This window comes from Solanum pennellii, chromosome 11 (genome assembly GCF_001406875.1).
Source record: "Solanum pennellii chromosome 11, SPENNV200".
Taxonomy (NCBI): Eukaryota; Viridiplantae; Streptophyta; class Magnoliopsida; order Solanales; family Solanaceae; genus Solanum; species Solanum pennellii.
Window position 1 is genome coordinate 62,491,820 of NC_028647.1, and position 138,884 is coordinate 62,630,703.

The window sequence follows — 138,884 nt, forward strand, 5'->3', positions numbered from 1 at the left end:
ATAGATGTTCTTGTGGTGATGACTTCCAGATTTTGGGGAAATAATAGATGTTGAATTTTAGAAGTTATTGAATTGTCTTTTATTAATGAGTTTAAGTCTTCCGCATTGCTTTATGTTGATATTAAATTGAAATGTTAAGGTTTAGATTGGTTGGTTCGCTCACATAGGAGGGTAAATGTGGGTTCCAGTCGCCGCTCGGTTTTGGGTCGTGACAAACTAGCTTACTAATGAATCAAGAAATGATAATAACATAATTTGGTCGAATACTAAATCAAGTTATTAATTATTTTTCTCTCCAACCAGAGTACGCGATTTGGTATCGATAACAGAGGTAAAGTTAGAATTTAAATTTACTACTTGAACGAGTTAGGTTATGAATAATTTCAAATAAGGTCAATTAAGACGTGTTATTCATAATAGATCGCTATTTTAGTTTAGGATATTTTTATACGAATAGTCGGATAGATTTATTATACATTGATTATACAAATATTATACACATGTTACCTATTTTTAATTTAATCAATTGAGTGGACAATTATTTTGGTTAACTTTTCTTATTTTGTGGTCTTATTTTTAGAAGTTGGCCACTTTTTAGACCAATATGTTGAATATTAATTTTGATCTAATTTTGAGAAATTGATTAACTTCTAAATAAAAGGCTACAAAAGTAATTTAATTTTTTGTTGTGTAAATCAGTCAGTGTTATTTACATCAAATTGACTCATAGGGAGGCTTTAGAAAAGCCCAAATAGATTAATTGACAAAAATAGATAAAAGTTTCTCCCTATAATTCCATATAATACTATTTTTTAAAGTTTGATTTTGTAATTAAACAACAAAAAAATGTAACTTTTTTTGTTAGGTCATGAATTACCACCAACAATCCAATTGGAATTTTCAGTTAAGGCGAAGTAAATATACGAAGAAATCAGAAGGGATTTAGATGAACTCTTTGTTAGGTCATTATTCCCACCAAATTCTCTTTCTTTTATTTTCTACGCATAATTTAACGTGTTATGGTAGGTTAGTTATCGCGTTTTTATTATGTTATTAATTTATTATGATTGTTATTTGATTGGTAGATATATATTTGTATATTTTTTTGCACTTTACCCAATGAAAGAGTCAATTTTAACAAAGAACATATTATCATCTATAAATTCTCTAGTTTTCAACCTCTCAACAAGACAATTATTCTATGATCACAAGACATGAAATTGCATTTTGTTTGCCTCAAATTTTGGTCCCTACCACATGTACATTGTTGAGTACCATATTGGTTCGTCGGAGTGTCTTCTTATATGGTTTTGGATAAATTTTCGTCTCATGATCAAGCTTTTAGATTGAGTTAGACTCAATATAGCATCAGAGTCAGGCTCATCCAATTCTTGTTTCACCTTATATTGTCCACACTCTGGATATCCAGTTTTGGTGTCCTAGCCTCCTAGGGTATTGAATCCCACCGTTGAGTCCCACACCAGAGGGTGGGAGGTAAAGTTATCTCTTTATATCGTATTTGAACAAACCTCCCTCATGAACTTTTGGCGCATAATTCTATGAAGAATAAAGAGTGTGGATTCATATAACTTTAGGCAAACAATGACATAACTTTACAGCATGATGAAAAGCTTAAATTCAACAATGCATTCACTAAAAAGGGCTGTAAATCATGTCCCTACTTGTTCCATAAGGTGTTCCAAGTAGTAAAGTTTAGCACATGCTCATACAAATTAAGTGGAAAATGCACCCCACCACTAGTAATTTTCACTTTTTGACATATATTGAAACAAGAAGTATCTAACACATATTTATTGATATTATTAAAGAGTCCGAGCAAGACAGATTTCCATCACACTATTTAGCTATGTTTCACTGATTCTACAAAATGAATCCACACTGTGTTGAATCCTCCAAAAAAACTATTTTTGAAGGATTTGACACGCACCTAGTGATATTTTTAGAGGGTTCGACCAACATATTTTTTCGGTACAAGATAACAACATAATTTCACAAATGCCAAATTCTCATTCTTTGTCATAGAAAGTAAGTTAAAGTAAATATATCTTGTTTTTACACATGATAGTGATGAATTTAACTACATTAAAACCCCTTCAAGATGATTCAAAAGTACAATCAAGAAAAGCAAAGAGAAGAGCATAGTACCACTAGATCTCTTAATTGCACCAACAGAAACCTCCACCTCTGCATAAAAAACACAAAGATTTGATGTTTAAAACAAAAGTGAAACTAACTTAACTACCTCCCACCCAAAAAAAAAAGAAAAAAAATAGCCCACAGATGTATAATATATGTATATGTAGTGTATAAAACATGTATATAAATATATTTTTGTAGCCAAGTGGCTAAATGTGTAAACTTACTACATTCTGTTATATGGCAAAGACATCTCAATCCAACTCCACAATTACCATGAGGTTTTCTACACTCATCACAAGGATTTGGTACATGATCAATATCCCAAAATATCCTTGTCCCTAACTCAATTTTCACATTTTTATAAACTCTTCTATAATGTGAACATTTCATTTCTTGAACATCATTAATCATCAAACAAGAAAAAGAAGGATGAGAAATAGTTAAAAGTTTGTTTGTGTAATCAATTGAAGAGATTTGGAAAAGGCCATTAAGAGAAGTTTTGAAGTATAAAGTGTTTGATCTACAAAGGACAAGGTTCTTCAAGAAAGATGAATTTTTTGAGTTTTGAGTAACAAATGGATCTTCAATCTTTATGTTTCCACAATACACTTGTGTTGATTGTGAAAAGGAAAAATTCATAAAAATGATGAAAAAGACTAGAAAATGAACTTTCTTGATCAAGATTTCCATGTTGTTTTGCTTACTTGATTCAAGATTTGATCTTTTTTACACTTCAAGAATGGAGTTATGTGATGCAATGAGAATATACAAAAAAAAGTAATAATAGATGAAAGGTTGTAAAAAATAGGAATCAAAGAATCAACTTTTTCAATTTGCAGGTTAAAATATTCTATCTTTTGTTACTTATTATATTCTTTCAGCATCATAAAACTTTAGGATAAAATATAATCACCTTTTTTTAAGAAAAAAATGTAATAGAATATGCTTTAGGAACGCTAAAGTTATCTCTGCATGACCTATAGTTCACGATTTTCAAGACGTGGAATTAAGGTAGATCATTACATTACATTCCATTGGGGTTGTGAAGCAACAGTAAAGTTATCTCTATGTGACCTATAGTTCACGATTTTCAAGACGTGAAATCAAGGAAAGATTGTGTACATTACATCCCGTTAGGGTACTGGAGCAACAGTAAAGTTGTGTTCGTGTAGTCTACTAATCACGAATTTCGAATTACAGAATCAAATAAAGATACTTGTGTCTTGTCAGAATAAATTAGATCTAAAATCACATGAACCAACAAATATAGCAGAGACATAGGTAATGAAAAGTCAAAAGTTAGATTTGTTTTCTAGTTTAAGTAATCTTTTTGCTAATCAACATAAGCAACAAGACATTAGAAAAAGGACACAAATTCATCAAATATTATTACAAGATATACTTCATACATAGAGATTGATACAACTAAATGTATACAATGTTCACATTCAAAACACATAAAACTTCAAATAGCCTTAAAGAACATCAAATGCGGCACAGTTATGTTGCTCAGACTCTTCGTGAAGAAGCTTTGACAGAAACAACGGGGAAATTCAGTACCACAAACTTTTCAGCTACAGTGACAAAAAAAGCCGCGAATTTGACTTCTTTCGGTTGACTAACACAAGCTTCATAGTCTTCTTTGGTGTTGAATGTCATTATAATAGCATGAGTATAACCAGTCTAACCATTTCAGGGCTTTCAGTATCTTTTTCCCTGTCAAAATATGTGAGTATACATCAAGACAAACAGTAATAACTACGTTTCAGTTCCAAACAAGTCGAGATCAACTAAAACGAACTTATAAGAAAAATGTTACTTAGTATTTAAGGACTTTGACAACATCAATTTGATCATTAGCAAATTCTTTTACTAATTATTAACAACAAAAAAGTTGTGTGACTATACATCAAGACGAACGATAACAACTATACTTCTGTTCTAAACAAGTTAGGATCGGCTAAAATGAACTTATTAAGAAAAATGTTAACTTGACTTGACAACATGTGATTAAATATCAACTGCGATTCAGTTCCAAACAAGTCGAGATTGACTAAAATTAAGATACTTAGTATTTAAGGACTTACCAAACAAAAGACTTGATAAGATCAAGTTCATTAACTAGTTGTTCAATCTTTTTTAGAATATCTTCCTCTACAACATCTTGCTTAAACTTCACCAATAGCATATTTTTGAATTCATTAGTCATTTCTAATACTAAAAAAGAATATATGCAAAATGGTTCACCAAAAGTCACCTATATATACACACAAATACACACATAATTAGGTGGTGAAGGATTTATTGTCAAGGTCGCGTATGCACTATTCTCTCCATACCTCATTTACAGAATCACACTGAATATACGATTGTGTTATTATAAAAATATATCAAGTTCGAACCATGTCTCATTAAAATTTCTCGATCTTTTTTTTAAAAAAAAAAAAAGAAATAACGAAAATAAAAAGTTACTTGCTTATATATACACGTGTAATTTAACAAGTTCTAATGATTTTTGGTCAAGTTTTTAAGAAAGAAATAAGTACTTTCGAGTATTAGCAGGACTTGTTTTGTCGAGCTAAAAAAAAGTTTAATATTATCAATTTGTTTTAAATTTATCAAATAAATATTAATTCTTATTAATGTTCAAAAGTTTTTTTTTTTTTGTGAAAAATACTTTTAATTAAAAATAGCATATTAAAAAAAGATATGGGGTGCTAGGATATAACACCACATGGAAAGTAATGAATTGGAAGCAGTTCAAAAAGATAATTTAGATATATTTATATGACTTTTTCAATTAATTAAGGGTGTGCTATATATGTATGAAGTCATCAAATGTTTAATCATTTCACATATAATAAAGGAATTATTTGAATACATTGATTGTTCATCTATTTTAAATTATATTTTTTGTTTGAATAGCGTTTGTGATATTAATATATAAGTAGACACTATAACTATATCAAATTATTAGTATTCTACCAACAACAGTGACCATTGAATAAGTTTCTTCGGCTTGAGTTGAGTTAAAAGCACGAAATGTCTTAGCACCACACCGTCTTCAAATAAAGTCTTTTCTACGATAGCACATTGATGACGCATAGCAAAGCAGCGCCCAATACACCGACAACTCCCATCATGTCTCCAAAAGAGCTTCCCTCCCCTTTAGAACCGACTTGAAAATGAATTAAGTGTACTAACATATTCAATGAGTCGCGAAAACGGAATAGAACCATCTTCCCTGATTTGACACTGATCTCGTAGATGCGGTGGTTTTGCACTAGAGGTCTTACATCACCATTCCAATTAGACACGAGGTGCTTTAGCAAGAAAATCCCATCGAATTTGCCTAAGTTATGGAGCTTCACACTACGCCGCTTTACTAGTTTTTACTGTTTACTCAAAACCTAAAAATTAAAGTAAGGGGTTCACAATTGTAGCTATTTGATTTTAGTTTTAGTTTTAGCCTTGTTAGACTATTTTATTTTAGTTTTAGTTTGTAATTGTAGGTTGTAGCGTTTGCAAGTTTGTAAAGGTCCATAATCTGATTAACATAAAAAATTCATACTATGTTTTGGTGGTAACATGTAATTATAGCCTTCATACTATATTTTTTCTTATTGATGCATTTTCTCTTGTTTCACTATATCAAAACATTTAGAGAAGTAAGAAGACATATAATATTTTACGGACATTATCTTATTGAGTAAATCGAAAACTAAACCAATATGATCAAAACTCGATAAACCAAAAAACTAAAAACCGATAAAAAAAATATCTTATTGGTTTGTTATTGAATTAACATATTTAAAAATAAAAAATCGATAACCCAAACCGAACTGAATCGACCGATACATTCCAAAAAAAAAGAAAGTTTTTATTTCATAGTGATACATTACACATGTCTTAAACCATCCACAATTTTGGAAGCAAAGATAAAAAGAAATGTTCACTTAATTAACACACACTTGAACAATCAAAAAAACCATAGTAAAACATTGAAACACACATAATACTCTTTTTTTTTTTTAATGACAATTGATGCTATTAAGTAGTTTTGCCTGAAATAGCAGTGAAATCAAGCAACACAGCCTTGTCAATCACAGTGGCAAAAGTGGCTGAAAATCCAACATGATTTGGGTGATTAGCAAAAGTTTGATAGTCTTCTTTGCTATTAAATGTCATTATAATAGCATGAGTAAAACCTTGTCTAAGCATCTCATGATTTTCAACATCTTTTCCCCTGCCAAACAAAAAATCAATGTAACGATCAAAAACATATCTGAACTATTATTTATTTTTGTTTCGAGTTTCACATCTCAACTGTTTGAGCTATCACTATTTATATATTGTAACACATCGCGCGAGTTGAGTAGATGATTATAGTCTAGATAAGAAAATGGAACAAATGATAGTTGGTATAGTCAGCTCCGAGGTGTGTTTTAATATTCAGATAGAAAAGGGGAATTCTTGATAGTTAAGGTGTAAAACTCACGAAAAACCGATAAATGAAGTGTGGTTTTATATTATTAACTCTAAAAAAAATGTAGCTAGTTAATTCATTATATCATAATCTATGTTGCTCGGTCTTTAATAATGTCGTTGGATGTGTATCAGATGTAACACATTTTCAAATTATCCAATACGAGTACTACAACAACTTTTGAAAAGTCTGAGCAACATAGAATTTATAACAACTAAACTTCTAAAACTCCTTTCGTCACAATTTTATATAACATACTTTCCTTTTCTTTTTTATGTCCCAAAAAAATTGTCATGATTTAAATAACAAACAATTATGGCTCGTTTTAAATCACAAGTTCCTTTCTTAAACTCTGTGCGAGTGGAATACTAACACATAAATTAGAAGGAATAGAGTAATTTTGTTGTTGCTCGGACTCTTTACAATGTTGTCACACTCATATCGAATCTTTCAAGAAAACACTATTTTTAGGGAATCCGATATATGCATCTATCAACATATTTTTGAAGAATCCGAACAACAAAGATCGACAGAATATTAAAATGACTACTTACCAAACAAATGACTTGACAATATCCATTTCTTGGACAAGTTTTTCCAACTCTTTTAGAATATCTTCCACCACAACATCTTCTTTGAACTTAACCAAAACCAAATGCTTGAATTCATTAGCCATGTCTAGTAATTAACTAAATTTATTACTAAACCAATGAAGCAAAATGGTTCACCAAAAAACACTTATTTATATACATATATATAATAATATATCACACATAATTTTTTTTTCTATCAATTTCAACAGTCTGTCATCACTATACACACAATTTTTGTACCATGAAGTCAAGTCTCTCCTTTAAAAGACAATACCTGCAAAACAATATATGGAAAAAGGTGCATCCTTTTGCTTTTTTGAAAAAAGAAGTAGGGTCACTCTGAACCATATTCTTCTTGGAATTTGTTTACAAAATGCAACATCATCATAGTGAGAAGTGACTCAGTTACGATCGTATTCAAAATTTAAAATTTATGTATTTTGATAGATTTTAGTTATTTTACAAAATACGTATGATAAACTCTGTTGTCTTCCGTCCTAATTTATGTGACAATACTTCATTGTACATGGAGTTGAAAATAAATAAAATTGAAACTTATGACCTAAAACATGTAGAGGATATATTATTACATATGCAGATCCTTACCACTATTTTCAAGTGAATATATGTCAAAATATAATTTAAAATTTTAAAATATATTCTTTTTAATTCCAATTGTCATATCATATATGCATTAAAAGAAATATTATTTTTTTTTTGGGGGGGGGGAGGGGGGTTGAAAGATATACTCTTTTTATTTAGTCCTCATGTTTTTTGCTTTAATATCTTAAGTAGGGCAAGCCATGTTTATTTTATATGGACTTTTATACATGTCCAAAATATTATGTGGTCTCTAATTCATTATTGAATTTTGTTATGAAAAAAATAATTGACATAACATCACTTAATTTAAGGAATGTGACCTTGAGTTTTTTCTTTCAAATCATTGATATATTTGTTGAATTTCTTTAAAATGCTATTAACTATACAAATTTGATGTACTTTTCGTATTCGTTGCATAAGTATAGCATTGAGGTGAGAAGCGCGCTAATTAGGTAAAGTTTCCTGTTGAAATTGTTCCTACTTATTATAGCATGTCTTACAAATGAAACTCCATGACACTTTGCTAGGTCCCGAAACTCGTTATTTCGAGTCTACCTTTATCCTTAACGAAATGATTTATAGTCACACAATGACACAAATGATCAAAGACTATTTTAGTCAACATAATTTTTTTTTTCTTGAACTCTGTGTCAAGTGAACGAATGTCACGTAAATCGAGAACAGAGGGAGAAATAGTAACAATTTTTAAATATTAAAAATAATCAAAAGACAACAAAAGTGGAGTCAAAGTGGCCCATATGCCCATTCGTGCAGCTCTGAATTAAGCCCACTAGAACTCTTGGCAGCCCATTGGCCCACTAAAGGCCTGCCAATTCTGAGCCATATGAAAAAGGAATAGGATATTGACTGAGAAATTTAAGAGGTAAGAATTGTCCGAGATCATATAAAAAGAAAATTAATTTTTCTCTTCCTTACTATCGATGTAAGACTTCAATATACCAATACTCACACACGACTGGATATTTCGAGTGTGGATAATATAATAATATGGGATTCCAATAAAACAACAAATTCAATGTAATCCTATAAGTGAAGTCGGGAGAGGGTAGCATGTACGCAAGATCTATAGTATGGTAGGGAGGTTGTTTCCGATCCCACGAGTACTGTCTGAGGTATTGAAATGGATTTGACTAGGTGAACATTGCCCCAAAATCATGAAAAGTGAGAATGCATATAATATAAAACTCACAGGTGAAATGCAAAGAACTGTGCTATAAGCAAGGTGGTGTGCATATGTTTTGCTTCACAAACACAAACTTCCAGACTTCTTAAGCCGAGAAATTCGTTTTCTATGGCCACGACCCTGTCGATGCTGTTCCCACTCGTGCATGCCTCTAAGGACCTTATTCCCGCATGCCTATGATCAAACGAATGATAAACATGTGATTTGGTAAAACTGTAAACATATTGCATGGTTGGCAGTTTATCTTCGTTCATACTTTCAACTCTTTTTTCCTTTCCTACTACTCGAGGGGAGTCGGAAAAGGGGGGACGGAGGAATGTAGCAGCTGACTACTAACCTCGCAAACATGCTGAGTCCAGAGATCCTTTTGAATCATCTTTGTTTCTTCAGAAGCATTGCTGCCAATTTCTGTACTGGATTCCCCGGTGAGAAAGGATTTGATTATTCCTACAGAAGGTTTCACCACTTGTACTGTCCATATATCATCAGAGCCACCTTCTCAAAAAATGCAAATCAATTCAGAGATACGAACAACAACCAAACCAGAAACAGCATACCTGCTATGGATAAGGACTTAGTAATTTCGTTCAAGTATAAAGCCCGTCACTTACTTATTATGGACTTCGTGGCATCAACATAATGTATGTTCCATCCATATAGCATCTGCAAACGATTGAGTCTTCTCCTCTGACAACAACCAGACAACCATAAACATTTTTTTAAAAATGCAACTCAAAGAATCTCAGTATCCAGTAACAGCTAGCGTATGCCTTAAGAAAGAAATTTAGCAAGTACTTCCTTGTTCTTGTATTAAATGATGTTGCATAGAGTAAGAAGGTTTCGCTCACTAATGAAAGTGAAGACGGAAGAGCAATAGGGTATTAGGAGTTACCTGCTCTATCTTTTTAGGAACTCTGGAAGGCTTTATATTATCCAAATAATGTTTTATAAAATATGTCTATTTAAATGACAGCAAATGGTTTCAAGAAATTTCTGTTCTGAACATATCAACCTGCACCTTTAACCAGAAAACTTCACAAAATTCTATATTCAGTGCAACTATATCTGGTTTTTCCAGAACCAAGCACTTGAAAACCCCATCCAGGCTGAATTGAAAAACTGAAAATTCTCCAGATGAACATTTCTCCTTGGTTATATGCCTTGTTTAAACATACAACTCAGTGTTATCAAAGGCGCGCTTAAGCCCTGAAGACATATTTTTCCTTGTGAATGAGCATTTCCTGAAGAAGGATGCTAAACCATTGATATTTCACTTTATCGTAAAAACAATCATTTTCATGCTTACAGTTATTAGTTTTAAACTAAACATAGATATTTGTATGTTTTCTCCATTTGTGCCTTTTCTCAATAAAGCCCATGTTTTATTTGCCTTTTATGCATAGAGCCCCAACGAACCTCTGAGGTTCTTTGCGCTTTTCGCTTTTGATAACACTGATATAACTACCTACCATAAAAGGGAGTAGTACTTACTTGACGTCGAACTAGTCTCCGTGTGTTCAATTTGACTTGTTGAATTGCTTCAGTTAGAAGAACTTTCCATTCATTATCATCAGGGGAACCCACAAAATGCTGTATATTTTGCTTCAATATCTGATCATTTAGTGTCTGATCGTGAGATCCACTACAAGGTTTTTGATGTTCCAGTATGTAACACCTAAGAAATGACTCGAATTCCCTAACACCTATGGCCTGCCTCAAGCCTTTTGTATAGTCTGCATTCATAATGTAGATGTCAAGAACTTCCTTCAATAGACCAGCATCAACCATGTGATCAACTCTTCTATCGACAAAGGGATCCAAAGTGGTCAGAGATGCATTCACGCATAAGAAGCAATAATCATATCTTGAATTATCAACTTGACCCCAGTTCTGCCCTGCCACAAGCAACAAAATAACATGAAGAGGTATGCTATGGTAATTTCATCAATCCAACAGGCTATGGTAGTATACTGAGAGCTCATATTTCCAATATGAAACATGGAATAGCGAGACTTACAGTAGTTCCAAATTACACAGATGGAAGAAAGGAAAAAGATAAAAGCAAGAGCACTGTAAAATGACAATTTTGAGCTTTAGAGTAAGTGAAGCTAAAGCTCTATCAACCACTTGAAAGAAGGTTGATAGTCAAGGAATCTAATATGATGAACTGATCCATATATAGACATTCCCTTCATCTAATTCCATATCTCTACAATAAGACTTCAATGCAAATATCGTCTGAAGAAGGGAAGTCTTGGAACAACAGTAAAGAGTCTCTGTGTGACCTATAGGTAACGGATTAGAGCTGTGGAAGCAACCACTAATGCTTGCATTAGGTATGTTGTATAAGTCATACCAAGGGGTGCATCCCTTCCCCGGACCTAGCATGAATGCAGGACTATTTTTTTAATGCAAATATCTTCTGAAGAGAGTCCTAAAGAAATAATGTTGTCCCATTATGTATAGTATCTAAAAAACAATCAAAAACATTTAGCAAAATCCAAATCTTACTATCATTAGAAATCAATACACTTAATGGAAAATTAAATTAGTAAAAACAATGAGTGAACAGAAGCATGCACCGCTACAGTCTTCTCTTGAAGAAGTTTGCTTGGAATAACACCAAATCGTGCATACAGATTCAGGTATTGGTTGATCTGCAGTTTAAGGCAACAGATGCATCAGAACTTCTATACAATATATAGGAATCATGAGTCTATATGAAGCATTATTACTTTCACGTTCCACCTCAGAAACGGCATAATATGTAGGACAAAAGCAATTAGTGTTAACATTCTGCTACAAGTAACCATCTGTTCAGACAAATGAGGCATTGCTATAACAACATTGAAATCTGAAGATATAGGTTCAGAGACCAGAAATGCTCAATGTACATTCCAGGAGACAGAAGTCTTCAGTACAAATTAGCTCAGCTCTATGAAAAAATTAAACAATGCCAGACTACACACATTAACATGTGAGACCCTAACTTGCAACGTGCAAAATCAAACACGATTCCTGTTAGAAAGTTAAATCAACATATCCGGACAAACAGCTTCAGCTGATTGAATCATGCAAATAAATTGAGACATATGAAGCCAAACATCACCACACCTTTCTGCCATTATTTGGATGAATTCTGTTGGCTGCAACTGGATCAATATCTTTAAGACGGTTGTAAGCACAATCATAATCCTCGCTAATAAGTTCAACTTCAAGATCAGGTTGCTCATCTTCTGCAGAGAAAGAAAGATAGAGCAGCTATATATCTTGATCCTGAGTAAATAAATTAAGACGAAAAACAGAAAACAACTTATTGTTTACCTTGAAAGTCACTTAAGCAATTAGCCTCTGCATCTTCAACAGAATCATCAAGAAGGAATGGACTCACAAGAGCCTGAATGCAAAAATAATCAAATTCAGATAACTATAACTAACACCAAAGAGTGAAGGCGCGGAGTCTATTGCAGATTTTTAGGACAGCTCATACTCGAGGAGAAATATGATACTAGCAGTTAACAGTGTTATTTAAAACTAATGCTTTGTCACTTAAAGCGATGAAGCAACACAAAGTGAGGGCTATCGCGTCATAGGTACAGCTAGTTGCACTTCAAACCATGGTGTGCAAAGTGATCGAAACGAAAAGTTGTTGATTATTTAAATCTCAACTTTGAGTTAGATTTATAACAACATTATTGCATATTAGATACTGAAATTGGTCATGTTATGTGTATTAGATACTGAAATTGGTCATGTTATTAAAGAAAAACTGACAATTATTTAAATCTCAAATTTAAAGGAGTGTGGTCCACACGGCTCACTTTTCACTTCAAGCCTCATGGACCTTGTCGCCCATTTTGCGCTTATCATTTTAAAGAACACTGGAAACTAAGGGGCAGCACCTGGCAATCTAACCCTTCAACTAACCTTGTGAATCATTCAGGAGAAAAGTAAGTTTCTGAATAATGCAAACTATTGAGGTAGACAACTTCTGCATCAAATATCATTTCGGTCCTAGTGTCTTTGAAAGTTCCTATCATGATGGATTCATGCACACACAAGCAAGAAACTGGAGAGTGGAGAATGCGTAAAAATGTACCTGAATATAATAATTTGTTCCTCCAACTATTACTGGCAGCCTGTTGCGCAACCATATCTCATTTATTAGCTGAAAATACAAATAATAAGAGTAATCACATTAGCTAAAAAAGTAGAGAGGTATGACCATTGATGGATATATACATTTCAGGACATTTTCCTCCGCACAATATTCTCCTACAGAGATAGATGAAAGGCAGAAATCAAACTTACTATAGGGAAAATAGGCTGGTTATGTAGCCTCGTGACAAAAACCACCAAGGTTAGTTTGTTTCACTAACACCACTAACAATTGCTTGGATGATCAGCTATTATTTGTTCAAACAAAGAACCACGTTCTTCATAGAAGAATCTTAGATTACCCAGATGTCCAGATTCTTTGGTAGAGAATGTGGTAATAATACTCGCTTAAGTATTGAAAAGGAAGGGAACACTGCCGTTAAGGAAAAAGGAGGCTATACTAGTTATCAGGTTAGTGAGACAAAGGCCTGACCTTTAAGCTGGCCCACTTAAAAATTCCTGATCATTCTGAGAACAACTTTCTGTAACTTTTTTTGGATACAGTCACTTTTTTAAACTTAATTGTAGATAATTAGTCGTGAACTTTTTCAGCATATTCGTTCCCGTACAAAGTAAATTAATGACATGAGTATTATGTCCATTTGTTTAACTAATTAAACAACGAGGAATATCTTTCCTAGTCACTAAAATTGGTGTATGGGAGTGGGGTGGTATGTAAGAAGGAAATACCTACATCTATGTGCAGGTAGAGAGGGTTTTCTTGTCTATCCTTTCACCTTGAAATTTGGTGAAAACAATGGATACAGCCGATCCCCTCCTATCAAAGACCAACAACTTTAGAGCATATGCCTTGCCTTCAGGCTTCAAGAAGTTAACAAACCTCAGTAGAAGGAGAAATTTCAAGCAACAAGGCAAAAGACAACGCCCATGGACATAATTACTCATTGGAAAAGCAAAGGAATCAGCATTAGAGCCATAATTGAAGACGCAGCTTTGATGGTAACTATAATATCACTATTTCAGCATCCAATGACCCTGAACATACTATTAGCTTCGTACATAAATACAAGAATTGAGATCATCAAGAAAGAGGTCTCACAGAGATAGTTGAGTCACGAAAATCCTTAGCAGTAAATTCAACACAGGGGCTGATAGTACCAAGAAGATGATGAGGCACTCCTGTCAGAGACACACCAACCCAAAAGAAAGAAAAACAAAAATCAGATACTCACAAAGTTATGCAGAAATAAAACACTCTGTTGCATTTTATACAGCAACTTTTTGTTTGGTCCATTCAAAATATACACTTGAAAACTCGTTAATACTATTAGTATTCTATTAAACCTATGTATCAAGAGTCTCTCCACTTTCTTAATTTGGATGGTTGTTATATATTGTTTTATATGTATTGTATTGTTACTACTATATTATTTTGATGAATATAACATTTTATTAGATGTCTTGTTTCACTTCATCTTATGATGCCATGCACCAGCAATCTGAAGAATAAGCTTATACTATTACAAAGAAAAAGTAGAGTTATTATAACAAAGATAGGGTAAAGGGTAAAATAAGATTTTAGACGATAAAAGTATGATGAAAAGAAATAAGCTAACGACACGACACCACCCATGGGTTGTTCCTGGCATTATTCATCGTTACATAAAAACGAATTTGACAATACAAATACAATAAAAGTTATTAAGCAAACAATTATAACCAACATTCGATTAAAACAACAATAAGATACAATACAATATGTAACAATTAACAAGAGGTGGAATCGGAATTCGAACCTTATGTGTTCTTGATTGTAATATTTTTAAGTTAATAAGTTCTAAATTAGATACTAATTTGTACATATTCAATGAATTTTTTAAACAAAAACAAAATTTTGAACCATAGTTACTGGATTCAGCCGAACCAGTAGCTGACACTTAAGCTCTGTCCCTGATAACAACCATTCAAACAAAACGTAAACTTCTACTCTGGAAACACAAGCATCTAAAATTATACAAATTGTTGGGTAAGGACAACATCCTGCCTATGACAAGGCCCACAAGGGCTCTCGGTGGCTCGGATTGGAGTCATGATCAAACATAGCGCTTGTGTGGTTTGTGGTGCAGTTAGTTTCCCCTTTGCTATATCTAATATGACTATTGGCATAATGGTTAGCGTTTGATCTTTAACATACATGAACAATTACACTGCAAAAACAGGGAAACAAAGTACCTTTTTGCTCTTGGGGAGTAACTTTATTGGTAAGAACATCCAATCCTTGATAAACCTAACCAAGAAACAAAAAGGGTTAGCAGTAAATACAAAAAGATTTCAACTTTATGAGAATACACAAAGATACAATCAACACCTGCATGGAATCAGCGTTGATGATTTCAATAGGAAAGTGAGAAGCCAAATCAATAGCAAGTTTTGATTTTCCAGAACCTGTTGCTCCCATTATTACTACTACTTTTGGCTTTGAATTTGATGCGGGGTTGAGCTTAATTTCACCTCCATTGTTAGGGTTTTGCAGTTTCTCAACAATCTCCATTGCTGAGCTTCAAAGGGTTAATGTTTTCAGTGACAAGGGAGGAAAAGAGTAATAATAATATGTATTTTGTCACTTTAGTTCATTATGTTTAGATAGTTAATAGTTTAGCATCTCAATGTTTTTCTATTTGCAATTTTTACCCTCTATGTTTTCGAAAGTTAAGTTTTCTATCGCGAAAGATTATAGTGAAAAGTATGTATAAATACTCATTTGGTTCCGACATGGGAATAGAAGCCTCTTTAAAATAAATTTTTTGATATGAATCTGAATCAATAGACTAAATAGATATCAAACATTAAGAAAGAAAGAATTAGATCTTCTTGTTTTTAGTTCTAATCATTTTCACTCCTTCCATCCTACATTTAGAAGTGTGTGAAATTTTATTTTCTTGCAAGACTGGTTCGAATAAAGAAAAACTCGAGAAATTGCTTTAAATAAGAACCTTGGAGTTAAGTCAATGATCCATAGCAGTATTCATTCTTAAGATCGTTTTCACTAGCTAGTTTCGAACAAGTCCTGCATAGACTTTATGAAATGATTTTTTATTTTTCAATTCAATTTTTAATTGAAATCGTAAATAGCATCTCAAAAGGAAGTGACTCATCCTTTATTGAGCTTGTTGAATGAGAGTAAAAGAGATTAGGCTCGCGACTCGTGCATGTTAGAAATGAACATGGAAGCATAATAAATAAATGAATTATCTCAAGGCTATATCTTTATCGGTGAAATATCCTTAAAAGGACACGCACACAACATATTTTTACTTAAATTTTTAGCCCTTAAATGATATTTGTACAATGACATGTGATAGATAATTGTCCAGAAAATAATTTTGCCAAATAAAGAAGCACCAAGTGTATATAAGTACACTCTTTTTGTTAGTTAAAATATTGTCTATTTTGAGTTTAAAATAGTACTGATTTATCTTTTCGACTATGTCATATCGTATCATATGAATTTGAGTTATTATACCTAATGAAACTCTTCATTTTTATGTGGAATTCGCTTTAATTGTTATATACACATTTTCTTAAATTTTTGTCAAATCTATTAATCTATCAATTCTTTTTGATCCGCCCTTAATCAATAGCGTCAAAACTTTACTCCGTCTACCTTTTGTTACTCTTAAAGTTGATAAAAACAAATAATATGTAGAGAATTGGAAGGAAAAAAATCAGTTCAATATAGTGAAATTTATGAAGGAAAAATCCATGAATTATGATCATCATACAAATATTTAAAACAAAAAGACACATTTTCACGATTTACATCTGAAATTCAAATTAGAAAAATACCAAACCATCATTTATCCTACTTAAGGATGTCAAATTAGACCTGACTTGTCAACTCAACTCAACTCAAAAAAAAAAAAAAAAAACATAGAAAAAAAATATAACAAACTAAAAAAGTTCAATGTGAGAGTTTCAATTGATTAATACATCAATTTTTTTGGTTATATAAAAGTAGTTTTAATTAGTGCAATGCTTCTATATGCTTGCTCAGCTCCTCCAATTTCTTCATCCTCAGTTTTTCACTTTCACTCACCAACTGTTCAGTCGTTCACAAAAAAAATAAAATCAAAACTACAAAAAAATATTAAAAAGTAAAAATATATTCACTTTAGAAATATGATCATGAAATAGCACGTAGCTAACATATTTTTTTTTGTTAACTTGTCGTTACATAGGAACAACGACAGAGTTTTGCTGTTTAGCAATAGAATTTGTTTGTAATTGATTTCTATTTATCTTGTAGCTTCTTTTTTGACTACAGATTTTGACGCTGAAACTTGAAAATTTTGAGTTTTTGAAGTTGTGATTTTTGTCATTTGAAGTTATATTTGAACATGCATTTGACTTGGAAAAAATCGATCTGAGTCAGTTTTGCAACTAGAAAATATTTAAAAATTAAATTTTCAAATTTCATGACTAAAAGTATTTAGAGATAAATTTCAAAATCTGATTTTAAATTTATGATCAAACGCTAATCGAAGCCAAAAAAAAAAAAAAGACTTACCTCCATTAATTTGGTAACAAGCTGAGCTTTTTCCTTGCTTTTTGCATTGAATGCATCAAGTGCTTCCTTGTATTCCTTTTCCTGGAAAAAATAAATAAATATATTACAAGATTCAATATTAACTGATTTCATCATATTATATATTTCCAATTATCAAAATTTAATAATTAGATATCTTAAGAGATGGGTTTAGAATGAGTTTTGTTAGTTTAACTCAATCAACTATTTTTAGCTAAAACGAAATATATTTAAAGAAAAAAATTAAATAATAAGCATATAACAAGATTGAACTATCTTTTCTAAATCACTATCTTAAAATCTTGATTCGTTTCTTTATTCAACTATGTATTTTGGAACTAGTGATTTTTAAAATACTTATTAACGTGTATTAAATTATTTTTAAAAAAATACATCTTTTTAAGAATTTCAACAAAAATATGATAATGTTTTTAAAAAATCTAAGCAATATCAATATTTACGTAAGACAGTAAGATACATTTACGTATTATGCCTCAACAATATTATTCTCCGCTCAAACAATAATATCATATAATCCATCAAGTAAGAGTATACACCACTAGCCCTTCATCTTAAAAGATAGATAGATTTTTTTTCGGTACACTCAACTCAAAAAATGTTCTTCTCTGCTATTTTATATGTTTATCTTCACTTGTTCAGCGTATTATTTTGAAATGTCTAACCATATTTATTAAAAATAAAAAATTACTGAATAATTTATCATGTTATTTTTATTTTATCCTTGATATTAAATACTATATATTGATCAATAATAATATCACTTACATTTAATAAGCATAATTCGATATAATTATATTTATTACTTACTATTTTTTAATTTATATATCAAATCAATAGTAGACAAGTACCGTTAGTACGACAAAATGTATTGGTTTGGTGGTCCTAGACACCAGTCAAACATAGAATCCAATGTCTTTTTTAGAATACCAATTGATATAAAACAAACATTATATGTCTGTCTTTGTCCCTTTGTCTTTTAGTAAAGTAATGTTACTTAATTTTCCAAAGTAATTTTTTTTAAAAAAAAGCAATTTAGTGGACAAAAATATGGTTCGTTTCGGAGAAGGATCACGTTTTAAGGAGTTTGATATACATCGTCTATCTTATTATAAATATTGATAACTATTTTCATGACTTAAATTTATAATCAATAAATCACACGAAAACAACTTTATCGTAAAAAAAAAAGTTAGGTCAAATATTTCACCTTTCTTTGACAATTTTGTCCCATTGGCTTTAATTCACGATTGACTAAGTCAATTTTCTTCCTCACAATTGTTACTTCTTTTCCAGCTGGATCAACAAATGTTTCAAGCTTCTACTTGATTTTCCATTTTCAACATAAAAAAAATAAAAATTAAAAATTAATATTTTTTGTCAAAAAACAATTTTTTTTAAAAAAAAAAATACAGCAATATGATAAACTCTTTGTAAGTAACATAGTCAATATGTCAACAATAACAATAACAACGTATCAGTATAATTCTATAAGTATAGTTTAAGAAATACAGCATGTTGAGATGTTGTTTGATTCTTATAGACGTTCAGTTCAAAAGAAGAATAATAAGTTAATAGCAAAAGTATATATTGTATTACCTCACGAATTTCAGCTAAACGCTTAGTTTCTTCCTCAACGCGACCTAATTGAGCTTGAACCTTATCGGAAACTTCTTTTCTCTTCCTCTCGATTTCCTCCTCTTTAGCGCGAAAAGCAGACAATGCTGATCGTGTCATCTCTTCGTCTCGATCATCGATCATCGGGCTACCATTGTAGCTTATCATACCTGAGTTCTTCATCTTTACAATTTGTTGTTGTTGTTGTTGTTGCTCCATTTGCTTAGGAGTTGTCATTTTTTGTTTCTTTTTTGCTCTTTGAGTTTTCTTAGGTTGAAATAATGAAATGTTAGGTACTATTGTAAGATGATTATATTGGACTTTAAAGGTACCTAAAACATCTGGCTTTCTTTAAAACAAATTTTGGTTAAAGTGAAATGACCAAAATACCCTCCTAAAAGATTAATCATTAGTTAAACATCTTGCCTAAGATAATTAAACTTGTACTTTTTTTTTCACTTATACAACAATATATTCTATAAGTGTGGTTTGGAAAGGACCGATCGAGTACAATATATGCAGACCTTATTACGAAGAGTTTATGTTTTATATACTTTTACGATAAATAATTTTTTGTAGTATTTAGTTGGTTTTATTTGTTATAATAGTTAGTACTACTTTTTTCCACAGTTTGGTGCATTGGCAAATTCATGTAACTACTATAATTCTTGCCAAAATTGATAATTTTTTATTGTTAAAATTTACTTTCAAATATTTGTTTATATGTTACGAGTTTAAGCTATAAGCTCAGTCATTCATCCTTCTTTCTAAGTAAGTTGCTTACAAAATGCAGCCTATTCATCCAGATTTTGAGTGAGTACGAGATGTGTCGTATACTGATCTTATGATATAATTTACTTTATCTAAACTTTAATCACAATTTAAATATCAATAATTTAATCAATTGCATCGCGAATTTTTCATTTTTAATATCACACTCGTATCAAATTTCCTAAAAAAAATATCATATTTTATGTAATAAATTATATTTTTGAAAAGTTTGAAAAATTGTGAAACATGAAAAGCTAAAATTAAGTAGTGATTATCCAAATTAAATAACTTTAGTGGATAAGTGGTATTGGTTGAGGGGTCTTTAAAAGTATTTGGTGAAATATATATATATATATATTTTTCCAACAAAGATTTGTGTGATTGGCCTACAAGATTTCTTTACAAATTAGATAATAAGTCTTTACCTAATTATAAAACAAAAATAATTTTTTTTTTTTTGCATTAGAGCCTTAGGGTCCAAGACAGAGTAGGAGATTAGTGTAAATTGCTGGCTACCTTTTTTCATATTTAATTATTCTTATATATATACCTTTTTCATATTTAATTATTCTTATATATATACCTTTTTTTCATATTTAATTATTCTTATATATATACCTTTTTTTACCTTTCATATATTTTCAATTTCACACCTCCTTTTGACAGGTGTTAAGAGAAAAAAGGCAAAAGAATTGGACCATTTCTTAAGTTTGACTATACTTTTTTCATGTTATCGTTTGGTAGAATAGTTTATCGAAAATAAATATTTTATTTTATAAAAATAAAAATAAAAAATGTAAATATTTAACTCTTTTTCATATTTTATTTATGAGATTACAGTTACGTTGAATATGTTTTTGTTATATATATATATATATATATATATGTTTTGCAAGCAAATTTGAAACATTTTATATACTAGTTCTTTTTTCTTAACAATTCTTTTTTTTGTGTTCCTTAATTTTTAAAAGTGGTATTTTGTTTTATGAATCTTCTTTTAAAAATTAAATCATCATGATTAAGGTTAATGACAGCTCCTTTTTTTTGTGTTAGATTTTCCTTTTCTTTTAAGGTAGGGACCAAATGAAGACTAAAATAATTTAAAGTAGTTTTATTCTTTAAGATGAAAATATTTCTAATTATGAATCATTGAGAGCCTATAATATTAAAATTTGAAAATGAAAATTCTTGAATAAGTAATTATTTATGCTAGGAGTAATTTAGGCCCACTTTTGATTTATAATTCAAAATTTTGAAATTTAAAAAATACTTTTAGTAAGTGGCTTAGTATGGAAGGATAATTAAGATCTCTATATTTTTAATTAAAGATTTTTTAAATTCGATCTCAAAATATACATATAAAATCATGTAATTTGAATTACTTAAACTTTAAAATGAAGAATGAACACTAAATGGGAAACCAATAAATAAATAAATTAAAATTCGCTTTAAAATTCGACTAATTCGAATTTGTGTTAAAATATTATCATGCCTTATAACTTATACATAACCTTTCAAAAAGAGCTTTGTTCTATTTTTCCTTTAGTGCTATTTCTATCTAACCATTTTGTTTTATTTTGACAATGTTTGACTCGACACGATCATAATTCAAAGTGGATATTTTTATTTTTGTTCGTAAGTTAATTATATTTTCTTTATTTTAAATGATGTGTCATTTTCTTTAGAAAAAAGTCTTTCTTAGAAAGAATATGTACTCTAATTATAAACTATTTAATTAATTTTATACTTCACTTCTCAATTTTCTCCAATAACATGATTTATAGTCACATTAATGTTTATGACCTTTTTTTTTAATTCCAAGTTCTAAATTTATCTTTCTTTCAAATTTCATATATATAATCAAATATTATCATACAAATTGAGATGAACGAATTTATAAACATATATTCTTTAAACTTGAGGCATAAGAGATGTATGATGAGAATACTATATGGTATAATAATTGTTATTTTTTAGTAATTATGTGTAGTCATACTTTGGATAAATGAATGAACTTCTCAATCATTTTAAGTACTTAAAAAATTGTAGCTAAAGCATGTCTTGAAACCAATTAAAGTAGTGGTGGGGTAAGTATAAGTATTCTTTTATAATTATCTTCAATAAAAGATTTTGAATTCGAATCTTTCTAGATATAAAATTGTCTATGTTAAAAAGTGTTTTATCTTTTAATATAGATTTTTTCGATGTAAATTTAAATTTAATTAGATCCTAATATAAATATTGAACACCAGATGATGAATTTATGTATTATAAGATCATTCTTTTAATCAAGCGTTTATCATATGCAAAAATCATATCAAAATTATGTAGGAGACACTCCACAAATGTACTTTTGTCTTTGAAATTACAAAATGAGGATAGAAAGTCATGTCGAGGGCGGAATCATCGTTACAGTTACAAATTCAACAGAAGTCGATAATTTTAATTTATTTTTTTGTATTAAAATGTTTACTTAATACAACCTAACATTCATAAACTATAGAATGTGATTATTACCTAGCAAAAAAAAAAAGGCTAAAATATAAATTATTATAGAACTAAGTTATAGCTCTACATAAATATGAATGTTTTGTGCATCAAATTATTATTTTTAATAGGATGTAATGATAATTCAAACTCAGAAAGTTCTAAGTTCTGCTTAGTGATAATATAAGACTAATTATTGGTCATGGATAATGATGACACACACTATAGAGTGAAAATTGGGTGGGTTTATTATTATTTAGATTGATATTCTAAGTTCAGTGATTATTTTAAATGTAACGAATATATATAATATAATAGTCAATATTAACATGAAAATAATGTTTGAGTAAAAATATTTCCAACTAAAATATGATTTTTTTAGTACAGTGTGTAAGAGTTCAAAATCTCATCAGATGAAACTCCAACAAAGTCAATTTTTTTAAATGTGAAATTCCAACACAATGTCATAAAATTTCGAATTCAAAGACAAAATTCTAGAAACATGATTCACTTTGTTCTTGAATTTATCACGAATCTCATAACGAAATCCTTTCGGGTTAAAGAACCACATACTTTAGGACTCTTCTTTGAGTTTGAGACCTCTTATATGTTTTTTTATTTTTCTATTCATACATTGATACCGTTTTAATTATAATGAACTAAATAAGAAAACTGTATTAACTGTATCAAAATAGTATCTTTATTTATAAAATTTAATGTATTGATATATCAAGGATACAAGTATTTATAAAAATTAATATATTATATATTAAACACGATAAAGTACAACAATTTACCATACAAATACGATAATTTGAAAAATGAATATATTGTTGTTAAACAAAAAATGAATACACTAATATAGTATACATATACATTGTTGTTTAACAAAAGATGAATATATTTGACAATACAAAAAGAAAAAAGAAAAAAGAAAAAAGAAAAAAAGAAAAATAATAGAATGTGTAGAAAGCAAAAGTATGCAAGTATTCGATTGCATAAAAAAATCAACAAACGGCAATCTCTTTTTGGTCAAGTTTTTCTTATGATACTTGAGGCTTGATGTTGACTCATGTATTTGTTTATAAAAAATAATATTAATGTATCCAGTTATACTTGTATTACCTAATTAACCTTTCAAATTCGATATATTACTTATGTATCCAAATACTTGTATTCAGATAACACCATTTCAATTTGTGTCAATATTAGAATACAAGTGATTCAAAAAAAATAAATAAATTAGAATACAAGTATCTATGTATATAACTATTATACTATATACAAATTTGACAATCACACAAAACTCAATCTCTTTTGGTTCATGTTCTTCTTGTACTACTTTTTTTTTATAACTGTAGTCATTGTAATGTAGAAACGAGTCAATCGAAAGCCTATAAAAATAGATGCAACATATATATATATATATATATATATACACACACAAATATGATCTTCATAAAACCGAGGAGAAAATCAATTAAGTGATATCTGATGATTTCAAATTACAAAACTTCTTTCTAAAATCATCAAAAAAATCTTAAACTGAAAGAAATTTGGGAGAAAAATAGAGAATTTTGTAATATAGAAAAATCGATGAAAGAGAAAGTATTAGTGAGAGTAAACATGGGAAACCAATCACATAAAATATGCCTAAACATAATAAATTAGGTGTGTAATAATAACTTTCCTATTTAATATTAATAATTTTTCTATTTATTTATATTATAATTACTTTGCTATTTATTGTGTAATTATATCCACATAACATAAAAAAAAGTAAATTGTAGCTATTTATTTTAAAGGATTAATTACTTGAGTGAGTCCTTTTTAAAAAATAATTACTTATTTTAGATATACTTTTTAAATATTACCATTTATAGCAATATAAAAATAATAGTATTATATATTTTATTGTCAGATTTCTCTCTCTCTCTCTTCTTTCTCTTTTTTCTCTCCCAATTTTTTTATTTTTCTCTTTTTCTCGCTCTTTTCTTTTTGTTGCTCTATCTCTCTTACTTTTTTTTTCTGTTTTATTTTCTTTTTGTTGCACTCTCTCTCTCTTTCTGTTACTTTTTTTTTCTTTTGTTTCTTTTCTTATTTTCTTTCGTAGAGTAGCCAATGATTCGTAAAATGAATAAAATTTATATCAAAAATTAATTAATTAAATAAATAATTTAACCATAACAAATGAAGAGACATAATAAATTGCAGAATGAATTGAACTTGAATTAAAAATGTATTACCCACATATTAAAGTTGAATTAAAAATGTATTACACGCAACGATCTATAGAATAAATTAAATTTGTATTAATAATGAATTAAACAAGTAATCCAATAGTAATAAATAAATCAAAAAATTGCAAAATAAATTAAATTGCTTTAAAACTGTGAAGTTGAATTAGAAGATAATTTAGAATGAATGAAAAATGTGACTAACAAAAGATAAGAGAACGATCTATAAACTGAATTAAACTCATATTATCCATGAATAAAACTTATATCATATGTATCTTATAGATTATCTTTGCTTTTATCACTAAGATAATCAATTAATTAGACAAATAATCTAATTGTAACAAATGAAGAAACATAATAAATTGTCAAATGAATTAAACTTGAATAAAAAATATATTACACACATATTAAAGTTAAATTAGAAGCGAATTAACTATGAAAGCAAAATGTAGCAAACGAAAGAGCATTATGTAATTTGTAAATTGAATAAAACTTGTATCAATAATGAATTAAACATGTAATTCAATCATAACAAATCAACCAATAAACTGCAAATTGAATTAACTTGTATTAAAACTGCATATACAAATATTAAAGTTGAATTAAGCATAGATAAAAAAATTTAACTAATGAAACACCATACAATGATTTATAGAGTGAATTAAACTTATACTAATAATGAATTAAACAAGTAATCTAACAATAACAAATAATAAACTACAAAATGAATTAAACTTGCATTAAAAGTGTATTACACAATATTAAAGTTGAATTAGAAGAGAAAAATAATAATAATTGAAAAATTAACTAATGAAAGACAAGAAAATAATCTATAGATTGAACTAAACTTGTATTATTCATGAATAATACATGTATTATATTGTCTTATAAATTATTTTAGTTTATTTGCAATATGTATTATATGAGAACATGAGTGATATTTGCAATATGTATTACAAGTGTGTTAATTTATTTTAGTTGATATAACTAAAAAAAGAGAGAAGTTTGTAGTATGTATTAGAAATGTATTATTCGTGATTTTAATATAATTTTAATACAATTATGAAACATATCTAACACAACTTTAATACAATCACGATACCTTTCCATAAACTTCACCTTTTTCGAGTTTCAAAATTTTAAAATTTTTAATACAATCATGATATCTTGTTTCTAAAATTTTAAAAATGTGAAATTTCTATTTGAGAACATTATATTCTACAATTTTCTGTTTTTTCTATTTTTTTTGGTCATGTTTTTGAATAAAAATTGTGAAATATGAAAAAAAATTGAGTTAAAAATAATTATTTTATGAAAAAGGATGAAGAATTGACACAGAAAGAGATGGATGAAGAAGTTATAAAAATATAAAAAGAAGAAGAGGAAGAAAAAAAGGACAGAGAAAGAGGCGAAGAAAGATCATCTGTACACTTTTTTAATTCTTAAAAATTGTTATATTTAGTTAGAAAAATTATATTGACATAAATGGTAAATATTCTTTTAATATGGTACATTTATGTGATTTACTCTATTTTAAATGTATATTAATGTTTGCCATATTTCGTAGTTTTTCTTTAAATGTTTGCTATTTGTCCAATCCTCTCAAAGTAGTTTTGTTTGGGCCTTTTACTCAAGTACTAACCAAATCCAACTAAGCCCATCATAGATGGCCCTTTTAGTAACCCGGCCCAATATTGGACACACATATCCATCAATGTTTTCCCCTTCACCATAGATCCGCCATTGTCAAATCTTCCAATTTGACGCCATTACAGACGCATCACAGTTCTCCATCTTCGTAACTCTGCACCAATCGCATCATCATCATCATGATCAGAAGAGAAACAGTGGAATTTCCTTCATATTCTCATCTTAAAAAGGTTTGAATTTGATAATCTGTTGATCGCGTTTTTGCGGATTGTTTGATCTGAAAGAGGTATTTTTGAATACCCTTTTGCTTGAATCGAATATATTTTAGCGGTAGAAAGAAGTTTACGGACGAATATATAATTTATTTTAGGGTTAGGGTTTCGGGGATCTGTCGTTTTGCTGTTGATTAGCAAGTTAGTTTTTTTTTATGTTGTGCTGTGAAATTTTTGGTGATTGAAAGTGGGAAGCTGTTGTTTGCTGTAGAAGTTTGGGTTGATTTAGGTTGGAAATTGCTGAAGTTTAGTCTTTTGTTGATAATGAGGGGGGAGAGGAGATTTGGAGGAGATGCTAGAGGTCCACCACGGTTGCCGGAAAGGAGAAAGGATCGTGGTTACTCGCCTCGACAGAGGAATAGGAACAGGGATTACTCATCTCCACGGAGAATTAGGGATGAGGGTTACTCGCCTAGACGGAGGATAAGAGATAGGGATTATGTGTCTCCACGGAGGATTAGGGGCTCACCCCCAATGAGGATTCAAGAGCGGAAGAACTCACCACCAAGGAGGTATCAGGGGCGTGAATACTCACCTGTGGAAACTAATAGGAACCGCGATCGCTCACCACCAGTAAGGAGACGGAACCAGGAATATTCTCCACCAGGAAGGAATAGGAACATGGAGATTTCGCCACCAGCAAGGACTAGGAACTGGGAGCAGCACTCACCAGGAAGGAATAGGAACAGGGAGATATCGCCACCAGCAAGGACTAGGAACTGGGAGCAGCGCTCACCACGTGGACGGAGTAGGGAGCGTCACCTTTCACCTAGTGGCCAGATGATTAGTGAACAGCGGGGTGAGTACTTTCACGAGCTTGAGAGGTCGAGAAGGATGGGAATTGATGGTGGTGGAGACTTTGGAGAGTTGCAGAATGCCCGACCCATGAATTATGTTGGTGGAGATAGAGATTATGGGCCATCTCAGAGCTTGAGAATCTCTGATCGTGATAGAGGAAACACTGACATTCTTGGTGAACATTCACACAGGCTGCATGAGATAAAGGAGGGCTCAGGGAATGAGGACTCAACTTCTAATAAGTATCCATGGAGCCATTTGTTAGATAAGCCCAGAAAGTTTGATACTGTTAATGGGTCCAGAGAATATGGAGTTAGTGGTAGTAGAGTAAGCAGCGAGAGAGAAAATCGTGGAAGGCCTTATCCGGGTTTCGATGATGGTATCATTTCTTCAGAAGCTGATAAGAGGGCGTTGTACTCTTCATATGAATCTCATCTCCCTGATGTTGGTGTACAGCCAAGAACCTCTGGCATTGGCAATAGTGGTGGCTACTCTTTGGCATCACGTTATTTGGATGCTGATCCTCTCAAAGATGAGGAAAGACATTTACAAGAAGGTTTCCATTCTCATAAAGCAGCAGGAGGAGGAGTGCCGACATCAATGGACCCATACATGGAGGACTCCTTGAAGACCAGACGATATTCAGAATTCAATACTGAGTACGTGATATCATCTCACTCTAACATGTTGCCCGGAGTTAATAAGGATGATATTGCTAGTTCATATGGTGTAGAGGGCCAAATCCGTTCACATGGTGGTAGACTGGACAGTGGAAAGGCTATTGAGTCTATTGGCCATGACGGATATGATAAAAGTCCCAGGACCATATCTTCTCTGAACCCTGAAAAGCAAGTTAGTGGGTTCAGGAACTACACGGAGTCTTACTTTGGTCGAGCTGAGGAAAGGCGTGAAGCATACAGTTATTCTGACGTTCAAAGAGGTGAAGTTGGTAGTCCTAATGCCCTGTCTAGTGAATTCTATGGGAAGAGAGTGGGTTCTGGAGAAGTACATTTTCAAAATCTTCCAAGGAACATGGGATTGGGCAAATATGATGAATTTTCTCATCGGGAGATTTTGATGGAAGATAAGCCACGGGAATCTCTTTTTTCTTCACAAAGACGGTCACCGCCGGATTATTTTGAGTCCCGCAGAGCACTAGACCAAAGAAAGCCAGATTTGGACATATTGGATTATGGGGCTAATCGTCTACAGTATGAAAATGAATCACATCGAGGCTATGAAAGCTCCCGTAAAAGAGACCTTCATAAGTATCAGATGGATGATGATCTTCTAGAAAGATCTGATGCCTTGTATAGAGAATACGACCCCCATTTAGAGAAGATAGAGGCAGGTTCTCGTGAAAGATTTATTTCAAGGGACTTGCCTGGATCATCTAATTTTTCTCTTAGAGAAAAACATGGCACAATGAGCAATCATGGTGCCGGAATTATGATTTCAAGTGATATAAGGACTGCGCACATAACCCATGACCGTGGAGATGCTGATAAAATGCGGATCAGTAGGGATATGGATTCTGTAGTTATGTCTAGAAAGCCAAATGTTCCACGCTCTAAATATGCAAAGAATGGTAGGCCACACAAAGCCACTGCAACTAGTAGTTCCACCAGAAACCTTTCAGTGTCAATGTTGAGACGTACAAGCAAATTTAGTAAATCTGGTGGAAGTGATATAAAGAAGCGGCTGGGGCCACGTTACCAGAATGTTGATGTTGAACGCCCACTAGGAACAAAATATAAATCTTCACTGAAGAAGCGTTTGGGACCCCGTATAGTGAAGAATCATGCACCTCCGCCATGGGTGAAAAAGTTCAATTCTCATGAGCTCTCTACAAATCAAGATACTTTAGATGAAAGTGTTGTTGAACCAGGTGATGACCCCAAAGAAGGTATTACTACTACAGCAAAACCTGAACCTCCTGAGAACTCTAAGGATTTTAAGCAGCTGGTCCAAAATGCCTTCTTCAGGTTCGTGAGGCACTTGAATGAGACTCCAGCTAAAAGAAGAAAATTCAGTGAGCAAGCTGGTAGTTTAAAGTGCCTCGTGTGTGGCAGGTAGGTCTGTCTTTTACATCATGAAATGTTTTAATAGATGGAGTAAACTCCTTCTCTTTTAATTGAACTTATTCATAACTATATTGCTGAGATCAAGTCAGTGGAGTAATTCATATTACTGGTTTTATGAGGACTCATTTGGCTAAAGTAAATAAGGAGACTAGCTGGGCTCCCATGAGGCTTTTTCATTCCATGCTGCTTCAACCCATGAAGTCTGTTGGAGTAAAAAAAAATCCTGCACGGATGAAATGAAATGGGCCTGAATACAGTCGTTATATAAGGATTTTTTTTTATATATTTGGCTCTAAGTAGTGTGGTTTCAAGGATTACTTTATTGATGCATGGAAACTGTGGAGTTGGAGAAAAAGTTCAATTATGTAGGTCGGAAGTCTTATTGTTCAGGAAATTATATAACCCGAAGCTTAGGGCATTTCCTCTCGATCTGGCTAGTTAGCACCATCTCATATAAGGTGCTTATTATGAAGAGCAAATGTATTCTTTGAGTTAGTACATTTGCCCTTATCTTAAAATGGTGCTTACAAAGAAGATCAAATACCTTGGTTGTTCAAACAACCATGACTTTGAGGAAATGAAAAGAGAAGATGTTGAATGAGTTGCTAAAGAAACCTCTTCTGCTGTTCCCTTAAGTGGGAAAATCAGATCTGACACTAACCTGGATTTGACACACCAGATGTTCAAGTGGTGTGATTGCTTGGGAAAGGGGCTTTAGCTGAAGCAGTTTGTTTGATAATTGGGTTTAAATAGAAGCTATAACAGTTTGCATATTTCTTATTTTAAGTCTGATGATTAGTAGCGTCTCCACTTAACCATAGTCAATGTTGATCCTACTGCATGATCAAATAAGAGAATTTGCTTACATGTATACTCGACTGTAGGCATTTTTAGCGACTAATTCTAGATCTTGTTAGGCAGACATAGTTTTTAGCCTAGTCTTTGCACATCCAGTTAATCTTTGTGGGCTTTGGATTTTGCTTCTCTCAGTGGCTTATGAGAATTTTTTCTTGATGAGTCTTGTTTAAGGATAATGTCTCTTGTAGTTGCCACCTGAATGAAGAACTTAAGTCAACACCTGCAGTTCTGTTGTCTTTTGTGAAAACTAAATTCATTTTATTGGTGTTTTTGGTTGGTAAGTTGAGTAACGGTCTATTTGTCTGTTTAAGTATCTAGAATGTCATTGCTTACCTTTTTGCTCCTAAATTCCATCTATATTTACTGTTTACTTGGAGAACTGTATAGCTTATTTTCTTTGCTTTGTATTGACCTTGTTTTGTTTCTGAAAACTTTATCGGACCTTTTCTTCGTCAAGAACTTTACTGGACTTTCTTCTTTATGACGTCTTCTATGCTGTTTCAGAGATTCAGAAGAGTTTGTAGACTCAGAAAGCCTCGTGCGTCATGCATTAACATCCTCTAAGGCTGGTCTCAGATCGCAGCACTTAGGCCTTCACAAAGCTTTATGTGCTTTGATGGGATGGAAGAGTGCAGATTCTCATGAAGATAGTTGGGTTTGTGAAAAGCTATCCAATGCTGAAACTGTGGCTTTGAAGGAAGATCTAATCATCTGGCCTCCAGTTGTTATCATCCATAACAGTTCCATAACTAGCAGCAATCCGGATCAGCGTGTGGTTGTATCAGCTGAAGAGCTCGAGTCTAAGCTGAGAGGTAAGTTACTTTGGTGGTCTGAAACACGCTGGATACATTTGTTTGGTTATAAAATCATGTTATTATTAGTGTGTAAATAAAATGGGTCGCGGGGATTAATAAAAAGCTAGCCACCCGCTCATTCCCTCCCTTTTAAAAGGCCATACAATTAGAAAAGGGTATTACCTGTACTGGTTCAAATTCCTTTACTTGTGGACTTTTACCCTCAAACTCGTTCAAGAACTCAGGCATATTTTATTTTTGATGATGGCATTTATTTCACCGTACATCCTCTAGGGACTAAGAAGAGATATATCTCAATTCAAAAGGATATTTCGCCTCATTGTTTAATCGATTTGCTGCTTGATGAGATTTTCAGATGTTCCATTGCTTTTATCCTTGTATCCGCTAGTTTAGCTGAACAGCTCTTTGTTACAGATATGGGCTTCGGGGAGAAGGCCAAGGTTTCTCGTGGTAAGCCTGCAAATCAGAGTATTCTTATGGTGAAGTTTAGCGCTACTCTCTCAGGTTTGGAAGAAGCAGCGAGACTCTGTGATATCTACACCCATCGGAAGCATGGAAGGGCGGATTTCCAGCGTATAAGTTCTGGTCAGTCTGGAAACAATGACGATGAAACTAAAGAACCATTGACAGACAAAGTAGGTAAAATCCTTTATGGTTACCTTGGAATTGCAGAAGACCTGGACAAAGTTGATTTCGAAACGAAGAAACGAAGTTCTGTGAGGAGCAAGAAGCAGATCAAGGTTATTGCAGTTGCACCATAAAAAGGAAAGACCAAGTTTTTGTTTGGCAGGGCAAAAATATATGTTCTGAATGATAGCTAGACACTTTGGCTTTGGGTTTTGCTTTTGCTTGTAGCTAATTATATTTTGCTATCTAACTTGATGAAAGTAGATACACCCAAATATCATCATATATATATCATATATTATTATAAGTGGGAAGAAAGTTTGGCAAAAGTTGAATTACTTATTTGCCCCTGTACTAAATCATAATCAAAGTAATTAAATATTAGTATATAAATTGCTAATTATTTTATAGTCTTAACTTAATTACTCTTAATTTTTAAATTTGAAAAGTCTTACCCCTATCCTTACATTGAAATTGTAAAAATCATCTAATTGGTTATTAGTAAAATATTAGTATATAAAGTATATAATAAAGTTTAATTATCTTAAAGACACGTTTTCCTGTTATTATTTTTTTTAAAATAGTTTAAAATTTTTGAAGTTTATCTCTTAGCCTATTTATAAATTAATTAATTGTTAATTTGTTTACATGTGTTGATTTATGTTTCCTTAATTCTTATTTGATGCTCTAATAGGTGAGAAAATTATTTTAATGAGAAATTAATTTTTTTGTAATTTGTTCAATTTCTTGGAGTTACTTTTTAATATTAAATATAAAACTTTTAATTTATAGTATCTTAATTACAATGTATAATTATTAGTTTCAGCCTTCAGTAATTCTATCATATAATAATGAAGACATATTTAAATAATGCAACTGAAAAGGCATAACAGACAAGGGAAACAAAGAGTCTCATTTACTATAATATATTGTGTGTATTCTATGTTAATCATTCAAAAATCTAATCTACCATCTTCCTAATTTCATATGTTCATCGGAGATACTCCAGTAAGTATGTATTATTTCTTTTCTTTTTGTTTCATCTTTGCATATTTTAATTTTGTAGGTAAAAAGAAAAATACATAGATGAACATTCTGAAAACTCTTATGATTTCTTTGATATGTTTTTCTTTTTCGATAGCAGAATGATGGTATCAGAACCTTCGATTATAAGAGTGCCCTGCTAGACTTAAAAGATAAGTTATAAGTGTAATTTTGTACATGGCCAGATTATAGAAATCATTCTCTTAATACTTATTTAGTTTGGTTCAATATTTTTATAATTTTCTTAATTTTTTTTTTAGTTTGGAGAAATAACTATTGACAGAGTATAAATTGGTACTAATGCGACGTGTTGAAAAAGATTATAGATGTCTTCGATTATATTCACATTCAGTAGTCTACAACCTATATATATTAAGCTATCCCAAGAAAATATTTATGACATATTTGTACTTAGTTTGATAGATGATTTTTTTTTTGATGATACAACATATACTCGTATTATTATAAATGGGAAGCTCTTAACTTAAAAGTTGAATTACCATTTTGCCCTTATTTTATCCCTAAACTAAATTAAATATTAATATATAATTAATTTAATATTAAATAATCATATTTAAATACATGCATCTAGACACAATTTGTGTACTTACTAATATGGGGCGTAATGAGAGATTATTAAGAATAAGTCATATAGATAAATTCATATTATTAGATGCTATAATAATATAATTATTTTTTCATATTTCTTGCTTGATGGTCAATGTACTATTCGATTATTATGAATTTTATTTAATAAATAAAATATAAATTGGTAAAACTAATATTTCTAATTTCAACATTATATAATAATTTAACTTTATAATAATTGTATGAGGCAAACGTGCAACGCACGTTTCGGAAACTAGTATTATTATAAGTGAGAAGATTTCAACTTTGGATTATGATTTTACTCCTTCATTAAATTTAAATATTATCAAAATGTTAAATTATAATTATATGGTATTAATCCATTATATATCTGGATAGAATCAATTTTAAAATGGAGTTTGGTAGATGAAGTGTTTTATTATTATTAGAAAAATTATTGAAATATTAAATAATAATTATCTGTTAATAATCCATTATATTTTTAGATAGAATTAATTTACGGAATTCTAAATTGAAGTTTAGTAGATGAAGTGTTTCGAAACAACAAAAGACAATAAATTATATCCTTTAATTCTCACAAATGTTAGTGATTTCATTTCATCTGCTGGGCAGAGTTGGCTAAAATGAGAATCAACAAGCAAAAGCTCTTCTTTGTATCAAACTATAGCACTAGACAATTCTTTTGTTTGAAGGTGTAAAACATATATCTAACGTCGACAGCACAATGTAATTTCACAAGTGGAGTTTGTATATGCAGACCCTATCTCTACCTTGGGAGGTTGTTTCCGATGAACCCTTTGGCTCACAGAATAAACATATACCTTAGTACCTAAGGTGAACTTTAGTGTATTCAGATAAATTTCTCCCCTTCTACCTTTTTTGGTGGTTCAAGAACTTGATTCCATAAGCAAAAACAAAGAAAAACAGAAGAACCCAACCAACATGAGCAAATACCACAGCTACAAGAAAGTCATGATCATATCCCAAATATTCTTTCATGAACTGATTCACCTGCATTTTCACAGTTACACCAGGGATTTCAAGTTCATCGATTCTGTCTCCCACCTGAGACGCGAAAATCCCATATATTGTCCAAGCAACTGGAGAACCCCAATAGTACCATCTCCACCACACTGGAATTAACTGTACAAGTTAAAACCAAAACAAACAAACAAACACCTTGTAAGTTTTTAGCTATATCAAGAAAATGTTCAAGTTTCGGTTGCTAGTAGTTTGACTTACAGGACGAGGAACAAGGAAACCGGAGAATAAGTTCCAGAAGCTGAGGAAGAAGGACATGACGATAGCAGCGATTTGATAACCAGGAGTTAAAGCAACAACCATCATGCCATACATGGAGAAGTAGGTGAAGCACATGAATATGAAGTAGTAGAAGTAAAAGAACTTTGCTGCTGTCCATTCATATCCAATCATTGAAAACAATAGAAGAGAATAAATAAAAGTCTGTACTGCAACATATATAGTCTCTATAGCCACCTGCAAATCACATAAAACCGAAAAATCTCTTAACCAACTGCTATACTTTGAGAAACTTGAAAAATGTCAATTTTTCTTACAACATATCGCGTTTGTTGAGGATGGTAGGATGTATGAGACCTTACCTCTACCTTTTCGGACAGAGAGGCTGTTTCCGATAGATTTCTTTTTGTGAATATTAAATATGACTAATTGTCTAATCAATCGATATTAAAAGGTTTCAAAAGTGCTTATGGGGAAAATTTCTGGTTCCGCTACTAGACTAAGAGATCAGTGAAGATCAAGCATGTATTCAGGGAAGTTTATGTGATACCTGAGCAAATGCATAAGGCAATTCTGAATACATTCCAGCAGCCCTTTCGCGATAGAAAACTGTTCTTTCAACAGCCACAACAGATTGTACTGCAGAAGCATTTGTGGCTCCAAGAAACATGACAGCTGCATAAGTAGCTCCAAGTAGATTAAGCAAGTCTTGTTGTCTGTATCTGTTTCACAGGATAAGAAAAAGTCAAAAACATTTCACAGTTTGAAATTCGTCACATAATCGAGCTTATAACAAAGAAGTTCAGGATTACATTTTGTTCCCTTTATCCCAAAAGATGACACCAAACATAATCCCAATGATTACTGTCATGAAGAATCTGATTGCATTATATTGAGAATTCCTCCAGTATGACCAGTTTTGTTTCCAGAAACATGCCTTGCACTGAGTTAAGAAGGATTGGGAATATTGAGTGGGGAAGTAAAGATCCTCCGAGCGAGGTGCTGATGTGCTGAGTTCCTTGATTAGCAATTGATTTCTCCTGCAATGCAAATTGAGACTCTAGTTAATACTCCCTCCGTCTTTCCTTTTTAGTCCGTTTCAGAAAGAACGCGTTTTTTTTTTCTTTTTGACAACTCTTTACTTCTAACTTTTCACGTGGCATGTGGCATATTGGTATGCTCTATGTATCGTTCGTTTAAGACAACAAGATTATGTCAACTCATAACCATAACAATAGATTAGCTTAGCAGTATCCACAAGAACTTACTGATAAAGATCAGACTTGGCATAGACTTCAGCAAAATCGACATCAAGTTTTGCTTCCATAGAAGATGAGCTGACATCAAGCATCCATGTAGCTGGATTATCGCACTCTCTGATTTTAGGAACCCCTCGTATGGCCTGCAGAACGAAAAAAATGAAGTTTAAAATTAAATACCTTTTGATTTATGAGAGAAGAGAGTTCTGATATACAGCCTCATCATTCTTTTATTCCCAAGCCCGCTAAGGAAAGGACTGACTTAGAACAAAATTTTCGTGTGGTTGATTCCTAGGCGTAATGCTTCTACCCGTATGCTGTCTATTAGCGCTAGTAGAGTAGAATTATACCATAATGCAGAACATTTAGACATAATCTTTTCGCTTTAAACTAGAATCGAGAATAAAACATAGCATCTGAGGTTGCATTAATCGAGGATACATGACATAAGGAAGTGTTCTATTTCCAAATTTCACCTTCCAAAAAGGCAGAGAGTGGAGAGACAACTAACCTCAAAATATTCAACCATCGTTTGGGAACGAGCGCCAAGAGGTCCAGCATATATTACTTGTCCTCCTCTTTTCATCAAAAGTAGCTTAAAACAACAAATTTGGTTTTATCATGACTTATTTTACAAAATGGAATTATGCCTACACATTATAGAGTCGATAGATACCTCATCGAAAGCTTCAAAAATATCTATGCTAGGCTGGTGGATCGTGCAGACGACTGTTCTTCCTGTATCGACCGTCTTTCTGACAGTACGCATAACAATAGCTGCAGCTCTAGCATCAAGTCCTGAAGTGGGCTCATCCATAAAGATGATAGATGGATTAGCAACTAATTCGACAGCAGTGGTCAGCCTCTTTCTCTGTTCAGTAGAAAGACCGTTTATCCCCGGGAGCCCAACAAGAGCATTCCTCAATGGTTTGAGCTCTACCAATTCCATTACTTCTTCCACAAACATCTGCACTTGGAAAGAAATAAGGTTAGTGAAACCATCACACAGTTTGTATTCAAAGTGAATCCGTTTCAATTTGTTTGTTTGGTTTTGACTAAGCTCGGAGTTAAAGAAAGTAAATAAGACTTTTGAATCTTGAGGTATTAAACTAAAGATATTCGGAATGTGCCAAAGTGCCCTTTTAATCTTGTGGTCTTAAACATGTTATGTGGAAAGTTATAAAGAGTTCCCATAAAAGAAGCATTCTTTTTAAAACGGACTTTAATAGAAAGTAAGACAAACAAAATTGAAATGAGGGGAGTGCTACAATCTTGCCTTACGTGTTTCTGTCTTTACATCGGAGGGAAGACGAAGCCAGGCTGAGTAGAGGAGAGATTCATAGATTGTAACATATGGTGAATGAATGTCATTTTGTTCACAGTAACCACTGACTCGAGCAAATGTTGTCTGATTCTTTGGGTAACCTGAAATCTTTATGCTTCCTTCTATGTATCCACCTGTCTTTCTACCTGCTAAGACATCCATCAAAGTGGTCTTTCCAGCACCACTGACACCGACTAAGGCTGTAAGAATTCCCGGCCTAAAAACACCACTAACATCTCGTAAAAGTTGCAATCTATCTTCTTCAATTCCTTGAGTCTTCATTTCCTGATAAAACAAAACTTCCATGTTTAGAGAGCTATTGATAATACAATCACAACGCCTCAGTCCCAAAGAAGTTGGGGTCGGCTATATGAATCCTCACTATTCCATTTAATCTCAACTACTCACGATAAGCCTCATAACGAAGAAACAGTGAGAATCATCAATAAGATTGGAAAAAAAACTTACAGCAGGCATATCAACATAATAATTCACATGGTTGAATGCTAGTGAAAGTGGCTTAAACGGTAAGACCATCCGTTTTCTTGAATCCTTATTTGGTAAAGGAACAACACAGCTGGTCTTTACTTGAGAACATGTTGCTGCCATCTGAATACCTGTGGTAGTAATTATTACACGACGAATTAGTCTCAATCTGTGTGTTTATTCTAGCTCTACAGGTTAACCTTAAAGGATGACAAGTCATGGATACAGCAAAGAGAAATTCAAAGACTTTTGATGGCTTGTATAGAAGTCCAAACTTTAGAAGATATTAAATACTCCCTCCGTTTCAGTTTGTTTGTCTGGTTACGACTTGACACAAAGTTTAAGAAAGTAAAAGTCACTTTTGAATGTTGTGTTCTTAAATTAAAGATACGAAGAATGTACAAAATGTCTTTTAATCTTGTGGTTTTAAACATGCCACGTGGAAAGTTAAAATAAAAAAGTTGCCAAAAAAAGGAAAGCAGCATTCTTTAAACAGACTAAAAACGAAAGTAAGACAAAAGAATTGAAACGGAGTGAGTAATTCATTTACTTTATTGATTAAATCTATCTACAACAGCCCTTTTGTGTCTCTTTGATTACTTCAATCATTTCATTTCCATTACAACAAAATAACTGAAGAAGTTGCTGATTGAAAATGTACAAAAACAGAAATCTAGAAGTTACTTACCTCCAACTGTTCTTTTTTCTTGTGGCCTACTGTTGTTTTTGTCGTCGTCCTCAACACTGACAGATTTAATATCTCCGAGAGCTGAGATTGATCATACTTTGAGTTAATATACCGCGATCTCTTTACAATGGAGTTGTGAAAGTTAATGTCATAAAAAGGGAACATACGATTTAAAAACGTCAAAGCTGCAATGAAGAGGACATTGAAGAGAAGTGAGAATCCAAAAAGTGCTGCAATGCATATCCAATACCAAGTTTCTGTGGTAAATAAGCCTCTGTCATGTAGAAGAGTCTTCCCTACTGTTGGTTGGGAACCATTAGTTGGCTGTGACAAAAGAACGAAAAAGTTAGAATCCGTTATCCTTGGTATGTTCAACTGAAGGTGAACGGAAATCAGGTCTTACAGCACTCCATCGATCATCTAGAAACTCGTTTATGGCAATTGCATTCTGTCCATACATCATAGGGGACACATAGTAGCCCCAAATCATCCAATCTTGGATGTCATCTGTTTAAAACATTCTAGTATTTCAGTACTAGAAATTTAGTAAAAATGATTTGAGGCATAGAGCTAAAGCAATGAAATTGTGACCTTTCGAAACGATGAAGCCTCCAAGTATAAACACAAGAAGCAAAGTGAAGGTTCCAAGTGTGTTTGCAACTACTTGTGTTCTTCCTGCTGCTGCAATAAACCGGAACAAAGAGAGAGCCATTTGATGGACACCGACAAACGCCAATAACTGCTTGAAAAACCTGAAAGGGAACAAAGATCAGTAAACTACACACTACAGTAGTACTAAAATGAATGAAGCTTCACATGTCAAGTGAATGTGCAACTAACCTGCTGGCTGCCGGAGCAAAGCCAATGGTGTAGTATGTAAGGATGATCCATATTGATGATTCCACTAATGAAATAGGAATTTTTAGCAACCAAATTGGCAAGGCAAAAGCCCATGCTGGATAAAATAAGCTATCTCTCTGCTTGAAAAACACAGGAAGCCTAAAAACTGTCATTGCGAGCTCTTGCATCCCATTGAACATCACATTGATCAGACTGAAAAACAACGCGCCCCAGAACTTAGCGGAATCTTTTACATTGCCAGCTTTCATTTGTGTTCTTAAAAACACTGTCAAGGCAATAGTTGCCATGATAGTGATTTGAGTAGTTTTAAAGATGTACAAGAACGAACTTCGTTTCATCAGCAGCCATTCCCTTGAAAAACATGCCTTGAAGAGTTCCAAGTTGGAAATACCATATTTATTTTTCACCAATGCTGCACGATGGACACTGAACTTATCATATGGAATCGTAAGTTCTATAATAATTTGTTCACCAATCTGAAAAGAATTGAAGGACTCAGCAAACTCGGGAACAGATATATATACATATGGCCTGCTATTTCTGAACCAATATTGTTCTTGGTCTTTCTTGGAAGTAACTTCCACTAGAAAATCTGCAATTCCTTTCCTTTCTGGACATCTAAATCCCATGTATTCGAAGAATTCAAGAACGTTTTCTTTCGGACCTTGGTAAACAATTTGACCTTCTGAAAGGAGAATGACATCATCGAATAGATCAAATGTCTCGGGATCAGGCTGTAAGAGGGAGATAACCATAGTTATATCGTTAACGTGAACCATTTGCCTCATAAACTTGACAATCTGATAGGTGGTGGAACTGTCCAGCCCCTTCGATATCTCATCCATGAAAAACGCTTTCGCTGGTCCAACCAACATTTCCCCTTTCATTTCATAAAAAAAAGACAAACCATTAAGGAAAATATTATGAGAAAATGATGAGCTCGAGCATAAGAAAACGATCAAAAGAACGAAGAAAGATAGACTAAGAAATGACATAATACATAAACAGAAACTCAAACTTGGCTTTTAGCTGGCAAGTACAACCTCCCACTTTGATACTTCCCATCTAGACACCTCAACTTGGTCTCAACTGGCAACTAAACACTCCAACTCGTCTCTAGTGTGCCTCGTGGACACCACACGTAAATTTCGGAGGTGGATAGATGATCATTTTGTAAGTCGGAGAGTTCAACTGATACTGTGGATATGAGTTGAGGTGTTCAAAGTAGAATGTTTCTTTGTCAGTTGATGGCAAGTTTGAGTGTCTATTTATGTATAATTCCCTAAGAAATATATACCAGTAGTGACGCGTTTCTTTTGTCCACCCGAAATGCCTCGTCTCATATCATCTCCAACCATGATATCAGCACAAATATCTAATCCAAGAATCTGTTTGGAAATGGGACATTACTTTTAATATAACGGATTTTGGCACAAGCAAGAAAGTTGACACCTAAAAAGAAAAAAGAAAAAAAAAACAGAAGTTACAGACCTTGAGTACATAATCTGTAATTAAACTTGTCTCTAGGCCTTCCATTGCTGTGGCTTTCATAAATGCATCAATCTGAGGATCTGGCATTATACCCGCTTCTTTCTCTCGTCTCGACAACTCCACCAGTAAGTCATATCTGGTTCCAACACCCAAGCATCTTCCAGCAAAATCTAACGTTTCACGAACTGTCATCTCTCCATGATGAAGATCATGTTGGCTAATATAAGCACTTGTTCTTTGAGGAACAAATTCATGAAATTCATGCCCACAATACGTAATTTTTCCTGTCACCTGCAAAATATAACTCACGATTCAGCTACAACAACATAACCAATGTAATCCCACAAGTGGGGTATGAGGAGGGTAGAGTAGAGAGTACGTAGACCTTATCCCTAATATATAAAAGGAACAGTAACTACAACAAAATAGTGCGATAATCGAAGTACAAGAGACACTAGATAGTAGTAGAAATCAGAGGACAAAAAAAACACAGGAGAAACACTATGGCCACTAGCATGGAAGGATAAGCAAGATAACACTCTACTACCTACTGACCTTCTATCCTCATTTGTGTCCTTCGCAACCTCCTAAGTCCTATCCATGGTCATTTCCTCGATAAGTTGAAACTACATTGGCATACAAGTAAACAATTTCTACGAAAGAGAAGTATCGGCATGAACATACCCTCAGATCGTCTTCGCTCTTTCCTGCAAGTGCTTTCAACAGTGTAGTTTTTCCTGAACCAGGAGGCCCTAGGAGTAATGTCATCCTGACATCAACTCAGCATAAGTGATAAGCAACAAGCTAAAGAACAAAGCAAAATATGACTTAAAAAGATCAAATCTTTAATGATTCAATCATCTATGATTGAATCGCGTAAACTTCTGAATAGGTATCCTACATCTAAACCAAATTCCTTCTGGCTTAAGGATCTCTTTTTGTTTGCTCTAAAACAATTCGGAGATTCTCTAGAAGAATGCGTGGTTCTGCTTCTGGCAGCGACATGCTTCGTCCCACTTAAGGGAAAGAACATTAATCAACTACTAAATTAGGAATGAACTCAAATATTTTATTTTTTACTAACTTTGTAATGTAAATCAAGAAACAAAGGCAAGACAACATACCTCGATGGTCTTATAATTCCACTCACATCTTCAAGAATTTTTACGACTTTTTTCTTGGATGGAGAAAGATTAATCAATCCAAGAACAGCCTGTTCATGTCATAAGTTCAACTTAAGAACAAAGAATCATATATCTTCTATAAGATCTCCTAATTATTCCGGAGCATTTAGAAAGAATGATTTATCTATGTTGCTCAGACTCTTCAAAGATGCTGATGCATGTGTGACGGATCCTCCAAATGTAATGCATTTTTGGAGGTATCAACACGGGTATGGCAACATGTTTGGAGAATCCTTGTTTACAACTCTACTATGATTCTTTCTAATTTTACTAACAGACACGTGCGATCGAAGGACAGCCCCATACAATTCATCCCTGTTTGGGTGTTGTTCTTACTTCTCGTCGATGCTGCTCTGACCCTTCAAAAATGTCGTCAGGTGCATGTTGAACCCTCCATAACTAGCATATTTTGGAGGATCCGACACGGATGATACAACCTTCTTGGAGTACGAGTAACATAGCTTTTAGTTCGACGAATACAATTTTGTGAAAAGGAGGAAAAACAGTTACCTCCATGGTATTCAAGGTGGAATTCAGCAGTGTAGGTAATGCTCTTGTCCCAACATATGCATCTCCTTCTATACTTAAGTTCTCAAATCTCACTTCAATCTTCGGGGTCTCTATCCCTACCCTATTTCAGCGTAAAATTTTACGTCAGTATAGTATAACATGCAGCATATTCATCATACTTAAAACTCTCAAATGATCAAAAACAGAAGAGTACTTGTATGTGCATCGAGTTTAACTTTTATACACTGACAGTGTAAACGATTGTTATGATGTCACACCATTTAAAAGAATACATGTAACTATTCATAATAAGTGAAATTAGTAACTAGAAAGAGAACATGTAACATCTTCATCATACCTAAACTCTGAAATGATAAAAAAAAGAACTAAGAGTACTAATATTGTGCATCGAGTTTAACTTTTGTATACTGATAGTATAAACGATTGTTATTAGTAACGAGAACGAGAAATCACCTGTCAGTCCTATTTCTGAGTCTTCTAAGAAATTTCTCATTATCATCTTCCACAACCTTAAGTATACTCTCCATGAGTACCTTCCTATCTTGATTACCAAGATTAGTCATGTCAACTTCATGATGCACCACCCTCCCATTGCCTATCACCTCCTTCATCATCCCTTTTCTCATTCTATCGTACGTTGGCAACCGATCTATAGCAGCCCATTTTAGCTCCTTCTCCTCCTCCTCTGCCATCTCTCGCCATCGCGTACTATAGTTCTTCATGAAAAAATCATCCCTTTGCCCTCCTAGCACCTCCATAATACTTTGAGATGACCTCCAACTTGTTCCCCTACTATTACTACTTGTCAATCTTGCTAACTCATTCCCCACAAATGCACCCTCCATCATTCTCAACACTTGTTATACCACTAATAATAACACATCAAGAACAAGGAGAAGATCAAATCTTTTGAAGAGTTCCCAAAGAATGATCAAGATTTTAACCAGAGCGAAGTCAGTATTTTCACTAACATGATTCAAGATATAACGAAAAGAACTCACGAATAAGCCAAAGGGATTTAACGTCTACTAATAATTTCAGACCTTATATATATAATGTAATTTTTCGACAAAGGGAGTACAGAATGATCAAGATTTTGGAGAGTTGTTCATAAACCAATGATCAAATGAATTCTTGATCAAAGATTTTTTGGAGGATCATATAAAAAATAAAAAAAAAGCAATATTTTTAGATGTTACATACAAGATTATCAAGAAATGTTTCAATTCAAGAATGTAACTTTTTAAGTTTCTTGAGATACTATAAAACATAAAAATATCTTATATTTATAAAACTTTTTTTTTCTTCATGGTGGACTAGGCAATATCTTCTTTATTACTTCCCCCAACCCCATATAGGATAGTGGGGTGGTGAGAAATGATGAGGTTGAAGATTAACCAAAAAAGTGAACCATTTTTCTGAAAAATTCTGGTCAAATTAGGAGAAGTGAGTGTTCTTTTCCTCTTTAAAACAGTTATTTTGCCATTTGAGATATTATGTTATGTAAAACTTACAAAGTCGAGTCAAAGATTTAATGCTATCGAATACTGAGTTCTCAATTAAATATTTATTGAATGAGTTTTCACAAAGTCATTTGAATTCGTAACTAATATTCTAGATTTGATGTTGACGAATAATATGTATATTTTTAATTTTCCTAAAATTTGAGCGAAAACTATTAGCTTAAAACATGTAGGTCCTTGAGTTGACTTATAGCAAATTGAAACTCTTCATAGCTAAATGATATTTAAAAAGTAAAAAGCATTAAATTATATCAATGATATAAAAAGTTATTTACACGTTCGATATACAATAATATAATCAGTGTCATTTCATAAGTTCCGGTACATACATAATTTAAATAGGTGAGATTAAGATAAGAAAAGAGAAATTTTTTGACTAAGTGGAGATTAATCTAACTTAGTTGACTTGTGAGAGAAAGGTTATGTTCCACTTTGAGTTATTTTTCTTTTATAATCATTAAGGTAATAAAGTTGATTAGTTGGGAAAACACCCATTAAACACATCCTACATAGTGTACTTCTACTTAACTTTAAGTATTTTTTAGCAATAATCATGGTAGACCAAAGGTACAACTGTTTAGACACAGAGTACAGTATCACTTATAACTATGTATTATAAAAATGATCATATACACTTGTGTTTTATTTATAGATTTCATGTTAAACTGATCGTAGAACTAAAAGAACATCTGTTTACTTTTACTTGTCATGAATTAATTCCATTGTCTACTCGTTAAGTCGAGCACCAACAAGGATTATAGTGGAATAGATAGAATCCTTTCATCTTAATCAGAGATTTCAAATTTGAGTATTGAGTATCAAAATCCTGTTAGACAGCGACTTAAGAAGTTGGATTAGTCGGAGTCTGAATGGGAGTATGAGACACCGGATGAAAAACCAAAAAAAAAAAAAAAAAGTCTGAAAGTCAAGTAGGATAAAAGGTTAAAGACTGAATAATCCATCACTATCCTTGGTCATTACAGACAAAAGGTTTCTAATGCTTTGAAAAGCCAGTAAGAACATCTGATCTCATAACATACAGCTATTGGAAAAGCAAATTAGTCACCACTTGCACAACCTTGACATCCACAATGTACACATTCTATTACAGCAGCTTCCCTGAGGTGTTTGGGGACACGACACGCACAAGTAGTCGCAAAGTTGTGATCCCGGGGCTGTATGCAGTGCAAGCAGCAGAGACGCTCGTATCCAGGCTGCAAGTTGAATCCCACGAAACAGGAAAGAGTTAAATACAAGTGGCCAAATACAAAGGCTGGTAAGATGGGTTTTAGTGCCTGTAAATAAGCTGTAAGCCTGAAAACGTTTGTTTACCGTCTCAGCGAGAAAGTATCTGATGGGTGATAAGAAGCAAAGGGTCAAACACAGTTCAATAGAACGGTGCAGGTATTTTAAAAAGATCACACCTCCTCTTCAAGAAAAAGAAGAAGAATCATTTTCCTAGAATGCCTATGAATCTGTTTCCAGAGGCAAAACATGCTAAATCTTAGTAAGCTTCAAGTTTCTGGAATAAAATACGCCTCCTATCTTCCAAACCTTTCCATCCATTAACTAGCATCTAACTAAGACTAGAACAATGTTTAATATGGATAATATGTTGAAAGATTAGTAACTATATGAATATTTCCCTAGAAAGGATATTAAAATCTAACAGACATAGATGAAGTCAGCAGATGAGGAAGAAAAGAAAAGAACACCTTTTTTAGTTTTTCATTTTGTACTGTGCTTTTGGGCATTTGCTCTTGTTCCCTTGTCATGGGCAAATTGTCAAAAAAAAAAACTAAAAAGAAGAAGGGGTTTTGTATGCATCCCAAAGATGTAAACAGAGAAAACTGTAGCTATCACAAATTTTCACCCTCTTTATTACTTTTTCACTTTGACTTTAGATGAGCAGGAGGCAGGGCGGTTAACTAGAACAGACAGATTTTATAAGTTCCAAAGGAAGTTGCCATCAATTACCTTTTTCCACTTTGCAATCAGGTTGCGATCTGCATAACCTTGTTCCAAACAGAATTCGTACAGCTCTTTAGATATTTCATTCCTTCCATAGTAAAGGTCATATACATATCTGCTCCTCTGATGTGCAACCTTGAATATGGGCCAGAGTGCTTCACACTTTCTTTTACCATCATTAGAGTCATTGCCAGCTACCAAAACCCAAATAAAACAGAAGTTAATGGTCCGGAAATTTCAATCACAAAATAGGCAAATGGGATTGCTGAATTCCACCTAGCAGCATTACTTACCTTCTCTCATTTTAGCATCCAGTTCAGCTAAGGTAGGCTCAATCAGCTCCCAACCCTCGGGGTATTTTATACGGTTTGTCTTAACTCTAGGCATTTTTCAGCTGCAAATTAAAAAAATGAAGAGACTTATTTCATCTGTAAGACAGCATGAAGAGAAAAGTAGCAATACCCCTATAATTTATGTACCAACAACATGAAAAACATTTTTTATAAGGTAAATTAAGTTTCTTTATCGTCAATAAGCAGCACCAAGAAGGTGCTATGTCAGTACAAAATGAGTGAGGAATCATTCCCTGTAGGAGTGCAGGGAGTCTATGAATTCCACCATATTGACAGGATCATCTATTACTACAAAAGTACATATTCTGTAAGAATTTGAAAGTTCCCAGTAAGGATAAGGTTTTATCCTGAAACATCTATGCTTCCTTCCATTCTGGACTGCCCAAACATAGAAAAAAAATCATATTCCAAAGCATTGTCTGGCTCTTCTAAAACCTCTACCCCTACCCCACCCAAAGCTACTTAGTACATCCATACTTCATCCATATACTCCCAAAATCATCCCCAAGCTGCTTAATGCATCCACAATTCACCCAAACCCTATTTGTATTTTTCTTTTAACCAAGTAAGGATTTATCTTATTCACATCAATGTGTATTCCATTAAGACAGCCTCTCTCTGCGGTAAAAAGCGTCTATCGCACAGACTAATCCCTCACTTTGGCAAGTTGTTCTGTCTTAGACATTCCTCATGTAAAGCAATTTATTCAAAACAGAAACTTTAGCCAGCAGCATTTGCTTTCCAAATCATTTTCCATGGCAAATGGCCAATATCCCAGCATACTCTGCCTAAAACCATTCATAAAAAGTCTTAACTGAGAATAATTAACCATCATGCTGGCATTGGATCTGGTATTCTTGAGTAGGATCCGGTCCGGTCTGAAAATCAGACAGCTAACAGTTTCCATATTTCGATCCTCCAGATTTCTTCTATACTATAGGTTCCTCATCATCAGGCAGTTGGCCAAGGGGCAAGATAACCTCACACCTCCCTCGATCTGCAGTTATCCAGCGCCTTATCGTTTATCTCCAGCGCCTTATCGTTTATCCTAATCCTATCAAAAATGTATCTTTTACCACAGTGCAGCCTCAGTTGATTACTTCTGAAAACTCGTTATAGGTTCCTACTATATTACATACAGTACCATGACAAGCATGTCGAGCTTTGTATCTAATTGTCTATCCACATCATATTTTTCTTTTATCAACTCCTTCCATAGCTCTTTCTTTTCTGCAGAACTACCACAGCCATTTGGTAAAAAAGGCTCATATTATGAAGCCTTAGGTTCTTCACTACTAATTCTCCACTAGTTTTTGCTTTAATCAACTGTCAGTGTGGACGACTGGATTAAGCCAAAAAATCTTTTGTTTTGTTCGAACAGTCTCAACGTCCTTGGTGGATCAAATATACCTTCTTTCTTTCACAGCATCTCTTTACATCTCAAGCAGTCCAGTTGTTTCTCAACTTCGGTAAGAATTTGAACAGCCGGAATATCTAATACACTATTTATCAATGTCACTTCCTTCAAAGAAAGATATTACTTCTTTCAAGGTCCTAGTTCCACACCATTTGATAACATCCGGCCAATCTGGCTGGACATATTCAAATGTAGTCCCCAATATGTGTACTTGCCAGCTCATCTACTAAATTTCTAGCATTCACCAAAAATATGCTACTCTTGGTCAAGTTAATGTGATACCCAGCAATAGCAACAGCAGCTGGGAGCATTATTATCTTAAATATTCGACTACCACTACTTCAGCACCACACAAAGTGTGTGTATCATCTGCTAACAAGCAGGGCAATACTTCCACTATGCTTCTATTTACTTACCAATCCAAAACCTTTTATACACTCATATTTCACGGTCCTTGTTAACACCAAGATGAGAGACCCCATCACCAATAGAAATAGAACAGGCATTTTGGCTTATCATCTGCTAACAAGCAGGGTAGTATTATATCCTCTTAACTAAAGGCTAATTAGTCTGAGATCTTTCAATTCAACTGTCCATGTTCTTTGCTATTACAGCAATGAAGGCGGCACAAACTTTCCCCAAATGTTCCCTTCAAAAAATTTCCAACACTACCCGGCATCTCTAAATAATGACGAAGGGCCTTATCATGAACATTGCTTATTATAACTGCCTTCACTTTCTCTACCAAAAATAGATTCTTTCTTTCTCTAAGGAATTTTGTAACATTATTTATACTTTGGTGTAAAGAATATCAGATCATCATCCTATCAATCTAGTTCCAAATGCTCCATTTTCCTACAATAGTCTCTCATAGAATTCTAAAGATCACTCTTAAATCTCTTTTTAATCTTCCACAGTTTCCTCAATAATCTCCTATTTGTCTATATTTCTATACCTACTATGAGCATTGACCATTTCATGAAAAAACCATAAGATGCAAACAGGGCTAAAAAACGAATTTTTCAGTTCTATAAAAACACTGGATTTTTTCCAGAATTGCAACAACTATAGGGGTGTCAAGTTGTTAAGCCACATTACGAAGGTTTGGGAGAGGTGATGGAAATGAGGGTGAAGAGGAACATGTTTATTTCCGAGAGCCAGTTCGATTTCATGCCAGGACGTTCAATTACAAAAGCCATAACATTATTCTCCCCAGACCCCACTTGTGAGATTACAATTACACTGGGTTGGTATGACGTTATTGTTGTAATTAAAACAGTTGAATCCCCTAGACATAGGTAATTTTATTGAGGTGACAAGCCCAACGAGGTCAAAAATCGCTACCACTTTTGAATCCTTTTGTATAAATTCCTACTTCCACCACTATCTATGTTCAATCAAGTTTTGTTCCACTACCATCACCTGAGAAATTCTAACAACAATACAACATATTCATTGTAGTACCACAAATTAAGTAGAGTCTAACGAGATCGAAGAGTGTACACAAACCTTGAGGATAAGATATTATAAACAAACAACATATTCAATATAGTCTCACGAGTGGAGTCCGTGAAGGGCAAAATATACGCAAACCTTACTCCTATATTTACGAGTTAGAGAGGTTGTTTCCTATAAACACCCCGTTCAATGAAGCATATTTACAAGGATCGTCATCGAAATTGTCATTGCACAAAAATCCATAAAAAGAATTATAATAGAGTAACCGAAACAATTTTTGTGCACATAGAAGTTGTTCGAAAGTAGAGAAGGTGTTTAATTACCTTCGGCTATGGACGGAAGTATCTCCGATCGCCGGCTCCGGCAAGCTACTGCTACAACTACGGGAAGTATGCTTCTCCGTTTTCTGTGTTCGGCGACGAAAGAGAAAATATAGGAACAAATTACATAGATATCCCCTTAAATTATCATAATTGTAGAATACTCCCTATTCTTTATTATAACAGACAATTGAGTACCTATTCTTTTTTCTTTTCCTTTTGGGATCCCAAAAGAAAAAAAAAGTTACCAACTAATTTAAAATTATAGGGTAAAGTGTAAACTTGAGAAATGAAAAAAAAAAGTAATGAATTCAACGATAATATACTTAATATAATTTTATAAGTGAGATTTAAAAAAAGTAGAGTATTCGTAAATCTTATGCCAATTTTTATGAATTAATGATGTTGTTTTCAATATTTGTTAAAACTGCTCATTTATTATTAGTATTGATAACCTAAAGTTTAATTCTCATTCTCGATGATCAAACTATTTCAATTTCTAAATGTCAATCTAAAAAACTCATGAGTTTGTTTATAAAAACTTATAAACACCAGCATTTTTAACATCTAGTGTCATCTTAAAAAAATGTAATGTAATGAATAAGTATGCTCTTTTTCTTAATTAAAGATGTCGATTTTGGAGTCCTGAATATGAAATAAGAAATTGATAGAGAGTGTTTCCTCTCGTGGACGCTACACCAAATTTTTAACAAAAAAACCCTTTCTTCGAATGAGTCTTACACAACACAATATAAATTAATCAAGTTTAAAATTTGAAAATTTATGTTATACTTAATATAAATTATAATTTAACTCAAGAATTAATCTATTTTATATTTATTTAAATAGAAAAATTAGTTAGTTCCAAAATTATTTTAGTCCCATGATGTCGAATTGAGTGGCAATAAAATAGGAAGTAACAATCTTGTAGCCTTGACTCAACAAATTCATTTGCCTTTGTGTCTACTATTCTTTCTTAACTCGTTGCTTTTCGTCGAAGATCTCTCTAACTTTCCAAGTAAGTTCATTTCTCTATGTGAATTTGATTTTTTCATCGACCTTTTTTTGTTCTTTAATTCAATTTTTTGTTATTTACATGATTGATTAGACCTTGTTTACATTATTTTGTATGTGTGGCTTTGTTTTGATTGATGGGTATGTTTGATTTGATCTATTTGATTGATATGACAGATGGGATCTTGTGGGGGGTTTTTCGTTTTGGATTTCATGTTTACCATGATTGCGTTCAGTTTTTTCGTATCTCAATTAATTCTAGGGGTAGCCGCTACCTGTTATAGCTGCTACGTGTAGTGGCCGATCCATGATTTTTTAATGAGGGGTTTGAAAAATAAAAATGTAAAAAGCAATGTAGTACTTGATGTTTGGGTGCATTTTGAATATCTTAGATTGTTGAGCTAATTTTTAGTGTGTTGTTTTAGGGGATTCACAATTTTTATATGTACTTGAATATAGAAAATCTATCATGTATACACAAAGTAATTTTTTGACGAGGGGGTTTGGGTGAATACCATCTAGTTCCGCCCTTGACTACCTTGCACAAGTAGAGGTAGGTGATTTTGTCAATCTAGACTTGAACAGATAGGAAGAAATTGCTTGAGAAATATCAAATGTATGTCTCTGAAGTGGTAAATAAGACAAGAAAATCACACAGATTACACTTCTAACAAAGCGAAAAGGATGCATGCTAAATAAGACAAGTTTATGAAATATGCAGGATGTCAGAAACACCCTTCTATCCCCGAGAAAAGCTTGCTGCGAAGCAAAAGTATTTCCAGAGTGTTCACAAGTATACACACCTGAAAGGTCCCGTTGACAAGATTACCTCAGTGGCCATTCCACTTGCTTTGGCAACTACAGCTACCTTCATGATTGTGAGTTTCTATCATATTAAATCGTTCGAGTCATTCCTTTGTTTCACAGAATCAGCTGTAAATCCGTTCTTGCATGATGTTTCAGGTCAGGGGGATCTACAATATGTCTCATGGCATTGGCAAGAAGCAGTAAAATGGTGACTTCTCCGCGATCATTCCGAGGAGATTCAAGCACAAAAGAGATTTTTTGAGTTATTCACATTGAAAGTTTTGATGTTCTGAAGCTAATAATTGGTTAGATGCAGCAGACAATGCAGCCTGCACATTGAAAAGTTTGATGTTCTAAAGCTAATAATCAAATTTTTTTGTGCATCTGTAACTGCCACAGTTGAGACATTACTCTATTTTTTGATGAAAATGTTACTGTTTAATAATTAAAACAGAGTGGAACTATGTACCCCTTATTGTCAAAACTTGTGTGAGGGTCTACTATTTTCGATAAACGGTCGACTCAAGTGAAGCATACAAGAAAATAAGTATGGGAAGGAAATACAATAGTATAGGTGACATGTTAAAATAAAGGAGAAAGATAACAATAACAACAAATAATATAACAATAAAATAAAAAACAAAAGTGGAGAATAAGATAGTAGAAGAGTAATAATAGCAATATTGATATCGAAAATTGGACGATACTTAATTAAAGGTCATGTTCTTATAAGTTGTATGTATGTCATCTCCTATCTATTATCGCTCTCATGTATTTGTTCGGCCTACTTCTATCTTTTCTCATATCCATCATAACCATCTCGATAAACAAAAAAACATGTATTTCAAAATAATTCTAAGTATTTGATTACCCATGTATTGATCAAACAATAATTTTTTTTTGTTCGCTTTACTAAAACTATAAATCCTCATTTGTCCACTCAAGCGTCTAAAAAATATCACTTTCTTTTTTCCCTTTTAACATTTATTATAATTCTAAATTATTTTCCAACTACTGGATGTAATATGCAATTCTTTTATTGGTCAAATATATAATCAATTTATTAATTGAGGTAATAATCAAAAACACATTTATTAATTTTTTACGAAAAAAGACTAATAGTAAAAGAATAAAATTTGAAAAAAAGAAAAAAAAATTGAGGGTATTTTTGACCATTAAATCCTCCTTTTTCTTTTTTTCGGAATTACAAAGATTATTTTACGTATAAGTCCATTGTTCATTTCACAGCAAATCGCCGACGGCAAGCCGGTAAAGCTCTCCCGCCGGCGAAGTTCCTGAAAACTGCTCCGGTAGTTTCCTCTCTGTATAGCTGTTCCATCTACAATGAGGTCCAAGGACAAAATCTCCTACTTCTACGACGGTAAGAGTTTTCTCTTTTTCTCCTTTTTTCACTTCACACCGGAGAAATTACAAACCCTAGGTGTTGTTCATTCTGTATGCCTGTGTTTATTTTGTTTATGTAAGCTGAAATTTTGTTGCAGGTGATGTAGGAAGCGTATACTTTGGACCGAATCATCCAATGAAGCCGCACAGGTTGTGTATGACTCATCATCTGGTTCTAGCTTATGGTCTTCACAGCAAGATGGAAGTTTATGTTTGTTACTCTATCCGTTTCTCTTTTGTGAATGTGAAGTTTTTCCGTTTTTTAAGAGTTAATGGTAAAAAACACATTTTTTTAGTTTCATACATGAGTTATGAGGTACGGCCTAATAGTATCCTGTTTTTTCAAGTTTCATACTTGAATTATGAGGTATGTGAGGTTCCTACGAGAATTATCGCCAACTATTTATCTAAACACAATCAGCTATCAGCTGTCCCTTCGTGCCTGAAATATCACCATCATTCAGGTGTGTTTTGGGAACAATTAATAGTTGAGGTATTACTGGTAAATAGTTGGTGATAGTTCAGATATGAAACTTGAATTCAAGTGTGTTTTTGACCCTTCAATCTTTTTCTTTTACTTTACTATTTTTGGTTTACCTTTTTTGATTGAACTGTGTAGAGGCCTCACAAAGCATATCCAGTGGAGCTAGCGCAGTTTCATTCTGCTGATTATGTAGAGTTCTTGAACAGAATAACCCCAGATACTCAGAACTTGTTCCCTAGTGAAATGGCAAGATGTAAGTGTTGAACATTGTCTTATTTTTATCTCTTTTGCTTTGAAATATCATCTTTGAGCTGCATACTTATTGATATGAATCTAGCTTGTTCTAGTACTTGTCGTCTTCGACAAAACAAGGATGCCACCACCACCAACAGCTACACCTAAATCCGAAGCTAGTTAAATCCTCAGTATACATGTTAATATACTTAGACTTGTCTCAATGAATATTGAAAAATTAGGTTTTTTAGCACAAAACTAGAGAATTTACGAACATGACTAGTTCACCATATGAATGTTTTCATGTGCTCTATTTAACTGTCTTAATGGATTTCTAGAGATTGAAAAGGAAGCCGGGGGGGGGGGATGCGGAGCATATAGAACAACAATTACCTCCAGCCCAACTACTTCTTTTATTGGTAAATAAGTTTCATTGCTTGCAGCACTAAGAGAGTGCTAAATATTACAACAACGTACGAAAGTAATCCCTTCTACTAATTCTGGTACCTAATGATTACGTCAGTTTGCCAACTTCACATATGTATTCTGAGTTACACCAAGTCGCCATCAAAAATGTATATTTTGATTTCATCCTAATTATTGTCAGCTTTTCCTTTGTACTGTCTCTAGTTTCTCACCTTCCTTTTTTTTGTATATGTCTTGGTTGTTTGGTCTTTCTCCGACTTTTTTTGTATGATGAATAGGTGTAGTTAACAACTCACTATAAGATCAAAATGGAAACTAATTTCGATATCATATATTTTCTAAAGAGTATGCTTTTTGGCATCACGTCTTTTTAGATGATTTGTTTGGATAATGTGATGTTGAACTATTGCTTATCTGTTTACTTATCAGATAATCTTGGAGAAGATTGCCCTGTATTTGACAACTTATTCGAGTTTTGTCAAATATATGCTGGTGGAACAATAGGTAAAATCGGCCTTTAAACATGCTATTACTGTTGAGTCTCAAATCACTTGCTAACAAAGATTTAGTGGCAGATGCTGCACGTAGATTGAATAATAAGCTATGTGATATTGCAATAAATTGGGCTGGTGGCTTGCATCATGCCAAGAAGTGTGCGGCTTCAGGATTTTGCTATATCAATGACCTAGTTCTGGGGATATTGGAGCTTCTGAAGTATCATCCGCGGGTGCTCTATATTGATATTGATGTGCATCATGGTGATGGTGTAGAAGAGGCCTTTTATTTCACTGACAGGTGGAATTATTTTCTGTAGTTTTTCTCCAATTTTTCCTTTTTCCTTCTCTGTTTTTTCTTTCTCTAATGTTAAACCTAAGGATAAATTTTAAATCAATATGAAGGCTTAAAGTAGTAGCTAGTGAGTCTAGAGTGAGACTCCGAGAACCTGAATGATGATCAACTTTGCCAGTAAGAAATCTGTAGTGAAATTCTTTATACTACTGTAGATGTGACCTCTCAGAAGCATCTTCGTCTTACCCTCGTATTATCTGTGTCATGCATAGGAATAAATTAAAGTGTCACATGTTCACTTGATTATTAAATTGCTTGTTTATTCAGTAGCTGTGACAATGAAGCTTCCACCTTGGCACCAGTTGAATACTTCAACTTTTCAAAAAAAATTGGCTTCTAACCAGTTGATTTGTTTGCGTACTGCACTGTTGGAACATTTTTGTCTGGTATGATTTTTGCTGCTACTATGTTCTATAGCTTTGACATTTTTGTCAAAATGCTATAAGCCTTATATAAACCTTTTTGGTGTAGAAAGTGCACTTCTCCTCGTGATGTGTTTTGGCTAAGGAGTGGGATAAATATTTACCAAAATTTGTGCAGTCCAAAATACTATAAGACAGTTGCTGGAATTTTAAGTTTCTAATATTAGATCTCTTTGCAGGGTAATGACCGTTAGTTTCCACAAGTATGGGGATAAGTTCTTTCCTGGAACTGGTGATATGAAGGTACTTCTATATTCACAGTTCATTCTTCTTTTTGTTCTCTAGATTTTTCTTTTTACGTCGAAAACCTAACATGAGCTAATCTCTTACGGGCTCACTTGAATATCATTGACTTCTATGTGCTATTTATTTTTGTGACTGTACCTTATTCTACGATCCTCTTGGATATATAGAGATTAAGACCTAAGAAGCTTATTTATTCAAAATATAGAGGCGTGGCTACACTCCCTCCATACCTAACACATGTTGGGGAGGTATTAGGTAGATAGTGGGTTGGTTGAGCGTGCACATTGGTTCCTACATCTTTGTTATAAAAAAAAGAATCTTCCATCCCGAAAGAGATTAACGAGTTTAGAGATTAATACTTAGGGGAAGAATCTTTGAAATGTCAAAACTTGAAATGGCTAAAAGGATGTTATATCAAGCCCTTGGGGGTGGCTCTTAGTCAGAGAGTTGGAGTAACAATCTTAAGGACAATGTTATATCAAGCCCTTGGGGGTGGCTCTTAGTCAGAGAGTTGGAGTAACAATCTTAAGGACAAAGGTTTGAATCCCAACAATGGTGACAATAAATGATTTATTTCCATCTGTCGAAGTATTGATAGTTGTATTGGTGGAAGTTATCATACATTCAATAGATGTCAAAGTGCATCAGACATCAATGTTGTAAAGTAAAATGTGATATCAAAATTTTAAAAATATATAACATGGTTAGTGCGTAAATTTGGATATCTTGTGTTTTCCTTCAAGCATAAAGGTGAAGTAATTTGTCGCCAAAGAAGTAAAGTGGCAAACGGAGTAGTTGCTCTAAAATATAGGGAAAAGGCTCATAAATACCCAACCTATGAGCAAAGGCTCATAAATACCCCTCTTCCACCTTTGGGTCTAAAAATATCCTCAAGGTTTATATGTGGACTCAATATCCCTCAACCTAACAGAAATATTCAGGTCAACTTTAACTCTTTAAAAAGCCACATGTCATGTCTAATTGGGGCCACATTTTGATTCACAATAATTAAAACCCACCCAATTTCTAACCCGTTTTAACCCTTATATTTCACCCACAAAATATAAGGTAGCTTGTCATTAGAAACTAATATCAAGGCAAAGAGTTTGAAAAAGGTATTCAAATTTCAGAGAACTCAGCCATTTAGGAAATGAGTCAAAAATTATGAGAATAATTGAAAAGGAAATTAGGTCATGTGTGTGTGTGATTGAACATTGTTGGTTGTCCTCTTGGATGTAAAGTAATTATTGATATCTTTACTACTGATCTTCTTTTTTTTTGAGAAAGGGGTAAGTAATATCTTTAGTACTAATCCAAGGTTTGAAAGCACAGAAACATTGATACTTCTCAAAAATCAAGACATGCAGCTTTGTGTAACCTTGTATGCAAGATCTTTTTCCTCCTCATTAAGGAGTCGTTTTGTTTAGAAGCAAGTTATGTATGGATTAGCAATGCATGGATTGTAGCGTAAGGTAATACATGAATTGGTGATACAAAGGATTGTAATGTAGGCATTAGTATTGATAGTTATATAAAGGATGGTATTGCAGGATTTATAATACAAAGATTGCCTCTCAATTATTGGCTTTTTAATTGCTACTCCCAGCGTAGGGCAAAATTGAAGTACATTTGTACCGCAAGAGCATCTGAATTTCATTTTTGCTCTTGATAGTGTAAATTCATCCGTTCTGATGGAACTCCTGCCCCTTGCATATAGGGAAGGCCCCTCTTATGAACACCTCTAGATTTGCTTACCGTTGTTTTATTCTGAAGGATACAGGGGAAAGAGATGGAAGATTCTATTCCATAAATGTGCCTCTCAAGGATGGAATAGATGATGGCAGTTTCACTAGACTCTTCAAAACAGTAAGTTTGTAAAGAAAGTTTTTCTATCATATTAGTTTTACTATGTTCTAATTTAGTTTTGTAGCATCTTACTTGCAACATGTCATTTCATAGATTATTTCAAAGGTTGTTGAAACATATTTACCTGGCGCAATAGTTCTGCAATGTGGGGCAGATTCGCTTGCTGGAGACCGTCTGGGCTGCTTCAACCTCTCTATTGATGGTGCTATTCTACTTGTATTTGGTTTCTTATTCTAAACACTTCCAGGATTGTGTTCAATCTCTAATATTCAGCTCTTGGTGAGATTGAATGCATTGGTTTGCCTTCTGGTGATTTTTAATCTATCTCTATCAATGAATGATTCTTATAGGACATGCTGAATGTGTAAGGTTTGTGAAGAAATTTAATTTGCCACTGCTGGTAGGTGTTTCTCAATTCAAATTCCATTTTTTGGTTCATAACAAGTTACCTGCATCTGTTTGACTGCATGGGACCTTTTACAGGTAACTGGAGGTGGGGGATACACAAAAGAGAATGTCGCCCGTTGTTGGGCTCTGGAAACTGGAGTTCTTTTAGACACAGAACTTCCTAATGGTATGATGAGCAGGCTTTTATTTTTGTGCAATGTTTTCACACTGCCTCATATTCTTGTTTCTGTAATGCCTCGAGACTGTCAGTGGCTTAGTCAGGATCCAAATGCATAAGGGAATTCCTGTTTATCTACTTCTAGCCATGTGGGGAGGAAAGAAACGTCTACTCAGCTACAAAATTTATTTTGTACACGGCGAGGGGTTCCGTTTTTCTCTTAATGGGAGTTTTGGGTGTTGCTTTATATGGTTCTAACGAAGATGATCCCTTAACTGGTTATGCAGAACAGGATGGCACTGATATCTTTGTTTAAGTTTTGGTTATTATTGTTCCAGTTGCTTTATGTTCAATATTAGGTATAGTTCTTTTGGTCAGGTACAAGATTTATGTTTAGGTATAAGTATGCAATTTAGAGAATGCCGAGAACTTCTCTTTTAAACCTGAGAACTCTTATTTGCCTTAAAAGACAAATTACTAATAAGCAGAGTAGTATTAGAATAGTTTGGATTCGGACAGAACATTCACAGCTTAAATTGGCTGTGAGCACAGGAATTGACTTGCTGACAGAGTGCAGAGAAGAATTTTTATTTCCAGGTTGAGTAGATGGTGGACTGATGTTCACTGTAGCGAATTTGATGTTGAAGGTTAATTTGGTGAATTATATTGTGAAACTCCATCTCCTTATTTTGGATGCTAGTCATATAGCTGAGCTCAACCGTTTTTGAGGGATAGGTCATTGGGATATTAATTGATTGAACATAATCTAAGTATAGATCGGTTGCTTGATGTATTTGAGTTTTTGGTATCTGGCCCAGTTGCCTTAGTGCGACAGTTTTGTATATTTACATTTCCCTCTTCCATTTTGTAGTATGTAACTGCTCTTGTTTTGATGTTGGTGTAAGATATTCTAAGCGGGTAACTAGATAGAAAATGTGTTAGTTTCAACCGCTCACGTTAATATTAGGTGATTTTGGTCAAAGGCATGGCTAGATAATAACTTTGCAAGGTTTATATGGAAGGTTTATATGGAAGCTGAAGTTCTTGGAATTCGACTCCTTCCTTTGAACTTCTTGAGCTGTTTCAACAATTGATTTTAACTTAGAAAAAAAGATCAGCTATAATGTTGTTATCTGAAATTTGCTTCATGGTTCTTATTTTCTAGTAAGAAATTCAAGTTATCTGCTTGTATGATGTTATTTAAATGAGCTTAATGGTTTAATTTTTTTAGAAATAATTTTATTTCACACAATGAGTTTATAATTAATTGCAGAAATACCAGACAATGATTACATCAAATATTTTGCCCCTGATTATTCGCTGAAGCTTCCTGGTGGACACATAGTAAGTTGAATCGTTTTGTTGCTTTTCTTTACTTACCTGCATGTCATCAAAATTCTGTTGAAATTTATAATGTAACATCATCTTAGTCACTCAAGGTGTGGAGGCCTTCTCCTCAAAATTCTGTTGATATTTATAATGTAACATCCATAAGATGACCGATTGCTTGATCCAGTGATGTCATGTTCCAATAAGCATTTTCAAATAAAAATGACAACAAATTGGCATGGTGATCTTGCTCTAATCACCTGTTTCATTGATTGAACAGGAGAACCTGAATAGCAAATCATACATTGGCACCATAAAAATGCAAGTGATGGAAAATCTCCGTTGCCTCCAGCATGCTCCGAGCGTACAGATGCAAGAGGTAAGTCAAGTGCATCTTTTGGAGTTTTTTGTTGCCAAGTAATCAAGAACACACATACAAACTATATGGACATAATTGCATGCTATTGTTTTATGTTTATATGTACTCGGATTGCTTAAGAACTGCACTTGTGATGCGCTTTGTCCCTTTTAAGTGATTGCTTCTTTGACGCTTTATGTTGATTTTGAAAATACACTAAGTATGTAAAATGCAGTTTCAGCTTTCTACACTTGCTACAATCATTCAGTACATTCACCATTGTGAGAATGCTTCTCCAATGCATAAAAGAGCAACCTGCATTTTCAATGTGCCGTAACTGTCATTAGAAGTGCATTTAACGCCTCTAGGCATGATTGTGATTGCTGCCTGAAGGTAAGGTATCTGGGGAAGATAGTGATTTGGGAGTCTGAAAGAGTTTCATATTTTTGTAGGTACCACCTGACTTTTATATTCCTGATTTTGATGAAGATGAACAAAATCCAGATGAGCGTGTTAATCGTAAGTAGAAATCTGAATATAATAAGCACACAACATGCTTAAATGTGGAACTACAATGATCTAACTCTGATTTTACCTTCTTTCTGTTACCCTGTCTTGAATTCACAGAACATACCCAAGATAAGCATATCCAACGTGACGATGAGTATTATGAAGGCGACCATGACAATGATAACCACACTGATGATGCCTAAATGCTATAGTTAATGTAGTTAGTTTTTGTGTAAATGTATATAGAAAATGCAATGTACAACTAGTTTATTGCATTTAAATTCACCCTGAGATAAAATACATTGGCTGTGATGGGAATCGTCAATGGAGGCATATGTTTTTATCTCCATTATAAACGCTGTCTTGAGCTTAGGTAAACTATGTTATGTGGTGGCAAGTTGTGATCTGTGAATATAAACTACTTTTATAGCTTCATGGTATGCGGTTTTTTCCATCTCTACTTTGCGCGATTAATATACAAGAAGTTACCCAGAAACATACATTACTAATGATAAATGAACCATGTTAACATTATAAACTAACTAGAGGAATGAATTGTATCCTCTATCCACCAATGGTACATGGACCAAATTTACATTGGCTACCAACTCGAAAAATGAATACTAATGTCCATTCAGAAGAGGCTTTCCACCCTCTGGTAACACACTAACGATACAAGCAACATGGTACAAGAACCAAGTTGACATTGTAAACCAACCAGAGGAATATATTATAACCTCCATTCAGCAGAGATTTGCCCCCTCTTCGGAAACATCAGAAGGTCAGCTCAACTAATAATGATACATGAACAAGTTTACATTGTAAACCAGCTAGAGGAATGAATTGTAACCTCCACCGAGTGGGACTTTTGGCTTAAATATAGCGGATGCCACCAAGCAAGGACAGTGCTGGAAACCCACGCTCTGAGAAGAAGCAAAAGAAATAAATTAGTAGAGGCTACCAGCTAATCCACTGAGATGAGAAGAAGAAACTGGGAGAGTGAAACAGAAATTGACACACGAAAACCAGCATGGAACGTGTGAACACAAATCCCAAAATTTTCAGGGATAGTTGTTTACGCTATTGATGCCCTTAGAAATAGTAAACCTACATTTTGGTGTGTTTGATATGAAAGGAAAATGTTTTCGTGGAGGAAAATAAGTAATTTTCTAACTTATATTTGGTATTTCGTAAGTAAATGGAAGAGGAGAAAGATCAAGTTACCGGTCAGTAGCTAGTTGTGCTACTATGCCTTCTGTATATGTTCAGTGATGCAGAAAACGAAAAGAAGCAGCAATACAACACTTGTTGGGTCATAGGTGGATGTTAGAAGCACAAAGTAGAGGATCAGTGCCTGAGAGAAGGCACACTATGAGAACAGAACAGCTACATATGAGCCATTTCCGATCTTTCTAGAATGGCCCTTCATTTACTTAAGGCCAGAACAAAACAGCGTAGACATTTTAGCAGAGTTCAAAGAGAGAATATCTCCACTTTGGTCTAATCCCCTTGGATCAACTAGAAATCTTGGCCTAAACAGCTTTTCACCAGTCTCTCTAGGAAACTAAAACCAATTGAGTAACTTTTAGCCGTTAAAACAGCCCCTTCGTTTATCAGGTTCATATAATGATGAGCTGGCAATAAAAGCCTCAAGATTTAGGCTAAATAGCATAAATGATGAAGAAAAGATGTATCAGGGAGGGTCGTTAGCTGTAGGAAAAATACTATCAGATTAGTATCATAAACACAAACATAAAAACAGACATCGACTTACTGGTATGCTTAGCAACACTCCATCCACATTGACCAAGACCGGTAAAGCTCTTCTTGCGGCAACAGGAATGGACTTCAATAAGACGAGAGCTCTTTCAGCTGATTTTTTTGTACAAGCAGAACACAAGTTTATATCGTTGATTACTTGTGACTCCACTGAAAGGGAACGTTCTTCATGAACAGTGCTTCTATCCTCTCTTTTTGATAACGTTGCTAGGTACAACCAATCAGCATCAATCATGTAACGGACCCTGACCATTTGATCATGGCCAAGAACACAAGAATTGCAAAAGTTACCTATTTCTTCTCCAAAATCTAGGAGTTGATTACAATTATTCATGAAATATGAAGTGTAAGTCTTTTGCTTGCACAGATACCACTTCACTATAAATCTGTTCATGAAGTACCCAACTTTTTCAGGATGGAGTACTTTGCTTGGAGCAGAAGCTGTGTATTCTACTTTGTGTTCCACCTTGTTTTTGAGCGCAATATTAGTTTTGGACTTGAAATTATTGCTTTCCTCTCTTTGCAGAGAAATAATGCTCTTGTAGGTAGATTCACTAAGAATGCCTTCCTTTTTGGCTTCAGCTAAAACGGAATCGGAAGATGTTAGGTTAAAAAATTGCACTCCTAGCATACTTTGAGGGCACTGATCTGAGTATGACCTCCCATTTGCTACAATTTGCTCTACCTCTTTTGAGATAGTGCTGTTATATCCTTCGGACGAGTATGGATTTAGCAACTCTAGCGTCAACTCAGCATCAGTAGAGCAGCAAATCAATACTTTAGTGCCTTTGGAGCCAGGAGCAGGACAAAGGTAACAACTGGATGCAGTAACAGCAGTCTGCAGGTGCCATTAATGATATACATTCGATAATGTATTATTGAAAATCATCAGTCTTATATCAAAAGAAAGGAATTTCTTGCCCACAAAAGTTTATACAATTTGTGTGCACAGTAGAGTTAAATTGGATTATATTCACCTTGCATGGGGAAGTCCGAATGTAGTCCAATAACAATTTTGATGCACTGCCTCTGACAGGCCTTTGCTTTTGTGAAACAAACTACACCGAAAACAAAAAGCATGAGTAGGTATCTATCATTAGATACAAGTCAAGAAAAGTTTTCTACAACATAGCCAAAAAAAATTGATTATTGGCATAATACATAAATAGATTCACTTTAACTTTTTTTGGAAACTGGTAACATTAAATAGACAGTTAGACTTGGCCTTAGCTGACAAGTAAGCACTCAAACTTAGAGAGTGCACATCGAGGTACCTCAACTTGGTCTCAACTGACAACTAAACACTCCAACTCGTTCCCAGTGTGTCTCATGGACACCCGATGCTGACATGGCACACAAATTTTGGAGGTGTCTAGATGATCATTTTGAAAGTTGGAGTGTGCAACTGACACAGTGAAGACGAGTTGAGGTGTCAAGATGTTCATTCCCTAAGTTGGAGAGTTTACTTTCCAGGTGTGGCCATGTTTGAGCGTCTGTTTATGTATTATGTCTACATTGAAAGCTAAAAGTGGCAATACCTGCAGTAACAAAGCAATAAACTTGGAGAGGACTATGTCCTTTAATTCTGAAGGACAGAGGATTCCTAAATCAATCACCGCATACCCTTCCTGCTTTCCAGAAGAAAAAAAAATTAAAGGGAGAGACCGAGAATGATAGAGAGAGATTAGTAACATCAGGCTAAGACAAGGTACAGATATACAGAGTGTTTTTCTTCTCCAGATGAGAATCATTATTAAGGAAATATCACACAGATAAGTTCTAGTTAAAGTACCTCTACCAACAGTACCAGTAGTCATTGAAGGATTCCATTCCAAGTTTTTCTTCCAAATGATTAGTTCATCTATATCCATTAATTTTTTTTTCATTAATACTTCACTGAATGTCACCTATTTAATGATTGGATTTTAATCATTCACATTGTGACAATAAGAAAGTGCAAATACTCAAACAATGGGAATGCAAGGAACATGCCTAGAAGGCTAGAACTATGACGCCTAAAATGCTCTAGGACATGCATTCAGATATCCCGTTGGGGAGGGAGTAGAAACATTTCCAAATTGGTAACTATGACTAACCCATAAGTCTGAAGAAAGAAAACAAAACATCGAAACAAGCTTCATTTTGGCATGGCAATACAAAAAAGGGTTGAATTAATATGTTACGGATTCTGTTCTAGACAGGTGTCCCCCATTCCAAATAGAGACGAGCTTCATTTTGGCGTGGGAATACAAAAAATAAGGTTGAATTAAGATGTTACTGATTCTGTTCTAGACAGGTACTGGGCTGTCAACTATATGCAAGGAAAAGGGTGCTAAACTACAAATTGACGACCAATACACCCCCCAAGAAAAGGCATGATTTGAAAGCAAATACAGATAGGTGTCATTTCTCAAACATGTAGAACACCAGTTCTGAAGGCTATCGAGTATCAATAATGAAACAATGGATCATTGGTTAGAATGCATTCCCAACTAAACTGTAGAACTCACAGGCATGATAGTCACAGCTTGATGCATCAAGTTGGAACAAATTTTGTCAACATGCAACCTTGTTCTCCGACAAGCAGCGATAAGTGCTTGCAACTCGGATCTAAAGATAGCTGCAGGAAAAGATATATATGATCAAGATATGTTAAATACAGGTTCTGTTAATAAGGTTCCTCCAAAACAGGAGATGCATAATTAAGTCAAATGCACGAAAATCTACTCACGTGATGCCAAATCAGTCAATATCATCCGAATTCTATTACGAGCAAATAATGCACTTCTGTTCGTGGGATCTTCGACCCATTCTTGATTGGCAGCTAGACATATCTGCAATACAAGGTAATGCCACTTTAGAAGCTTCCAATGAACTAGGAAAAGGAATAACCATCTGAATCTTTTTAGCAAAATCTGCAGACGTAGTTTAATCATTTTAAGATCCTGATGAAATATTACCCTGAACACTCTACTTACAGATAGAAGAAGTCATTCAGGTTAAAGGTTACAAAGAAAATCCTCCAAACAGACAAACTGTAAAAAACAAACCTTGTACATATCTTCTTTAGGTAACTCCAGGAGAGGTCTCACCAACAAAAGTCCATTGCTACTCGCTTCAGCACTTAAATCTGGACATGTAAAAAACAGCTCGGAAACAGATGCCATTCCAGCGAGTCCAAGCACGCCACTATTTCGAGATAACCTAAGAATGAATAGTTCCGCCTGTAGAGTAATCCTATTAGCAATTGCTAAAACTATCAACAATGTTGTCAAAAGCAATAATGTTCAACTTACATTTGCATGAGCGCAACATCAATTGTATTCAAATACCATTAGCACTTTTTAATGTATTGACAAAACTAAACAGATTGCCATCTATAAGTGCTAAGTTTTTAGAGACAAAATACAAAAATCCAGAGAGTAGATGCTATTAATACCTGGTCATCTGCATGGTGTGCAGTCATCAACACACCAATCTGATGCCGGATGCAAGCACTTTGGAGAATTTCATACCTGAACAAGACGAGGGACAACTTATTTACTCACAATAATGACGACATATTAACATCAGGATGAATGTATAACATAGTCAGTCAAAAAACCAGCATAACCAGATATGACAAGGCTCAGAAATAGCATTTCACTGAAGATGATTTGAAACTCTGGTAATGACCTCTTCTGGCGAGCAGCTTCTTGCAAGTGACCCTGCTTTGGCTTGCCTTCTGACCATTCACAGCAAGCAATCTCACATTTGATTCCTATACAAGGCCTACATTATATCTCTATTAAAAAGGTATTAAGCAATGTTGCTACATTCATGACAAAGAAGAAGTTAAAAGGAACATATATACCCATGCTTGTGACTCGACGATGAACAAGGTGAGCCTCATCTTTACTCTCAGCACGAAGTCCATGATCAACTACCACTGCTAAAAGCCCGTCAACAAACTCATTCTTTTGAGCAGCATTACCAAGGTTATTGGTTTTCCATGCAGCAGTTAAGACACAGAGGGCCATGCTATCAGGGCCACCAGAAACGCCCAGAACTACAAAAAAGGTCAAGAAGAATCATGGTCACCACAAAACCACACTTGGAATTTGAAATTTTAATCTAATAGTCGTTAAAGAGAGAATAGCCAAACATGAAAATTTACTTGGATTTGATATTTTATATCTGCAAAACCTACCAATCAAAGAGAAAAATAAATCATGAGCTGTAATTTTCTTCCTTGGGCAATTCTTTGTAAGCTATATTACATAACAAGAAAATTGAAAACCCATAAAACAAAAACTCATGCTTTTCAGATTTTTAAGTCAGGCAAATCAATAACAAAATGGACGAAAAGGCACTATAAAGCTGCTACCTTTTATCAACTTTCGGATAAAGAGATCCCTCTTTAAGGGGACTCCAGTAACAAATATCAAACCTAAAGCCTCTGGCTAAAGATGGATGGGTACCTATCATCCCATGGAACACATGAAACATTTTCTCATGATATTGAGATTTTTAAGTTAAGCAAACCAATATACAAATGGACGGTAAAGGGTACTATACAAAGTTGCAATCTTTTATCCACTTGGGGTAAAAAGCTCCCTGTTAAACACTGCTCCATTCCCCAAACTCAAATCAGAAACTTCTGATTAGGAATGGGGTAGTACTAATCATCCCATGAAACATGTAAAATAGCTTCTCATGATATTAAGATTTTTAACTCATGCAAACCACTTTTCAAACCAATGAAAAAAGGTACACTGAGACCTCCACGTCATCATTTATAACAACATTTCATTATAACATCGAGTCTTTTTCTAAACCAATATTTTCAACAACAGCATTCCCAGTGTAATCCCTCCCACAAGTGGAGTCTGAGAAGGGTGGTCCTACACAGACTTACTTATGAAGTTAAAAAGACTGTTTCCGATAGATCCTCAACTCAAGTAACACATATCTAACTAATTTTTTCATCTTATACAACAATATCTCCAACATGGACCTGGTAAAATTGAATCCCCCATGAAGATGCAAGTATCAGCTTTTCACTATAACAAAAAAATATCCGAATAAACGACTATACTATAAAACTGCAATCTTTTTCTCACTTTCAGCTCTTCTTTCTTTGTATCCACAAAGTAAAATAGAAATAAAAATACAATGGAGGGGTAAAACTTACCAATACGATGATGGGGTTTGAGACCCACCATAGCCATACGCTTTGCAAATGCCTCTGATTGTACTGACATGTCAATTGTGCCATTTTCTTGGAGGTGACTGCAACAACTGCACAGAAACCGAGGAGGACAAGGAGGAGGTGAAAGAGAGAAACGGAGAGATGATGAAGAAGGGTAACAGAGTAATTTAGTTAATCTTGAAGTTTCAGAAATGGAGTTTAGAAGAAAATGTGAAGAATTTTTGGTTTGTGTAGAAATCAAGAAGCCTCGCGCCATTGACAACAAAGCTTTAAACTTTTGAGGTTTGAGAAGTTACACTTTGATAAAACAGGTTACTCTCCAAAACGACATCGTTTGGTGTTTTTAAATTTTTATTTTATTTTGTATTTTCTATTTCTTATATTGTTAATTTTTTTTTTTCAATTTGCTAACTCAACTGCGACTAGTGTGAGGATTCCAAATTTGTATTTTTTATTCATACAATTTTTTTATAAAAGTTTCAAGAATTTCCCCAGAAAATTCATAAAAAAGCCCAAGTTATTTTTCTTCAAGATTTTACCTTTAAATCAGTAATAATAAAGTAAACATCTTCACAAATTATATTCCAATTGGTAAGCAAATTCAGTAACCCCTTTTTCTTGTCACCACATATATCTCTGTGTTAGTGCTCTCTTCTTCTGTTTCCTTCTGGAGAACACAGTATTTTTATCTTTACCTACTTTACTGAGCAAGCTCAAGAATCTTTGTGTTGAAAAGTTAAGATCTTTGAGAAAGATGAGCTCTTTGTTGAAGTTTCTTGGTTTCTAAATTGATTATATGGTTTCAGTTTTCTCAATCATTTTGCTGAAATGTTCAATTTAAAAGTGTCTTCTTGTTAAGGGGTGATGATTGATGACCCTTTGTAGTTAGTTAGCTCTGTGGACATCTGTTTTTTTTAGCAAAGTTGAGATCTTTGAGAAAGATGGGGTCTTTTCTTGGTTTCTAATTTTCTCCTTCATTTTACTGAAATGTCAAATTGGAAAGGGTCTTCTTGTTAAGGGATGATGACCCTTTGTAGTTAGCTCAGTGAATATCTCTTTGTTTTGAAAACTTAAGATCTTTGAGAAAGATGGGGTCTTTTCTTATGTCTTATTGAAGCTTTCTTGATTTCCAGTTTTCTCTATCATTTGGCTGAAATGTCCATTAAAAGGGGCCTTCTTGTTAAGGGATGATGACCCTTTGTAGTTAGCACAGTGAATATCTCTTTGTTTTGAAAAGCTGAGATCTTTGAGAAAGGTGGGATCTTTTCTTATGATTATTGAAACTTTTCTTGGTTTCTAAACTGATACTATGGTTTCAGTTTTCTCTATCATTTTGCTGAACTGGTCTTCTTGATAAGGAATGACTGGTTCATGTTGGGGATTGTCCCTTTTTCTGTATTAAACTATGTTATTTCATGTAAATGTGTTGATTAAATCCAGAAATTATTACAATAGCTGCAAAGCTGAAGGTATCATCAATTTCAGATACTTACTGACAATGGGGGCTTCAGAAGCTGCCCTACAGCTTTTATCCAGTGAGCTTTCATGTCAAGTCCGAACAAGTTCAATCTTGGTGAAGTCAAACTCTTTACTTTGTTATGAACGTTGTTTTAAAGCTAGAAATTACGGTGACTGGAGGTATAAACAGATAAACGGTATAAAAAAGCTGCAAGATTGCTCGAGTTTACATGCTTTTCATGGCTTACATAGTGTTTTCCGCGGAGAAAAGCTTCATAGTCAGTCAAACTTATTGATCTGCAATTATCAACAACCTGAAAGAGTAAGTGAGACAATCATTAAAGGTGGAAATGGGAAGTCAATGCACACAGTGTCTCCAAAGATTCCAAATCTTGCTCCAGATGAACAGAACATGAAGCAGGAAAATGGAGCTAGGCCTTTCAGTGAAGGTTTTAAGACTGCTGCCTCAGTTAATAGTAGGCCTAGAACCAATACGGAGTCTATTGAGGATGAAGCGTGGCATTTTTTGCGAGCTGCCATGGTTTATTACTGTGGCAGTCCAGTTGGAACTATAGCTGCTAATGATCCAAGTGAAGCAACTATGCTAAACTATGATCAAGTATTTATACGCGATTTTATACCTTCTGGGATAGCATTCCTTCTAAAAGGAGAATACGATATCGTGAGGAACTTTATACTTCACACGCTTCAGTTGCAGGTAAAATGACTCAAACTATCTTAAACAACTACTTTGTTCTGTGTTCAGCTTGATTGCCTTCATATTGAAATTCATGTCTGTTGTAATGCACATATCTTTGGGATTTCACTGGTAAAGTTTGCGTACACTCTACCGTTCCCAGATCCCACCTGTGTGATTTCAGTGCGTATGTTGTTGTTGTGGTTGTTGTAATGCACAGAACTTTGTTCTATTTACTTATGAGGGTGATTCAGCTCTCCTAACCCCTGGTATGTACAAATTAGCTTTCTTAGCTCTTCCCTATTTACCTGTGAGAGATGGCTCCATTTGAAATAGAAGTAATTCTCCAGTACAATGTGTAAGAAAAATGCTACTTGATGCATGGTTTCTTCCCGTCTGTCATAGCCTTGGTGGATAGAGTTACCTGATACATGTATTAGTCGAGAAAACTGATCCGGATACCACGGTTTTCAAAATAATAGATAAAATATTTCACATGAACTCATTCATGAGATTCACTTTTCTTAACTCTGTGAAGTTGGAAAAGTTTTCACTTCCATTAGTTTTTTGCCTGTTAAGCATCTTTTTCTATTCCAAACAGAGTTGGGAGAAAACAATGGATTGCTATAGTCCAGGTCAAGGACTTATGCCTGCCAGCTTCAAAGTGCGTACAATTCCACTTGATAATGACGAATCTGCAACAGAAGATGTACTGGATCCAGACTTCGGTGAGGCAGCAATTGGTCGAGTTGCTCCTGTTGATTCAGGTGATCTTTGGTAACTTTTGAATAGCAAATTTGGTGTATATCTGAAGATTTTTGACTCCATGAATTGATTCCAGGATTATGGTGGATTATATTGTTGCGAGCATATGGGAAATGCTCTGGAGATCTTTCTCTTCAGGAGAGGGTTGATGTCCAAACTGGAATGAAGATGATACTCAGGCTATGTCTTGCAGATGGCTTTGATATGTTTCCCACTTTGCTGGTGACTGACGGTTCTTGCATGATAGATCGTCGCATGGGAATCCATGGCCACCCTCTGGAAATTCAGGTCTTTTCTTTTTCCTGTCTGCAACAAGCTTGTCAAATGGAAAAGTGAAATTATTCATGTTAAGATACTCACTGTTGGTTCTAAGCTAATCATATTAACAACAACTACATACTCAGTGAAATCCTACAACTAGGGTCTGGGGAGGGTAGAGTACTCGAACCTTATCCCTACCTTGTGGAGGTAGAGAGACTGTTTCCGAAGGATCCTCAGCTCAAGTGCTGCAAATGAAAGTAGTTATGAAAAGGAAAAACGACAGTGAAGAAACCATAGAACTAATAAGGGGAGCATTCAGGAAACTCTTCTTTTTTTCGTATCATGATATTTCATGCTTTGCAGGCGTTATATTATTCAGCCTTACTTGGTGCACGGGAGATGCTTGCTCCAGAGGAGGCATCAACAGACCTTGTTAGAGCACTTAACAATCGATTGCTAGCATTGTCATTTCATATTAGGGAATACTACTGGATCGATGTGAAAAAATTGAACGAGATCTATAGATACAAAACGGAGGAGTATTCATATGATGCAATCAATAAGTTCAATATATATCCAGATCAAATTCCTCCCTGGCTGGTGGAATGGATGCCTAGTGAAGGGGGTTATCTTATCGGAAACCTGCAGCCAGCTCACATGGATTTTCGGTTCTTTTCACTTGGGAACGTTTGGTCCATTGTAAGCAGTCTTGCTAACATAGATCAGTCACATGCCATTTTAGATCTTATTGAAGCCAAATGGGAGGACTTAGTAGCTGATATGCCACTGAAGATATGTTATCCTGCTCTTGAAGGCCAGGAATGGCGCATTATTACTGGTGGTGATCCGAAAAACACGTATTGTCTTCATCTTTTTTTTCTTTTCTTCTTGTAATGTGTAGATTGTTTTCTATCTTTACCTTGCTGATGTTTCTGAATACTTGGTGCAGGCCTTGGTCTTACCATAATGGAGGATCCTGGCCAACGTTGCTCTGGCAGGTACGTTTCATTCACAGAGATGTTCTAACATAGAGTAGAATCGAACATGTAAAGAGATACATTGACAGCAGAAAAGATGAATTGATTATTGTAAACATGAACTGTTTTCAGCTGACTGTGGCATGCATAAAAATGAAGAGGCCTGAAATAGCTGAAAAAGCAATTAAGATTGCAGAAAGACGCTTATCTAGAGATAGGTGGCCTGAATACTACGATACAAGGCGAGGAGGGTTCATTGGGAAACAAGCACGTCTGTTTCAGACATGGACTATTGCAGGATATCTAGTGGCAAAGCTGCTTATTGCCAATCCAGAGGCTGCAAAGATGGTAATCAATGTGGAGGATACAGAACTTCTAAGTGCTTTTTCAAGCATTCTGAGTTCAAACCCAAGGCGAAAACGATCACGAAAAGGAGTTAAACAGTCCTTCATCATATGAAAGTTTTACTTTTGTTACTTAAGCCTTAAGTGTGTACTATTGACCTGAGATGAACTCAAATGGAAAATAATTGTCAGTAAAGATTCATATAGTCGACCCCATTCTGTAGCAGTATGCCATGTATAGCATTTCAAGGGGATTCAACAACTTATATATAACCAAAAGAACTAGTTTTTACCCTATTTGCACAATAGAACTTTTTCAGCAAGAGGGATTCACTAGCTCTGCTCCTGCTTCTTACCACATAAGAAAATAGCATGAGCAAAAAGAAGAAAATGTCTCATGACCAAAGATCATCAGCAGAATTGGCAGGTGGTAGTGGATCATTTTTTCTTCGAGATAATTTTCGCGAAAGAGCCAAGAGGGAGGGAGGTGGGAAACAGGACAAAGTACATGGACTAATGTCAAGAAGGTTCATCATTCACCTTAAAGTTTGTATTTCTACAGATCTTTGCTTAACTTGCCAGGTAAACAATAAACACATCAGTGCATACCATGGGCTAGAACCAGACCGGCTATACAAGTCGCGGTAGTCCAAACAATGAGCAGTAGAGTACATGGTATATGCTTTGAATAACCAATTGCCTTATTGGCAGTAAGAATACTGGTGATTAAAGTACATCTATGAACCTAAAATTTGTTCTCTGTCACAATGCTTTCCAACAGTGAATCACAAGCATCTTCAAGCATATCTAGTACCTGTGAGCAAGATGTAGAGTTGAGAATTAGATGCATGTTGCTGGCACTGGCAGTAAGCATCAACCGCAAGTTTAACAGCGAACAAAAGCAAACTGACTCATCCAAATGAACAGTGTTTACACATAATATATATAAATTGTAGCAGCAACACAGCATCTTAGTAAATTAATAAGGTCTTTTAAGACCTTCAGAAATGACCTCTTGCAGAAACTCTTCTCATTGTAAAGAGCTTTTGCTTTTTTTAAGATGGGGCTTTTCTAGCATTTCCTGTGGAAATCATTCAACAGGAATTAAAAGATAATATGTGCTTGGCTCATTGAGAAGACCTTGGGAAACTACAAAGGTATCCAAATTTCCATGCACTTACTGAAACATCAAATTATAAAATTTTCTTCTAGATATGAAGTCCTCTTACAACATACAAGGACTTGGTAAAAGTTCTCCAAAATACCTCCTTGGATTTTTCCAAACCAAATATTCCAAACGATCCTTGTCGATAGCCTAAATTTTAGGACTATTTTTGTCCTATGTACTTTCTTGAAGATACCAATAAGACTATAACTATGGCTGATGAAAGACAAGCATCAGGATTCATATGTAGGACTTAGGGAGGGTTGAGGTCAGGATAACAGAGTTAATTAACGACTTCAGGGAGATTGAGGGACTGGAAAGGGTTAGGCCGTTAGGGTCTTAGGGAGTTAGAAGAATGGTTAAACGAGAAGGTAAGAAGTGAAGGGAGAAGTAGCTATCAGGGCCATAGCTCAAGATACCATTCCTTTTTTTTCTCCGTGCAGGCTAAGCCAAAGGGAAGGAAATATGAGGTGAGAAGCTGGATAACTTTCTATTGAGTAGGGCTTTACTGCATGTAAGCATGACTCCATGAGTAGGTGGCTATTGTGTGCACCTTTCAAATGGCACTAGTATTTCAAGATCAGTCTTCTAGTATAAGAAAAGAAAGCAGGCTGTATTATAGATAACATATAAACTAAGCAGAATAAGTCATTCCCTCATAATTTCAAAGAACACATAAACTAGACTTTTTTCTTCATTAATCATAAGTGTTGAGGACAAATTCAATGATTTCTCCAATTCATCATCCATTCTTTCCATGAAAATGTGGTTAGCAATTGTGTATCAAGAGCACTGGTTCTTTAAACCATTATACTTCTGTATTATTTGACAGCTCGAGGCATTATATGGCATAGTATTGAGAATTAACTACTTAATTCAAGCCAACAGAACATAACATATTGTGTTATGACTATCATAATGCTCCAACATTAAAATTAACAAAGTAAGCACTGTGAGAATTGAGATTCTCCAGTATAGCTAGGAGCAAGAAGCCTTCCGCTATCTAAAATGTGAAAATCAGGCAGCTTTTGGGTTATTCATCATGGCGTAACAAGATAGATGGATTATGAGATTATCAGACATTACCTTCTCAAAACCTTGAGCTCCACCATAGTAAGGGTCTGGAACTTCAGTTTCCTGATGCTTCTTACAGTAGGAACACATCAAGCGGACCTGAATGTTAAAAGCACTTTTAGGATAACAGAATTGAGAAATGCAGTTGATAACAGTACCAGTATAAGACTTATCAATTCAAAAACCTTTTCCGCTGCATCAGCTGGCAATGGCTCTCTATGGATCCACCTCTCCAGAGCCCCAAGAATATCAGCTGTGTGTTATAAAACAAATCAGTTCTTGATACGGTACATATGTTCAAACCATCAAGATTATACCAAGAAGATGTGGAGCTGAACATAAAGTAGGAAAATCAAGATAGACCCTTAACCATGAGGTCTCTAGTTCAAATTTCAGTAGAAGCAAAACTTGGTGACAGAGTTACCAGATATATGTGTTGGTGGAAGGAAACAGGTACCTATGGAATTAGTCCGGGTATGCACAAACTGACACGACACCACGGTTATTAAAAAACGAAATGGGCCTAATAAAAAGAAAAACTAAAAAAACATAACCCAGAATATGACACAGGATTGTGCAATAACCCACATTTGTTTTGCTCATCCATAGCAAGAATGAGATCAAAATCTTTGAAATCAGAAGCCCTAATTGGCCTAGATATAGACGTTATCGCAATTCCACGCCTTTTAGCAGCAGCCCTCATTCTTGGATCAGCTTCATTTCCCTTTAAGACAAACAAAAACAACAGCAACATTATAACATGATCAACTCCAAGAAATATTCAAAACCATAAAAAATTACATTTAATTATCATTGAAAATACATCATGATAATTAAAAGTACCAGCAGAATCAATCATAACTTACAAATTTTACAGAACTCAAATGAAAATACCTCATGATAATCAATATTACCAACAGAATCAATCATAAACTACAAATTTTACAGACCCCCAAGTGGAAATACCTCATGATAATCAATTTACCAGCAGAATCAATCATCAACTACAAATTTTACAAACCTCCAAATGGAAATACCTCGTGATAATCAATACTACCAGCAGATTCAATCATAAACTACAAATTTTGCAGACCCCCAAGTGAAAATACCTCATGATATTCAATACTACCAGCAGAATCAATCATAAACTACAAATTTTACATACCCCCAAGTGAAAATACCTCATAATAATCTATACTACCAACAGCACCAATCTTAGATACAAATTTTACAGACACCCAAATGGAAATACCTCATGATAATCAATGCTACCAGCAGAATCAATCAAAAAGTTACAAATTTTACAGACCCCCAAGTGAAAATACCTCATGATAATCAATACTACCAACAGAATCAATCATAAACTACAAATTTTACAGACCCCCAATTGAAAATACCTCATGATAATTAATAGTACCAGCAGAATCAATCTTAAACTTTGAATCAAGCCCCCTTTTCTTAACCAAATCTGTAAAAACACCTTCAGCAGCTGGACTTCTGCATATATTTCCAAGACACACAAAGAGAACAGAAAAAGGTTTTGTACTTGAGTCCATTCTTGATTCCATTAAAGCTTTGATTTTTACACTTTTATAGCTTTCTTTAAGAAGAAATGGGTATTTAGAAGGAAGAAGAGAAGTGAGAAATGGGAATTTGAGAGAGTGAGGAGCAGCATAATGAGAGTGATGGCAGTTTGGTAATTTTGAAGGGGTTGGAATTGTCACTGTACTAAAGAGTAAGGACCTCATCACTCAAAACTTCAATGGTGGTTGGTTCTGGTAATGCAACAATAAAGCTAAAAAGATATTTGAGAAATGAGAAATCATTTTAAAAGGCCAAAATGATAAAATGTCATATAATTTAGATCATAATTATGAAACATAGATATAATTATAGTTTATGTATTAAGCAAAAAAGTTTGTATTACGTAGGTATCAATTGTATCAATCATTAAAGAGTTATATTCAGGTGACGTGTATTAATTGTATCAAACATAGTACCATATTAACTGAATATGTGTAAAAAAATTGCATCATCATTTTTAGGTGACGGAGTTATATTCGTACAACAGATATTAATTATATTAGACTTGTATCAAATATTGTATGAACCAAAAACAATTGAAATATTATATCATCATATGTGTTCTGTATTTGTATAACATCCTAAATATAACTATATTTCGTTTTGAAAAAATTGTATCATATATCATAAGTGCAATCTTAATATTTGTCATTTAGTAATTTGGGGAGGGGAAAAAACACATTTATGAACAGAAATTTTTATTCAAATTAATATTTGGATGAAAGAAAAATTATAATACAGAGCTATAAGGTTGATTGTGGTTTGACTAATGACCAAATAGAAAAATTTGATTACTTCTTGGAGTCACTTTGCAATTCAAATTTTCTTTTTCTATTTTTTCTATTTAATTATGTTAAAAAGTTTAAGTACAATTAATATAGTGAAAGCGCAATTAAAATATGATTTTTTCGAGAAAAAATTTGTAAAATCAACCCAAAATTGATATTCAAATCGAATATAATTTATTTTACGTTACATATCTGAATCATAGCATTCAGACCAACTTATGTATATCTCAACTAATTCGTAAATACGTCAACTGATTCTAGGAAGAATCTATTACCTCCAACCAACACAGTTACTAGTTACATGATAAGTTTGCCCACTAAAGCTTGTAAATGAGCTTTTTCTGTTCCAATTGGACATCAGAAAATATCACTTTGATACATAGTAGCAGAGTCAACAATTTTATGAAACATGATTACATATATGTTCATGTGTTGCACTTTGTAGAACATGTACACTATATATATATGTGACACTACTGCCTATTAGTTACATAGATCAGACACAATGTGTAAAATGTAAAACCAAACTCTCCTTTCTCATACCTTCAGACTACTGTAATCTAAAACATGTGAAACTCCATGTCCTCTCCTATGTTTTTCAACTCATTTTGACACTTGTCGCGTTCCTTATTTAGTCGGTTGGCATCAGGGACAACGACATTTGTCAAGTCATAGGATCTAGGCATTTCTGGAGGTGTTGAGCATCGAATTAACGCCCAGTTAAGTCCCTCGAAGAATGGATGCTGCTTTATCTCTGCTGCCCCTCTCATAGCTCCTAACCTGTTCTCGGGTTCCTTCTGTAACAACCTTCTGATTAAGTCTCTTGCATGAGAGCTAACTGTAGGACTAGCTGGAAACTTGAGGCACTGAGAAACCACATTGGCTAGTGTATCCTCATTTCCTGGCCCTTTGAAAGGAGTCCTTCCGTATAAAAGCTCGTACAGAAAGATACCAAAGGTCCACCAATCTACAGCACTGCCATGACCTTCACCTTTGATAATCTCTGGAGCTAGATACTCGTGGGTTCCTACAAATGAGTTGGATCGAGCGTTGGTTGGCTCCACAACAAGCTGTGTTAAAGGCGAGACTTGTGCAGCTAGGTCAGCCTTTATTTTACGTGTCTTTGCTTCTGTAGATAGAAACCTGGGGCCAAAGCAAGATACTTGCCACGATGGATGTAGGCAGAAGGGATCTATGCAGCTAGCTGAGCACGGACTAGACTTTTTTGGAAGCTCAATGATGGGAGAAGACGATTTCATCAAGGTAGGATTAACAGCACACCTAAGAGACAAATCAAAATCAGACAGCATGATATGACCGTCTTCTCGGACCAACACATTCTCAGGTTTTAAGTCCCGGTAGACAACTCCAAGCAAGTGAAGATATTCCAATGCAAGAAGAACTTCAGCAACATAAAATCTGCACAAGAAGTCAAAAAAACCATCCATAGGTTAAAATATTTAGACTCATTTTGAATATCTCGTCTTAAAATGTGAAACAAAATCAAGGAATCATAATATCTGAAGAGATTAAACACTCGAAAAAAAGGTTGCAAATCCCAACTCATTTCTCCCCCAATTAATTAACCAGAAAAGTCTCCTTATATAGTGTTGTTGTAAGAAGGGATGCAACTGAAATGGAAGCTCATTTACAAAACTTCCATTTTTTTACTACACTGCTTCAGCATTTGTTTTCCTACATTTTCATCCTCCCCCCTCTTTACGTTGAACTGAATCAACTGTTAGTACACAGCCGTCCTGTCATTAGCTGTCATTTAGCAATCTCTAGATATCGTCTTCTACTGAAAGCGGCATTTACCAGAAATTCAGAGTTCTGCCAAACACAGAAGATCAATGCTCAAGGAAGAAAAATGGAAAAGCCAAAAAGGTAAAGATACAAAAGTGAAAATATTAAGGGAAGGAGCAGATAATGTTGGAACATGGAGGTTTCTGAATACTGCCACGCTGACCCTTCAAATTTTAAAGATGCAGAAACTCCCTCTTTCGAACTTAGTATTTTCATTAACCTCCCTTACAAAGTCACAATTTGTTTGAAGATCCAAATTATTGGGAATAATATCTTCATTAAATAGCAGAAAAAGCAAATAGCTGTAATGCAAACTAACTACTTTGATATTTTGATTGGCACATTATTTTATAAAAGCAGTAAAGATGATTTTTTTTTTCATAAAAAAACAATTTTAAAGGAGAAACAACTATTAGATGTTTTCAACCTCTTCAAAAACAAAGAAAATAGGTAAGTTTCCAATTTTGTCTTACTTTCTTGCCTGTGCTAGGTTATAAACATGGGTTAGAACAGCACATTAACACAACTGGAGTTCTTATCTATGTAATAAAAATAATTGTGACAGCAAAGTTCAAGCTATCATTTATCAGTAAATTATCAGTATAAGTAATTTTGGTACATGGATGAGATTCCTTTGGGCTGTGAACATAGACATTTTCACAACATATTGGCTCCAACATGTTCTTTATTTCATTGCTCATTTATTTACCTTTGTTTTTGAAATCCATATTGAGAATTGGGAAAAAAGATATAATTTCAAAGATAAGTACACTATTTAGGAAAAATTACCTGGCAGCTTGTTCAGAGAAACTCTTGCTTGGTTGTTTTTGTCGCAGTACATGCAGATCACCACCTGGACAATATTCCATCACTAAACACGAGTATTTGTCATTGGTAAAATGGGCAAAGAGAGTTGGGAGAAACGGATGATCGAGTATTTGAAGAATTTCTATTTCAGTCTGAGCTCTCGTCATCTTCCTCTTGCTGGTCAGGAAGTAGTTATCCATGACTTTCACAGCAAACAGACAGTTTGTGCCCATTAGCTCAGACAGATAAACATTCCCAATATCCCCACCTCCAAGTTTTCTGAGCAGTTTAAAATGCCTAAAGCCAATATTTCCATGCTGCTTTTGAACACAAACAATAGCTTCCCATCTCAAATCTTTTGACATATGTGGCCGGTAACCACTGCGACTAGACCCACTGAGATAGCTTTCATCACTAAGGCTTGTGGTGCTGCTATAATCCCCAATACTACTCTTCGAACTTTGAGACATCTGCCCCTTTTCCTTTGACCTTGATCTTTCATCAGACTGTGTTAGTATACTTCTTGCTTTGTTACAGTTGTTTGAGCTCAGACCTAGTTTGGCGAAACCAGAATTCAGAGAAGATGAACTAACTTCTACCTCTTCTTTCTGATTGTTCCTCTGAGCACATTCAGGTGTCTGACGAGGAAACTCACTTGTGCTACAAGACAAATCACTATCAGTTCCACCATTAGAATGCTTCGGACGGCTGGTGAAAGAAGATAAAACTTTCTTCTTAAAAAAGGTTTTGCTTCTGAAAACTGGTTTTATCAGACTTGGACTGTTAGAGGTAGGATTAGTGACTGTATTTCCAGCACCAAAAAACGAGGAGCAAGAGACAAAATTTAAATCTTGCTCGTACTCCCTGTCTGCTACAATTGCAGCTGCTGGAGCTTCATTTACAGAAGGCACCATCTGATCTCGAACTAGTTCCACTTTATCAGTACAATTTCCAGTTGAAGAATGTGGCAACTCCAATGTCGTCTTCTGGCCAGACACTTCTTCCAAGTACTCATAACCATCAGTTGACTGACAAAGGGCATCACTTTCTGCTGCTATTTCACTTGCCTTATGTTTCAATGCATCTTCACAAGTGAATTGTTCTTGCACTGGAACATTTTCAGGACTCTTATGCAAAGAATCCACCATACTCTTCTCCGGAACGAGGGATATCTCCACCAAATTCTGTATACCTCCATCATCATTATGTTCAGGATCATTGGCCTCAACTATGACAGCGCTGTACAGTCTCTTCACAGCTCCTGTTTCTGAGACTGTAGACAACCTGGACGCTTTTGGCAATTGCTTCTTAACAGCAGCCAGCTCTGATGCCTGAGAGATGCATAACCCTCTCAAGGCCTGCTTCAAACTTACAGGTTCAGAAATTCCTATGCCTGATGCACGAGAGGGGCTAGATCTCATTGGCCTTTTCATCGCACGTTTACTCGTCACATCTTTGACACCCCTACTGGAATGCCTAATCTCTATTGCCTCAAACAGTTTATTAATATCATCTTCAATACAATACTTCTCTATATGCTTTACGTTATGATGTTTTTGTGCACCTTTATTCAGTTTAGATGCAGGATCATCTAGTAACTCTGTAATCTCACTACTACCAGGCAACCTAGCCATTATTCCTAAAGATATATATATAAGACTGAGAAAAACAAAGTTTAATGCGTCCGCCAGTAACTCTCTAACCCATTTCCAACAAAGCAATATGAAGAGGAAGAAAAACACAAATCAAACAGTACATCAGAAACTCCCCAAAATGGAGAGTAATCATGTTTAACTCCAAAGATGAACAAGAGCGACCATACTGGGTACTTGCTTCTTGCTTCTTGTTTCCAGCATTCAACGCCTGATACAAGCAGCGAATGTCAGATATACTGTAGATATTAATCGGACAAGTTAAAACATTGTAAGCTCAATGTTATTGATTGCCTTAAGTTATTTCTCGCCATTATTATTGCTATTGTGACTGCATTAACAAGCTGAATAAAAGCATCATGCAGTTCCCTGGAATTGCAAGTCTGTAGAATACATATATAATTAACCTTGTCTAGCATGGTTCATCTTTTAGAGCATGAACAGCCAGGTCGTCACAACTTAAAAGCAAATTAATGTTGATAAATTAGTTAGTTCAGATCTTACTAATGCTGGACAACATGTATGAAAGGAAAAACCTATCCACTGGAACAACGAGATGACGCTCAACTACCTACTAATCTATTACCCTAATCTGCGACCAAAATAACTTCCTATCTAAGGCCATGTCTTCAGTAATCTATAGATGTCCCATGGCATCACCAAATAAACTTAATCAGCAATTAACAAAAAGCAGAAGAGATTAAAAAAATCCAATACAACAGGACAAATTTGCAGCTTCTTGTAAATATTTTTTAAAAAGAAGGAAAAACCAACCTAAACTTGTTATTATCCACCATAAGCAGCAACCTGGAAAAAAAATGATCAGAATTGAAGAGAGCGCTCAAAACTTCATTGAATTGAAAACAAGCAGGGCTCTTTCAACTATATATGAATACAAAAGAGAGAAAGATGAAGTAGGTACAAGTACACAGTTGAACTTTTTGACAATCACAAAAACCCACGCATGAGAAAGAGGAGTAAAACCGAATGAGAAAAAATTTATATGAGGTAGAAAGCAGAAACATGAAAAAGTATCAAGAACTCAAAACTCCATTGAAATGGAAACAAGTAAGGCTCCTTCAACAATATAAGCGTATAAAAAAGAAAAAATTGAAGTGGGTACAAGGAAAAGGTTGATTTTTTTAAAGAAAAACACGAAAACCCACAAAGATAAAGTTGAAAAAAATGAAAAATAATGAAAACCCACAAAGATAAAGTTGATAAAAATGAAAAATAACGAAAACCCACAAATGATTATTACAAAAAAAAAAAAAAAACTTTGCACAGGAGAAAGAGGGGCGAAATTGAATGAAGAAAGAGATGCAACGATACAGAGAGAGAGTGTGTAGAAGTAGAAACCTGAAAAAAAGATGATCAAAAGGTCAAAACTCCATTGAAATGGAAACAAGTAAGGTTTTTTGAACTGTAATTGCGTATAAAATAGAGAAAATTGAAGTGATACAAGAACAAAATTGAAAATAACGAAAACAGAGAAGAGATTAATACAATAACTTTGAAGATCACGAGAAAAGAAGAGTGAAATTGAATGAAGAAAGAGTTGAATTTTTGGGGGAAATTTCACGAGAAGTGACACTCTATCTTTTTGCTTTTTTTTTGTTTTCGTATTGAAGAGCTCAAAAATGGCGGACAAGAGAAACAATGAGTCGGTGTTCCCATCCTTTTTTCTCATTTCGAAAGTTCGATTAAATTTGAATTCGCCTAAAAAAAAAAAAATATCTAGATAAATATTTTTTAATAAAAATAATTTTATACATCTAAAAATACTCAAACTAAAATTGAATCACTATGATAATCATAATTTTCTAAAAAAATATTATATTTTACTTCTTTATAACAATATCGTTATATATAATAAGGAAATATTATTTAATATGCAACTTATTTTATTATATATTCTAAAATTTACTAAATATAAAAATCTCTTCTCTCTTTTATTCTCAGATAAATTATTTTACATGATGTATCGATCGGATATATCGTTTTACGTGATGCATCAAGATATTAAGGAATGTATTCGAAATCGAGACGTGCTGTATTTAAATGTTGAATGGTGTATCTAAAACTGAGATATAATGTATAGAAATGAGATATATCGAGCTCAAATCATAAATTGCTAATTAAAATGTATGCTTATACTTTTGATTGATCAAGAGAGACACAAAAATAAAAAAACGCATCCGCTTCAATCTTAAAAAATTTAATTTTAACTTTTGATCGATTTCACATCCATATATATTTAAGAAAAAACACTATTTCCAACATATGTCAAACACGGTCTCAACCCACTGTCATGCCTATCTATTTAGGCTCGGCCCTATTTTTTGATGGAAAAATTACATAAATTAATACATTTTAAAAAATAATTACTGATTTTAGCGATACTTTTTGTTTATTATCATTTATAGCAATATTGTGATAAATCTGTAATATGTAATAAAAGTGAATTATGTATGCAATGTATTTGAATTATAATTATTTTTTTGAAATATATTATGTTTGTTTGGTAAAAATTGTCACATTGTATTATAAGTGTATTAAAATGTGTAATAAGTGTATTATCCATCATTAAAACTTGTATTGTATGTGAATAATAAATTGTTCTTTGTAATATGTATTAAACTTGTATTATAAATGAATTAAAAGTGGTCAAGTGAAAAAAAATATTATTACTATAAATGGTAAATATTTTTTTATTATAGTATATTTATGAAAATTTCCTTTTTTTTATAACATAACTTGTTGTTTTGAAAGCTATTTGGGCTTGGCCAACAATCAATTTCTATTTGGGCCTGACCACTCTTTTTCTCAAGTCAAATAAATAGCCCAAATCTTATATTAAGAAGGCTTCTTATATTGTATCAAGTTCTTTTATGTGTTTTTGCATTCTCTTGCTTAGTAAATAGATGACATAAATAATATGGAAAATAACAGAAATTTCACAATTAAGTTATTTTATTACCATTTTCCTCTAATAATTTTATAAATCTTCAAAATTCCTCATTTTCACGCATCATATTAATGTATCTCGTGCATCAAATTAATGTATCTTGCGCATCAAATCAATGTATCTCGCGCATCAGATTAGTGTAACATGAATGAAATGTAATCAGATTAGTGTATCATGTATAAAATGTAATGTATCTTACTTAACGATTAATGTATCTCGCGCACCAAATTAATGTATCAAGGCTTGTATTATTGTATCAGTTTTAAAGATTTTTGTAATTATAAACTTATTAGGAACAAATTGTAATTTTACCTTAAAAGTATGTAATTTCTGTCATTTGCCCTAAATAATATGATTGATTTTTTTTAGAAGCCTCTTTTAAATATGCAATCATCATATGTGTGTTTTAGGAGTATTGACATGTACGTACAATTTTAAATAAATAATTTATTGAGTAGTAATATATAGTATTTCTTTTCAAATAATAATATAGAGACTTAGGTTTATCAACATGAGTTGTGGTGCATTGGTGGGAGTGTTTCACTCTTAACCAAAGGTCTGTGGCTCGAGCCTTGAATATGGAGAAAATCTTGTTGGAAGCGTCACTCCCAAATGGGCCCTACAGAGCGCACACCAAATTTAATTGGAGCTCCAATATGGACTCCGGACGTCGGGTGGAAATCGAAAAATAATAGATACTTAGATTTTAAATTCTAGACTATAGTACTAGTATATTTATGTCAACTTTTAATTTGTCCCCTAAACTTTGAAGTAAGTAATATGATAATGTATTTTTCAATGTCCCAAAAAAAGTAACTTCTTTGAATTAATTAATATAGATGAACAAATAATTACTGGTGGTTGGAAAACAATACTGGCTGAAAAAATAAGGTGTACAAAATCACTATTTATACAAACTTTTAATATGAATAATAAGTAATACTCATTAATTAAATTTATAGTTGTGGTCCTCTATTATTAGTATAGACTATTATTGTGAATTTGATATAACTTTAGGAGGCAAGGTAGAATTTCTTGTTTAATATATAACATATATACTAGATAGATGAGTACTTTGTTAGGACTTAACAAAATTGAATCGTAATCGATAAGTCATTTATAAAATTAATTTATTGACGTATTGATATTGGATGATCGAATTAATAGTTGGTGAACATATTAACTTTTTAAAGTTAACGATATATTGATGCAGAGGTGAATTACTTAATTTTCTTATTGAATATTGAGTGAGACGTTAACCCATTAAAAATTATTGTCAAAATTTGGATTTTCTTATATTTCTCAACGTGATTTACTATAACTCAACTTAAGTAGAGCATGAAATGACTATTGAAATGATTGAATCAATGCACTGTCTAATAATTAGTCGATATTCAAATCAATCGATAATTTACTGATGACTAATATTTAAATATATTTAAATACTGATATTTAACAAGCTAAATCATTAAGCATAAATGCATAATTATCCGTTCGATCCATTTGACCTACATTTTTTCTATTGTTATAAATTTGTTGGACATAATTACAAATATAGAGTAGGACAAAGATTGAATAAATATGGAAATATTTCACCGACTTATTTGGTTTATATTATTCCTTTTTTCAAAACATAGTTTGGCTATATATTACAAATTTTTTTTTTGGTTAACTTTTAAAAGCTAATTTTTTTTGAAGGAAAAAAAAAATTCAAGTAAATTGTGTGTCCACAAAGTTGATCAGAGGGATAATCAAGCTTCTAAATTGAGGGATTTATAGTTTCATCTAATGTTTAATCTTTGTATCAAAATTTTTGATTAATTCAATTGTGAGAGCAAATATTTTTTCCAACACAAGACAGATATTATTATAAGACTCGAACCTAGCAACTCTAGTTAAAGAAGTATGAATCTATAATAAATTTAAGGGAACTTTCACATATAGCCACTAAAAAATAGCCTAATTACTCTCCATAGCTATAGGTTGATGATTACAATTCGTAGCTACATATTATAGGGAGGAGAGAGTCGAGCGAGACTGGGAGAGAGAGGTGAGAGAGAGGGGGCAAAAAGTGGGAGAGAGGTGAATTGTATATGTATATTGGTTAGATAATTGTATATTATACATATGTATTTGTATAAAAAGCAAGCGAGATTGAGAGAGAAAAGATAGAGCGAGCGAAATTGGGAGAGAAGGAGAGAGGTAAGCGAAGATTGGGAGAGAGGCGAGCCGGAGAGGGCGGAGAGTGAGAGAGAGGTTAATTGTATTTGTATATTGGTTAGATAATTGTATATTCTACATATGCATTTGTATAAATGACAAGTGAGAGTAAGAAAGAGAGAGGGAGAGACGAGCGAGATTGGGAGAGGGAGGAAAGAGGGGAGCGAGAGAGGAAGAGAGTGGGAGAGAGGTGAATTGTATATGTATATTGATTAAATAATTGTATATTATACATATGAATTTGTAAATTCTGGCGAATTATACATATATAAATGTGGTTAATAATACAAACTCGAAGTCAGCCCACATAATTAATGTATAATGTTAGTCGTGAGTAGTAATTATAGCAAACTATAACTATGATGAGTAATTAAGTAGTATAAATTTATTTAACCGCGTAATTTTCCCATAAATTTATAGATTATTTTTTCTTTTGAAACATATTGAGCAGAAAAAATAAAATACTCCATTAAAATTGATTTTATGCCACCAATTTTAGTGAGTTCACGTATATCCAATCGCAACTTTAATTTTTAATAACCAATTTTTCAACTTTACCTTCAAATATTGCTATTTATTTTAAGCATCACTCATATCAAAACACATTATATTAAATTTGCTTGTTTGATGTAACGTTGAATACCCACAATTATTACTACCAAAAAATAATTTAACCTACATCTCCAAACTTTTAATTTTATTTTATTTTATTCCTCGAACAACCATAAATGTAACAATTTCAAAATTCAAACTAAGGGGCTAATAAATTGTTCTCCATCATAGTCATTTTCGAATTTATTCCCCTATTCTTTAACTTTTTCTTACTATCATTTTCTCATTTAATATTTTCTCCTTTGATTTAAATAATTTGATGTTTGGATAAGAGCACGATCAACCAAGATCGCGATTAAAATAAATATAAAATTTACGATGAAATACTTAGAAAATATAAAGTATGAGGAAACATTGATAAATAACATATATTCATAAATGTAAATACGCTTCTGATTCAACATATAAGTACGTGATAACCAAAAACTCACCAATAGTGGATTGAGCTTTAGCATGAAAATTAGTAAATATGAGGAAAATTAAAAAATTGCAATAAATAGCAAACACTACAATTTGCAAATTCATAATTTTAAAATACAGTAAGTTTATTTAATAATAGAGATTTTTTTTGGTTTCCTTAATTAGTGATCTCGTGTTTGAACTTTGAATATAAAAAAAACTGAGATTCTGCACGACGTGAATTTGATAGTACAGTTTCAATCTGAATATCGAATACTAGATGAAAAATCATATAAAATAATTGCTATACTAAAAAGTTTTGTTTCATACTTAAGACGTGATGAAATTTAGTATTGACAATATAGTATTTGGTTGTTTATTTGATACACCGCATAGCTTTAGTTATGTTGTAATTGGTTATTCTTATGTTGTCTCTCTCTATATAAAAATTATGTATAAATTTAAACATTATTTTATGCAAGATAAAACACGAATAATAATTAATTTTCTCCCTCATAAATAATGTTCTTATTTTGGCTTTTAATTTTTGCCTCTTAAATTAATAATCTTTAATTTTTGTCCTTTAGTCTTTAGCACTTTGATTAATAAGAAAGCGGCCAAAAATATCTTTAGAAAACAAAAGAATTTATTAGGAAAATATAATTCGTAAGACACAAGTTATGTCTTACGAAACAAAAGAAAAATCGCAAGGCACAACTTTATTCATCCATTATAAAGCGAACGCTAAGTTCAAGAGCAATCCTTCTCCACAAACACGTTATAGCTCTCACGTACACAAAGGTCAAGAGCAATCCTTCTCCAGGTGATTAGGGTTCTACGAACACAAAAAACTAAGTCGCCACATTGATTTAGAATCCTAAATCATTTAGAAGAAAATAATATGAGATTTATCATGATTCCAAATCGTACGTTCAAATACTAACTCGAAATCATGACTTCATATCGCGTGTCGAGAATAAGAAAATATTTTATGGGCCCAATGGTACCCAAAATCTACTACACAAACAACGGACTTTACGTGGCCCAATTCTACCTTTTTTCACGGCCCAAAGCGAATTTCTCTCCCCGAGGAAATAAAAATTTCACCTTAAAAAAGCTCTTTACATCTCTTTATTCACTCACATTTTTTCTTCTTCTTCTTTCTCCCAAAAAAAAAACTCGAGCCAAAAATGGAGCCATGGCTCGACGACTTAGCCGATGATCTTCAAAGCATCAGCTTCAACTCTACCACCACTACCGCCACTGACATTAACCGGTCGACTAGCTCCGGCTCCGAAGCCACATGGACGGCTACGGCTTCTTCTATCTCATCCAGCTCTCTTCACCACCATATCACTAAGCCACGCGCCGCTACTCCTTCCGGTGATCCTTACTGGGACGCCATTACACGTGGTATTTCAACTTCTACTTCGTCGGCAATTTCTCTAACTGATCTCCGATTCCTCCATCGATTAGGATCCGGCGATATAGGTTCCGTTTTCCTCGCGGAAATCAAAGCTGCTCCGGTAACGGAGATTTCGAAATCGACGGCGGTATCGGCGTACTTTGCAGCGAAAGTTATGGATAAGAAGGAACTTGCGAGCCGTAATAAGGAAGGAAGAGCGAGGACTGAACGGGAAATACTTGAAATGTTAGATCATCCTTTCCTTCCGACGCTTTATGCTTCTATTGATTCACCGAAATGGTCGTGTTTATTAACGGAGTTTTGCCCCGGCGGTGATTTACACGTACTCCGGCAACGTCAACCGGCGAAACGCTTCCCTGAATCCGCTGTCAGGTACACTATTCTCTACTCTCATAGTACGTTTGAACTATACACATCAACTTCAATCACTACTAATTTTGTAATTCGTGTTATCAAATTAGCTACAAAGTTCATAACTAATTTACTTTTTTTTGATATTGATGTTGATAGTGACAAAACTAAATACTTTCACTAACCAATTAAAAAAACACTATTCTCTTTCCCATTTTATGTAATATTTTTTCTTTTGATCGAGTATTGCTTATGAAATTTTTAATTTTTTTAAAATAAAATTTATAAAGTACTGTAAGTCATAATAATTGATAAATTAAAATCTTAAAAAAATCTATAAAAAGACTTACGTCTACGAATAAATTTATTTAAATCTCAAAATACAAAAACACGATACATAAAAAATGAAACAAAGGAAATAATTATGTATGATTTTTCATTGAATTCGAATGAGTTTCTCGATCCTATCTTTTCTGTTTTGCTCCTGTGGGGTCCACCAGGTGGTGTTGGAGCTGATAATTTGTCAGTATTATGGTTCCATCTAAGTTGGTCAGTGTCATTTTCTTCTTCTTTTCACTTTGGCCACACTGGATCTATGGTGGACTTGTGCACACTGGATCATTGATTAAAATGGTAATTAATTAGGAAAGATAATTAGAAAATTATGATTAGTTTAATTTATTATTATAAGTTGTGATCCACACGTGCTTAGTATTATGACTTCTATACTTAAAAGTCAAAGTTTAACTTACTCGCCACATGGAATTAAGTTGTTCGAATCTTTAAAAATGTTATTATTATTATCATAAATTATAAAAAGAAATGTGAATTTAAATTAATCAATTTTAAAAGCATAATGGTTTAGGAAAATAGAATTTGTGTTTTATAATTGTTTTGGGATTTATTTATTATGGTTTAGTTGGAGTGATAGAGCTTTTAATGATCATGATAGGAGTGGGTATATTACTATTTACTAATCAATCAATACATATTTCATTAATTTTTTAATAGTTGACTTGATGAAGTGCATGTGAAAAAGGAAGGAGCTAATCACCTCTCTAGTCCTTTTTTTTAAAAGAATATATTTCATACTAAAATTTTATAATATCAATATCAGTTATAAATACGCAGATTGGTACGTTAGATAAGATAAATAAGAATATTTATAAAGGAGATATCTCACCTTCTATATGGATACCATATAGTAGTTTCGCTATTTTATTTTAATATAAATGGTGAAATAAAATGATTTTAAAATTAACCAACACTTCAGATCAAATTTTTAAATTTAAAAAATATTGATTGATGATATATTTCACTATAAGTATATTTGATTTAGAGTATTTTTTTCCTGTTTTATGCTACCTTCACCCTGTTACTAATATGTTTTTAGAGACTTTCACGAAATAGAGATAAAATCTTTATATACTTTACTTTTTTTACCATTTTATCAATTAAATTCGTGATTATTATTTTTTATCACACTCGAAAAGAATGAACATGGAATCACTAAAGTTTTGAGTAGTTGTGTAGATTTTAGGTTTTTTTGATTGATGTTATGTGTTTATTTTGCGATCTAATTAAATTTTAGATTATAATAGTAAGAATTACATTTTTTTTTAAAAGGCTTTTAACAAAAATAATTATTTTTAATTAAAGATCACTCTAGACTAATCTTCATTGATATTATGTGGAATCTAATTCGAAAAGATTTTTACCTTCTTTCTTAAGAAAGATAGTCTGCGAAGATTCTATATAAAATTATTAATGAAATCAAGATAGTTAATTCTTCAAATATTTAAATTCTACTTTTGGTAATGTTCTAGTATGAAATTCTATTGTTATAAGTCCAAAATTTGTCAAACAAACATTTTAAAAATGTGATACTTTTCCAGTTATCATTCCCAAAATTAAGGAATAGTCTTGCCTTGTAACTTTTCCTTAATATAAGGGATTTGGAATTTTAATTTTGAAAACTATTTTTTTCTTATTAAAATATTTTCTTTACCAAAGTGGTCCCATATTATATTGCAATAAATTGATCTATTCCTATAATTGACAAATATGCCATGTTGGTACACAAGTTATACAGATAATCACAACCTAGCTAGACCAAAAATAATAATATGACTAGAAGGAAACTAGTAGAAATTATTCAAATCTAATTTCTCTAGCTTTTACTTTAGAAGTAGTTTTTGATTGAGCAGAAAATCCTGTTCTCAAGATTATTACTTTTTTTGACTTGACATTTCACTGCCTACATTTGGATTTTTATGATTTGGATGGACCTCTCTTTTGATTATACGATCCCTTGTGACATATGAAACAAAAAAACAAAAATCAGATAATTTTTTATATTTTTATAAAATCATTATGTTTGGACAGTTTGTACATATTTCAATTAATTATACAGAATATTTGTTACCTTATATCGAATACATAGTTAGTAAGTAGTCGAGTAATTTCTCCCTTGTCAGTGGTAGAGCATGGTCATAGTCTGGAGTAACATCATTACTACGGTTCTTCCTTTTTTTTTATTTTGTTATCAGTATTATTTCTACTCTCGTTACTGTTACTTTTAGCATTTTGCTTGTGCATTTTTCGCAAAAATGTTCTGAAACACGATTTTTCTTAAAGTTGAGGGCTTCTGAGAAATCATCTTTCTACCCCACAAAGGTTAGGGTAAGGGTAACGTACTTCCTATCCTCCCAAGACCCACTTATGAGATTATAGTATATTATACCAGATAACTTTGTCGGTCAAACTTGTACTAACCAAAAGATCAACAATTCACACCTAAAATAGTAGACGGAAAATAATGTCCTATAATAATTTAATTCTTTGTCAAAATGCAATACTACCTACTGAACTAATCAGAATTATTGGGGGCACATAGTCTTTCCCTTCTTGTTTCCCATGTTCATTGTTTTGCCTACAAAGTACAAGGATATATTTTGCATATAAAGATATGCCCTGTTTGTGTAGGCCATACTTTTCAACTAATATGTGGGTGAGTTTATTCTAATATACTCGCATTATCTTTTCAATTTGCTCATTGTCTACCTAGATAGTCGATATCCTATCCTAGTGGCAGATAACATATACCTCGTGGAATTAGTTGATGTTTGTGCTCATGTTAATTCGGACCGCTGTTATTATACTTGACTCATTTACTTTGTTCGTCTTTCTATTTTGTTATCGTATCACTTGTGAAAATCCTTGGTATTTTCTTCTTTTGCGGATATCCCACAAACTTTTTTTTTCTCATTTTAATTAATCTAGTACAAAATGTAATGATGTTGCACTTGTGGAAAGCAACCAAACGAAGAGCACAAAAAGGAGAAGAGGACAGTAAAGTTGCGCCATGATATAGGGACAATGTTTCAAGGACCTACTTTTTTAATCTTGCTACGTTGCATGGGGAAACAATTAGGGGGCCAGCATATATTCCACAAACTAAAGTATAGAGTAGTTTTGCTATCTTTAAAGAAGCATATTGGTCCCCCTCCCCATATGATAAGAGTTGAAACAAACTTCTTTGTGCAGCGAAAATTGGGCCGCGAGGTCTTGGATCCTCCTTGGTTTCGAACCTTAGCATGAAAAAAATCTTGCTTGGGAGCACTTTCCTATTTAATCATTCTCGTGTGTCTCAGAATCAATACAAATATCGAATACCAGATAAAAAAGTGGGCGTTAAAAAGTTTTGAGTCATAAAGTTCTTGCTTCATTTAACTATGGTTCTTTTCTTTGTTCCCTCAGATGCTTCCATTAGTCTTATCTTCTTGTGTTTAACTTTTTATATTTCGAATCTCCTTAGTGAAAATCCTCATGTTACCACTTGCTAATCTCATGGTATCTACAGGTTCTATGTGTCGGAGGTGGTGGTAGCGTTGGAGTACATTCACATGATGGGAATAGTTTACCGCGACTTGAAACCTGAAAATGTTTTGGTCCGATCAGATGGTCATATCATGCTCACGGACTTTGATCTCTCGTTAAAATGTGACACCTCTACATCAACACCAGCTCAAGTGATTTCAAGCCAAAATACACCTAATGGTGGACCTCAACAAAACGAGTACAAAATTGAACCACCAAAGTTCACAGCTTCTTCATGTATCCTTCCAAACTGTATAGTACCTGCTGTTTCATGCTTCCACCCGAAAAGAAAGCGAAAGAAGAAGGCAGGACATGCTGGTGGCCCTGAATTTGTAGCTGAACCAGTCGATGTTCGTTCAATGTCCTTCGTGGGAACTCACGAGTATTTGGCACCGGAGATTGTATCAGGTGAAGGTCATGGTAGTGCAGTAGATTGGTGGACTCTAGGGATATTCATATTTGAGTTGCTTTATGGAGTAACACCTTTTAAAGGTATAGACCATGAACTAACCCTAGCTAACATCGTTGCTCGAGCCCTCGAATTCCCCAAGGAACCATCAATGCCAGCCCCAGTTAAAGACCTGATATCACAACTCCTTACTAAGGATCCCGCGCGAAGAATGGGGTCAACTATGGGTGCTACAGCAATCAAACACCATCCATTCTTCCAAGGAGTCAATTGGGCACTTCTAAGATGTACTTCACCACCATTCATTCCTCCTCCATTCAGTAAAGAATTTCTCTCTGATGGAAGTTGCCCTGATACCTCAGTTGAATACTACTAGCCTATATCCCTCAGACTCTTCAGAAATATTGTTGCACTAGTATCAGATCCTACTACTAACTAGTGTGAATAAAGACTCAAAAAAAGTCAAAAATTTTGGACCAGAAAAGAATGGAAGAAGAAGAAGAAGAAGTGATTTGTGGTGGAATTTTGTTGGATCTTAATGAATATTGACCCACCAATATGAATATGAGGCTATATGAATACAACAAAGACATTAGTTTCTGTTGTTGTTTGCTAGCCAATGCTCTATTGTACATTGCTATTATTATAGGTGGACAAAGAAAGGAAGTTTCATTTTCTAAATCTTTTATAAGTCAATGCCTTTGTCTAAAACATTGGATCCTGACAAAATACATGTAGACAATTGTTACACAAGCAAAGGGCCTGGTTGTATGAAGGATTTGGTTGGGTGGTGGAAGGTCAAGAATATGGGTCAGCATCATGTTTTTGCTAATCTTGTTCTTTTCCTTGTGGAAAAGCATGATGTTTCCATGTGATTTGTTTAATTATTAGGATCTTGTAAGGTTGTAGGGTAGTAGCTAGTCATGGGTGGTGCCTTGTGAATTTCATAAATTACATAAAAATATTTTCCACATAAATAATTATCATGGTATCTATTAGACCTTTCTTTTCGTAGATTATTCTGATTGAATTTCAAATATCATCCTCACACTCAAGAGTGTTGGACGTGTTCTCTACAATAACATCCGCGATGCATCTATTTCATGTTTGTGCTGTTATTTTTTTTAGGCAGAATACATAAATATGACTATTAACTTGATTTCAACGGATAACTATGCCCTCCAACTTTGAATGCGCACAAGTAGGTACTTAAACTTCTATAAAATTGAACAAGTATACACACGTCCTACCTGGCATAATCCACGTACAACAAATGAGTCAATTTGCTCAATTTTATAGATGCTTAAGTGCCTATTTGTGCACACCTAAAGTTAAAGATCATAGTTGTCAACTGATGCCAAGATAAGGATCATGATTTTGTATTGTACATTCATTTTATGTTGTTGGTGTTCATGTTAGTTTGCGAGCACTATTATACCGCGATAGATCGAAAAAAATTACTTACTATTATTTTTTACACTAAGGCAATTATTTTGGTAGGATTAGTTTTGTTTATTGATGGTGGTTGATGTGCTTTCTTGATTTGATTTGGTAAATTGGTTTTGTCTGATGATTATGATCATTATATTGACTGTCATGAAGAAAGAGTTAATTATGGAGAAAAGTGTAATTATACTTAATAAAGTAAGGAGATAAAGCTCCTTTTAGACTAATTATAATAATTGTAGAATTCATTAGAGAACAAACAAAACATAATTTTGTAGCTTCTAATTGGAATCTTGAGCAATGTGATTAGAAATTATTATGGCCAATAACTTTTGATAGCTTCTATAGGAATTGATTTTTTCGTTTCGAAATAAATGTCGTTTTAACTTATTTTATATTTGTTGAGAAAATTAATATAGTATAATTTTTTCATTAAATATAATTAAAGGCAATTATTATTTTTTGTTTGAAAGTTTTAAAACAATGCTTATTTTAAATATTTTTTTATTATTACTAAATTAATATTTATTTTGAACCGAATCGAATAGTTAAAATTTAAAAATGACCTACTACAATTAAGCAAGTTGGGTCCATGCATAAGGGTTATTGTTTCCTACAAAAGGAATAAGACAAAATTGGAGAAGGGGATGAGTTTTCAACCACTCTCAAATAGTTTCCACACCAAATTCTTTCTTAGTAGGATAAGTATTGATAATTCTATCCATTAAAATTTAAAAGACATAAAAAGTTATTTAATATTTTTTTTATTACGATATTTAGTTATCAAATATTTTTCTTTTTGCTATAATAATAATATTTGAATCAACTTGCATATATTTCAACTATTATTTGAGAAATGTTCGAATTCGTTCAGTATAATTATCTTTTTTTTTTTGGGAAAAATGTCCTTTTCATATTTGATTGTTTTTTAGGATTAGTTTTGACATATCTTTCACACGATAACATCTTATATAGTCACTAAAAGAGTTTCGTTAAAGAGGAGATTATACTCTCAATAATTTTATGTATTTTATATTAGTTTTCTCTATGTAGATTAATTAATCAATCTTATTAAAGATTATGTCTCTTTTCGTATATTTTCTTTGTTTATGATTTATTATCGTTCAAGACTTATTTTATTAGTTTTTGCACTTCGTCATGTTATTGTGATCCCAATGCCGGCTACCTTCCATCAATACGGTAATATAGAGAATTGAATAGCTTTATTCATCTAAATTTGAACAAATAAAGCGAAATCACCTAATACTTCTGTTTTATTTGATATTAAGTTAAAAATAATTGAATATAGAGATTGGTTTTAATATTTTAATATCTAAACTTTGATTTTCAAAAAACGAATTGATTTATGTTTGAATTAGCTATGAAAATTTCTCAAACAATTTTTTTTGGATAAATGACAGAAATTCCACCTTTAAAACCTCTTATTACCATTATTCCCTATTAATTTTATAAATTCCCAAAATCCCTTATTTTCACACATCAAATTAATGTATTGGCGCATCAAATTAACGTATCTCGCGCATCAAATTAATGTATCATGTATAAAATGTACATCAAATTAGTGTATCATGTATAAGATGTAATATATCTTACTTAATAATTAATGTATCTCGTGCATCATATTAATGTATCAGCGTTTATATTATTGTATCATTTTAGGGCTTTTTGTCATTATAAACTTACAAGGGACAAATAGTAATTTTGTCTTAAAAGTATGTGATTTCTGTCTTTTGCCCAATTTTTATTATTATTTTGGCCTATTGTACGTTTTTGGATCTTATATGTCATGTCAACAATTGTATACCTTAAAATTTTTAAATAAGAAAAAGAAAGTCTTATCGGAACTTTTAATTAACATTATCGTATTTTTCTTTCTACTTTTTTTTCTCATACATGATCTAATTTTATCGTCATTTTCCTGAAATATGTTTGTATTTCTATTATATAGAAGAGTGAAGTAGTAGGACTACCAATGGCAATTTTGCAATTTTAAACATTATTATGGCAAAGTTCTAAATTTATGCTTGTATAATTAATTGTCAAAATAGTTTTCTACAAGAATCAAAATTTTCTTTTAAGAGTCACAAAAAGTTTTGTTTCATATGTGGCCCACAAACTCATTTTATTTTATTTTAAAAATCAATTTGTATTTGTGTGATTATAATAATAATGTGAATAATATTTTTACTTTTATACTCGTGACAATTAAAATCATTCATCTAAGATTATTACTACTACAACATATTCAGTATAATCCTACAATCTTTCATGTATGTAATTTCTTTTTTAATTATATATAATGCTTTTAAACGTAAGTATTCATATAGTTTAATTTAACTTATTTTATCTCCAAAATAATATTTATTTTATCTTTAAAAATTGTCATTTAAATAAGAAAACAAAAATAGCACAATTCTAAATAGATAAAAAAAAAGAAAAATATAGAGTTGATAATGTAAGAACTGATAAATAATAACCGCATAACTGTAGTTTAAGAAAATACATAACCAATTAACGGGATAAATTTTGAAATAGTATAAATATATTGGATCAAAAATTAATTTTGTCATAGAATCATATATCATATACTTATGATACTTCCACAATAATTAAACTACGGCTTCACCTTCATATGATAGTGAGTCTTGATTTCTACTTCTTACAATCTTGAATCATGATAAATTAGTGTCATTCGTCTAGAGTAAGAAGCATATTAAATATTAGATTATGAGTGTTTTTACAATTTATAAATAAATATTTTCTCAATTAATATCAATACTTGAATTTCAGAATTAAGTTACTTTATTACCTTATTTATATTAAAATTTTGGTTATCATCGATTAGATATTGATTAAAAAAAACTATAAAATATAATTGTGAAAAAGATTTAGCATTTTCATTTTAAATTTTGTTAAACAGCAAAATAGTTTTTTTTTTTTTAAAAAAAAAAAACTTAACTAAATTCTGTACTCACTCCATTTCGATTTATGTAATGTTTATTTGACTTAAAATAATTTTTTTTAAAAAAAATACTTGTAAAACTTGTGGTCTACTACAAACCATAGATGTTCATATGACTATAAATCTTCTTACTAAGAATAACATGTATATTTTAAAGTCAAAATGTTATTAATATATTAACACATCATTTTTTTTAAATTGACTACAGAGAAAAATATGTCACATTAATTAAGTTAAAATAACATAAATTTTCATAATTTTAAGAGTTAATTACATTATATCTCTAATTTTTTTTCAAATTACAAAAAAATTCTTAAAATTAAAAAAAATTAGATTTATGAGCAGACATACGGATAAATCAGTCACTATACATTCAGGAAATTTGCAGACACATTTATAGTAATAACATTTTTTTCACTTGATCACTTTTAATTCATTTATAATACAAGTTTAATACATATTATAAAGAACAATTTATTCACATATAATGCAAGTTTTAATGATGGATAATGCATTTATCACAAATTTTAGTACACTTATAATACAATGTGACAATATTTTACCAAACAAACATAAGATATTTAAAAAACAATTATAATTCAAATATATTGTATACATAATTCACTTTTAATACATATTACAGGTTTATCACAGTATTGCTATAAATGGTAATAAACAAAAAGTATCGCTAAAATCAGTAATTATTTTTTAAAATATACTAATTTATGTAAATTTTTCTTTCTTAAATCATTTTAGTCCAACTTGTTTTAGCTCACATAATTTTTGAGCGGGTCATTAACTCGTTCATTTATCAACTCAACTTATTTTTATGCGTTCAAATTAAGCTCAACTTGCTAACACTTTGTACAAATAATTCTCATTAAACTTAATTATATAGATCAATTATTATGACTATGGATTATGGGCCAACCAAGTAATGGTTAGAAAAGAACTGTTGGGCTTTAGCTAACTGGGCTAAGCTAAGCACTTCTCAAAGCAAGAAATTGGGCTTTTAATTGAATTTGGATACCCAACTCAAAGAGTGTATTTATGACATTTTAACATTTCTAGTCAATCAATTAAAAAAGATTTAATCAAATTATTATTTATAGTTTGTAGTCATCATCAACATATATTTTTGGGTCGTTTAATTGCTAGTTAGAGTTATACATGTATTAGTGTTACAAGAAAGTGGTTATATGTGCATTAGTTATTTCTTCGTTTACATTACATAATCGATATATATCCTTGTAAGTTATACATGTATTGATAAAGCGGAATCGTAGATCAATAACCAACCATCATACATGATCCGTTGAGTTTTGTATATAGCTGCTAATATGCTACCAAACATTGTAGTAGATTAGTAGTATTTATGTTGATTTTAATACATGAATAACTTATGTCTAACAAGCAACCAATCGATCTCTAAAGGATCATTAGGGACTAAGTGTCTGATTGAACTAGCCTATTTTTAAGTGTTTTTTAAAGTTTCAAAAAGTATTCCGAAAGGTTAAAAGTGTTTTTGAGCACTCACTCTTAGGCTAAAAATGTTTTAGAATATGTCAAAAGTCGTTGGGTATCCTCTAATTATGACTTTTAATTTATAAGTTACTTTTTATAATCTCATCCAAACATGCCCTAAGCATGGGTAGATCTATATATTATTTGATGCATGTATTATTTATCCCACATTCTATCTTGTACTCTCTCTGTTTCAAAATAATTAAATTGTTGAGACATTTTTTATATTTCAAATTAACTTAATTGTTCAATTATCAATACTACTTTCAGAATATTCATTCATTTTTAATCCTTCATTTGAATTTTCTATGCAATGAGTTTAATAAATACCCCAATAATTTAATTATTTTATAAAGGAAGGAGTATTAAATAATAAATAAGTTCTCTCATAACTTATACATATATCAGTTAAGCGTGTTTTAGAAAAACATTATATTAATTTTATACTTGAATAATTTGTATCCTATTCAACTACTAAACATAACATCACTTACGAAAAATTAGATACATATATATAAACCGACTATCAAATGACAGTATAATAAGTGTATAGCAGTATAGAATAATGCACTAATGACAAAACTATATTTAAAATTTTACATTAAAATAAATTCAGAACATGGCCAAAATTTAAAAGTCGTATTTGAAAGCAATTTCAAACCTATTTTAAAAATAAAATATGTTTTTTAATTTATCAAATTACATTTTTAAAAGTGTTTAGTAAATTTAAACTGATAAATCTTTATCATTTATGAAATGCATGTTTATTTTGATTATTAGTTGTTAATATTAGATTTGAGAAATATTTAAGAATAAATTAATGTTAACGTACTACACAATATAGGAAATGAAATGAAACTCATATTAAATATTTATGTTATGATATCGAATGGAATGAAAGTTCATAAATTTATCCGAATTGAAGTGCTATCGAAAACATAATTTCGTAAAATTACGTTTACATCATCCTTCTTAAACATCTCTTATGTGATGAAACTTCGAAAATCATATCTAATTATAAAATTTGAGAATTCAAGAATCACTGAAAGAATTTATTTTCATGTTGTCTCATTTCAATCTACTTATCGAAATTCAATAATAACTTAAATTTGTATTAATAACCAAATACGACATTTATTTTTGATATAATAATTTATATATTCGCAATTTTCATGGTCAAACGCCCCCAATTCGGAGCCTCGGGTCTTGAGTCAAATCGGCGGGGACTCATTTCTGGTTAACATTATAAGCTCAGCACTTTTCAAAATTACAAAAAACATTCCTTCTCACTTAGAAAGCAAATTTCTACAGCAAATCGGAAGTGAGATTGGAAATCCGGCGACGGGAGAGATGGAGGAAGCAGATCAGAATGAGAACGGAAATCCGGCGGCGGCGGTGGTGGAGGAAACCGAAACGGTTATTGGACCGGGTCCAGCTCCTCGTGCTCGTGCTAAACGTCCTCTTCAATTTGAGCAAGCTTATCTCGATTCACTTCCGTCTGCTAACTTGTAAGTAGTAGTACTATTATGTATGGATATGTTTAACTTCACAGTGTTTGTTGTTTTTAAGGGGCTTTTAGGGTTTAGTGCTAATACTACGGGAATGAAGGATGAGGATAGAGACTGGAAATGAAAGAAAATCATACTAAAGCTATACTATATACGAGGAAATGAATGAAAAAAATAAGGAAAAAGTGGATTCACAAGCAATCCAGGGCATATTATACATTGAACCTCAACTGAAATCACAAAAGATCAAATTTAAAATTGTAGAAGTTCACGAAATCAACAAAGGAATATGACAACTATGCTTTGAATTTTGACATTTGAGATTTGAAACCAAAATCATAATGTCACCAACCTAGTCCGTTACGTGACTTAGTCCTTTACTAGTGTTGATGTGTCACTTAGCTCAAGTATGGTGGATAGCTTTAGTAGAATGGTTGTGGTGTCTGGAAACACTAAGGAAAGCTAGAGAGAAGCTTGGAAAGTGAACGAAATACCCCTTTTATTGATTACCAAAGATGCATTAAATGGTTTACAAGATACTAGACCAAGGGTTTTGATGTGTCGTGTGTCACTCTGTGTGAATGGATACTCATGCCTACTTAGGTGAAGTCTTCGGTCTCCTACTATTTATAGGCTCCTAAGGCTTTGGAACCTTCAAAGTTGATGGAAACCCCACTAAATCTGGTTGGCTTTGGGCTACCTAATGTACCCAAGGGCGAGTCTTTCTAGGTATTTCTAGAATCTTCCTCAAATTGCTAGCTTTCTTCGGCTGTCCTTTGGTATCCTTTGCTTGTTCTTTGTCGATCCCTTTTGATATTTTGAGGTTCTTGAGTCTTCTAGGATCCATGGGAACTTTCGCCATCTTTGGGAACATTCTTCTAACTTCTGTCCAACAATGTAGTTTGCTTAGTGGTCTTGGCATGTTTTTAACTTCACTTTATCATGCTCTATTGTGCTTCTTCCTATTTATTAGGCACATTTCAATGTTGAGACATCTCCTAGTATGTTCCATGTCACTCTTGCACATATCTGCCTGGCCCGATTGTCGGCCGTAACCACAATTCACACGACCATTGTTCAATGTATATTGTGTATGCTCCAGCCCTCTTTTTGTTGTCTTGCTCTGTTTAGGCACCTCGTGGCATGCACGGACAGTCAATGCTTTTGGCTGGTGTGACAATAAACCCAATATTGATTAAAAAGAAATGAATCATAATTACCGTTAGAAAATAAGGATGAATTATCATAATGACTCAACTTTTTCTTTGAATTGGATAATGACGCCCCAACTTTGAAAGGTTGGACATGGTCATGTTGGAAATATTACTAAACCATGTATTATTCGATGCAGGTATGAAAAAAGTTACATGCACCGAGACGTGGTTACTCATGTTGCTGTTTCAGCAGCAGATTTTTTCATTAGTGGGAGTACTGATGGTAAGAGAGGACATATTTATTCTTGTTGTTTGCTTAAATCACCAAATTCTCTTCTTTATTGTCCAGGTCACCTGAAATTTTGGAAGAAAAAGCCTACTGGTATCGAGTTTGCAAAACATTTTAGATCTCATCTTGGACCAATTGAAGGCCTTGCAGTAAGTAGCCAAAGGCTCACTGGAAGCAGTATTCCCTATTCCAGTTTATTATCAGTATGTTTGAACAGAGCAATCCGCAACTTAACCTAAATTTCTTTGCAGGTTAGCATTGATGGTATGCTTTGCTGTACAATTTCAAGTGATAAGTCTCTGAAAATATATGACGTAGTGAATTATGACATGATGTCCATGATTCGTCTACCCTTCATACCTGGATGTGTTGAATGGGTATATAAACAAGGGGATGTCAAGGCTAAACTTGCTGTTAGTGATCGTAACTCCTCATTGGTTCATATATATGATGCAAGAGCTGGTACAAATGATCCTATAATATCTAAAGAGGTATTCTCATTGTCTTGACTCAATACCAAAGGTTGATATGTCGTTTGTGCAGTTCATTGGTCTTCTTTGTTATGTTAATATGAAGTTTCTTTCAGCAGTCACATTAATCAAATTTCTGACTTAGTTTCCTTGTAATCAGGTACAGTTGTGCCCCATCAAAGTCATGAAATACAATCATGTCTTTGATACTGTGATATCAGCAGATGACAAAGGGATCATTGAGTACTGGAGTCCTGCCACACTTAAGTTCCCAGAGAATGTGTATGTGTTCAAGTTTTAAAAGTAATTTTCCTTGTATCTGGTCCCTTAACGGAGGCAATAATCATTGATTTCAGGGAGCTCAAACCCCAATCTGAGTTTTAGAATGATCCATTCGGATATTTTTATTACATCTCTATGTATGGAATCCAAGAAATTTGTGTTTCCCTTTTCTCTATTGCCTTTTATTGTTTGGGGGATGGTGTTTTTTTGGGGTTGACGAAGAGTATCAATTTTAAATTCTGAAATATAGCCTTGTCAAAAAAGGCCATATATGGCATCTATTATTAGACCATCTCCGTTGTTATTTTAGTGTGTATTCACTTCAATAGAGTAGTATTAAATCTACCGCTTATGGTTTTCCTTATACGATCTAAGAAGATAAGCATACATTATTTAATTTATAGGTCCACTCACTTTCTTTGCTATATTCAAGAGTTTGTCTCTTGCTCCTAATTGTAGTAGTCACCTCTCATGCTTTTCTTATTATGTTCTGCCTGCAGGGTGAATTTTAGATTGAAGAGTGATACTGATCTCTTTGAAATTGTGAAATGCAAAACTGCTGTTTCTTCTATAGAGGTATTAAAGGAAAACCTTTGCTGGAAATTATGTGTACTTAGACCCTTTTACTTAACAACAATAACTACTACTCTTTGACTATGTACATGAGTACATGTCAAGTTAGCTATAAGCAGTTTCAAATTTATTATTCTTACCAATTAGTGGACAGCGTCTTCAAAAACCTTTTATCCTTTTCTCTTTGTTTCCAGGTAAGCCCTGATGGTAAACAGTTCTCGGTAACTTCACCAGATCGCAGGATTCGTATATTTTGGTTCAAGACGGGTAAACTAAGACGTGTGTATGATGAATCTCTTGAGGTAAGAGATTACCTTTAAATAATCTATTAACTTATGTATGTACAGATGTGGTTTGTCTTCTTTCTGTTCCTTTTTATTTTTGGTGATAATCGAAAAATTTCCATCTTTTAGGTGGCACAAGATCTCCAAAGGAGTGATGTTCCTTTATACCGACTTGAAGCTATTGACTTTGGACGAAGAATGGCTGTGGAAAAAGAAATTGAGAAAACAGAATGTGTACCACAACCTAATGCTGTTTTTGATGAAAGTTCCAACTTCATTATATATGCAACTCTCCTAGGAATTAAAGTAAGAAAATTTCCATTAAACTGTCAAGATGCATTTATATTTTCTGTTTCTTGTAATTGTTCTTTACTGGAGTTATTATAAGTTTCATGCTACTTCGATGTTCATTTTCTTATTTTGGGTTAATTTTTCTTATTGTCAGATTATAAATCTACACACTAACAAGGTATCTCGTATCCTGGGGAAGGTGGAGAGCAATGATAGATTTTTGAGAATTGCTTTGTATCAAGGTGATAGAAGTAGTAAAAAAGTAAGAAAAATCCCTGCTGCGGCAGCAAATGCAAATGAAAGCAAGGAGCCCTTGATAGATCCCAATCTTCTTTGCTGTGCTTTCAAGAAACATAGAATCTATTTGTTCAGGTATCGTATATGCTATATAGTACAGAGAACGAAAAGAAGGCTATCTTGAACTTTGTTGCTTTTCTATCCATTGGTCAATGATGAACTTGGACCTTCTCCACTGCACTGACCTGTTCAGTCTAGACCTTAGTGGCATGGTAAAGGAAACATGGTGACAGCTTTATCTAAACTAGTCAAACAAGGACGTGTGCATGATGAAAAATGAATTGTTTTGATAGATGCTTAAATATCGATTTTTCTTCTAGAATTAAGCTTTAAAATTGTCTGATAACTATCTTGAGCCGTGAAAAAATTGGAAAGTTCAGTTGGCTGCTGCGCTCTTCGACATTGGGTGATTTAAATTGATGTTTCACCTATGAAGTATCAGCCCTTGCCCTCTTGTTATCTCTTCTGTTGAATAAAACCTCATTTTCTTGTTTAAATTTCAAATTTATGCTTATTAACAGCTCAGATTTTATTCTATAACAGCCAGAGAGAACCTGAGGAACCTGATGATCCTACCAAGGGAAGAGATGTCTTCAATGAAAAGCCACCTCCTGATGAACTTTTGGCCGTATCTGACATTGGGAAGTCCGTTACTACATCCCTTCCAGATAATGTAGTAAGTTATGGTTTTACTTGGCATATATCAAATAAATGGAAAATTTCAGATAGGTTCCGTTTTGGATTAGCTTAAAAAAAATAGCTTTTAAGTCAAAAAATAAAAAGTAGGGAAGGCCTACTTTTGGTTTTTAACTTATTTTAAGTCATTGTAAACTTATTTTAAGTTATTTTTAACCTTGTCAAACACTTCCCAACTTACTTTAAATCATTTTTTACTTATTTTAAATTATTTTTATATATGACTAACATTTGCAGAAGTCAAAAACTGACTTAGAAGTAGGTTTGACCAACTTTTAAGCCAATCCAAAACCCCTCTTGAACTGGATATCCTTGTCCATGAGTTTGTAGGAGTGGAACTGTATGTGAGTGACAATGATTGGTATCGACTGAGAAAGGTTTTAAGTAAGATTAATTTTTGTGGTCCGTATAATCAAGTCACTTAATCCTGAATAAAGGACTTACCATCTTCTACTTCTGTTTTCTGATTCCTGATCAATCAATGAATGAGAAAACAGTATAGCATGCTATAAAACCGCTACCTCGAGAATGGTCTTCATAAGCTGGTACAAGATAGGCAAACCTATTATGCGCTCTTGGGAACCTTTCTTAACTGAAGAATGACACTTTTTTTCTGCATTATTGTGGTATTCATAAAAGATCATAGTTCTTCCTATGTTGTTCGGACTCTACAAAAATGTTGCCACCCCCGTGACAGATCCTCCAAAAATTCATTACTATTGGAGGATCCAACATGAACCTGGTGAGATTTTTTAAGAGTCCGAGCAACGTATGTTCTTCCATTAACACTTCGCGTGGTAGAGGCCCTTCCTTTTTATGTATTTGTACTAATCCTGAGATAGACAGAAATTTGCTGATTCATTTCTTTCTTTCTTTTGCTCTGACCTAGATCATGCATACCAGTATGGGTGACATTCATATGAAGCTATACCCTGAAGAGTGTCCAAAAACAGTGGAGAACTTTACAACACACTGCAGGAATGGATACTATGATAATTTGATATTTCATCGGGTCATCAGAGGCTTTATGGTTCAGACAGGAGATCCATTAGGAGATGGCACGGGTGGCCAATCTATTTGGGGAAGGGAGTTTGAAGATGAGTTCCATAAAAGGTATGTTAATGTATTGTTTTGCATATATCCATAAAAGCATAATTGTACAGGCTTAACTTATTTCCTCTGCTCCCTCCTTCCTAGATATGTGTCGTGTGAAGGGCCGTTGTTTTACTGAGGCTGCTTATGTAGCTTTTTGGAATATTGGACATGATGGTAGGCTGTGGGAACCGGAAGTCTAGGCTCATAATAAAAGATTGTTCCATTTGAGTGTAAAATGTGTTTTAGGTTTAATAGACCTCTTTTTTCTTTGAACATCAGCCCAATTTAAGTGTCTGCAGCAGTAAAAGGGAATAAAAAAAACCTAGTCAAATGGTAAGACAAATTGAGTATTCAATCCATGGAGTAAATGCATCCATAGTAATAGTACAGTGTAATTTTTTATCCGTGTTCTTAAGGTTGCTGAAGCTTTTGCAGCACCTAATATGCAATAGAAGATTGCCAGTGCATAGTTTAAAAATAAAAGTTAATGACTGGCCAAAAATGAAATCTCTTTTGCTTGCCTTCCTTTACTCGTCTTAAATATGCTGATGACCATGATTTTGTCAGTGTTTTGAATTTTTAAATTCAGTTGCAAATAATAAATTGCTAATTCTTCCTGGCAACAGCTGTGTAGCTATATCATGCATTTAACTATATGACCCAGCGATTTCCTCCCTACCAATGAAAAGTATCTTTTGCATTTCTGGGCTTTTGATATTAACATACAATTCTAATGCTTATGATTATGAAAGTGACTGATTGAGTCTAATCAGAAGCTTGTACTCCATTCATGAAGCCAGAAGTATACTTCTGGAACACGTCATAATATTTAGCATGTGCTGCAGTCTTCTTCCATGCTTGACTCTGGAGATTCATTTTGCTTGCTTTGTAGACTCTGAGAAGACAGGGTCTAGGGAGTGGATAGCTTAGTCATTGCCTTAAATAACAGCTGACACAGCCTTCATGACATCTAATTTTAACTTGATTTTCTAAATATAGCTGATAAACATGTTTTCTAGTTTGTGCTCTGGGTTAAGTTCATCTAAACGATTATATTGGTCTGTGCAGTCTGCGACATGATAGACCCTTCACTGTCTCGATGGCTAATGCTGGGCCAAACACAAATGGCTCTCAATTCTTCATAACAACTGTTGCCACTCCATGGTTGGACAATAAGCACACAGTTTTTGGCAGAGTGGTGAAAGGAATGGATGTTGTACAGGTATTAGCTTATAAAGTTTCCCCCTCCTGTCTCTGCTATGGATTGATTACTGAACGAATAGACCACTCGGAGCTTTGTCCTGTTCAGCAGAATATCTCTAGTTATTTTATTTGTCCAGAAAGGAAGAAAGTTGGTGAATATGTTGTAGTTCAAATTGAAATGATAATTGCTGCAGTTTGTCTGATGTGATATTTAATGTATGGTTACTTCTTGGGACCTGATTAACCATTCCTTTTCTTTTGGATTTTTACAGTCTTTAGAGAAAGTGAAGACCGACAAAGGTGACAAGCCATACCAGGATGTAAAAATATTGAATGTGACTGTTCCAAAGTCTTAAATGGGTTCTTGTTGTGGCTATGCTCCATTATTGGATAGTTTACATCTGCTTTATTCTGGAGAACTGGAAGGAGTACTCCGACTTACGTTGGAAACTATTGCTATCCTCGTTGGACCCTGATCTGACATGTATCTGTGCGATCTATGACTTCTGGTACATTTCTCAAAACCTGCTATACAACTAGATTCCTTCAGTTTTAAGAAACTTTTCGTGCCTCCGGGAAGTAGAAATCCACTTGCTTCACTCAAGTTGAAAGGATATTAGTGAATGGGAGTTGCCGGCTGATCAGCGTTTTCCACTCCAGATTCATTAGTGAGACAGAACGGCCTAGCTTATTATCAATGTTCTTGTTGTGGACAGTAATTTATAGAGTTAGAGACCTAGATGTTGTTTTTGCAGTCTCGACTGAACTACAAGTGTAGACCTTTTTGACATCTTTTTAAGTCCTAGTTTCATATATTTGAATTGTAGATGCAATGTTTTAAGTTTCTAATTCCTTAATTACTGTACAAGACCCTACTATGAATTCAAATTATCAGTAAGCTTCATTTCACTTCTCACGTCTGTTTTGCAAGTCCACTGTGTAGATAACAGCTTTTTGTGACCGCGAAGGTCTTTCGAAAATGGCTTCTAGGTTTAAGACCTAGCTTATGGAATTTCAAAGGTATTTTGTTGGTTGTAGATAACTTTTTCCAGTTCGTCGTATTATAAATTGAGAATTGCAGGTTTTGACGAGTTGAACTGACAACGAATACATCAACAAAAAAAGAAGCAAATAAATCCAACAATACTAGTAATTTCCAATTGACTCAAGATGTTTACCAAGCAAAATATAGGTTCATTAACTAAACTAAAAGCGAAAACAGTAAGTTGACAAAAAGATTCCCAGAATAAACTCAACGGGAACTGGGGAACAAGACCATTCATACAGAAACCAGTAAAACATTCCTCTAGTCGAAGAGACTGAAGCCCATGTCCTGCATTATTGAAAACCAGACAACCATGTTAGTAGATATACAAGAAACATAATTCACAACAGAAAAAAGTCGAGGACCCCTAAACTAAACGGAGAATCTTACATCATCAGATTCCTCTTTCTCTTCCACCTTCTTTTCCTCTTTCTTCTCCTCGGCAGCTGGTGCTGCAGCACCACCACCACCAGATACAGCTACTGCAACTCCACCACCGCCACCAGAGGGTACTGAAGCCAACTTCTCCCTGCCAGCAGCAATCAGCTCAGTGATGTCCTTGCCCTTTACTTGGGACAAGAGGAGTTCAATCCTATCATCATCAGCTTCAGCTCCAACTGCACCACACATTGAAAAAAGTTGAGAATGTTAAACTAAAGAAAGTATACAGAATTATGATGCTTATTTATCCATGAAATACAAATCAACGACAGGGTTATCGTATCCTATGCAAGGAAAGTAAGCATAATAGAGTAATCCAGTCTCGCATGGATACCTTAGGAAGGAATTACATGACATAGTCCATCAGAAACGGCCTATCTATCCTCCCAAGGTAAAATTGTGTACACACCACTCTACCAAGACTGCACTCGTGGAATTCTATAGGATGTGTTGTTAACATAGAACTTAACATAAAATTAACAGTAAATCGAATATAGAAAAGCGAGGCCTCTCAGTATAAAACAAACTAAATCTACTCTAATAGATAGGTGCTTCATATTACTTTCCTCAAATATTACTCACTCTTTCTCCAGGAATCAAAATTTCTTTTATAGCAGTTCGGAGAACCATAATTAATACTACAATAACCCGCATTACTCCATTAGGCACGTAAACATATCTCAGTCAAAAAGTTCCAAGGATCCAATACAATAAACTAAAACAAAGAAAACAGCACCACATTCAGAAATGTCACAATGTCATGCTCAAAATCAGTAAAAATAGAAGAAACTATAAACAAGGAAAGATAAATTAATCATCTTGGTCTTACAACCATTCATTTGATACTTATACATCAATACACATCAACAAATCAGTAAACAACAGCATAACGTAATCCCACAGGTCAGGTTTAGGGAAGTTGGTGTGTACCGCAAACCTTAACCTATCTTATATATAATATTCAACAAAATATGAGTTTTCTAATCATATATCCTCTTTCACTACTACCTACAAACCCCACTTGTGAAATTACACGGAATGAAAACAATTTATGAATAAAAGGCAGCCCGATGAACTAAGTTCTATGCATAGGGTCCGAGAAAGGGCTTGACTACAAGGATCTATTATACGTAAAATTAAGCAGCTGGTTATTTCATATTCATATTCACATTCATAAGAATCATTTTCAAACCACCACACAGAAACTAACATACAAAAAAAAAGTATATATAAAGAAATTTAAAAAAAAAAATACAATACCAGAAGCAAGGATCTTCTTCAAATCTGCAGCAGATGGGGAGGTGTTGCCACCCAACACAGCTAACAAGTAAGAAGCGATAACCTTCATTTTCTTATCTACAAATACACACAAAACTAATAATAATTACACACAAACACAAGAAAAAAACAACAAAAATGAATTGTTAGATAAACAATAAGAGATCAAATCAAATCAAGTACTTTACTTTGTGTGAGATTTGTAAGCTTTAATGGCGTAGGGCTGCTGCTGCTGCTTCCGACTTTACAGAGAAAGAGGCAAAGAAGAGGTGAATGCTATGAATATATAGTTAGGGCTTTTTGCCCTTTCTTATGCAGAGATTAAATCTCAGCCGTTAAATTACTTATATCGAGTATTTTGCTTTTTGCACCTTTAATTATGGTTTATTTCATTAGTTTACATCATATACTTTTTTTTTTTTAATCATTTGCTCCTGTATTCACTTGACTAATATCGCTTTTTGGAATTGGTATTTTGAAATTATCTTTAATATAAATCATGCGTAGACGGACATGAGCATTCTCCTGCTCTACGGAGCCCTCTAGAGCTAGAGTTGGGACTACTTGACGCTCTTCTCCTTTCGAGAAAAAAATTATATACTTATAATGTAATTTCATAATATTTAAAAATTTGAAAATCACTTGTAAAATTCAATTAGAAGGATTAATTTTTTACTATAATGATAACCAAAAAAAATAAAGATTATTGTCTATACACTACAAAAAAAAAAGGGCAGATCGGGGGAGTTAAAATTATAAATAGCGAGGTTTAGAAACCTCGACAATTGGTTGTTGCAGGAGTTTCAACAACTCCCATCGTTAGAGTTGTCACAATTAAGTAGCAGGAGTTTTTAAGCAACCCCTGTAATTAACAATTAGTGGGGGTTTGAACCTCCGAGATTTCTTATTCAACAAATAATTTTATTCCATTTTCTAAGGTTTATAACCCTCCGCAAATAAATGTTAGTACCTCACTTTGTTGGGGCTATAACCTCGGCAATTGTTTTGATGAAGTTTTTATATTTAATTTGATGCACGACATGTTGAGCATGTGAGGAGCGTGTGTTGCACGACCTATGATACATGCCAAAAATTGGCGTAGTATGAATAGCTTATTTTGTTTTTGTTTTTTACCATTTTAGAATTGGGAACTAAATTTTGAGAATTTGAGCAATGATTTTGTTCACATTTTGAAAAAAATGATTAATACTTAATTTCGAGTTTATACTTAATTTTTTTCATGCAATTTTATTGATTTGAACATTTAAATGGACTTTAAATGAAAAGCTAAGCATATTGAACTCATGAGTTATGAGTAATTCAATCATGAATTTTGTTTTAAGGATTGATCATATTAATTTGATTTCAATTTAGACTATATATGAAACCAAATAAATACATTATTTGACAATGTTTAGTGTTTAATTGGATAAAAATTAAGTCTTTTCAAGCATCAAAACTTACTTGGATTGAAATCAATTAAAGTTCAAATTCAAATGAAGTGATTTCTTTTAATTTGTTTCGCTTGACATGTGATAAGTACTTAACATATATATTAAGTATAACTTTCAAAAAAATATATTCCACTTTAAAATAATTGAGGGGGGGAGGGGGGTGTCATACAATTCTCACAAAATCATAAGTAATAATTGAGAATACGAAATAAGTTTGAAGGGATTCTATGTATTTTCTCCAAATTATTTTAAATATATTATCATCAGAGGAAAAACACAATTCAATAAACTCATTTTCTATCTGTTTAATATGATATTTTTTTAATGAAAATAATCGTTGTAATTTGTTAAAAGAAAATGACTTTATTTCCATTCACGTGTCATTTTTAGAAAGGCATTCATCATTTCTTTTAATCTCGTAAGTTTTGAATTTCAATGGTATAATGACACTCATTTATGAGAATGACATGATTGTTTAAAATTTAAAATTCAGAAAACACAATTATATAGCAATTTAGTTTAAAATTATTTAAAATATTAATAATATCCTTCATTTCAAGGCTAACAAAATCAGCACATAAATAAATATAAAAATAAAAGAAGTCGGGAATATGAGATTTGATTATGTAATTTATTACAAATATTAATTTAATTACATGATATTTTTACATTGAAAATCAATAAAATAACACAAGAAATACGCAACAACATTTAAGACATTTGTATATTTTTTTTCTTTTCTTTTTAGATTAATACGTTTTGTAACTGCTCAAAATAATATTAATCAATATATATATAAGTCAGTGCACTAAATAAAAATATTAGCATAATGTAATTTCACAAGTGAAATATGGGAGGATAAAGTATACAAAAACCTTATCTTATTTTGAGTGGTAGAAAAATTATTTTAGATCGACCCCTGACTCAAAAAATATATATATTAAAATAGACGAACAAGATTATAAGGGAAGTGATAAAATCACGAAAACACGGTATAAAGCATAATAATAATTATGGAGAAAAAAAAAGAATGGTAGCTATTGAAAAAATTACTATAATATTGATATTGGACTGGAATTACAAAGTGGTGAATAACTTATTACAAACACTGTGTTGTGGTAAGTCACTATCTTGAAAGCGATTTCGATTCGCTTCTAGTGCAAATCATTGTAGTTAGTCGCTCTCCAAGGTTCCACAACTACTTTCAAACATGTGTACTCGTAGCTAAAAGTTTAAAGGTTGCCCAAAATCAATTGTCCATGAAATATTATGAGAAAGAGCTAAGAAGAAAGGGGCAAAGGTTTCCTCTTTTTTATTTTATTTATGATGTAGTGTGTCTTAGGTTTACTTAAGTAATTTTTTAAATAGGATTGCAAGAGAATGAGTTGCAAATAGGATAATTAATTTTTGAGAAACGGATTGTCAATGGCATTAAAGGTCAATACATAATTTTTGCATTTTTTTTGGAACAAATATAACTTTTTCTTTGAGACGTATTTTGTATTTGTATCTTAGCATTACACTCAATTAATAAAATTTATAACAATTAACTCAAAAACAGAATTAACTCAACAGTAACTACAATAAAATAATGTACAACTCGAAGTACAAGAGATAATAAATAGTAGTAGAAATTGAAAGACACTAAACTATACAAGAAATGTTTAGACCATTGGTATGGAAGGATAAGCAAAGACAACACTCGATTACCTACTAACCTTTACCGTAAGCTGTATTTTTCACAATCTCCCATCCAAGATTGTTAAGCTGCAACCACTTCATCTCTCGTCTAATAATCTCTATCTAATACTTCTTTCGACTTACTCTTACATTTCTAAAAACCATCATAGTCAACCTCTCAAATCTCCGCACTAGAACTCCATGCATCTCTTGATCTTCACTTATCCAAAACTTCTCAACTTCGCTTCTTACATTTTTCCTTCATCGAGGCCAATCCTATATCTTGTCTCGAATATCTTTATTTTTCGTCCTATCTCTCTTGATATGCCCTCTCATCCATCGCAACATACTCATTTCCGCAACATGAGGATATAATAAATAATGGCAACTTTGTCATTTCACATTTTAAATAGGAGTAATAAAGAAAATAATAGAAAAAAAAAAAAGCGCGGGAAATAGAGTACCCCCACCCCTCTAAACCCCCCTACCCCCTTAGCTCCCTCTGTAAAGTGGAAGATTTTTCCCTCTTTCAGGCCCTAGTAGACTGTGAAATCAAAAAATCTATCTCCAAACTTCCGATCTCATTCGCCGGAGTTACCATCGGAAAGAAGTATGAATACCGCTGAAAGTAGCCGGCGCTGGGACCGGCGGGACTCTAGGTTTTCAAAGAAGCAGAAACTCACACTTAACTCCGAAGAACAGCTCGAATCCAAGCTAGGATTCGATGTTTTCACTGAAGGAGATAAACGACTCGGCTGGCTTCTTACTCTTGCCTCTGTACTACTACTACTACATCACATATTATACTTTTTTTTTTATGAATATTTAGTTAAAATGTGAATTTTGAGTTTTTTTGGTTTGTTTTGGTTTAATGTTGTAGTCGTCATGGGAGGATCAGGAGACTCGCAAAGTGTACAGTTGTGTCGATCTTTATTTTGTTTGTCAGGTAAAAGTTCATACTGATGGAATATAGCTGTCATTTTGTTTGTATGTTTATTCATTTGAAAAGATACAACATGTTAGTTTCCGTGAGTTATTGATGGGATATTCTTATTAGAAATGACATGTTTATTGATCCGATAAGAGAAATATCGAAATGACAATTAGGTGAGTTATTGATTGAATATTCTTAGTGGAAGTGTTGTTTGTTGATTCGATAAGAGAAAATATGGATATGTCAGTTTAGATGAGTTGTTGATTGGATATTTTTAGTGGAAGTGTTGTTTATTGATCCGGTAAGAGGAAATATTGATATGTTTATTTATGTGAGTTATTGGTTAGATATTCTTAGTGGAATGTTGTTTATTGACTCGGTAAGAGAAAGTATTAAAATGTTAATTTCGGTGAGTTTTTATGCATGAACTTCTGGTTGAAGGATGGTTCAACATTCAAAGCAAAGTACAAATTCAGGCCATATTTTTATGTGGCAACAAAGGTCAGTCCATTAAATTCCTTTTGTACTCCAAGCAATGAAAGTTTTTCTTCTTCCAAATTTTATATATTTGCTGATTGTTGTGCATTTCTTCAACAGGATAAAATGGAAATGGATGTTGACTCATATCTGAGAAGGCGATACGAATCTCAAATCGCAGATATTGAAGTTTTAGAGAAAGAGGATCTTGATCTTGTAAGTCTATTAACATCAAATTTAGGATTTGTTTGTTTCATGACTGCTTTCATAAAAGTTCCATGTTAATGGAGGTTTAGAGTGTGTATGAGTGGGATTCTACTATGAAACCCCATAAAAAGAGCTATTGGATGTTTAAAGTGTGCCTAGAAATTCAGCAAGCACGTGGCTTGATTCTGCATTACATCACTTCCCATATCATGTTATTACTAAAATATTTGTCCGTGGGTCCTCATTGTTTGAATGCTATGCACAAGAGAAAGTTGGTCATATGTCTAATCATGAGGTGGCAGAGTGTGAAAGAGAATTGGATTTAAAGATGTCTGTGGGTCTTGGGAAGAAGAAACATTGTGAAAAACATGTTTTTTTTGTTTATTCACCTTTCATGCGTGTGAAACATGCTCAAACTATTAGACATCAATGTCACTGATATAATCTTGTGAACTAGGCTATATTAGACCTCTTTTTGAAGTTTCACAGGTATTTTGGTATCTATTCATAAGTTGTAAGTAACACCTAGGTGATAGAAAATCTTCCCGCCATTTCGTTTGCTCCTTTTTTCATTTACTTGGTATAAGGAAATATCTTTACCAAAGGAATTTGTTAAACAATGACAAAAATCTACATTGGTGATTGATGAAATGAGTATATTCCTTATAAAGCTTAGACAATCCTCCTTTCTTTTGAGCTAGTTTTTGGGTGTGAGCTAGGCCTAAGACCTAATTTAACATGGTATCAGAGCAGGACCCGTCTTGCCCAAGGTTGGGTGGCCCAATTAAAAATTGTCCATGTGGCATGCACTAGATGCTAAGCACTGGACTTGAGGTGGGGTGTTGAAAAATGACAAAAATCCCATATTGGTGATTAATGAGATGGGTGGACTCCTTATAAGGCTTGGACAATCCTCCTTCCTTTGAGCTAACTTTTCGAGTGTGAGTTAGGCCTAAGACTAATTTAATGAAACCATTTATGCTGTCTATGGTGAAATGTGCATAAAAACAACTTCTATCTTAATGTTTGCAAGTTATCTTTGTAACTATTATTAAAGAGATAACTTTGCAGAAAGAACTAATGGAACCAAGTATGTTGTAGGTTAAGTAGAAGACTAAATGTATGCACTGCAAGTTTATTCAACATGAAAGATTGAATTTAAGGTGAATTTTGATACCTAGGCTCATTTTCCCAAGAGAATGGAATAGATGAAGATGTGAAATAGAATTAAAATGGGATGGTAGAAGGAAATGCATATGAAAGACCAACTTGCAACATACAAGATTAGACAGTATCAAAAATGAAGTCATTTGATGATAGAATGAGAGAATGTCACTTGAGATGATTTGTTTATGTCATGTGTCAAGCCCCATATGCATCAGTCCATCAGTCCATAGGGGGAGAAAGGTGTTACAAGGGTGGTAGAGCTAAAATCAAATGGAATGAAATCACACCGAAAGACCCACAATCTCTTTTTTTTTGAGGACAGTAGAAAGACCTACAATCTCTTAGAACCTATGCACACTTAGCGAGAGATAGGGCAATGAAAGACGAGATCTATTTAGGCGATACCAATTAGTTGCAAACATGATTTTATCATGTTGCCTCACTGCTGCTTCATACCTACACTGTATATTTTTTATGCCATCAAGATCACTTTCTGATATTTATTTCTTCTTTTTTCAGAAAAACCATCTGTCTGGCCTACACAGATCATATTTAAAGATATCATTTGACACTGTCCAACAGTTGATGGACGTGAAGCGTGATCTAACACACATTGTTGAGAGAAATCAAACGAAGTTTGATACAATAGAAGCATATGAATCTATACTGACGGGGAAAAGGTATCTCTGATATTTTGAAATAATATCAATAACCATAGTCCATCCATTAAGTATTTAGTGAAGTTCACATATCTTTAGATGATTATCAGTTATTTTGACATTGTTTAATTTCCTCATCAATTTATATCAATCCTTTCATTAAGATTCATTATGGGGTACGTCCATCTTGAAGTGATTGTTTCCTGACATGCAGCAAGCAGCGAAGTCAAGATTTTATAGATTATATCACTGATCTACGTGAATATGATGTCCCCTACCATGTTCGCTTTGCCATTGACATTGGTAATGTCTTTTTCAATGCTACGATTTCTGAAGTCTCTAAATTTTTGAATTAACAGTTTATGTGCTTTGATCTTAACGTTGAAATTTACATTTATTAGATGTTCGATGTGGTCAGTGGTATGATGTGAGTGTATCTAGCTCCGGTGTTGTGTTGGAGAAGAGGACTGATCTCTTGCAGCGAGCTGAAGTTCATGTTTGCGCCTTTGATATTGAAACCACAAAGCTTCCTCTTAAATTTCCTGATGCCGAATATGATTCCATAATGATGATCTCATACATGGTTGATGGCCAAGGCTATCTCATTATTAACAGAGAGGTGCTTAATCTGTAGCATTTGTGTTTCTTACACTTACTTTCTAATCTGAACTAGGTTTTGTTGAATTCCTTCTCCTATCTGTTATAAAAATATGATAAATTAGTGTTAGGCTTCATGATCTACATGATTTCTTCAGGTCTTCTTCACTGTGTTTGCCCATTTAGGGTCTTCGTATAGATTATATAGCTGGTTGTTGTTAGTGAGACTCCTCCTTGTAGCGAATTCTTTAGCAATACATCTACAAACAAGGATCCATTTAATTTGTTTTTTGGGAAAGTAAATTAATTATTTTTCTATGCAATTGTAACCAATTTTTTCTGAATTTCCAGTATGTTGGGGAAGATATTGAGGATATAGAGTATACCCCAAAACCAGAATATGAAGGGCATTTTAAAGTGACAAATGTGAAAAACGAGGTAATGTTTTTTCTGAAATTTTGTACACTCTATTTCTTCACCATTAAGACATTCATTCTTCTACAACATTTTTTTGTTGCAGGAAGGGCTCCTTAGGCACTGGTTCGCACACATGCAAGTGGCGAAGCCTGGTATCTATGTAACATATAACGGTGACTTCTTTGATTGGCCATTTGTTGAGACAAGAGCTACTCATTATGGCTTGAGCCTCAAGGATGTATGTAGCTCCTTACTGTTAAGAGTGTTTGTGTTTGTAATCTCAAGTAGTTTATGATTCAGCATCTCGTAGATGGTTTTCCAGAGCAGTGCTACTTTGCCATTTTTTTCCTGATGCACCCAATTCATTATCTAGCTCTGCTCTCTGTCCATTTCCAACTTCATAATTGTGTAATTTCTCTGTGTTTTTGGACAAAAATATACTAGTTGTTTCTCTTGCTAAGGTATTTGATAAGGTCCTTTTGGCTCAGCATACCCATACTGCCCAAAATATTTTGTTTTTCGATTCTTCACTGTTATTTTTTGGTGTATACATAAATTAATAGCTCAAAGAGAAGATATTTTTGACGTTTTAGACTATTCATAGGAACAACAGATAGATGTTCAAGATGTAAGTTGTAACACTAGAAGGGAACTACATATTTTGATGTAGTGTACCAGTGGATATATAGACTAACTGTTACCATTCTCAAAAAGAAAACTCTTGCAGGATTGCTGTAATTCCTACAACAAAGGTTGTCTGTTTCTGTTGAGTTGTAATCTCAATAATAATTTGTAAAATCATCATTTTTGAAATTAGTATCATCTTCTTTTTCTTTGTTTTATGTTTTTGTAGTTTCTCATTTCTGCCTGAAACCCATGTTACACACTTAGGGTTGGTTAGGTAGAGTATTAAAATAATGCTCAATAGAGTGTGTTAGTATTTAGTAATGCTTGTATTAGTAATGCTTGTATTAGTTATGCTTGCATTAATTATGCATAGATTATTTCTTATGCATTGTTTGGTTTGGTATGTTGAAAATAGTATGCATTGTATAAAAGTATTTATGTACAAAAATATCCTTCGCAATTATGGAGGAAAAGATGTAAAAGTGTTTTTGAGGGGTAATTGGGCTTTTAACCATGCTAATGCATGCATTAAATCCTTTTGCTTTACTAACACCTAGAATTCATGGTATTAGTAATACACTCTGCAATACACAATAGATTATATAACTAATGCAAGCATTAGTTATGCATAACATAAAAAAGTGTACAAAACAAGGGACCACTGTCTACTAATACATAGTGCTAATGCATGCATTATTTTGCTAATACACTCAATGACCCTTTATTGTTCTCTATTTTTCACTGCAGGAGCTTGGGTTTTCCTTTGACAAGAATCAAGGGGAATGTCGTGCTAAATATGCTTGCCATCTGGACTGTTTTGCTTGGGTCAAACGTGATAGTTATCTTCCTCAAGGAAGCCAAGGTCTGAAGGTGCAACTCATAACCTCTTTTTCTTTTCTTATTGCTTATGCTCTTTATATTTGTTTTACCTGATTTTAACCTTTTGCTGAAGCCTTCATGTATTCCAGTATGATCTTTCTTGTCTTCACAGTGTGAAATTCACATTAGTTCTCTACTTTGATTAATTGTTCAGTTGATTACGTAATATCAATATTTTATGTTTTCTGTGGACTCCACACGTCTTTTGCCTAAGAGCTCATATCTGTTGAAAGTGTGTTCTCTTCTTTCCGTACCCCTTAGCAGCTTAGCCTGGATTGAAACTTGTATGCTTGTAAAAGATATTTATCAAACTGGACGGTGGTAGTTCCTTTACAATCAGATTACATTTTTTTTTGCATCTTGGAGCTCCCATTTGCTGTGTATGGCTCAAAATCAAATGTTCAGATCCTAATGATTTTGGGTGGATAATTTTAGAGTTATTTTTCCTCATAGAAAAGCTTCCCACTCCCTTGAGATTCTACAAAATTTCATAGGTAACTGTTGTACTTTTTTTTTCTCTAAAATTTGAAAATAAAGAGTTCCAAAGAGCTCACATAATCAACCTAAGAATGTAAAGAAAGAAATATGGCTCTCTTAAAGTAGTAAAAAAATGAGAAGTGAATGTGTTCACCTTATGTTTAGAATTATGACCAGATACGTTGGCTCAAGAGATTTTTCATTTGTGGTAAATGAAGAAGTTATATCTCTTTTCAGTTTCTTGGCTTATTTATAATTTCGACCTATTTAGCCTGAACTTTCTGTCTTCAAGTATATCAGACTCTTCACTATGGCATCTGATGTAACTATTGCCTTATTCCTCTCCAACTCAGGCTGTAACGAAGGCCAAGTTGGGTTATGACCCTCTAGAAGTCAATCCTGAGGATATGGTTCGCTTTGCAAAGGAAAAACCACAGGTATGAGTTATTTCAAACTGGTATATCTTAGTAAGTTCACCATGAATTTCAAAGATGATATTATCTATAGAAGTGTTAGACATGATTGATAACTTGTTCGTTTGACCCAAAGGAAGCCACATTGCAGATTGCACAGACCAAAACTCATGCTTTACAATTTTATGATGAAAAAAGTTTGTGTTTATAGCTTTCCATTATCTAAGGATTTCACAATCATCATTTAATGTCATATGACTACGAGTATCTTGAGGGGATCCAAGATTGTGTAGCCTTAGCTGGCAAGTCATTTTCTTCCCCTGCTGCATGAGCACGTCTCTTTGAAATTCTTTCTAGTCAAAAGACTGTCCGTTCCATTAAAAGGGATGTTTATCTTCTGAGCCATCATCGTTACTTTGTAATTTCTGCCTCCTTTTGCATATTACATGCTAAAATTTGAGGATTAATTTCTCTTACTGCATGTGGTAGCTAAGTTCCCTTCTCTGATTTGAGGGCTGTGATCCATTTATCTACTCAAAATCATTTTGGAATCTTATTAGCTTTCTCATGACTCTTTTAGTACCCCTTTTCTTTTTTGGATCAAGTAAGGTTTTCATTGATAAAAACAAGGCCCATTGTTAATAATATCGTTTATCTTATAAAAAACAAGAGATATTTCAAAAAAGGAGAAGCCTACAAAATATGGGTCTCTCCAAAAGACACTCAATCCTCTTTAAATCAGGAACTACATGGGTACACCAAAAGATAATAAGAGGGATCGAGACTACTTCTCAGTTGAAGTTGAACAAAGCTCTTATCCACCTCTTCAAAAGCTCTCCTATTTCTCTCTTTCCAAATGACCACATTAGAGCAAGATGAGTAACATTCGACGCCTTGTGCATTCTTCTCCTAGCTCCTCTTTTCCAGCTGAACATCAACTCCTTCATGAGACTTGGCATTATCCAAGTGACACCAAACCATGTAAATATAAGGCTCCCACAACCTCGTGGCTAATCTGCAATGTATCAAAATATGATCCGTGCACTCACTGTAGAAAACCTTTCACTTCCTAAGGTTCTTTGTCATCAAAATCACCCCTCCAGTAGCAAACCACATGAAGCACACCTTCCTCGACTGTCAGCACCTTTGGTATCCATACTGCACCATATAGAAAACTATCCTCCACCTCACCAAAAGCTTCTCATTGAAAACCTGACAAAAGAACACTGTGTCATTCCCCGACACCCAACCCAAGCATTGGGTCTGTTGACTGACTTACATTGCTTTTGGTGTAAATCTAGTATTCTTTGAAGCTCAGTCACCTCCCTATCATGGAAATTCCTCCTGCACCTCAAATCCCAAAAAGTCTCTCCCCTCGAGTCCCCTTTACTTGATGAATATAATTCCGTTTGGCAGGAGACCCTCTACAATACTGGAAATTCATCCTTAAGCACCAAACCTCCACACTACCTTTACACCCAAACTAGCTCTTCTCCCATCCCCAACCCTAAAAGTAATGTTATCATCGAAAGCGTTCCATCCCTTTGTTATATTCCTCCACACACCACTCCCGAAAGGTATAATGATCTCATTTGTTCTCCATCCCCTTCCATTACTCCATATTTTTTCCCTATCACCTCTCTCCATAAAGCTTCTCCTCCACAAACATTAACCCGTAAGTGTTTTGTTAAAAGTCTTCAAGTCTGTAACCCAAGTCCTCCCCACTGTTTAGATGATGTTGCAGTCTCGCATCTATGAATCTACTATAACAGTTGAGATTCATAGCCAGAAAATGGAAAGAATTACCTTGGATCAAAGTGCCACACAAAGTGGCATGCTTTACATGGCTACTAGCCAATGAAGCAGTTTTGACATTGGATAATGTGGCCAAGAGAGGAATCTCTCTATGCAATAGATGTTCCTTGTGTGGGAAGGCTAATGAGACAGTGAGACATATCTTCTTGCATTGCAACTTTACTGGGCAGCTGTGGCAGATTTTCCTTTATCTCAGAGCATATCTTGGTGTATGCCTAGCAAGATTGATGAGACTCTATTCAGTTGGAAGATGGCTGGAGTTGCGGCTACAAACAGAGAAAGGTGGAGAATGATCCCTGCTAGAATTTGGTGGACTATATGGAGGGAGAGAAACGAGAGATATTTTGAGAATTGGAACAACACCCTGCAGGAAGTTAAGCTTAAGTGTATTTTGTTGTTCTGCTTTTGGTGTACAAATGTCTACTCCAATGAGACTGAGTCAATCATCGATATTTTAGGATCCATTTAGATTTGGTTCAGTTTTTTGGATAGATTATACTTTTTGTATTTGTAGATATGGTTTTTCAGTGCTACCTAAGTACTATTTGAAATACAAATGTTACCAGTTTCAAAAAAAAAAAAGAATTACCTTAGTAGGTTCCTAGTATGAAGATTACAACAACATACCCAGTGTAATCCAACAAGTAGTCTGGGGAGAGTAAGATGGATTGTTTTCGGTAGACCTTTGGCTCAAAAGAAGTTGGACGAAATAACAGGATGAACGAAGCAAAGAAGCAACAGGCAATAGAAAAAATTGAAGAATAAGATACTATGTGAAAAAATTTCTGCCTCCTAGTATGAGGATTCTTGTTTGATTTTACCAATTTCTTTTGGGTTATTCATCCATGGAATTTCGGCCAAGCAGCCAAGAGCAGAGCTCTTTTAACAACTGTGTTTGCGTGGCCCTGATTTCCATTCTCTCTAATATCCCCTCTGTCCCAGTTTCTATGGTGGTGATTGGATTTCGAGTGTCAAACGAGTTTTTCTTCTGACCATGATTTTTCTCATATGCCTATTAAAAATTTAAATTGTTAATTGTTGTGACTTAATCGTATTTTACATAGTTTTATAAGATGTAAATTTTATTACAAAATACTTGTATATTCTATGTCCGAATTCACGATTAAAATCCAAACCGTGTCATATAAAATTGGGACTGAGTGAGTACTATGTTTTCCCCTCAAACAATTGTGATTTGCTGAAGAAATTTTTCTTTGACCACAATTTTTTCATATGGCTTTTAAATATTTTCAAATTGTTAATTGCTGTGACGTATAATATTATTTTTATATAGTTTTTGAAAAATGGAAATTTTGTTTCAAAAAATTTAAAGACTCTATGTCCGAGTTCATGATCAAAATCAAGATGCTTGACTCTTAAAATCTGAGCTGCGACACATAAATTGGGAAAAAGGGAGTACTATATTTTCCCCTCAAACAACCATGATTATCTGAATTGTTATTCATGGTGAGTAGAGTAGTAATCTTATTTTGGTTTCTAACTTGTGTATGAGTGCTACTTTGGTAAAGGAGAAAATGCATTCATCGTCTTTTCATTTATTCACTGGAGGAAAATCAGTCTGGAATTCTGGATAACCTAACTTTTGTGTGTTTAAATGATTTTGCAGATGATGGCTTCATATTCTGTTTCAGATGCTGTTTCAACATACTACTTGTACATGACTTATGTTCATCCCTTCATTTTCTCCCTTGCAACCATAATACCCATGCCGCCAGATGAAGTCTTGCGCAAAGGAAGTGGGACTTTGTGTGAAATGCTTCTTATGGTTCAGGTAGCTGTCTTTAGAAGCTCCTTTTTTCTTTCTGGTTCTCAGGAAGTTCCTTCTTTATGGATTTTAGTTTTATGGTTGGTGCCTTTTCAGTGTTTTGATTCTGTTTGACTTGGAAAAGAGGACAAAGGAAATCTCCACTGATGTTTTTTACTTTTCTTCTGTATTCTAACTGCCTTGTTTGTTTTTCTTCTGCATTTCTCCTGCGTACAGGCTTATAAGGCAAATGTTATCTGTCCAAACAAGCACCAGTCTGATCCAGAGAAGTTTTATGGTAGTCAACTCCTTGACAGTGAGACATACATTGGTGGTCATGTGGAATGCCTAGAAAGTGGTGTATTCAGATCTGACATCCCAACCAGTTTTAAACTCGATCCCTCTGCCTATGAGGTTAACAATCTTATAAAGCTTTCTCTTCTTCCAGATTAGACGAATTTATGTAATACTACTTCATGAGTTTTTTTCTTCTAGTTACTCTATTTTTTCACCATTTTAAACTATCACCAGAATCACTTCTTATAACAATCTATCTAAAAGTATTTCTGTTGACCCATGAAATAAAGTAGGTAATCTATTTTAAGAAAAAAGGAATAGACGTTTTGTTTCTTCTCAAACCATCTAGTTGGTAATACTATAAACTTTTTGGACTAGCATGAAAGTTTGGCCAAATACATGGATGTCTGTTGGTTATATTTTTATGAATAATCGACTTTGAAGAGGAAAATATATTTGGTTTTCAACTGTCTTATAACAAACGTAACAAAATTTCATACAACAACAAAAAACCCATTGTAAAGGATGTTTGAAGAGTGAAGAAGTGGCCCGGAGACAGTTCAAAGGCCTTATGGCTCAAGGAGGGGGCCATGAATACTAAGTTTTTCCACCAGAATGCTAATGCCCACAAGAGATACAATCACATTGATCAGTTGAGCTACAAGGAGAGACTTTATCTGAATCAAACAGAATCAAGGAAGAATTCATGTCTTTTTACAAGAAGCTGTTCACAAACACTGAAAACTGGAGGCAATCTGAAAATGTTAGCAACCATCCTACCATCAGTCAATCACAGAGGATGAGAAGGAGGCATCGCCAGCAGTCTTTGAAGAGCAAGAAGTTTTTGATTGTCTGAAGACGCGAGCTATAGACAGTCCCTGATGTTTTTATAATGGGGTTCTACCTAAAGTGTTGGGAGGTTGTTGAGTTAAGACATAATGAAGGCTTTTCATAATTTTCACTCAAGTGGTATATTTGGAATAAAGCTTTAATGCAACCTACATTGCACTGATTCCTAACAAGACAGGAGGAAAGGAGCTTAAAGATTCAGGCCCATCAGCTTGATTGGTAGCTTTTACAAGCTGATCTCTAAGGTACTGACAGAAAGGTTGAAGAGAGTGGTGGATAAGCTGGAAGCAGAAGATGATTGTTTGCTTCCAACGAGGCTTTGCATAAGAAACATATATTGCAGAGAGACAGGCCTCTTTTTGAAGTGCAGCTTGCGTTAGACAAGCCTCTTCTTTCAGCTATACATTCAAAATAGACTGCTTTAGGGGGTGCTTTTGTTCTCTAAAGCATTTTCCAAAGGCCAATTGAACTCCCAATTCTCTTTTTGCTTCTGTAGATGAATGTAGTAATTCACTGTGAAGTGTTCATTTTTAGCTTGCTGTATTGCTCTTATGTTCAGTAACTACATCCTAAATTGTGTAAAGACTCGCCTTTTGAGATCTTTGTGTCTATTACAGTTGCTTTTGATATATTCTAGGCTCTTCTGTTCCATTGTATCAGTTACTAACATGAAGATTTTCAACACTCCAGCTATTGATCAGCAACCTTGATAGAGATCTGCAGTATTCTATTGTAGTTGAGGGGAAGATGGACTTGCAGTCTGTCACAAATTATGATGAAGTGAAGAATGCCATCATGGAAAAGGTAGTGCATCCTTCGTTTCATTTGTTGATAATTTCAGCTGAGTTGAGGCATTTGTTTGTCACATGAGAGAGATTTTACAAGTATTCTGCCGGCACCCATGGCCATATCTGACAGGAGTCGAATTTATTGTTTTGGAAGTTTCTGATTTCCTTGTCATTTTTTTTCTTATTTAGACTTTCTTTCTTATTGCGTAACTTAATAGTTTGAGAAAATCTTTAGATGTTTGCAGAACTTTTTCTCCTCTCTGACCATCTTAACCATATTATTTACAGCTAATGAGCTTACGAGATGATCCTTTAAGGGAAGAATGCCCCCTCATATATCATCTTGATGTAGCTGCCATGTATCCAAACATCATACTTACAAATAGGCTTCAGGTATGTTAGCTTTCACAGTCCATTTCTTGAAGAATGTTCTTCTCTGAGATGTTATTATGTCTGGCTTTTTTGTTACTCTTTCTTCCCAGATTGAATGTGTTCTTTTCCCTGTTCTGAATAGTTTATAGGAATTGAAAATCCAGTTTTCTGTTTCAGACGGAAGAAACCATGGGCAGAAAAGTTAATTTTTTGTACATACAAAATTGACAAGGTAAATCGTTAATAGACTAGGATAAAATAGTCTGCCATTTCAAGTTTAAAAATGTCCTAGAGGAAGGATGGCGGTCAGTTTATATCAGTGGAGTTGTTTTTTACAACTTGCTTACTACCTACCAAACAACAAGACTATATCTTTAACATCTTCATTTGAGGTAGCACAGTATTTTGACTGTTAAAGCAGTATTATGTATGCACAGATAACTGAGCTGATGCGGAACAGAGTTAACTTGAAATTTTCAATCTAGATTCCAGCAGCTTGGTTAGACATGTGAAAATTGGAAAGCGAGGAAAAAACAATAAAAGACTAGTGATACACGATGCTAGAGGTTGAAGACTCGTGGGGTTTTATTCTCTGCCTGTCTTGTGTGACTTTTAAACCTGTTCCTTTTTCTTGTTGCATTCTGCTTTAAAGTCAGCAGGTTGATCCTTAACGATTAACTTCTTGTAATTGGGGATAGTTATTGCACGCTACCTTGTCTAACGGATCTGCATAGAACTTGAAATTTTGTAAATCTTGGGATGAAGATAATATCACATGTTAATCATTAGAAGATGAATTTCTATGGGTGTTCTGGGAACACCAGACTTCGAATGAATAGAGTTAATTTTGAGAATATATCTGTATAGAAATCTTGGGCACTCTTTGGGGTGGCCCAGTGGTTTGGGCTTGAGACTTCCATGTTGGAGGTCTCAAGTTCGAAACCCCTTGCCAGTGAAAGCAAGGGGTTTACCTTCTGGGTCGAGATCGTCGCATCGGGCTTGCCTAGGGTAGTTTACCTCTCGTATGTAGTTTGCGAGTTATTGCTTAGGAGCAGGGGTTTCCTTGTGCGCACCCTATTAGAATAGGAATATGTTTATATAATCCTATTGAAATAGGAATAAGTTTATACAATTCTATTAGAAATAGGTTTATACAATCCTATTAGAGTAGGAATATGTTTATACAATCCAATTAGAATAGGAATAAAGGATTGTATTTTATTAAATAGGGTCTCATGTAATAATGTAGACACAACAACAATTTAATAATATTCTTTTCCTATATTTCTCACATGGTATCAGAGCCTCTACGATCTTGGTAAACAATCAAAGAGCTTCCGCTGTCGGCGGGCGGCTATTACTCATATATGCCGCCCGTTCGAGCAATGATTTTGTTAGCAAAAGTTGGGTCACAGTGTATCTTTCTAGTGACTATTTTTCCATATCTAATTTTTGTAGCACCGTGCCATCATATCAGTGACTACTTTTTCATATTTAATTTGTGTAGCACCATGCCATCCTTCTGGTGACTACCTTTTTTTTTTGCATATCTTATTTGCGTAGCACCGTGCATCTCTCCGGACTACTTTTCATATTAATATGCGTAGTACCGTGAGTTTTTTCTGAACTACTTTTTCATATCTGAGTTGCATAGCACCGTGTGTCTTTTCGATGACTCCTCATATTTGATTTGCGTAGTTCCGTTCGTCTTTCCGGTGACTCCTGAAATCTGATTTGCATAGGGTTGTGCCATCATTCCAATCCTACCCATATAATCTCTTTTTCATTAGGGTCGTGGCGTCATTCCGACCCTACCCATATTTTCTCTATTCAATAGGGTCGTTCCATCAATTCGAATTATCCTATTTAATTTCTATTTTCTAGTTGGGTCGTGACATCATTCCGATCCTACCTATATAATTTTATTTCTTAGATTCTGACCACTTTTAGCCATCAAACCTAATACTCCGACATATGAGCATGTTCCAGCCAGTTTTTTGGTGACTTGTTTAATACGACTCATCTATTGATTCCAACATGATCCATATACTTTATACTAGGTTTTGAGCACTTTGTTGCTCAGTGGGAGTTTAGTAGCCTTGTATGTCGATTATGTGAGTCACTCTATTGTTTGAAGCAGTCTTTGCAGGTTTAGTTTGGGAAGTTCAACATTGAAATTTTATCTGTGTGTTTACTGACATTTGCATCAAATCCAGTATTTAATGAGAAGACAAGTACATTAAGACTGACTGTCAATTTTGTGAAGTCGACTGATCAACTTGCGAATATCTCACTAAGCCCCTCATGGGAACACCAGACTTCGAATGAATAGAGTTAATCTTGAGAATATGTTTGTATAGAAATCTTGGGCACTCTTTGGGGTCGCCCAGTGGTTTGGGCTTGGGACTTCCATGTTGGAGGTCTCAAGTCGAAACCCCTTGCCAGCGAAAGCAAGGGGTTTGCCTTCTGGGTCGAGATCGTCGCATCAGGCTTGCCTAATGTAGGTTACCTCTCGTATGTAGTTTGCGAGCTATTGCTTAGGAGCAGGGGTTTTCCCTGTGCGCGCCCTGTTAGAATAGGAATAGGTTTATATAATCCTATTGAAATAGGAATAGGTTTATACAATCCTATTAGAATAGGAATATGTTTATACAATCCAATTAGAATAGAAATAGGAATACTAAATTGTATCCTACTTGATAAAGGATTGTATTCTATTAAATAGGGTCTCATGTAATAATGTAGACACAACAACAATTTAATAATATTCTTTTTCTATATTTCTCATACACCCAAAGGGTTGCGGTTGCAGGTTCTCCTTGTCATCAAAAAAAAAAAAAATGGATCTTGGACCTAACTCACCCCCCAAAGTTGGCTCAAGAGGCGAGGATTGCCCAAATTAATGAGGCCACCCAACCCTTAAATGGTAAATGTGGTACTCTTCATCCCTCACGCACAGGGCTGGATATGTGATGCGTTAGCAATTTAATGTGGGTCCAATACCATGTAAAGAAATGGTTCTTGGGCCTAACTCAAACGCAAAAGCTAGCTCAAAATGTATGATTACCCAAACTATATTAATGAGACCACCCATCCCTTTATGGGGTTAATGTGGGAGTCTTCAGTCTTCACAATAATATTCGGTCCGTAAGAGATTCTGGGGGAGACAAGGCAGAAGAAGGTACAAGTTGTAGAAGGTTCAATCGGAGACAAGTTAGAAGATTGAGAATCAATTAAATAGTAAATTCTCGGGGTCTACGTAACACTAAACCAATCATATCTGAAGGGGATTAGAACGATATTTCTAATTTTTCACTGCTATACCCTCGAATTATACTTATCTATTGTCCTGGAAGTCCATGCTGTGAATGTTGGTTGATTTTGCTGCTGTTTAAGTGCAGCCTCTAGGGCATGACCATTAATAAATTATTCTAATTCTAATTTACGAGTAGTTACCAGCCTAAAAAGTAATAATTCGAATTTACGAGTATCATCAATATATTTTGTATTGTGTCATTTCAAGAAGCAGCCTAAGAAAATTAAGAGAACAATTCGGCAGTTACTTTTAGATGCTTGCAATGGGCTTTATGTGGATCTTTTATGGCTGACACCCAATTGCTTTAAAACATGATGTGCTGAACAGCTGACAAATACTGATTTTTACTTCTGCTGTCTTATTGAGGAGGTGCTTCATGTTGGGTGCATTATCTCTTTATTGTGGATGTAGCATTTTATATTTGGTAGCCTTTTGAATCTAACTTTAAACTTGATTCCATCAGCCACCATCAATAGTATCAGATGAGATATGCACTGCATGCGATTTTAATCGTCCTGGCAAAAAGTGTCTCCGGAAGCTTGAATGGGTTTGGCGTGGTGAAATATACATGGCAAAAAGGAGGTATATTTTCTAGTCATTTAGTAAAAAAATGGAAACTTCAGATAGATTGCTACTGAAACTTGATATTTTGTTTATACCAAACATCAGTGATTATTACCACATAAAGAGACAACTCGAATCTGAACTTGTTGAAGTAGGAGATGGTCAACGATCAAAGTCTTTTCTTGATTTGCCTAAAGCAGAACAACAAGTAAAGCTCAAGGACCGTTTAAAGAAATACTGTCAAAAGGTAAGTTGCTAACTTTGCTATGCCATCTTCCTTTAACTTCTTTTTCTAGGACAACTGAATAGTCCCTTTTAACTATTTTAAGGCATATAAAAGAGTTCTTGAAAAGCCGGTCACAGAAGTTCGAGAAGCAGGGATCTGCATGCGAGAAAATCCTTTTTATGTTGATACTGTACGGAGGTAAGACAAGCTTATGGATCGTTTATTTATCTCTAGTATTTTTAATAGCTGTACTATGTCAACAATATCAGTTTGGAGCTTTTCAGCTGTACCCCAAGTTTGCACATATGAATTTTTGCTTTCTGTTAAAAGTTTCCGAGATAGGAGGTATGAATACAAAGGGCTCAATAAAGTTTGGAAAGGTAAGCTGTCTGAAGCAAAGGCTAGTGGAAATTCCATAAAGATTCAAGAAGCACAGGTGCCTTTTTAATGTGTCTTTCTGTTGTTTAAAACTCATTCTGTCTTTGATAAGTAGAGAGATGCTATATGTCACTAACCGTTCTACATTTTCATTGATTTTCACAGGACATGGTAGTTGTGTATGATTCATTGCAGCTGGCTCATAAATGCATTTTGAACTCCTTTTATGGTTATGTCATGCGCAAGTATGTTTATTTGCTTTCACTATTTCCGGCACACTGTCCTGTCCTTGTTCTATGCCTTCAAGCAGTGTAGCTACAGTCTCTTTTTCTCTCCTTCAGGGGTGCGAGATGGTACTCAATGGAGATGGCTGGAGTTGTCACATATACTGGTGCAAAAATCATTCAGAATGCTCGATTGTTGGTTGAAAAAATTGGAAAGCCCCTCGAATTAGACACAGATGGTATTTGGTGTGCATTACCAGGCTCTTTCCCGGAGAATTATACCTTCAAGACAAAGTAAGCTTTGGTTCTTAAGAAACATTCTTTCTTTAAGTGTTATTGCTGTTGCCCTTTCTTCTATTCTTTTAATCTGTGCTGCATGATATTTATTTTCTGAGATGATTTCTGTTTTGTAGAGGTTTGTCCTCTATATTAAGAATGGTATTTTTTCTGCTGTTATACTGGATGTCATGATGATTATGGATGTGTATTTCAGAGATCCAAAGAAGAAGCTGACAATATCTTATCCTTGTGTAATGCTGAATGTTGATGTGGCAAGAAACAATACCAATGATCAGTACCAGGTTGGAGGGGACGCGAGTCCTGTACTCTGCTTGTTTTACTTTCAGATGGTTTTTGCAAGACTATTAGTCTATCATTTCTGTAACCTTAAATAAACTAGAAACATTGTTTTCTACTGCATTAAAGAAACTATTTCCTCTTCCATTTTCAGACGCTCAAGGACCCCATCAATAAGACATATACAATACACAGTGAATGCTCAATTGAGTTTGAAGTGGATGGACCATATAAGGTGAAACACAAACACCTACACACACATCTATAAGCAAACTTCGTGTTCGTTGTGTTGTCCCTTTTAATAACTTTGTGCTGTTTAATAAGAATGATAACTATGTTGATTATTCTTTTATTTTTTTCTGCAAGTAGGCAATGATTCTTCCCGCTTCCAAGGAAGAAGGTATTCTAATAAAGAAGCGATATGCAGTTTTCAATGATGATGGTACACTTGCCGAACTTAAAGGTTTTGAAATTAAACGTAGAGGTGAGCTAAAGCTCATAAAAGTATTTCAGGTACTCACTTCATTTGTTTAATACACTATTTGTTCTTTTCTTTCAACTAAAAGATATTTTTCTCCTATTTACTTTCTGAGAGACATGGTCTGTGAGGGTTCATTTAGCTTATCCCAACTTTTTCGGGACTGAACTGTAGTTGTTGTGCTTTCTGAAAACATCTCCTCCCCTTCATGTTGTTTAGGGTGCTGATTCCAGCTGTTTCCTATTCCATCTTGTTTTATTGTTACGTCAAATCTGTCAAATTCTAAGACATTTTACTATATAAGGGGACAAAATTTGCTCCTGTTTTTAAGATGCAGAACACTTGGATTAGACCTCTTTAAATGATACCGCCAGTCCACCAGTACATTTAAAGAAACCTCATCCAAAGTGTATTTTTTCTCTCTCTGAATTTAGTGCAATTTTAAGTTATAAAATGGGTCACTAATCATTGTTCAGTGTTTAGCAAACTGGAGTAGTAATATGCAGATTATTAGGCTGTGCCTTTCAGGGCTCTGTTACTCTTATGTTGAGAATGGTAACAGTTAATCTATATATCCACTGGTACACTACATCAAAATATGTAGTCCAGTTTATGAGACAAATATCTAGGTAGTTCAACTTATGAATCCCATACTAGTGTACTGGTTTCTGAAATGACGTTTATTGTACACATCTGTAGGGTGAATATATGGTTATCTCGATATGAAGTAGTTCATATTGAACTTTTTGACCCTGGTTTATATCTGCTACCAGTAGATATAATGTGTACACCCAATGTATTTCCTTCCATAATGGACTCAATATGTTGTTATGACAAATCTTATTACATCTTTTGTGGGAATTTTCTATTCTAGGCCCAAAAGGGATTCTAATTTCTGATTCTTATATAGAAGTCGTTATACATTGTTGGCTAAATCAGTGACTTTAGATGTTGAGAAAAGTAATTGAAAGAGAACTAGTTTGACTTAATTAGGATGCAAGTTAGATTATCTGGGAATATAAGATGCATTCTTTCTACCTTACTATAAGCTCATGTCTGCTGGTTGTTTACATCTGAAGTCAGATGATTCTTTCACATTGTCTTGTAGGTTAATATCATTAGGCATTAGCCTTCCCATCTCTTAGTATTAGATGGATTTTCTGGCTGATCTAAAAAAAAAATAATAGTGAGAATTATTTAGGAGGTTATGAGAGAGCCTGATGTGGAAGATACCTCTGTCTTGCCCCCTTATGTTTTTGATTTATCATGGAAGATTGACATGGTGTGCATCTTAGAAACTGAGAATTCTATCATCTATAATAGATGTTTGCTTCTTTCGTGGTTATGGTCCTGACTTAAATTATTGCATCTTGCTTCACCTGCAACCTTTGAGTTGGTCCTAGCTAATGACTGAGAAAGGAACATCTGGTTATTTTGGATGCACATACAAATGTCTTATAATGCACAGTTTTTTTGACTTCTCCATTTATTACAAAGTTAGGTATGAATATTATATATTAATGAGTGAGAAAATTAAGTCCATTTCATCATTACTGTTGCTCATATTTTATTCTGGACAAAAGTAGCTGCTACTCTTGCCATTATATCCAGCTGGCATTTTATGAACTGGCCAACAGTTTATTCCTTTCTATTCTGTTATACTTTACTGTACTGTGTGAGAGTTGTAGCCGCATTCTTGCCTCTAAACAGCTATAGTTCAATCTTGAAGAGTTACACAACTCTAATCCTGTGAGATTTTTCTTTGGTATTTCATGAATTAGCATATTTTGATTATCTAATCTACTATGGCCCATTCAACTCAATATAGAATAGTATCGTCAATGAGGGTCCAACATATGATTTACTGAAATTTTAGTGGTTACTTGTTATATCTACTTTATGTTGTCATACAAATTGATTCTTGAGTGAACATATTTGCAGGCTGAGCTTTTTGATAAGTTCCTCCATGGATCAACCTTAGAGGAATGCTATTCAGCAGTTGCTGCTGTGGCAGATCGGTGGCTTGACCTGCTTGATGTAAGTGAACAGTTATCTTAGCAAACTGCTGTGAAGTTCTTAATTTTAAGCATGCAATGTATAATAACTTATGCAAGTGCGATCAAAAGTGGCATTTGTAAAAATCTTTTATAGTTGCAGTTGTAACTCTGTTGTTTCTCCAGAATCAAGGCCAAGATATTGCAGACAGTGAGTTGCTTGGATATATATCTGAATCAAGCACAATGAGCAAGTCCCTAGCCGATTATGGTGAACAAAAGTCATGTGCAGTAACTACTGCTAAACGGCTTGCTGATTTTCTAGGGGATGCGATGGTCAAAGAGAAAGGATTGCTTTGTCAATATATTGTTGCATGTGAGCCAAAGGTACACCTGTTTCGGCTTGATTTGGTAGTTCCCCTCTGTATTTAGAGTTTTGATCAAGAACTTTTTTTTGATCTACTCAATAAATATATTTCCATGGCTATTTTTTTAGAGTTGCCTTTTACTTTAGCCATAACATTGTGAAGGGAAATGGACACATCCAAGAAATTGGTCTGGAAGACGAGGGAAACTAGAAAGTGCTGCTTCAAATGCTCTTTGATAGAGATGGATTAATTTGCTCTTAGCTGCATAATTCTTATCTCATTTGCATGAAGTCCCGTTAAGATGTCTCTAACTTGCAAGATAGTTCTTTTTGGACAAGTTGTGGTCAATTCTGAGAAAATTATAATTCTTATCTTGGCCAGGAAACATGCTATGCTATGCCCCTCCCAGAACCCCTATAAGTTCTTGCCCTCAGTGTTCCACTAGACACAAATATCCAGTTTTTGCTTCTTTCAGTATTGATCTATAATTTTTTCAGGTTTCTTCCTTTGACATCATGAACCGATTGATTTCATTTACTGCAACTGTTGTTATCTGAAGCTATACTAGCTTATCATAAGTGTGAAAGTCTTACCAAGGGCCAAATTACCCCATTTACAACAACAACATGCCTAGTGAAATCACACAAGTGGGTCTGGGGAGGGTAGAGGGTGCGCAGACCTTCCACTACCTCGTGGAGGTAGAGAGATTGTTCAGTAGACCCTCGGCTCAAGTGATCAATTTCAGGTATAAAGAAGAAGAAAACAGTGACAAAAACATAACAACTAATAGGAGAAGCAGTACAGAGCCGAGAAGAAAAGAATATGAATAACAACAGAATAGTGCAGTAGCCGAAACATAATAAACAGATGAAGATAGATATCTAAAACTAGAACTAACAAGAATAGGGCCACTACCGACTTAACTTCTACCCTAATACGCGACCTCCATCTTCTCTCCCCAATGCTTTTTCAGCCTTATGTACATGCCATTTTCGCTACTTCACTTGCTTACAGACCTTCCTCAGCTTATTGTGAGCTCTTCTATTGTGCATCATTCACAAACTAGATGTTGCAATAATTCATTTGGGTAGCCCCTCAGATTGTGATGTTTCCACACTTGATATAAGTTTGTTCCATGTGAATATTGGGGGAAAAAGGAAGAAAATTTAAGCTAGAACCAGTGAAGGTTAAGTTAATATGATTGGTTATCCTAAAATCTAAAGCAAGTCAACCACTTATTTCTACTCTGCAAGTTCACGTTCAGGTTATGGAGTATAATTTTTAACCTTAAAAGCCTAAAATGGGTTATGCCAGGCTAGGGTTTCTGAAGTTCTGAGAAGTTGGGCGGAAGTAGGAGTAAAATAGCTAAAAATAGGTATAGCTGGAAACTTTTCCTGGCATTCATCTGGTGGACAGTGTGGAAGGAGAGGAATTGCAGATGCTATGAAGGTGTAGAAAATGAAATGCAGAAGATCAAATATAACTTTATCTTGCTGCTCTGTTTTTGGTGTAACCAGATATATTCTAATGAGTCTGTCTATTATTGATGTACTTGATTCATTATAGATAGAGATAGAAGTGTTCTAGAGTCTCATTTGTAAATATGGTTTCAGTAATACCTAAGTACTGTTTATCAAAATAAAAATAAAAATCTGAGGAAATTATGGAAGGCCAATTGTTTTCTTTTGAAGACATTCCTGTCATTGTTGCTTAAAAAGGTACTTTCAAGACGCATGCAGTTGCCTCTCAGATTAAGGGTGAACTAGCATTGAACAGATAGAGAATTTAATTTTTTACTCTGATGGTTCTTTCTTCCCATAATTTTGGCTACTCTCTTTCTGCAGTTAATTTAACAATTGTCTTATCATGCAGGGAACCCCAGTAAGTGAACGTGCTATTCCTGTTGCAATATTTGAAACTAATGCTGGTAAGTTGCATTAATTTGTCCTTTACCTTACATAAAGAGCATTAGTTCTTATACACTTGGCTCTTCAGAGATCATGAGGTACTATGTCAAAAAGTGGTGCAAAATATCATCGGAAATCGGAATACGCTCCATTATTGATTGGTCTTATTACAAGCAACGACTCAGTTCAGCAATTCAAAAGATTATCACAATTCCTGCTGCAATGCAGAAGGTACAGCTAGCTGTCTAATTTTATGGATTAAGATGCAGTAATTTGCAAATTCCTGTACATGATTCTGGTGCTTTCAGGTTTCAAACCCTGTCCCAAGGGTGGTTCATCCTGATTGGCTGCATAAGAAGGTTCGTGAAAAAGAAGACAAATTTCGCCAACGAAAATTGAATGATATCTTCAGTTCAGTGAACAAAGACGACACAATGGCCAGTAAACATTCTAAAAATCAGCAAAATTTTGAAGACCTGGAAGACTTTAGACTCAGTGGTAAATCGTCTATATTTGGTCCAAGGCCCGTTGTTCATCGTCATGGAGTCAACAAAGAACATCTAGTGAACACTAGTGATCGATTGGACAGTCAACAGCAAAATGGTCAAGCTAGCAGTCCATCCAAGATGTTACCATCACAAGAAATTGCTGATGTGGAAGATATTGACAGGAATGTAGATTATCATGGATGGCTACAACAAAAAAAGAGAAAATGGAAAGAGATTCGTGAAGAAAGGAAACGCCAAAGGTATGCTTATCTCTTATTCTCCATAAGAGGAATAATTTGAAATATATTTATTGCAAACACAACTATCCAAAGATCAAATATAGAAAGTAAGACAACTTCTATGTATTATCACTCTCATGATGTGTCAATTGTCAAACATGTCTGAAGAAAGCTAAGTATTGCAGCCCAATAATCATAGTTACTAGACTATTCTGAAGAAGAGATTAGAGTGAGGATACTATACAATTCCATTTGACCTTGTTAATGGAATTGGATCTATTTTCAAAACATCTACCATTCCTTTCCTTCCAAACTGACCACCATATACATGATGGTATTAACCTCCATCATCTCCTCTGACTCTTGCTGCTTCCTTTCCTTACCCAGCTCTTTAACAACTCTGATGTATGTTCTGTCATCGTCCAATTCAGGTTTGAAATGCTAAGGAATAAATTCCAGACTTGCTTGGTAAAGTTACAATGCAAAAAAGGTGATTGTTTGTTTCTCCTGTCAAATTGCACAAAAAGCATCTGGGAACTATTTGTTTACCCTTCTTCTGTAAAACTTCCTGTGTTAAACAAGCCCTCTTTATCAATAGCCAGGTAAAACATTTCACTTTTGTAGGAAGTCCCCCTTATAAAAATAGTTCCATTGATGCTTTGGTCACCTGCCATCAGTTGGAGACCTCTTTTGTAGGCACTGCTAATTAAGTAAAGACTATCATTTTTGTGCCTCCATAGCATCCTGTCTGTGGCATTTTTGTCTATTCTCATTCCACCTAACTTTCCTAGTAACTCTACAACCCTTTCCACCTCCCAATCATTGAGAAATCTTCTGAAAACTAAATTCCAGCCCTGTTCTGACCAACAATAACTTACACTAGCATCAGGATTCTCACAGATTTGAAAGAGATATGGGAAGAGATCCCTAAGTGAGGATTGTTCGATATCCTTCCAAATTCTAGTTTTACTGCTATTTCCCACCTTGATAAAAAATCTAACTCCATTTGGGGCCACATGTTTCTGATTGTTCTCCATACTCCCACCCATAAGGTTCAACTGTGTTCTCTGTACAAGGACTTAATTCACCATACTTAGCTTTAATCACCTCTTTCCAGAGAGCACATCCCTCCTCAGTGTACCTCCCACAACCACTTTTTCAGCAGACTTTCATTTTGCAATCTCAAGTTTCTATTCCCAGATCTTTGCTAAGAAGTACAGTCTTCCAGTTAACTAAACTATAGCTACCTTGCCATAGAAAGTTTCTCCTTAACTTGTCCAATTGTTCTTCTACTTTTGCTGGAATTGGAAATAAGAACATCACAGGGGAAAGAGTCAAGAACAGTTTGCTGGAATTGTTCTTCTACTTTTGCTGGAATTTGAGCTAGCTTTTGGGGTGTGAGTTAGGCCTAAGACTTAATTTCAACAAGTTTTAATGCATGTCTCAATCCACTTCAACCATCTAGCTCTGAATCCCATCTGGTTAAGAATGTTTAAAAGGAACGACCAATTTACATGGTCATTAGCTTTTTGTATATCCAGCTTGCACATTAAGCCGGAACTTCCTTCCTTTATTCTGGAATCAATACATTATCTGACTATGACTGCAGCATCCATCATTTGCCTCCGCTTCAAAAAAGCCATCTGATGTTTGTTGATCAGTTTGTCCACCACTCTTTTCAGTCTTTCAGCCAAACACCTAGCAATGTGTTTGTAGACGCCCCCTACTAAGCTGATTGGTCTAAAATCCTTTAGGATGGACGTTCCATCTTTCTTTGGAATTAATGCAATGAAAGTGGCATTAAAACTTTTTTCAAAGACTTGGTTGGAGTGAAAAAACTGGAAAGTTTTTATTATATCTTTCTTCATTAAATTCCAAAAAAAATTGAAAGAACACCATTGGAAACCCATCCGGTCCAGGTGCTTTCTCTTTTGCACATAAGTTTAAGCTTTCAAAAGTATTGGGCTGCAACCTTAGCTTTCTTCAACACATGTTTGACAATTACAACTAATAAGTAGAACAGTGAAGAGTAGTGAGATAATAAATAGTCACTAGAGAAGGCACGCATGGGCTAAGGACATGTTTGACCATAGATTTTCCCAAAAATATTTGGATAAGAACTTGGAAAATATTGTTTGGCCATACAACTTGCTATTATTTGGCAAATATTTCTGGTAAACAATCCAAATTCTCAAATAGTAGAAAACACTAGTATTTGGGAACTTTTAAAAATTTAAAAATTACTCCGTTTTTATACTTTATAAAAATACCCATCATTTATAATTTTGAACAGAATTTCTGTCCTAGTTCGTAGTACAAAATTTATACAGCTATATACATATTTTATACAGTTTTTGTCCGAGTTTGCTCTACGGAGTCACTTCCAATTACAAGTAGTAATAGTAGTTTTTTGTAGATATATAATTGGTATTTCCTTTGTTTTTTTCCTCTTTTTTTCAATTTCATATTCTTTGTGTTCGGTTTCATGAATTTTCACGTAA

The 138,884-nt window shown here is 33.8% G+C and overlaps 18 protein-coding genes and 1 pseudogene across 25 annotated transcripts in view; 7 read left to right on the plus strand and 12 right to left on the minus strand.

Moving 5' to 3' along the window:
* Window positions 1-1,171: 1,171 nt before the first annotated feature.
* LOC107004243 lies at window positions 1,172-2,956 on the minus strand. 2 transcript variants are annotated; one of them, XM_027912883.1, is made up of 3 exons: window positions 2,385-2,956; window positions 2,167-2,205; window positions 1,172-1,557 (listed from the first exon to the last, which is right to left on the minus strand). In XM_027912883.1, exons 1-3 carry the CDS (start codon window positions 2,848-2,850, stop codon window positions 1,535-1,537), a joined length of 528 nt encoding a protein of 175 aa, XP_027768684.1. In that variant the 5' UTR covers window positions 2,851-2,956; the 3' UTR covers window positions 1,172-1,534. The 2 variants fall into 2 exon arrangements, with proteins under 2 accessions (XP_027768684.1, XP_015057961.1); XM_015202475.2 differs by lacking the exon at window positions 1,172-1,557 and having other exon boundaries at window positions 2,009-2,205; window positions 2,385-2,953.
* Window positions 2,957-3,524: 568 nt separating this feature from the next.
* LOC107004284 lies at window positions 3,525-4,378 on the minus strand (annotated as a pseudogene).
* A 1,637-nt stretch (window positions 4,379-6,015) lies between these two features.
* LOC107003324 (stress-response A/B barrel domain-containing protein At5g22580-like) lies at window positions 6,016-7,485 on the minus strand. Its single transcript, XM_015201637.2, has 2 exons — window positions 7,201-7,485; window positions 6,016-6,406 (listed from the first exon to the last, which is right to left on the minus strand). Exons 1-2 carry the CDS (start codon window positions 7,320-7,322, stop codon window positions 6,211-6,213), a joined length of 318 nt encoding a protein of 105 aa, XP_015057123.1. The 5' UTR covers window positions 7,323-7,485; the 3' UTR covers window positions 6,016-6,210.
* Window positions 7,486-8,717: 1,232 nt separating this feature from the next.
* On the minus strand, window positions 8,718-15,759 carry LOC107003267 (tRNA dimethylallyltransferase 2). Its single transcript, XM_015201572.2, has 11 exons — window positions 15,534-15,759; window positions 15,398-15,452; window positions 14,265-14,344; window positions 13,146-13,214; window positions 12,371-12,443; window positions 12,161-12,282; window positions 11,629-11,703; window positions 10,538-10,936; window positions 9,658-9,733; window positions 9,384-9,541; window positions 8,718-9,220 (listed from the first exon to the last, which is right to left on the minus strand). Exons 1-11 carry the CDS (start codon window positions 15,714-15,716, stop codon window positions 9,107-9,109), a joined length of 1,404 nt encoding a protein of 467 aa, XP_015057058.1. The 5' UTR covers window positions 15,717-15,759; the 3' UTR covers window positions 8,718-9,106.
* Window positions 15,760-16,890: 1,131 nt separating this feature from the next.
* On the minus strand, window positions 16,891-19,691 carry LOC107004081. The gene is made up of 4 exons (XM_015202310.2): window positions 19,368-19,691; window positions 18,979-19,089; window positions 17,733-17,813; window positions 16,891-17,264 (listed from the first exon to the last, which is right to left on the minus strand). The coding sequence occupies exons 1-4, from the start codon at window positions 19,620-19,622 to the stop codon at window positions 17,190-17,192; spliced, it is 522 nt and encodes a 173-aa protein (XP_015057796.1). The 5' UTR covers window positions 19,623-19,691; the 3' UTR covers window positions 16,891-17,189.
* Window positions 19,692-26,605: 6,914 nt separating this feature from the next.
* Window positions 26,606-32,322, plus strand: LOC107004633. The gene is made up of 3 exons (XM_015202914.2): window positions 26,606-29,675; window positions 31,050-31,357; window positions 31,775-32,322. Exons 1-3 carry the CDS (start codon window positions 27,070-27,072, stop codon window positions 32,119-32,121), a joined length of 3,261 nt encoding a protein of 1,086 aa, XP_015058400.1. The 5' UTR covers window positions 26,606-27,069; the 3' UTR covers window positions 32,122-32,322.
* A 1,889-nt stretch (window positions 32,323-34,211) lies between these two features.
* Window positions 34,212-43,572, minus strand: LOC107003349 (pleiotropic drug resistance protein 2). The gene is made up of 20 exons (XM_015201668.2): window positions 43,178-43,572; window positions 42,704-42,824; window positions 42,134-42,222; window positions 41,694-41,778; window positions 41,010-41,300; window positions 40,816-40,906; window positions 39,498-40,398; window positions 39,249-39,409; window positions 39,061-39,164; window positions 38,825-38,981; window positions 38,658-38,738; window positions 37,952-38,100; window positions 37,436-37,768; window positions 36,836-37,126; window positions 36,671-36,754; window positions 36,169-36,302; window positions 35,713-35,940; window positions 35,451-35,622; window positions 34,883-35,137; window positions 34,212-34,783 (listed from the first exon to the last, which is right to left on the minus strand). The coding sequence occupies exons 1-20, from the start codon at window positions 43,570-43,572 to the stop codon at window positions 34,511-34,513; spliced, it is 4,395 nt and encodes a 1,464-aa protein (XP_015057154.1). The 3' UTR covers window positions 34,212-34,510.
* A 1,590-nt stretch (window positions 43,573-45,162) lies between these two features.
* Window positions 45,163-49,917, minus strand: LOC107003262 (protein BUD31 homolog 1-like). Of its 2 annotated transcripts, none has more exons than XM_015201566.2 (4): window positions 49,770-49,917; window positions 46,512-46,612; window positions 46,225-46,412; window positions 45,163-45,461 (listed from the first exon to the last, which is right to left on the minus strand). In XM_015201566.2, exons 2-4 carry the CDS (start codon window positions 46,603-46,605, stop codon window positions 45,306-45,308), a joined length of 438 nt encoding a protein of 145 aa, XP_015057052.1. In that variant the 5' UTR covers window positions 46,606-46,612; window positions 49,770-49,917; the 3' UTR covers window positions 45,163-45,305. The 2 variants fall into 2 exon arrangements, with proteins under 2 accessions (XP_015057052.1, XP_027768568.1); XM_027912767.1 differs by having other exon boundaries at window positions 46,512-46,619; window positions 49,770-49,874.
* A 789-nt stretch (window positions 49,918-50,706) lies between these two features.
* On the plus strand, window positions 50,707-52,062 carry LOC107004353. The gene is made up of 3 exons (XM_015202564.2): window positions 50,707-50,784; window positions 51,502-51,658; window positions 51,744-52,062. Exons 2-3 carry the CDS (start codon window positions 51,503-51,505, stop codon window positions 51,789-51,791), a joined length of 204 nt encoding a protein of 67 aa, XP_015058050.1. The 5' UTR covers window positions 50,707-50,784; window position 51,502; the 3' UTR covers window positions 51,792-52,062.
* Window positions 52,063-52,801: 739 nt separating this feature from the next.
* On the plus strand, window positions 52,802-60,715 carry LOC107004476 (histone deacetylase 9). Its single transcript, XM_015202675.2, has 14 exons — window positions 52,802-52,968; window positions 53,090-53,202; window positions 53,611-53,728; window positions 54,565-54,639; window positions 54,711-54,930; window positions 55,586-55,649; window positions 57,426-57,518; window positions 57,612-57,720; window positions 57,869-57,918; window positions 58,002-58,092; window positions 59,357-59,427; window positions 59,693-59,791; window positions 60,223-60,289; window positions 60,398-60,715. The coding sequence occupies exons 1-14, from the start codon at window positions 52,932-52,934 to the stop codon at window positions 60,481-60,483; spliced, it is 1,293 nt and encodes a 430-aa protein (XP_015058161.1). The 5' UTR covers window positions 52,802-52,931; the 3' UTR covers window positions 60,484-60,715.
* A 67-nt stretch (window positions 60,716-60,782) lies between these two features.
* On the minus strand, window positions 60,783-67,563 carry LOC107004474. Of its 2 annotated transcripts, XM_027912909.1 has the most exons (12): window positions 67,233-67,509; window positions 66,216-66,244; window positions 65,913-66,107; window positions 65,735-65,819; window positions 65,499-65,574; window positions 65,110-65,283; window positions 64,791-64,893; window positions 64,570-64,679; window positions 63,598-63,687; window positions 63,037-63,117; window positions 62,055-62,897; window positions 60,783-61,203 (listed from the first exon to the last, which is right to left on the minus strand). In XM_027912909.1, the coding sequence occupies exons 3-12, from the start codon at window positions 66,076-66,078 to the stop codon at window positions 61,111-61,113; spliced, it is 1,821 nt and encodes a 606-aa protein (XP_027768710.1). In that variant the 5' UTR covers window positions 66,079-66,107; window positions 66,216-66,244; window positions 67,233-67,509; the 3' UTR covers window positions 60,783-61,110. The 2 variants fall into 2 exon arrangements, with proteins under 2 accessions (XP_027768710.1, XP_015058157.1); XM_015202671.2 differs by lacking the exon at window positions 66,216-66,244 and having other exon boundaries at window positions 67,233-67,563.
* Window positions 67,564-67,675: 112 nt separating this feature from the next.
* On the plus strand, window positions 67,676-72,058 carry LOC107004475 (alkaline/neutral invertase E, chloroplastic-like). 2 transcript variants are annotated; one of them, XM_015202674.2, is made up of 7 exons: window positions 67,677-67,841; window positions 68,736-69,426; window positions 70,007-70,172; window positions 70,247-70,458; window positions 70,795-71,288; window positions 71,381-71,429; window positions 71,541-72,058. In XM_015202674.2, exons 2-7 carry the CDS (start codon window positions 68,749-68,751, stop codon window positions 71,865-71,867), a joined length of 1,926 nt encoding a protein of 641 aa, XP_015058160.1. In that variant the 5' UTR covers window positions 67,677-67,841; window positions 68,736-68,748; the 3' UTR covers window positions 71,868-72,058. The 2 variants fall into 2 exon arrangements, with proteins under 2 accessions (XP_015058159.1, XP_015058160.1); XM_015202673.2 differs by having other exon boundaries at window positions 67,676-69,426.
* A 203-nt stretch (window positions 72,059-72,261) lies between these two features.
* Window positions 72,262-74,086, minus strand: LOC114074861. The gene is given in 3 exon segments (XM_027912910.1): window positions 72,262-72,566; window positions 74,015-74,047; window positions 74,049-74,086. Coding segments are annotated over 3 exon segments (135 nt in total). The 5' UTR covers window positions 74,082-74,086; the 3' UTR covers window positions 72,262-72,497.
* On the minus strand, window positions 74,081-75,547 carry LOC107004477 (low molecular weight phosphotyrosine protein phosphatase). Its single transcript, XM_027912752.1, has 3 exons — window positions 75,389-75,547; window positions 74,580-74,715; window positions 74,081-74,244 (listed from the first exon to the last, which is right to left on the minus strand). Exons 1-3 carry the CDS (start codon window positions 75,545-75,547, stop codon window positions 74,081-74,083), a joined length of 459 nt encoding a protein of 152 aa, XP_027768553.1.
* A 1,164-nt stretch (window positions 75,548-76,711) lies between these two features.
* On the minus strand, window positions 76,712-82,123 carry LOC107005046 (serine/threonine-protein kinase D6PK-like). Of its 2 annotated transcripts, none has more exons than XM_015203511.2 (4): window positions 81,988-82,123; window positions 81,403-81,435; window positions 78,959-80,839; window positions 76,712-77,782 (listed from the first exon to the last, which is right to left on the minus strand). In XM_015203511.2, the coding sequence occupies exons 3-4, from the start codon at window positions 80,608-80,610 to the stop codon at window positions 76,924-76,926; spliced, it is 2,511 nt and encodes an 836-aa protein (XP_015058997.1). In that variant the 5' UTR covers window positions 80,611-80,839; window positions 81,403-81,435; window positions 81,988-82,123; the 3' UTR covers window positions 76,712-76,923. The 2 variants fall into 2 exon arrangements, with proteins under 2 accessions (XP_015058997.1, XP_015058998.1); XM_015203512.2 differs by lacking the exon at window positions 81,988-82,123 and adding an exon at window positions 81,551-81,831.
* A 5,830-nt stretch (window positions 82,124-87,953) lies between these two features.
* Window positions 87,954-93,890, plus strand: LOC107003029 (serine/threonine-protein kinase D6PK). Its single transcript, XM_015201274.2, has 2 exons — window positions 87,954-88,625; window positions 92,467-93,890. The coding sequence occupies exons 1-2, from the start codon at window positions 88,018-88,020 to the stop codon at window positions 93,266-93,268; spliced, it is 1,410 nt and encodes a 469-aa protein (XP_015056760.1). The 5' UTR covers window positions 87,954-88,017; the 3' UTR covers window positions 93,269-93,890.
* A 6,143-nt stretch (window positions 93,891-100,033) lies between these two features.
* LOC107005059 (peptidyl-prolyl cis-trans isomerase CYP71) lies at window positions 100,034-107,896 on the plus strand. The gene is made up of 13 exons (XM_015203541.2): window positions 100,034-100,353; window positions 101,705-101,790; window positions 101,857-101,945; window positions 102,048-102,287; window positions 102,427-102,548; window positions 103,049-103,124; window positions 103,316-103,423; window positions 103,535-103,711; window positions 103,851-104,068; window positions 104,537-104,669; window positions 105,579-105,802; window positions 106,853-107,006; window positions 107,260-107,896. Exons 1-13 carry the CDS (start codon window positions 100,196-100,198, stop codon window positions 107,341-107,343), a joined length of 1,869 nt encoding a protein of 622 aa, XP_015059027.1. The 5' UTR covers window positions 100,034-100,195; the 3' UTR covers window positions 107,344-107,896.
* Window positions 107,897-108,119: 223 nt separating this feature from the next.
* Window positions 108,120-110,074, minus strand: LOC107005130 (60S acidic ribosomal protein P2-2). 2 transcript variants are annotated; one of them, XM_015203630.2, is made up of 4 exons: window positions 109,940-110,074; window positions 109,734-109,829; window positions 108,423-108,649; window positions 108,120-108,320 (listed from the first exon to the last, which is right to left on the minus strand). In XM_015203630.2, the coding sequence occupies exons 2-4, from the start codon at window positions 109,819-109,821 to the stop codon at window positions 108,294-108,296; spliced, it is 342 nt and encodes a 113-aa protein (XP_015059116.1). In that variant the 5' UTR covers window positions 109,822-109,829; window positions 109,940-110,074; the 3' UTR covers window positions 108,120-108,293. The 2 variants fall into 2 exon arrangements, with proteins under 2 accessions (XP_015059116.1, XP_027768702.1); XM_027912901.1 differs by having other exon boundaries at window positions 109,935-110,028.
* A 3,423-nt stretch (window positions 110,075-113,497) lies between these two features.
* LOC107004841 (DNA polymerase epsilon catalytic subunit A-like) overlaps window positions 113,498-138,884 on the plus strand; it is a 39,839-nt gene continuing 14,452 nt past the window's right edge. Inside the window, exons 1-29 of one of the 2 annotated variants that reach the window (XM_015203216.2) lie at window positions 113,498-113,662; window positions 113,766-113,831; window positions 114,261-114,320; window positions 114,417-114,512; window positions 116,190-116,350; window positions 116,544-116,632; window positions 116,731-116,948; window positions 117,278-117,364; window positions 117,447-117,581; window positions 118,718-118,840; window positions 119,680-119,763; window positions 123,182-123,346; window positions 123,557-123,733; window positions 125,156-125,269; window positions 125,542-125,646; window positions 129,405-129,523; window positions 129,611-129,752; window positions 129,835-129,929; window positions 130,062-130,167; window positions 130,275-130,354; window positions 130,451-130,627; window positions 130,827-130,914; window positions 131,064-131,144; window positions 131,279-131,422; window positions 133,329-133,424; window positions 133,568-133,768; window positions 135,622-135,676; window positions 135,745-135,887; window positions 135,965-136,404. In XM_015203216.2, coding sequence (XP_015058702.1) covers window positions 113,498-113,662; window positions 113,766-113,831; window positions 114,261-114,320; window positions 114,417-114,512; window positions 116,190-116,350; window positions 116,544-116,632; window positions 116,731-116,948; window positions 117,278-117,364; window positions 117,447-117,581; window positions 118,718-118,840; window positions 119,680-119,763; window positions 123,182-123,346; window positions 123,557-123,733; window positions 125,156-125,269; window positions 125,542-125,646; window positions 129,405-129,523; window positions 129,611-129,752; window positions 129,835-129,929; window positions 130,062-130,167; window positions 130,275-130,354; window positions 130,451-130,627; window positions 130,827-130,914; window positions 131,064-131,144; window positions 131,279-131,422; window positions 133,329-133,424; window positions 133,568-133,768; window positions 135,622-135,676; window positions 135,745-135,887; window positions 135,965-136,404 — 3,812 coding nt within the window. Of the gene's footprint in view, window positions 113,663-113,765; window positions 113,832-114,260; window positions 114,321-114,416; window positions 114,513-116,189; window positions 116,351-116,543; window positions 116,633-116,730; window positions 116,949-117,277; window positions 117,365-117,446; window positions 117,582-118,717; window positions 118,841-119,679; window positions 119,764-123,181; window positions 123,347-123,556; window positions 123,734-125,155; window positions 125,270-125,541; window positions 125,647-129,404; window positions 129,524-129,610; window positions 129,753-129,834; window positions 129,930-130,061; window positions 130,168-130,274; window positions 130,355-130,450; window positions 130,628-130,826; window positions 130,915-131,063; window positions 131,145-131,278; window positions 131,423-133,328; window positions 133,425-133,567; window positions 133,769-135,621; window positions 135,677-135,744; window positions 135,888-135,964; window positions 136,405-138,884 lie in introns of those variants that run through there. The other variant, XM_027912893.1, reaches the window with a different exon arrangement.

Bases quoted from the DNA above. Each gene is read 5' to 3' on its own strand.
- LOC107004243 (XM_015202475.2), bottom strand. From the start codon at position 2,850: ATGGAAATCTTGATCAAGAAAGTTCATTTTCTAGTCTTTTTCATCATT. The intron at 2,206-2,384 runs GTAAGTTTACAC...TTTTTTATGCAG, and splicing joins TTGCCATATAACAGAATGTA to AGGTGGAGGTTTCTGTTGGT.
- LOC107003324 (XM_015201637.2), bottom strand. From the start codon at position 7,322: ATGGCTAATGAATTCAAGCATTTGGTTTTGGTTAAGTTCAAAGAAGAT. The intron at 6,407-7,200 runs GTAAGTAGTCAT...TTTGTTTGGCAG, and splicing joins ATTGTCAAGTCATTTGTTTG to GGGAAAAGATGTTGAAAATC.
- LOC107003267 (XM_015201572.2), bottom strand. From the start codon at position 15,716: ATGGAGATTGTTGAGAAACTGCAAAACCCTAACAATGGAGGTGAAATT. The intron at 12,444-13,145 runs GTACATTTTTAC...TTTTGCATTCAG, and splicing joins GAACAAATTATTATATTCAG to GCTCTTGTGAGTCCATTCCT. The intron at 9,734-10,537 runs GTAAGTACTACT...GGTTGTTGTCAG, and splicing joins GGAGACTAGTTCGACGTCAA to AGGAGAAGACTCAATCGTTT.
- LOC107004081 (XM_015202310.2), bottom strand. From the start codon at position 19,622: ATGACAACTCCTAAGCAAATGGAGCAACAACAACAACAACAACAAATT. The intron at 17,814-18,978 runs GTGAAATATTTG...TATTTTTTCCAG, and splicing joins GACAAAATTGTCAAAGAAAG to GAAAAGGAATACAAGGAAGC. The intron at 17,265-17,732 runs GTAAGTCTTTTT...ACGACTGAACAG, and splicing joins TTGTTACCAAATTAATGGAG to TTGGTGAGTGAAAGTGAAAA.
- LOC107004633 (XM_015202914.2), top strand. From the start codon at position 27,070: ATGAGGGGGGAGAGGAGATTTGGAGGAGATGCTAGAGGTCCACCACGG. The intron at 29,676-31,049 runs GTAGGTCTGTCT...ATGCTGTTTCAG, and splicing joins AAGTGCCTCGTGTGTGGCAG to AGATTCAGAAGAGTTTGTAG. The intron at 31,358-31,774 runs GTAAGTTACTTT...TCTTTGTTACAG, and splicing joins GCTCGAGTCTAAGCTGAGAG to ATATGGGCTTCGGGGAGAAG.
- LOC107003349 (XM_015201668.2), bottom strand. From the start codon at position 43,572: ATGATGGAGGGTGCATTTGTGGGGAATGAGTTAGCAAGATTGACAAGT. The intron at 40,907-41,009 runs GTCTGTAACTTC...ATTTCCAAACAG, and splicing joins TTACAGATTATGTACTCAAG to ATTCTTGGATTAGATATTTG. The intron at 39,410-39,497 runs GTTAGTTGCACA...GTTCCCTTTCAG, and splicing joins TTTGCTCCGGCAGCCAGCAG to GTTTTTCAAGCAGTTATTGG.
- LOC107003262 (XM_015201566.2), bottom strand. From the start codon at position 46,605: ATGCCTAGAGTTAAGACAAACCGTATAAAATACCCCGAGGGTTGGGAG. The intron at 46,413-46,511 runs GTAAGTAATGCT...GGGTTTTGGTAG, and splicing joins GGATGCTAAAATGAGAGAAG to CTGGCAATGACTCTAATGAT. The intron at 45,462-46,224 runs GTAATTGATGGC...TTCAACTTGCAG, and splicing joins TGATTGCAAAGTGGAAAAAG to CCTGGATACGAGCGTCTCTG.
- LOC107004353 (XM_015202564.2), top strand. From the start codon at position 51,503: ATGTCAGAAACACCCTTCTATCCCCGAGAAAAGCTTGCTGCGAAGCAA. The intron at 51,659-51,743 runs GTGAGTTTCTAT...ATGATGTTTCAG, and splicing joins CTACAGCTACCTTCATGATT to GTCAGGGGGATCTACAATAT.
- LOC107004476 (XM_015202675.2), top strand. From the start codon at position 52,932: ATGAGGTCCAAGGACAAAATCTCCTACTTCTACGACG. The intron at 54,640-54,710 runs GTAAAATCGGCC...ATTTAGTGGCAG, and splicing joins ATATGCTGGTGGAACAATAG to ATGCTGCACGTAGATTGAAT. The intron at 58,093-59,356 runs GTATGATGAGCA...AATTAATTGCAG, and splicing joins AGACACAGAACTTCCTAATG to AAATACCAGACAATGATTAC.
- LOC107004474 (XM_015202671.2), bottom strand. From the start codon at position 67,506: ATGGCGCGAGGCTTCTTGATTTCTACACAAACCAAAAATTCTTCACAT. The intron at 66,108-67,232 runs GTAAGTTTTACC...CCTTTTTTGTAG, and splicing joins CAAACCCCATCATCGTATTG to TTCTGGGCGTTTCTGGTGGC. The intron at 63,688-64,569 runs GTGAGTTCTACA...TCTGGAAAGCAG, and splicing joins AAGCTGTGACTATCATGCCT to GAAGGGTATGCGGTGATTGA.
- LOC107004475 (XM_015202673.2), top strand. From the start codon at position 68,656: ATGTTATTTCATGTAAATGTGTTGATTAAATCCAGAAATTATTACAAT. The intron at 69,427-70,006 runs GTAAAATGACTC...TATTCCAAACAG, and splicing joins TTCACACGCTTCAGTTGCAG to AGTTGGGAGAAAACAATGGA. The intron at 71,289-71,380 runs GTATTGTCTTCA...TACTTGGTGCAG, and splicing joins GGTGGTGATCCGAAAAACAC to GCCTTGGTCTTACCATAATG.
- LOC107004477 (XM_027912752.1), bottom strand. From the start codon at position 75,547: ATGGACTCAAGTACAAAACCTTTTTCTGTTCTCTTTGTGTGTCTTGGA. The intron at 74,716-75,388 runs GTATTTTCAATT...TTTGTCTTAAAG, and splicing joins GTACTATTAATTATCATGAG to GGAAATGAAGCTGATCCAAG. The intron at 74,245-74,579 runs GTGGGTTATTGC...TATAACACACAG, and splicing joins TATGGATGAGCAAAACAAAT to CTGATATTCTTGGGGCTCTG.
- LOC107005046 (XM_015203511.2), bottom strand. From the start codon at position 80,610: ATGGCTAGGTTGCCTGGTAGTAGTGAGATTACAGAGTTACTAGATGAT. The intron at 77,783-78,958 runs GTAATTTTTCCT...CTTCTTGTGCAG, and splicing joins TTCTCTGAACAAGCTGCCAG to ATTTTATGTTGCTGAAGTTC.
- LOC107003029 (XM_015201274.2), top strand. From the start codon at position 88,018: ATGGAGCCATGGCTCGACGACTTAGCCGATGATCTTCAAAGCATCAGC. The intron at 88,626-92,466 runs GTACACTATTCT...TGGTATCTACAG, and splicing joins TTCCCTGAATCCGCTGTCAG to GTTCTATGTGTCGGAGGTGG.
- LOC107005059 (XM_015203541.2), top strand. From the start codon at position 100,196: ATGGAGGAAGCAGATCAGAATGAGAACGGAAATCCGGCGGCGGCGGTG. The intron at 101,791-101,856 runs GTAAGAGAGGAC...TTTATTGTCCAG, and splicing joins CATTAGTGGGAGTACTGATG to GTCACCTGAAATTTTGGAAG. The intron at 105,803-106,852 runs GTATGTTAATGT...TGGTCTGTGCAG, and splicing joins GAAGATGAGTTCCATAAAAG to TCTGCGACATGATAGACCCT.
- LOC107005130 (XM_015203630.2), bottom strand. From the start codon at position 109,821: ATGAAGGTTATCGCTTCTTACTTGTTAGCTGTGTTGGGTGGCAACACC. The intron at 108,650-109,733 runs GTATTGTATTTT...TGTGTGGTGCAG, and splicing joins GAAGAAGATCCTTGCTTCTG to TTGGAGCTGAAGCTGATGAT. The intron at 108,321-108,422 runs GTAAGATTCTCC...TCAATAATGCAG, and splicing joins AGAAAGAGGAATCTGATGAT to GACATGGGCTTCAGTCTCTT.